The sequence below is a fragment of the Prionailurus viverrinus genome, chromosome B1 (genome assembly GCF_022837055.1).
Source record: "Prionailurus viverrinus isolate Anna chromosome B1, UM_Priviv_1.0, whole genome shotgun sequence".
Classification (NCBI taxonomy): Eukaryota; Metazoa; Chordata; class Mammalia; order Carnivora; family Felidae; genus Prionailurus; species Prionailurus viverrinus.
In genome coordinates, this window is record NC_062564.1 from 87117527 (window position 1) to 87235086 (window position 117560).

Sequence of the window (117560 nt, forward strand, 5' to 3'; positions counted from 1 at the left end):
CCCAAACCACTAAAAGAAGCAGAGAAGAAAGATGCGGAGTGGGCAACCTGCAAGTGAGAGACTTTGTTACAATCGTCCTTGTTTGTCTCATAGGCTGGATATGTGAGCCAATAAATGTATTGCCATATTTGGCTTAGCTGGCTCAAGTCAGTTTTTGTTGTTAACCTTGAATATGAAAACTACCAGTTATTTTACCAGCAAAAATGGGCTTATGCAGAAATAAAAGAGGATTGCGATCCAGGCCAAAAACCTGCTGGCAAAACCATATAGGTGAGTCTGGAGAATGAGGGAGAGGTATACCTTTTTTAATGGAGAAAAGGAGCAAGTTGGGAAGACTGTTATAAACAGTCCACTGGAGTAAACTGGGAGTTCCAAGTGTAATGGCTTCTCATTGGCTGAGCTGTGGAGGTGAGGGGGGATAGCCATATAGGATCAACTTGCAAGGTCGAGTCTGTGTAAGGTCAAATCCATCCGTTCTGGTTGTGTCTGTAATTGACTAGGAATGGTAGGGCAGGAGAGCTCCCCCTGCTGAAACCTCCCAGCTCCATTTTAGTGAGGTTTCTTATAATGATTTTCACATTGTCACATGCCATCAAGAGTCCTGATAATTCAATGGGTAAAACCCAAAATTCTTTCTCCTTTTATCCCAAAGATGCAATGTCAGTTGTATAACTTTCACCACGAATTCACTCTCAGCATATGCCATTTACTTCAGAGACACTACTGAGGATGATCTTTGCATTCCAGGGAGGCTAGAGATCAACCTACTTTATAATTTAAAAAGGCATGAGGGTGCCCGGTTGGCTCAGTTAGTGAAGCATGTGACCCTTGATCTCGGGATCATGAGTTTGAGCTCCACACAGAGATTACTTGAAAACTAAACTAAAATAATTAATTTTAAAAATAATTTATTTTTTATTATTTTATTTTATTATTAAACAAATTTTTTAATGTTTATTTACTTTTGAGAGAGAGAGAGAGAGAGAGAGCGCATGCACGCACGAGCGGGGGAGGGGCAGAGAGAGAGACAGACAGAATCCGAAACAGGCTCCAGGCTCCAAGCTGTCAGCACAGAGCCTGACTTGGGTCTTGAACTCACAAGCGGGGCTTGAACTCACAAGCGGGGCTTGAACTCACAAACCGTGAGATCATGACCTGAGCCGAAGCCGGACGCTCAACCGACCGAGCCACCCAGGCGCCCCTAAAATAATTTTATTTTAAAGGCATTGATTTAGTCTCTTAAAATTTTTAAAAATTTATTTTGAGAGAGAGAGGGAGACTGCACATGTGCGAGCAAGCAGGGGAGGAGCAGAGGGGCCAGGAGAGGATCCCAAGCAGGCTCTGGGCTTTTAGAAAGGATCCTGACTGGGCTCAAAGTCATGAACCATGAGATCATAACCTGAGCCTAAATCAAGAGACAGACACTTAACCAAATGAGCCACCCAGGTGCTCCTACTCTTTCAAATTTTAAAACTTTTCCAAAATGGCCACATGATGCTTTTATAATGAGAAGAAAAGGCCAACTTTATTCTTAAAAAGTTAAATCTTCAGGGGGCACCTCGGTGGCTCAGTTGGTTAACTGTCTGAATCTTGATTTTGGCTCAGGTCATGATCCCATGGTTCATGGGATAAAGCCCTACAGTCAAATTGCACTTTGTGCTGGGGATGGGAGGTTTGTTGGGAAATTAGGGGAAAGTATATGAAGGAGAGGATATTTGAGATAGACTCTGAAGGATATGTAGCTCTGACAGCCAGAGCAAGAGAGGGAGTTATATGTCGGAGGAGAATCCTGAGCAAAGGCACACGGGTGGGAAAGCTCAGGGCATGATGAGTGAGAGCTACCGTGGCTGTTGTCACGACTCCATTAAGGCAAGTGGTGGAAAGTAAGCCTGGAAAGATAGGCAGTGGGCCACTTTACAGAGGCCTTTGTTGTTGTTGCTGCTGTTTTTATGTTTATTTATTTATTGTGATAGGGAGAGAGAGAGAAAGAGCAGGGAGGGGCAGACAGAGAGGGAGAGACAGAATCTCAAGCAGGCTCCACGCTGTCAGCACAGAGCCCGATGCGGGGCTCAATCTCATGAATCATGAGATCATGACCTGAGCTGAAATCCAAGACGCTTAACCAACTGAGCCACCTAGGCGCCCCTTACAGAGGCCTTTGTAGGGGAGGAAAAAGTTTTCCTTTATCCTCTTAGGGTTCCTAGCTGCATCTGAAAAGTAAACTGACAAAGACTGATTACAGGAGAAAAGCATAAACATTTATTTAATATAAGTTTTATATGACATGGGAATCTTCATGCAGAAGTGAAGATCCAAAGAAACAGACCTATGATCTTTTATGCTAGCTTTGATGAAGAGAGGACAGTCATGGAAGAATATGATAGGTTAAGGATTATGATGTAATTGTAATAAACTGGGGGAAACTTCGCAAGGCCTGTTCATTAGGATTCTTCTTGGTGTTCCTTTGTCTTCAGAGATAAGGATGCTCCTTTCCTCTGGGTATAGAGAGGATGCTTCTCATAGGAGCATTTTATGGGACAGGGGGTAGGAGGTCAGAGTGACCCTCCTGCTTCTGCTGTTTTATCAGACTCCTTCAGCTTAAAATATTTAAGGTGTCAAGATGCCATATTTTGGTGCAGTGTGTCCTAAACCCCATCACTTTTATTTATTTATTTATTTATTTTTATTTATTTATTTAAAGTTTATTTATTTATTTTGAGAGAGAGAGAGAGAGAGACTGCACGCATGCATATGCATGAGCCCGGAGGGGCAGAAAGAGGGGGAGAGAGAGAATCCCAGGCAGGCTCTGCACTCTGTGCTGAGCTTGAGGAGGACTTGGGGCTGGATCCCACCACCGTGATATCACGACCTGAGCCGAAACCAAGAGTGGGATGCTCAACCAACTGAGCCACTCAGGCGTCCCCCTGAAATCCCATTACTTTTAACGCCAAGTTGGGGAGTATGTACTCAGAGATTCTGAGGAATGACATCATCAGAGTTAAGCTTTAGGAAGATGAATCTGGCAGGGACGTATGAAACTGGAATCGGGAACAGCGTGATGCATACCAATCACACGGGCACCTGGCTGGCTCAGTTGGTGTAGCATGGGACTCTCGATCTCGGGGTCCTGAGTTTGAGCCCCCATGTTGAATACAGAACTTACTTTAAAAAAAAAAAAAAGAAAGCATACCAGCTACAGGTCTAATGTAGTGGTCTGAGAAAAATATAATAGAGTCTTGTACGAGACACTGGTTTGCAAAACATGGGAACCAACCTGATGTAGCCTAAGTCAAAAAGGAGAGTATTTTTTTTTTTTTTTTTTTTAAATTTTTTTTTTTCAACGTTTATTTATTTTTGGGACAGAGAGAGACAGAGCATGAACGGGGGAGGGGCAGAGAGAGAGGGAGTCACAGAATCGGAAACAGGCTCCAGGCTCTGAGCCATCAGCCCAGAGCCTGACGCGGGGCTCGAACTCACGGACCGCGAGATCGTGACCTGGCTGAAGTCGGACGCTTAACCGACTGCGCCACCCAGGCGCCCCAAAAAGGAGAGTATTTTTATAGGGGAACTGAGGTGATTCAGAAAGCCCTGGGGCAGGTTGGGCCCCAGGTTAATAAAATTTAACTTCAGGGTTTCTTGCTTAAGCTGATTGCTGTAGAGTACCTGGGATGGGCCCCACCAATATATACTTACAGTGGTGAAGTGTTTTTGTAAAATTTGTAAAAGTGAGACATTTTAACCACAGTTGGTTAAGATCACCTCTCCATTCACTTATTCTTGGAGTCTGTGCCACCACTGGCTGTTTTTCCTGTTTGGAAGGGATTGGAACTGGGGAAAGCTGTCTCCACAATGCCTCCATTTGTAGACTACTTCAGTATTTTGCAGCAGTTACATGTTTTCTTTTTAGATCATGGTTTAAATGAAGCATTTCTAATTTTTAGTTGCAGCATTTAAACACACCTGCCAATTTGTATTTCTCTGTAGGGCCTACAAATAACAAGATGGTCTGTCCATTGTAAAACTGTCCTATCCTTGAAGTGCCTGGATAGCTCAGTCGAAGAACATGTGACTCTTGATCTCACGGTCGTGAGTTTGAGCCTGATGTTGACAGTAGTAGAGATTACTACACTAAATAAATTAAAACAAACAAACAAACAAACAAACAAAAAAACTGTTCAAGCTTTGCTACATGGGTACAATGACAAATTGAAGATTCTCAATCTTTTGGAGATTCAGAAGAGAAACTAATAAAAACAAGATGCAAAATATTTACTCAAAAAGTTGATAAACCTTGAATGTGCATTTTAACTGTAATTTTAAAGACATTTTGATGGGCACCTGGGTGGCTCAGTTGGTTGAGCATCCAACTCTTGACTTTGGCTCAGGTTGTGGTCTCACTCATGGTCATGGGATCAAGCCCTGCACCTGACTCTGTGCTGAGTGTGGAGCCTGCTTAGGATTCTCTCTCTCTCTCCCTCTGCCCCTCTCCTCTGCTCATGCTCTCTCTCTCTCTCAAAAATAAAAAATAAGTTAAAAAAAAAGACACTTTAGAACATTTCAAGAAAACAAAGAAGAACTAGACTTCTGATTTGGAAGGATATGAGGAGTACCTTCTTTTATCATTTAAAAAGTTATTTATTTTTTGAACATATATTTAAAATTTCATTAAAATTGAAATTTAGTTGGGAATGCAAGCTGGTGCAGCCACTCTGGAAAACAGTATGGAGGTTCCTCAAAAAACTAAAAATAGAACTACCCTACGACCCAGCAATTGCACTACTAGGTATTTATCCAAGGGATACAGGTGTGCTGTTTTGAAGGGGCACATGCACCCCAATGTTTATAGCAGCACTATCAACAATAGCCAAAGTATGGAAAGAGCCCAAATGTCCATCGATGGATGAATGGATAAAGATGTGGTGTATATATACAATGGAGTATTACTCGGCAATCATAAAGAATGAAATTTTGCCATTTGCAACTATGTGGATGGAACTGGAGGGTATTATGCTAAGAGATAACATAAAACTCATACTCACTACTCACTGAACATCAAATAGCAATTTAGTAAGTGTTTTCAGTTCAAAGAATATTTAAGATTAGTTACTGCTATGTGTTACTGGAATGTGGTAAAATCCTACTTATACATGAAAAATATGTGATGGAAATTTCCTTAAATTGAGAACAATCTTTTTGTTTTTTAAGATTTATTGATTTTTGAGAGAGAAAGAGAGCAAGCAGGGAAGGGGTAGAGAGAGAGGGAGACAGAGGATCTGAAGCAGGCTCCATGCTGACAGTGGCAAGTCTCATGAGGAGCTGGAATCCATGAACAGTGAGACCATGACCTGAGCCAAAGTTGGACGCTCAACTAACTGAGCCACCCAGGCACCCCAAATTGAGAACAATCTTAAAAACTTACATGACATTATCAACCACAAGATATGAGGCTTTTAGAAACTTTTCTAAATTATCAGTAATAAAAACCAAATTTAATCAAGCTGCACAAAAAATTTAATTATCTTTCTATTCTTTCCATTGAAAATAATATTTGCAAACTCATCACAGGCAGAAGCAATGAAAGAATATGTAGCCAGTGTATATCATACAATTACTTTAGAGGTATGTCAGGCAGTTGATTAATAAAAATTAATAAATATATCATATAATTCACTTTTCTGGGGTTTTATAATATTTGGGATATTGCTCAGCTTTTAAAAATATGTCATTTTTTTGTGATTTATTTTTCATTCTAAATAATATGCTTGGTCACACCTAATTCTGTATTCATAATTTTCTATTTTTTTCAAAGAGGACTCCCAAATTATAGGCCCCACAAAAGTTGGATTCACCCCCAGCCACTGGAATGGAGTGGATCCAGACCAGGAACCCACACACTTCTCTGTTGCTCTCTCTTGTCTGCTTCTGCTTGTGGCTGAGCCACAGCTGAAGGCTTTCCCTGCTCTGAGTTTTCATATGGGAGACTATGGCTCTCCCACAGCTACTAACATATATATACAGGAGGTTCCAGACACGTTAAGAGACTGTAAATGGCTTTTTGGTCCCAGTTCTAAATTCCTGAAAGAACCCTCTCTCTCTCTCTCTGCCCCTCCCTGGCTTGTGCTCTCTCTCTCAAAAATAAATAAACATTAAAAAACAAAAATAAAGAGTTGGATGCTTACCAACTGAGCCACCCAGGTGCCCCAACCGTGAGGACATTTTTAAAGAAACATTTCATCTCTTTATAGCTCATCAGGAAGATTTTCATACACTACTCTTATAATAATCATTTCAGATTGATGTTAATTTTAGAAGTTCTAACATTAAAGAAAAAAAAGAACATGAAGTGTTTGTCACCTAGCATACTGAATGACCTTAGGCCCTGGATTTACCATAATTTCTTTTCTCTTTTTTTTCTTAAATTTTTTAATATTTATTCATTTTTGAGAGACGGAGAGAGACAGAGCACAAGTGGGGGAGGGGCAGAGAGAGAGGGAGACACAGAATCCGAAGCAGCCTCCGGGCTCTGAGCTGTCAGCACAGAGCCTGATGTGGGGCTCCAACTCACAAACCTGGACATCATGACCTGAGGGGAAGTCGAACGCTTAACCGACTGAGCCACCCAGGCGCCCTTCTTTTCTCTTTTTTTCTTGCATTTGTTTTTAATCTTTATTTTTGAGAGAGAGACAGCTTGTGAGCAGGGAGAAGCAGAGAGAGAGGGAGACACAGAATCCAAAGCACGTTCCAGGCTCTGAGCTGTCAGCACAGAGTCTGATGTGGGGCTCAAACTCACGAACTGTTAGATCACCACCTGAGCCAAAGTCAGACGCTTAACTGACTGAGCCACACAGGCGCCCCATCTTGCATTTTTTTAATTTAAAAAATTTTTAAATTTTAATTATGATTAAAAAAATGTTTTAAGAGAGAGAGAGAGTGCATGAACTGGGGAGAGGGCAGAGGTAGAGAGAGAGAGAATTTTAAGCAGGTTTCATGCTCATCAAGGAGCACAATGCAGGGCTTGATCTCATGACCTTGGGATCATGACCTGAGCTGAAATCAAGAGTCAGATGCTCCACGGACTGAGCCACTCATGCGCCCCACCCCCAATCGCTTTTTTTGAATAAGGTTTTATTTTTATGTAATCTTACACCCAACTTGAGGCTCAAACTTCACCACAGGAGCAAGAGTCACAAACTGTACCAACTGAGCCAGCCAGGTGCCCCTCTTGCATTAGATCTTTGAAACATTTTTCCTACAAGAATAGAAACGACTAGTATACCTGGAGTACACAAAAGACTCTTGCTTTCTTATATTACTTTTTCATACCTTTACCCCGTTCATTTATCTCACCCCAAAAACCTGCTATGGGAAAACAGGGTTCCAGCTAATTTATTTTTGTTGGGGGAGGGTTTCACAAAGTCAATCACATGCACCGTTGTCCTGTGGACTACTCATTAATCCCCTTTCAAGACATCTAGACCATTTACAGAAGCACCTGCTGTTGCCATTTAAAAATTTTACACTCAACGGGCGCCTGGGTGGCTCAGTCGGTTAAGTGTCCGACTTCAGCTCAGGTCATGATCTCACGGTTTGTGAGTTTGAGCCTTGCATTGGGCTGTGTGCTGACAGCTCAGAGCCTGGAGCCTGCTTTGGATTCTGTGTCTCCCTCTCTCTGTTCCTACCCTGCTCACACTCTGTCTCTCTCTGTCTCAAAAATAAATAAACATTAAAAAAAAATTAAAAAATTTTACACTTAAAAAGACTCAGTGCTACTCATTTGGTCTAAAAACCAGATGTGTAACTCACTTGCTTTTCTCAACCACTGTTATTTGGAAGTTCAGTATATCTAGTTCCTGTCTAATTCAAAAAGGACTATATGAGTGATTGAAGGGCTCTTTGGGTTAATGGTAAATAAGAAATATTAAAGACTGAAATATCACATGTGTATATGTGTATATGTGAACAATATACACATGATTAAGCTTTCCATCATATGTGTTGGGAAAAACACCAAAATTGGCTTATAATAAATGTGGACCACCTGAATAAAAATATACAGGACACCCTGAGGAAAACTGAAAAGCAAAATAATTTTGAACAAAAGGGTATGGCTAGCTATGGACACAACTGTAAAATAGATAACTGTCTACATGTGAGTCCACAGTTTACCTAATCAATTTTGCTCTTTCCTGAGATTTGCCTTGGCTCCTTAATTTCCCAACTCTTTCCCGGTACCTCACCAGATTGAAGCCTGTCTCTGTCATTCTACACTTGACTTTTATTCCATCCCTCCCTTTCTTGCTCAGCCGGACAAAGTCAGTGAGAGGGAGGTTATTATTGCTAAACTTCCCCATTAGGCTCAAGGGCATCATTTCCAAAGACCTTCCTGTTCTTCAACTTTCACTTCAGCGATCTCAAAAAGGGAGCTTGTAAAAATAAGAAAACCTGGATTCAAATTCCAACTCTGCTCACCTGTGTTAACAAAAGTAAGTAACTTATTTTTAGGCCTTAGTGTTCTCAACATAGAATGATTGGGTCAGAGTAAATATATAATAGTTCTCACAGATATAGAAGACTGAAAGCTGGAGGTTGGAGACTCCAACCTTGTCTCTTCTACCTGTCAAAACTTACTTCTGTAGCTTATACTGATCACAAAGGGATGTACTTGCTCCTCAGACACACCGGGTAGTAATATAATTAGTCCTTGTTAACATATTAATTTTCTTTCTCCACCCAGGTAACCAAATAAAAACGCAGACTTAGTAAGTGGGCTCTGAAAATATTCTGCTGGTAGAATATAATCCACTTTGAGGCTTGCTGAATTGTGAACTGGGCCCCTTCACCAGTCAAATCACATGTCAGAGGTATTGGCTTATTCATAAAGAGAAGCTGGACAGGATAGGGAGAAGCTGGCCTGGTCTCTCCTTCAACCCTGGAGAGGACAATGCAGAGGAGGAGGAAGCTGAGCAGAGTGCTGGGAGCATGGAGTCTGGAGCCAGCCTGCTTGGATTTCTTGCCTGGCACCATTATTCACTTGCTGGTGGTCTTGAGAAAGTTGCTCACTCCTTCAGTCACGTCAGTGTCATAATCTGCAAAATGATAACAGTACTTTCCTGATTCGGTTGTTAAGAGGTTTAAAAGAAAAGATTTAAAAAATTTTTTTAACGTTTATTTATTTTTGAGACAGAGAGAGACAGAGCATGAATGGGGGAGAGTCAGAGAGAGAGGGAGACGCAGAGTCTGAAGCAGGCTCCAGGCTCTGAGCTGTCAGCAGAGAGCCCAACGTGGGTCTCGAACTCATGGACCGAGAGATCATGACCTGAGCCGAAGTCGGATGCTCAACCGACTGAGCCACCCAGGCGCCCCTAAAAGAAAAGGTTAAAAGAAAGTACACATTCAATCAAAACTGTTAAGATGATGCAAAATTTCAAAAGTATTTTGTTGGTATTTAGGACTCTGACCATATATAAGTACAGATATTATCAATTAGTATACCTATCATGAACTTTTGAATATCAACGATAGAGTTATTCTTATTTTCCTCTTCTCCTTCACATTATGGGAATTTCCAGTCATTCATATAGATTCACGGTATTTTAAAACTCTCAACCCATCTTCCCATTTACTCCATTTTCTTCTGTCTGGCATTCACAGTTTAATTATAGTTCTTCTTAATTATAGTGACCCTTCCATCCTCCAGATTGATTGGCTTCTTATCCTGACCCTAATTTCTCTTTTTGCTTAGCAGTCAGTGTCATCAGCAGATACAGGAGACACAATGAAGCAGACAGGAAGAACAGGAAACAGGAACTGGAGTAGAGGTAATATATTGGCACCCAGTGGAGGAAGGAGTGTCTGGAGAGAGGGAAATAGGGAAGACGGCCAGAAACACTCAGCCATCTGCAGTAGTGTCTGCTATGTTAGGCAGAACAGGGCCCCAAACAGAGGTGAGTAGGACTGCAAGGTGGTATCCAAGCCCAGGGAATTTGGGGGACTGGGGCTTGAGGCTGGTGTCAAAGCTGAAGCAGAGGGCAATACCTTTTGTCCTTGATGTTTGGTCATGAACAGTTAAAATATGCCTGCACTTCAGAAGTGCTAGTGGTTAAGAGGACAGGCTCTGGAGGATTCAATAGCCAACTCTATTGTCAACTGTGTAACTTTGAATGAGTGGCTTAACCTTTCTTACCTTCAGTGTGAATTGTGACATGGAGATGCTCCTAAGAGCATGTAAGGTACCAACAGTATACTAACGGTGGCCAATATTATTGTTATTATTGTTTTTTTAATGTTCACTTATTTTTGTGAGAGAAAGTGGGGAGGGGCAGTCGGAGAGGGACAGACCATCTGAAGCAGGCTCTGCACTGACAGCAGAGAGCCTGATGCAGGGCTCAAACTCACAAACCGTGAGATCAGGTCTTGAGACGAAGTCAGACGCTTAACCAACTGAGCCACCCAGGAGCCCCTGTTATTGTTGTTATTATTTACTATTGCTAAAATAGTGTCACTCACTCTGACTCGCTGGCCAGTAGGAAAAAAAACTGCAGAGAAGAAAGCAAATAAATGGTGGAAAAAACAAAGCTTTTGGTTTGCTTTTCTATTCTTTAGAGTGATCCAGGAAATGAATGGAAAGGAAAATTTCTATTAATCCATTTTAACTTAGTATCATGGAAGAAACAGTTAAATGCCCTTGAAAACTAGTCAGCTCACAAATATGGAAATTTATTTCAGAACTTTCCCCGTGGAATATATTTATCTTTGTGTTTTAATTAACTACTATGGCATTTATCCTGAATTTTATTAAGAAACCAATTTCATTCAGAGACTCTAAAGATTAATATGATCTTAAATCACTAATAAAATGTCTTCATGTACATTTCATTTGGGTTTTTAATTTTTATAATAAAGATAAGTAGGCAAATCTGCTTACAAAAATTGGTTTTATCATGGAAAATATTAGAAATTCTAACTAGAATAAAATATAATCCATCTTCAAAACTTCAGATATTTTTTAATGTTTATTTTTTTGAGAGAGAGAAAGAGAGAGAGAGAGAGAGACAGAGCACAAGCGGGGGAGGGGCAGAGAGAGACAGAGACACAGAATCCAAAGCAGGCTCCAGGCTCTGAGCTGTCAGCACAGAGCCCCCCACCCCCACCCCATGGGGCTCGAACTCATGATCATGACCTGAGGTGAGATCATGACCTGAGGTGAAGTTGAATGCTCAACCGACTGAACCACCTTGGTGCCCTGACACTTCAAATTATTTTAATAAAGCAGTAAAATGTATGCCAAAAGTAATTTATTTGTTAATAGAATTAATAAAATACTTCCAGGTAAAGTACTATCTTAAAGAGAAGGCTGCTTTAAAAATATATCAAGAACTCAAAGTATGAAATGACTTTAAGTACTTATTTTATTAGAAAACATTCCATGGTAAAATTACATGTGCAACTCATGTAGATTTAACTTCTCTTCCATATTCAAAACTTGGTGATTTCTGATGGCATTTGATGATGCAAATTTCATTTTCAAGAATTGTTTCATTGGATTCTGGAAACTTAACATGTCCCCCCTGAAATTATTTTGTTTTTGACCATTCTCTGAAGAAAGCCTCTTATAACTTGTTTAACATATGACGTTTAAGAGATTCTGATTCATACAAGGCAAAATGATACCTCAAACAAAAGTGAGTCTGGAGACTGAGTCCCTTTCAGAACCAGAGTATGGGAGAGTTATGAATAATATTTTCGTAGAAGCCCAGAGAGGGGTGGTGGGAGGGATGGATACAGTGGCTTATAAATAAGGTAGGCTAATACCAGAATAAAACTTGGACAATAGCGCCCAGACCACTCATTCTTTAGGGAGAAGCAAAAGAAGAGATTTTTCTGGTTGTTCTTGAGAGTCTACATAATTGGTGGTAACCTGGGGATTTGCCCATCTGTAATGAGGGAATCCAACAGGTTTAAAGGCTGTTATCAGCAATTCAAAATTTACTACTGCAGAATGCCCTTGTAGTAGCTCACTTCCAACATGGCCCCAGGGATCTTCACTGGTGGTAAGGCACAGGTGTGCATGCGCGTGTGTGACTCTTGAGGCTAGGTCAGAAAACACAGCACAGAATCCCCTTCTCTTGGACTACTCACTTTGAAATGTTGTAAGAGAATATAGCATTATTTAATCAGCTGTAACTCAAAGTGTCCAAGGATTATCTCAAGAAAGAGAATTTCCAGTTTGGGAAGGGCAATGATTTACTGGCTACCAGTAGGAGAATTTAGTCTTCTTCGGTGTTCCTCATGATATCACTCCCATCCCTAAACTGGCCCTAAAAGGTCCTTTTCCCATTTAACATTCTGATATAAAAGGGGGAAAACCTCTTCTCCTGGTTAATCTACCATACTAAAGCCAGGCTGGAACTTTAAAAATACTTTCTTAGGTAAATAAGAGAGAATAAAGGGTAAATAAACAGAAAAGAAGTACAGAAGCGTTCTATCTAATACACATATTATACCATTTCATTTCTAGTTAGTCTACATAATTGCATGTATATGTATATAAATGCATGGAAAATGTCAGGAAGCTGAAATGCTAAACTATCATTTATGGTTACCTGTGGAAGGGTAGAGGTGTGTAATGACAGGTATGTGTGAAGGGTGAGGAGTGGAAAGGGAAATCGAGAAGGAAATGAGGAGACTTGGTTTTTAAAAAGTCTGTTTTGTATTATTTGAAAATTGACGATGAGAATGTATTAATGAGACACTTGCATAATTAAAAAATAAATTGTATAATAAAAAAAAAGGCAAGAGCAATTGAGTTACAACCCGGAGACCTCTTATTCTATGATCATTAACTAGGACTACTGACCACATCACCCCTTTCCTACTGAACCTGAGGTCTTCAGAATGCTTGCTACAAACTTTTTCAGTTTCTTACATGGCTAGCTTCCACAAAGGATGTGTCTTTCCAAGACCCACTCTCAAAGAGCTAACCCCAAAGACCTAAGTTTGGGACCTTCAAAGCCAGTACTAAGAAAGCAGATTGCTCCGTCTCCTATTCCACAGTCAATGATTGGAAAACTAATTCTGGGTAAAAAAAACCACTCCAAAACACAGTGTTTAAAACAAGGCTTTTTTTCGGCAGGTCACTGGCTCCAAGTTGGGGATGGTTCTAGACCACCTCATGTCTCTCATTCTTCTTGTCCCAGAAGACTACCAAGTCATGTTCTTCACATTGTGAAAGGCAAGTGTGGGAGGGAGGCAAGCAGAAACATGCAAAATCTCCTAAAAACAGGCTCAGAACTGTTACACTGTCACTTCTGCCCATATTCCTTCAGCCAAAAGCAAGTGGAATAATCTAAGCCCGACATCGGTGGGGTGGAGAAACTTTCTATCTCCAATCAGGAGAAATGCAAAGCCACATTTTAAAGAACATGCATGGAAGGAGCACTGAAGAATTGGAAACAATGATGTTATTTACCATTGTTATCTGCCTGGGACTTTCCAGTTTACTTCCAATTGGCAGTTGGAGAGAGACGTTTCTTCTCATGGTAGCTGAAAACTGGAATGATTTCACCCAGCAGGTGAGATCTGTTCCTAACTATAGGAATTAGGCTTTGTCCTTGCATGCTCCTTATATGACATGTTAATGTCATAGACATTCAGTAGTATAATTAATTCCTTACAAATATCCAGTGGACAACGGTTCCCTATTTTTGGAAATAGAAGATTAAAAATACTGCCCTAGAAAGGGTGCTAGGTTTGTAGTAATCTGTTGTTTTGTGTGTGTGTGTGTGTGTGTTAAAGTTTTGAATTCTTTAGTTCAAAAGAATGCCGAGTCGCCATGTTTTAGAACTCAGGAATTCATAAAACTTCATCAGAGTTCAGAAGATCTCTTTGACTAACCCTATTTGCTATCCAGTCTCCCCCTACATTTCAAAGTAAAAATCTATGAAGGAGTCACCAGAGTTGCTTTTTCAGACAGGAAAGGAAAAATCCCACTCCCACCTCCGCACCCCCAGTAAATAAAAAAGCATTAATAGCTTTAAAAAAGAAAGAGATCATTAAATTCTTAGGTTCTTCAAAGACAAATGAGTGGGGCCTCCTGTGGTCCTCTGACATTTGAGACCTGCTCTAAGGTTATTTCCATGGTTCCCACGTTACTTTCAAGAACAGCTATCACTTGTATTCCTTAGGGTTTTCTTTTCTCTCCTGACTGGTTCTGGAACTGCAAAAAGACTAAGGCTGGAGCCCAGAAATGAACCTGGCGAGTACTGCGCCAGGTCTATCGGAGTGGGGCTGCAGGAGCCCGACAGAGGGCTAGAATTAGTCCCTCCGCGCACCGGGACAGTCATCGCTCTTTGTTAAAGAAACAAATACAAGAAAATGCGGCGGCGGCGAAGCGTGGTGGTGGGGGAATAGATTGTGCCACAACTTTGCGTTTGTAGGCTTAACTGTGCGTAAGAAAGATCATTAGTGAGGCGCTCCAAACGCAGGACAGTCCAGGACACCGTGTCATTGGCTTTTATGCATTTGAAGGCGCGTGAGTGCCCTGCTCAGAGGTTCCCCTTTGTGTGAAAGTGGGGAAACCAGAAGCGTGCAGCTACTGCTGGGTTTTCATTTTCGAATTCGTTAGGCATTGCGACCAAAATACCCCCGCACCAACACACTCCCGCATTCTCGCAACAACAATACTCGGACTTGAGTTACTCAACCGAGCTGACCGAGCGAGGAGCGACAATGGCTTGGTGCGGGCGCCCGCAGCTCGGGGGGCAGCGCCAAGGGGCCGCCCGCCGCGCTCCGCAGCTGCGCGCTGAGCCCCGCCACCCGACCGTCAGCAAACGCGGGCACCAACCGCCGCGCGGCCCGGCCGTTGGGCGGGTGGTAATTTCTGGGAATGGGGCGGGGTCGCGGGTGTACAAGGCCGGGCGCCTGCGAGCGAGGAGGAGGAGCGGGCGGCGCCGAGGGCGCGAGGTTGGAGGGGCGGTGCGCCACCTGCGTCACTGACCGAGGAGGGGCCGGGGCGGGGCTGGCGGCGCGCTCGCGCCCCCACCTTTTACTTAGCCCAGGCTGAGTGGAGAGTGGAAAGGGCTAGGAGTTTCTCCAGCCCCCGGCCCCCGGTAACTGTCAGACTGCCCGAGTGCGGAACAGTCCCTGGAGAAGGGCGGGAGTCCAGAGCTGGGGATGGAGTGACAGCCAGGGCCCGCGGAGGCTTCTGAGAGTGGCGAGGGTGTGTGCGTGCGGTCCCGGCCAGCTGGGAGAAGCGGGCGGGCGCTGCAGGTGCACGCACGGCCCCGCCACCCCCACGCGCCTGCCCGCGTCTTGGGGCTCCGGCACCAGTCCGGGGTTGGAGAGTGGGATGGGGGAGCCCAGAGCAGGGCGCGGGACAAGTGCCCAGAGTCTTTACCTGAGAAGGCGGGTTTGGTAGAAGTTGGGGGATAAGGGGCGGGCGAGAGTCGAGACAGCCACCGAAGCAGGTTGGCCGGTTAGGGGGCCGGTGGGGCCCTGCCGGGTATAAATAGCCAGCCCTGGTTTGACAGACGCAGCGGTGACTGGCTGTGCTGCCCCCCCCCCCCCCCCCCCGCTCCCTCGCCGCGTGGGGAGGGGAGGAGCGCTCGGAGCGGGCGGGGTGGGGGAGGCGGACTCGAGTGTCCTGGTGGCGGCGGTAGGAGGCCGAGGGGGAGGAGCTGAAGCGGGGGGTGGAGGGAGGGGGCCGGGAGCGGGGCGAGGGCGGGGGCCACCATTGCTCCCCGCGCCGGGCTCTGTGTCGCCGCCGTCGCCTCGGCGGTTGGGGATCCGTGGGGCGGCGCGGGCGGGGGGCGCTGCGCGGGCCGGCTCGCCGCTGTTTTGTTTCCTCTTCTCCCACTGGAGCGGCTCGGGCTGCCGGGGAGGCCCCGGCTCCCTCGGGACGCCCGGCCAGCGGCGGCGGCGGTGCTAGTCCTCGGCCCTGCCGGGAGGGAAAGCGACGCCGTGGTCTTCCCGGGCGACGCGGAGAGCAGGTAAGAGCGCGGGCAGCCGAGGCTGGTGGGAGGGAGCGCGGAGGGCGCGGCGATAAAGCCTCGCCGTCCCGAGTGCCTCCTCCTCCCTCCGCACCCCCGCCCCGCGCCTGTGTTGTTTGCTCCGGGGTTTGCCGAGGGTTTTCCGGAGGCTGTGGCGGTGACAACGGCTAGGAACTGGGGAAGGGGGCTCAGTGCCCCCAGGCAACGGTCGGGAAGCGGGACTTGGAGAAAGGGGAAGGCGCGCTGCGCGCCTGCCCGCGAGGAGCACAGGGCGCGGGGCAGGGCTGAGGGAAGAGGTTACGGACCCCGGCGGAGGGGGGGGGGGGGGATGGGCCGAGCGCAGCTGGTCTCGCTGTGTTTACATCTCCGCGCGAGTCACCTCTGCCGAGAAGCGGACTGAACTGACCCGCCTTATCCCGCGGGGAGGCCAGGGCGGGGGTCCGGCTCCGGAGGAAGCGCGTCCTGGGAGGGTCGGGTAGGGCGGGAGGCTGCGGCCGGCGCCGGGGCAGGGCAGCGAGATCGGGGCGGGTCCTGGAAGGCTTGGGCCGCTCGGGGTGGCGTGAAGGGCTGGAAACCAGTTTCCTTCCCCGTCCGGCCTTATCGCCGCCTCTTACCTTTCCTTCTCTCCGCGGCTAGCTTGCCTGGCAGGTTGTACTCGGTTCTTCTTTTATTCTCACTTTCCACTCCGGCCCCCTGCTGCCACTTCCCCCAATTCCCCTGGGGGTAGGGAGGTTTGGCTGTGATAGGAATCTGTTTTTTAAACCAAACAAAAACGGGCTCGGTAACACGCGCGTCCAATGACCGCCTTCTGGATCCTCTGTTGGGGAAGCTGTCCCCTTGGGACCGTGCTACTGGATGTTTGGGGGCGCGGGAAAGGAATGGTTAGGGCTCTGCTAGGGTTGGTGCTGACTGACCGAGCAGCTTTGAGAGCAGGGTAGCCGAGGCGCCCCCCCCCCCCCCCGACCTCCGACCCGCGACCCCGCTCCATTGGGCATTTTTATTCCACGTCGATAAAGGACAGAGAAAATATTCCATAAGGCCAAGAGTAATCCCGATTGCAGTTTCTTATGTGCCAGCATCCTGGGCTCTCTTTCTAGGAGCTAGATTAGCTGCAGAACAGCCTTTAAGTTCTTAGTACTTGTTTAAATGAGTGAGGGGGGGGGGGGTCTTCATTCTAAAACTAAAATGTTCTAAAACTGAACATTTTACTTTAGCTGTGTGGCTTTAATTTTAATCCAGTGATGATAAAACAGTAATCTTGTCTTTGGTAATCAGATTTGCTTTTCTTTTTACCTATGAGTCAATATGGAGAGGCAAATTATGCACTTTCTATAGTGCCAGAATCACAGAAGAATGTACAGTTTACCAACGTAGAATTGGATATTTTCATATCAGAGTTTCTTCTTCTCTTTAAAAGGTAGAATGATTTTATATAAGCCTGGAAATTATTGAATTTCATTTAAGGAATTAAGGAATGATTAAACTTTACATATATATGTGTATACATACACATATATATGTAGGGCAATCCAGTTTATGCAGGACGTTCATATGACTGTCAATGAACTATCTCCTAGGAAACACATGAAGTAGAAAATTGAAGTATCTTGGGCATTTGAAATCTGAATATTTAATGTCAAATTTATTTTTTAAGGTTAGTGACTTAACTAATTACTTTGATTAATCATTGCTTCTCATTTCAGATGTATACTCATTTACAAAATAATCAGTATGATTGGAAGGTATTTGTAACTTTGAGATTTTTTTGTCCTAAATAAATAGGTTGGTAACTTTGGCTGTGGTAGTCCTACCAGTGTTGATGGCTTTACCTACTCATAGATTGTACACCAAGTGGTTTTTTTTTTTTTGTAGTAGTTTTATTGAGATATAATTCATATACCATTTAGTTCACCAATTTAAAGTGTACAGTAATTTTGAATATATTCACAGAGTTGTGCAACCATCACCATAATCAGTTTTGGAACATTTTCATTATGGGAAAAGGAGCTCTGTACGGTTTAGTGGTTACTCTCCCCCCCCCCCTCCCCCCACAAGATTCCCAGCTCTAGGCAACCACTCATCTGTCTCTATAGATTTGCTTATTCTGGGCATTTTATATAAATGGAGTCATACAATATGTGATTTTTCATGACTGGTTTCTTTCACTTAGCATAAAGTTTTCAAAGTTCACATGTTGTAGCATGTGTCATTATTTTTATTGCTGAGTAATAGTCTATTATATGGATGTACCACATTATTAATCTATTAGTTGGACATTTGAGTTTCCACTTTTTAGCTATTATAAACAAGGCCACTGTGAACATTTTTGTATTAGTTTTTGTGTGGCTGTGTTTTCATTTCTCTTAGGTATGTACACAGCATAGAAAATTAATATGCACAAGTCTGTTGCATTTCCATACACTAATAATGAACTATCAGGAAGAGAGATTAAGAAAACAATCCCATTCACAATTGCATCAAAAAGATTAAGATACTGGGGTGCCTGGTTGGCTCAGTCAGTTGAGCGACTTTGAGTCAGGTCATGATCTTGTGGTTTGTGAATTCCAGCCCTGTGTCAGGCTCTGTGCTGACTGTGGAGCCTGGAGCCTGCTTCAGATTCTGTGTCTCCCTCTCTCTCTGCCCCTCCCCCATGCATGCACGCTCTCTTTGTCTCTCTCCCTCTCTCTCAAAAATAAACATTAAAAAAAAATTTTTTTTTAAAAGAATAAAATACCAAGGAGTAAATTTAACCAAGGAGTTAAAAGACATTACTCTGAAAACCGTAAAACATTGATGAAAGAAATTAAAGATAATACAAACAAATGGAAAGATAAACCATACTCATGGATTACAAGAATTAATATTGTTAAAATGTCCATATTATCCAAAGCAATCTACAGATTCAGTGTAATCTCTATCAAAATTCCAATGGCATTTTTTTGCAGAAGTAGAACAGATAATCCCAAAATTTGTATAGAACCACAAAAGACCCCATATAGCCCAAGCAGTCTTGTGAAAGAAGAACAAACCTAAAGATTTGTTCCCTGATTTCAAACTATACTACAAAGCTATAGTAGTCAAAATGGTATGGTACTTGCACAAAAACAGACATCTAGATCAACAGAACAGAGTAGAGTCCAGAAACAAACCCATGCTTATAAAGTTAATTAATCTTCAGCAGGGGAGGCCAGAAGCTACCACAGGGAAAAGACAGTCTCTTCAGTACATGGTGCTGGGAAAACGACAACTACATGGCAAAAGAATGAAACTGGACCACCTTATTATTTTATTGCTTATTTAATTTAAAATTTTTTGGGGCGCCTGGGTGGCGCAGTCGGTTAAGCGTCCGACTTCAGCCAGGTCACGATCTCGCGGTCCGGGAGTTCGAGCCCCGCGTCAGGCTCTGGGCTGATGGCTCAGAGCCTGGAGCCTGTTTCTGATTCTGTGTCTCCTCCTCTCTCTGCCCCTCCCCCGTTCATGCTCTGTCTCTCTCTGTCCCAAAAATAAATAAACTTTGAAGAAAAAAAAAAATTAAAATTTTTTAAATGTTTTATTTTTGAGAGAGGGAGACAGAGACAGTGTGAGCAGGAAAGGGGCAGAGAGAGAGGGAAACACAGAATCCGAAGCAGGCTCCAGGCTCTGAGCTGTCAGCACAGAGCCTGACAGGGGGCCTGAACTCACAAACTGTGAGATCATGACCTGAGCTGCAGTTGGATGCTTAACCGACTGAGGCACCCAGGTGCTCTATTTTTTATTTTTTAAGTAAGTTCTACATCCAGTGTGAAGCCTGAACTCATTACCCTGAGATCAAGAGCTGAATGCTCCACAGATTGAGCCATCCAGGTGCCCCTGGACCACTTTCTTATATAGGAAGATAAACTCAAAGTGGATTAAAGACTTAAATGTAAAACCAAAAACCATAAAAATCCTGGAAGCAAACATAAACAGGAAGCTTTTGGACATGTGCCTGAGCAGTATTTTTTTGCATCTATCTCCTCAGGTAAGGGCAGCAAAAGAAAAGTAAGTAGGACTACATCAGACTGAAAAGCTGATGAAGGGGCACCTGGGTGGCTCAGTTGGTTGAGCGTCTGACTTCAGCTCAGGTCACGATCTCACGGCTGACAGGTTTGAGCCCCACGTCGGGCTCTGTGCTGACAACTCAGAGCCCGGAGCCTGCTTTGGATTCTGTGTTTCCCTCTCTCTCTGCCCCTCCCTCGTTCATGCTCTGTCTCAAAAATAAATAAACATTAAAAAACATTTTTTTAAATAAAAAAAAAGCTGATGAAACTATTAGTGAAGGAGACCATCAACAGAATGAAAAGGCAACCTCATAAATGGGAGATGATACTTGTAAATGATGTAACTGATAAGGGGTCAGTATTCCAAAATATAGAAAGAACTTACAACTCAATATATTAAAAAGTCCAATTAAAAAATGGGCAGAGGACCCAAGTAGACATTTCTCCAAAAAGACATACAGGTGGCAAACAGACACACGAAAAGGTGCTCAACATCCCTAATCATCAAGGAAATGCAGGTCAAAACAACAATGAGATATCACTTCACACATGTTAGAATGGCTACTATCAAAAAGACAAGAAATAACAAGGGTTGGCAAGGATGTGGAGGAAAGAGAGCTCTTGTGTAGTGTTCATGGGAATGCAAAATGGTGTAGCTACTATGGAAAACACTATGGAGTTTCTGCAAAATAAAAGTAGGACTATCGTACAGTCCAGCAAATCCACTTCTGGTTATTTGAAGAAAATGAAAATACTAATTTTAAAAGATATACGCACCCTGTGTTCATAGCAGCATTACTTAGTATGGGCAAGATATGGAAACAACCTGAGTGTCCATCGATACATGAATGGATAAAGATGTGGTATATAGACAGTGGAATATTACTTAACCATAAAAAAGAGTGAAATCTTGCCATTTGCAACAACGTGAATGGATCTAGGAGGTATTATACTATGTGAAATAAGTCAGAGGCAAATACTGTATGATATTATATCAAATGAACAACAAAACAAATGAACAACAAAACAGAAACAGGCCCATAGATACACAGAACAATTTGGTGGTTGCCAGAGGGGAGGGGGGACAAGGGGATGGAAAAAATAGGGGAAGGAGTTAAAAGGTACCAACTTCCAGTTGTAAAATAAATTAAGACATAAATATTCAATGTAGAGCACAAGAAATATAATTAATCTGTAACAACCTTGTATGGTGGTGATAGATGGTAGCTAGATTTATTGTGATGATTGCTCTGTAATCTATATAAATGTTAAATTTCTATGTCATACACTTGAAACTAATATGTCAACTACACTTCAATTTAAAAAATTAGTATCTTGAGTTATTTAATGCCCAAAATGAATCCATTTTGAGTGCACAATTCAGTTAATTTTATTTTTATTTTTATTTGTTTTTCCCAAACTACAATGATATACTACCTTACACCTGTCAGAATGGCTAAAATTAACAACACAGGAAACAACAGATGTTGGTGAGGATGCAGAGAAGGAGGAACCCTCTTTTGCTGTTGGTGGGAATGCAAACTGGTACAGCCACTCTGGAAAACTTTTTGAGGTTCCTCAAAAAGTTAAAAATAGAACTACCCTACTACCCAGCAATTGCACTAGTAGGTATTTACCCAAAGGATACAAAAATACTGATTCGAAGGGGTACATGTACCCCAATGTTTATAGCAGCAGTATCAACAATAGCCACATTATGTAAAGAGGCCAAATGTCCATCGACTGATGAATAGATAAGGAATATGTGGTATAGGGGTGCCTGGGTGGCTCAGTCAGTTAGACGCCCGACTCTTGATTTCAGCTCAAGTTTTCATCTCACGGTTCTTGAGATTGAGCCCTGTATCAGGCTGACAGCACGGACCTGCTTTGTATTCTCTGTCTTCCTCTCTCTTTGCCCTTCCGTCTCTTGTGTGTGCGCGTGTGCGCTTTCTCAAAATAAATAAACATTAAAAAAAGAAAATGCAGTGTATAAATATATATACACAATGCAATATTATTCAGCCATAAAAACAATTCAGTTATTTTTAGTAAACATATAGAATTGTTATACTGTCATTATAAGCCAGTTTTCTTTTCTTTTCTTTTCTTTCTTTCTTTCTTTCTTTCTTTCTTTCTTTCTTTCTTCTTACAAACTTTAATTCAGCAAAGAAAGGTCTGTAAGAGAGGACTGGGGAGATGACACTCCCCTGGGACTCCCCAGAATCAGGGGAGGGAGCCTGGTGGCCCAGCCAGCCAGGGGGAGGGCCCAGGGTCTTCTCAGGCCACCAGGTCCTGCTTGGTGATCAGGGACAGAGCTTTATATGCGTGAAGTTGCTGGACTCAGCACTGGGCCAATGGGAGGCCAGGGAGGCCAGCTCCAGGTGGTCTATCCTAGGGATGGAGAAGTGGAGCTCATCTTCAACATGGTGGGAGACAGCAATGGCAGGGACTGAGTGGGATGCACAGTATCTGACTCCAACAGACTGACAGCAGGACTGGTTTAAGCTTACAAGCCAGTTTCAGAACATTTTTGTCCCCTCCCCAAAATTACTTCTGGTCTGTTTGCATTTACCCTCAATCCCCCACCCCCATCCCAGGCAACCACTGACTTGTGTTTTGTCTCTATAGATTTGCCTTTTCTGGGTAGTTCATAGGAATGGAATCACACAAGAAACATCAGGCTTCTTTCACTTAGCATAATGTTTTTTGGCGTTTATCAATATTGTAGCATGTACCAGTATTTTGTTCCTTTTTATTGCTGAATAGTATTCTACTGTATGGATATACCACATCTTGTTTATTATTGACCAGTTGGTAGGCATTTGGATGGTTTCCAGTTTTGACTGTTGCAAATAATGCAGCTTGAACATTTGAATACAAGTCTTTATGTGAATATATGCTTTCATTCTCTTGGGTAGATACTAGGAATAGAATTGCTGGCTTATCTATTTAACTGTTTAAGAACCTGCCAAACTGTTTTCTAAAGTGGCCATATGTTTATGTTTCTAACAGCAGCGTAAGAGTTCCAGTTTCTTCACATCCTTGTCAACACTAGTTATTGTCTGTCTTTTTTGTTATAGCTATTCTAGTAGGTATGAAGTGGTTAACTTATTGTGGTTTAAATTCACATTTTCTTAAAGACTCAAGGCATTGAGCATTTCATGTAATTATTCATTCATATATCCCTTTTGTTGAAATAACCATTCAAATCTTTTGCCTGTTTTTAAAAAATTTTATTATAGAGTTGTAAAAGTTATATATTCTGGATGCAAGTCCTTTATTAGATACATGATTTGCACATATTTTCTCGTCTGTGGCTTGTCTTTTCATTTTTTTATTGGAGGCCTTTGAAGTGTAATAATTAAACTTTTTTTTTAGAGTTTTAATTTTTTAATTTTTTCAGATTTTTAATGTTCATTTTTGAGAGAGAGAGAGAGAGCAGGAGAGGGGCAGAAAGAGATGGAGACAGAGAATCTGAAGCAGGCTCCATGCTGTCAGCACAAAGCCTGACATGGGGCCCGAACCCACAAACCGCGAGATGATAAACTGAGCTGAAGTCAGACACTCAACTGACTGAGCCACCCAGGTACCCCTAGAGTTTTTATTCTTTAAGTAAGCTCTAGGCCCATTGTGGGGCTTGAACTCATGACCTCACAGTCAAGAGTCATATGCTCTACTGACTGAGCCAGCCAGGAGCCCCCTTCCCCCAAATTTTAATTTTGATGGAGTTTAATTTCCCACTTTTTTTCTTTTATAGATCATTAAAAAAAATTTTTTTTTAATGTTTATTAGTTTTTTGAGAGAGAGAGAGAGAGAGGGAGAGGTAGGGGCAGAGAGAGAGGGAGACACAGAGTCCGAAGCAGGCTCCATCCAGGCTCTGAGCTGTCAGCACAGAGTGCGACATGGGGCTCAAACCCACAAGCTGTGAGATCATGACCTGAGCTGAAGTCAGACGCTTAACTGACTGAGCCACCCACGTGCCCCTATAGATCATTCTTTTGTTGTAAGAACTCTTTGCCTAATCCAAGATATTGAGGATTTTCTCTTTTGTTTTCTTCTAGATCTTTTATAATTTTTGCTCTTAGATTTTGGATCTGTTTTCAGTTAATTTTTATGTATGGCATGAAGGGTCTAAATTCATCTGTTGTATATGGATTCTCTTAGCATAGTTTGTTGAAAAGACAACATATCTATGTTGAAAAAATATCATTTCTCCACTGATTATAAATGTGGCACTCAATTCTGTTCCATTATCTATGTCTGTCTTTTTTTAAAATTTATTTTTAAATTTTTACAGCTTTTTAAGTTTATTTATTTTTGAGAGAGAGAGAGAGAGCATGAGTTGGGGAGGAACAGAGAGAAAGGGAGAAAGAGAGAATCCCAAACAGGCTCCACACTGTCAGCACAGAGCCGGATGCGGGGCTCAAACCCACACACCATGAGACCATGACCTGAGCCAAAACCAAGAGTAGGATGCTCAACCAAGTGAGCCACCCACGCGCCCCTCTATATGTCTATCTTTATGTTTTTACTACTGTGATTTGATTTTTGTGCTCTATGGTAACTTATGAAACCAGGTAGTATAAGCCCTCCAATTTTGTTCTTCTTTTCTTCTTTTTATTTTTATTTTTTAAAAATTTTTGTTTTTAACGTTTATTTATTTTTGAGACAGAGAGAGACAGAGCATGAACGGGGCGGGGGGGGGGGGGGGGAGGCGGTCAGAGAGAGGGAGACACAGAATCCGAAACAGGCTCCAGGCTCTGAGCTGTCAGCACAGAACCTGACGCGGGGCTTGAACTCACCGTGAGATCATGACCTGAGCCAAAGTCGGCTGCTTAACCGACTGAGCCACCCAGACGCCCCCTTTTCTTCTTTTTAAAAGTTATGGCTCTTCTAGGCCCTCTATACAAATTTTAGGATCATATTGTGGAAAGAGCCCAAATGTCCATATAACTGATGAATGGATAAAGAAGATGTGGTACACACACACACACACACACACACACACACACACACACACACACTGGAATATTACTCAGCAATTAAAAAGAATGAAATCTTGCCATTTTCAACAACACTGATGGAACTGGAGGGTATTATGCTAAGTGAAATAAGTCAGTCAGAGAAAGACAGATATCATATGATTTAATTTGTATGTGGAATTTAAGAAATAAAAGAACATAAGGGGAAGGGAAGGAACAATAAGATAAAACAGAGGGAGGCAAACTCTAAGAGAACTCTTACATACAGAGAACAAATTAAGCATTGCTGGAGAGGAGGTGGTTGGGGGGATGGGCTAAATGGGGATGGGTACTAAAGAAGGCACTTGGGATGAGCACTGCATGTTAATATGTAAGTGATGAATCACTAAATTCTGATCCTAAAATTATTATTACACTATATGGTAACTAACTTTGACTTAAATAAAATTTTAAAAAATTTTAGAATCAGCTTGTTAATGTCTGCAAAACAGGCTTGGAATTTTGATGAGAATGCACTGGATCTGTGGATCAGTTGGAGGAGAGTTGCAAATCTTGTAATATTGAGTTTTCTAGTATATGAACTTGAAAATTTCTCTTGATTTAACGATCTTTAATTTTTCTCAGTGATATTTTATAGTATCAGTGCATAAATCTTATACTTAAATTTTTATTTCCTTTTGGTAAGAACACTTAACATGAGATCTATTTTCTAAACTTTTTAAGCATACAGTACAGTATTGTTTACTGTAGGCACAATGTTGTATAGCAGATCTCTACATTTGGTAAGGGATTCCTTTTTAATCCCAGTTTGTTCCTGATTTTTTATCATGAATGGTTATGGGATTTTGTCAAATGCTTTTTCTTCATCTGTTAGCATGACCAACTGTCACCTTTTGCCTAAGACCGTTCTGGTTTTAGCACTGAAATTCCTTCATCTTGGGAAACCCCTCTGTTCTGGACAAACTAGTATGGTTGGTCACCTTAGTGTCTGAGATGATCGTGTGGTTTCTGTCTTTTATTCCATTAATATGGTGTATTATATTAATTGATTCTCAGATACTAAAGCAGCCTTAGTCCTAGGATAAATCTCACTTTGTCATGGTATATAATTCTTACTATATGTTGCTGGCTTTGGTTTGCTAATGTTTAGTTGAACATTTTTGTGTCGATATTTGTGGAAGATACTGGTCTATAGTTTTTTTTCCTTGGGATGTCTTTGGATTTTGTGACATAATAGTACTAGCCTCAGAATGAATTGAGAGGTGTTTCTTCTTTGATTTTCTGTAAGAGTGTGTGCATGATTGGTTATTATTACCCCCTTGAATACATTTGATAGAATTGACCAGTGAAAGCATCTGGGCCTGGATTTTTTTCCTTTGGAAAAATTTTAAACTGTTAATTCAATTTATTTACTTGTTATATGTCTCTTCAGATTTTTTGCTTATTCTTGAGTTAGTTTCAGTAATTGTATTCCTTATGATTTGTCCATTTCATCTAAGCTATTTAACATTTTTGGCATATAGTTCATAGTATTCCTATATGTGCTTTTAATTTTACTAGCGTAGTTTGTGGTGTTCCTCTTTCATTATTAATTTTAGTAGCATGTGTATTCTCTCTTTTTTACTTGGTCATTCTAGCTAAATGTTTGTCAATTTTGTTGCTACTTTCAAAAAAAAGTTTTGGTTTAATTGATTTTTTTCCATTTTCTGCTTTCTATTTCACTGCTTTCTATTTAATTTTTATAATTTTCATCATTCTGCTTATTTTGGGCTTAGTGTGCCTTTTTCTAGCTTCTTAAGGTAGAAGTGTATGTTATTGATTTGAGGTCTAATTTACTGAGCAGGCATTTAAAGCTCTAAATTTCCTTTCAAACACTGGGGTAGCTGCATCCTGTACATTTTTAAATTTCTGCGTTTTAAAATTTGTATTCACTTCTAAATATTTTTAAATTTCTTGTGATGTCTTGACTTCTGGGTTATTTAGAAATGTATTATTTGATTTCCAATTATTTGGGGATTCCCCAAATTACATTGTTCTTGATTTTTTATTTAATTCCCCTGTATTAGTAGAACATACTTTGTATGATTTTCTCATTTTAAATTTTTTGAGGCATTTTTATGGCCTAGTATGTAATCCTTTCTGAAAAATGTTCCCTGTGTGCTAGAAAAGAATATGTGTTCTGCTGTTGTTGGGTGGAATGTTTTGTAGGTGACAGGTCAAGTTGGGTGATAGTTTTCAAGCCTTCAATGTCTGTGCTGATTTTCTGTCTAGCCATACTATCAATTATTGAGAGAGAGATTAAAAGCCCTATTATTACTGGAGTGTCTATTTTTCCTTTCAGTTCTGTCAATTTTTGCTTCATGTTTTGGGGGCACTGCTGTTAAGAAGACCTTTTATCATTATGAAAGATTCCTCTTTGTCTAGTTGTATTTCATCTGGTATTGGTGGAGCCACTCCAGCTCTCTTATACTTACTGTTTGTGTTGCAGATTTTTTTCTATACTTCGGTTTTCAACCCATTTGTGTTTTGAGTCTAAAGTGTATCTTACAGACAGCATGTAGTTAAAATGCTTTGTTTTTTTAAGTAGTGTGATCATTTCTGCTTTTGTTTTTTTCATTTCTGCCTTTTGATTGGAGGGTTTACTCTGTTCACATTTTATATAATCATTGATAGTCGGATTTATATCTGCAATCATATGTCTCATTTCCTTTTTATTTCTTTGTTCATCTTTTTCTTCTGGAGTTAGTGGATATTTTCCAGAGTATCATTTGAATTCCTTTGTTAGTGTTTTAACTAGATTTTTGGGATTATTTTCTTTGCTCTAGGGAATACAGTATGTATCTTTGTCACACTGTACTTCAGATTAACCAATTTAATTATGGTAAAATATAGAAACTTTGCTCCATTTCCTCCCCTAGCCTATCTGGTGGTATTATCATACATATTAAGTTTTTATATGTTAGAAACCCAACTGGACCACTTTATATTCTTTATGCAATTGTATGTGTTTTACAACAAGTAAAAGAGGAAAAAAATGCTTACGTAGTCTTTTATACTTAACACATATGTTGACTTTTATGGTGCTCCTTATTTCTTTTTGTGTAGTTGGGTTATGGGCTGGTTATTTTCTTTCAGTCGGATGGGCTTTTAAGATTTCTCATAAGCAGGTTTGTCATAAATGAATTATTTTAATCTTTGTTTTTTGGGATTGTTTTTATTTTGCCTTTATTTTATTATTATTAGTTTAATGTTTATTTTTGAGAGAGAGAGAGAGAACGAGCAGGGGAGGAGGGGTAGGGAGAGAGAAGGCGACACAGAATCTGAAGTTGGCTACAGGCTCTGAGTTGTCAGCACAGAGCCTGATGCAGGGCTCGAACCCACAGACTGTGAGATCATGACCTGAGCTGAAGTCGACCACTTAACCAACTGAGCCTCCCAGATGCCCCTGTTTTTGCCCTTATTTTTGAGGAATAGTTTTGCTGGACATAGAATTCTTTGTTACAGAAATTTTTTCATTCAGCACCTTGAATATGTTGTCTCTTGCTTTCTGACCTCAATTGTTTACAATGAGTTATTCTTTCTGTGCTGTCAAGACTTTCTCTGTCGTTGGCTTTCAATAATGGTATGTCTAGGTGTGGATCTCTTTGTGTTTATTCTGCTTTGGATTCATTAAGCTTGAATCTATGGATGAATATTTTTTCAAAAGTTTAGTAAGTTTTGACCATAATTTCTTCAAATATTTTTTCTGTTCTCCTTCTCTGTTCCTTTTTGGACCTCACATTACACGTAGGTTGGTGCTTGATGGTGTCCCATAAATCTCAGAGGCTCTGTTCATTTTTTTTTTATTCTTTTTTTCTGTTCTTCAGAATTGGTAATTTCTATTAATATATCTCCAAGTTCACGGACTCTTCTGTCATCTCAAATCTGCTATTGAGCTCTGTTAGTAAATTTTTAATTTTGGTTGTAGTTTCCAACTCTTGAATTATACTTTTCATCTCCAGAATTTCCATATTTTCCTATTTTTTAAAATAGTGCCTGTATCTTTATTGAGATTGCTCATTTTTTGAGTTACAGTTGTCATCCTCTCCTTTAATTCTTTAAACTTGGTTTCTTTAATTGCAGATAAAATTAAATTTTAGATAGAAGATGATATCTAAACTGTGTGTTAAATCCTAAAATATTTGTTGTATTTCTAAATTATGTTCAATAATTCTCATCTATATTTCATGATGTGCGTGAATGTAATTGCTCATAAATGCTAAATTTCATCTGATAGTTTTTATTTAAACATAACTAACAATTTACTTAAAATTACTAATGTTTATTGATATGTAGGATCAGTGTACAATTGGAAAGATATGCCGTTATCTGAAACCTTGGCTCAGTTTCTGAACGATTATACAGTATAACATATATTTGCTTGTCCATATTTTTTATAGTTAACCAGTTCTCTCATGGTTAAGTACTAATGGGTAGAAAAAAATGGAAGAAGCCTAAAAGAGCGATATGTGTGAGAATGGTTACAAAATATCAAAATGTTCCTATCAGCCAGCACATTTAATAATAATAATATTAATTCATTTTAGGTCCTTGAAAGATTGCAGTAAACAAGATAAATGCAGTACTTGTTCTTATGGAACTTACATTTTAGTGGAGGAGACAAGCATTAAACATATAAACAACAAAAGGGGGGGGCACCTGGGTGGCTCAGTTGGTTAAGCATCTAACTCTTGATTTGGGCTCAGGTCATGATCTCAGAGTTGTAACATAGAGCCCCATGTTGGGCACCGTGCTGGGCACGGGGCCTGCTTAAGATTCTCTCTCTCCCTCTCACTGTGCCCCTTCCTTGCTCGTGTGCACGCTGTTTCTCTCAAAAACAAACAAAAAAACCCCCCAAAAATACAAGAAGCAAAGACATATAAACGAATAGCATAATTTTAGGATAATTTTTATAAATATAATGAAGAAACAAAATAGGGTAATGTGATATCAAATAGAGACTGATAGGGAAGCTACATGGAATTGGAATATAATTGGAAGGGGGGAATCATGATGGAAATGTCTTTGTGAAGGGGTGGGACTTGAGGTGATATCTGCATGATAAGTGAGGAAGATTCTGTCTGTGGATGATCTGAAAGAAGCTGTAATCTGAGAATAGGAGGTGCTTAAGCTTGGTGTGTTACAGGAACAGGGCCACTGTAGTTGGAGCTCAGCAAGCCAGTGAAGAAGAGATGAGAGATGAATGAGGTCAGAGAATTGGGGTGGGCTAGCCCTGGGTTGATTTTTACATAGACCATGTTGAGTTTAGATTTTTTCCTTTTTTTTTTTTTTTAAGTTTATTTATTTATTTTGAGAGAGAGAGAGCAAGCTGGTTATCGGGGAAGGGTCAGAGAGAGAGGGAAAGAGAGAGAATCCCAAGCACTGGCAGTGCAGAGTCCGACCCAGGGCTCGAACTCACAAACAGTGAAATCATGACCTGAGCCAAAACCCAAAGTCAGACGTTTAACTAACTGAGCCACACAGGTGCCCCTAGGTTTTTTTTTCTACATGTGGTGGGAACCCACTGGAGAAATACTTCAGTGACCTTCATTCTGGACCAAGGAGTTAATTGACAGCCTGGTTGTAACTTTATTCTTTAACAGTTTTTGAGTGTGAGTAAACATATGTAGAATTTTCTCTAAATGATTTTAGCTTCATAAAGAACAGCAGGGAAAATAACTTTCCAGATGTTTCTTAGTTGAAATTTAGCTACCTAAAACTAAAATAAAATACCATATCTTTGAAACTTTAAATTTGTAATACAGTTATAGCAATGGCAGGCATTCTTATGATAACAATTTTAATTAATTCTTGTTAGTATTATAAAATTAGACTTTCAACTATTCGTAATTATAGGCAAAAAATATACAGATAACATGATGTAGTTAGTTGTTTGATGACTGACTTTCTAAATAATTCGGTATATAACTTTCCCCCCCTTACTTCACTAGCAAAAACAGTCAATTATTTTTGTTTGGCTAACTAATATTAACACAAAATAATTATGACCTCAAATTACTTCAGATTAAACAGTGTGGAGTATAGTCCTCCAAAGTTTTATGTGAATGACATTTTTGAAGATAAACTACCTCTTCAAAGTACCACTATTGGTTATTAAAAAAAAAGTGAGCTATCGTTTTTATAAAGTGAATAGTAACTTTCAATATCTCTAATATTTCCCTTTATAATTGTCATGTATTTTTTGATATTTAAAATGCACTTTTCTGTAATATTTAAGATATACATTTTTAGTACAGTAAAACTTTGGATTGTGAGTAACTTGTTCTGCGAGTGTTCTGCAAGATGAACAAATGTTTCTGATAAATTTTAACTTGATAAACAAGCGATGTCTTGCAATAGGAGTAGTACAGGACGCCGAACATCACGTGATCACAACTGAGCCAATGTTTCTTCTCTCTCTCTTTCTCTCCCTCTCTCTCTCTGTGTCCCTCCCTTGCTTGCTCTCTCTCTCTCTCTCTCTCTCTCTCTCTCTCTCTCTCACTGCAGAATTGTGGGTGATTGTCTGCCGTGTTCACATGCTTCAGTCTCAGGCCATGGTGTTTGGTAGAAATCAGTGATTTTTCAGAATGTTGGAAGGTGCCCACAATTGGCACTAGTGTATTTTTTTGTCATTTCAAAGCACCTATGGACAGTCCTTTGCTTTCCCATACAAGAGTAAGCTTGGGAATACTTTGCTTCATTCTAGGTCAGGCTGCCTGCAGATATAGAACCTGTCCTCTGCTGCCTTATTGCCAGTTACATTAAATACAGTGTATGACCAGGGTTTATTAATACTGCACCGTAGTCAACATCCATGTGAGTGTATACAATGGCCCCCATGCAGAAAAAGATTCCACTGAGCCAATAGATAGCAGTGATTCCATTAGTGATAGCAGTGAAAGTTGTCCTACACAGTAACCCTCCTCTCTTGTCTCCCTTGCACCAGCCACAAAGAGTTTCAAGGGTAAGTGCAGGTTAATCTGTTTATTATTTTTTTTATGTTTTGTGTTTTCTTTATTGTTTTATATTACAGTATCATCATTTTTATATGAATAGTTTTGGGTTATGGAACGAATCATCTGAATTTCCATTATTTCTTATGGGAAATTTGCTTTGGTATACAAGTGCTTTGGATTACAAGCATGTTTCCGGAATGAATTATGCTCCAAAACAAGGTTTTACTGTATTGAAAATGTATTGAAAATATATTTCAAATAAGCTAACTATATTAAAAAAACTCAGATATGCCATAATTTGGAAGGTATTTTTAAATTAATTTTGTGTTAATATTGACTTATAGTGTGTATCTGAATGTTTATTTCTTTGCCCCTTTAATCACTATCCACTTACTCTGACTATATTCAGTATTGTATATATAGTTGTTAAAAGGTGCTCACTTTTTTCCCAAAATGATTTAAAGTGGCTTAACAAAGGGCACATATGTGTATGTATTAGAGATAGTAAAATAGAAAAAGGAAGCCAAGAACAAGAAAAGTTGAGTTGGGAGTTAAAATTGTTGTCTATTATGTGCTACGCACTATTTCTGAGAGATATATATGCGATGCTGATTAAAATAGCTATGGCTCAGCTCTAATGGAGCTTTTATTCTAGTTTGTGTTGGTAAGGTGGATAGAAAGATTTGCAACAAGCATGTAAGAAAATACCTTCACCTTTTACTTCATTATAGGGAGGTGACAAAAAGATGACTTGGGACAGGATAAAATCCGGACAATTAAAAAACATTCTTTAGTATCCTTGATATGATTCATTTAAAATAGAATAAAGTGGGGGTGCCTGGGTGGCTCAGTTGGTTGAGCGTCCCACTTCGGCTCAGGTCATGATCTCGCAGTTTGTGGGTTCAAGCCCCACGTGGGCTCTGTGCTGACAGCTCAGAGCCTGGAGCCTGCTTTGGACTCTTTGTCTCCTTCTCTCTGTGCTCCTCCACTCACGCTCTGTCTCTCTCTCTCTCAAAAATAAGTAAGCACTAAAAAATTAAAAAATAAAATAGAATAAAGCTAATTTGTTTTGCTTCCCAAGTTAGCATATGTTAGTTTGCATTATTTTGGGGATTATAAATTTGGCCAAAGAACAGAACCAAAAAATTTCTCTAATCCAGTAATTTATAATGGTCTGTAGTTTTCTACTTAGCCATAATTAGCGATAATAAGAAAACGTAGAGGAACATTGTGGTAGAGGAACATTGTGGAAAGTTTAACATAGGGTTAAACTTTGTAAATAATGTAAGACAAGGGATGCCTGGGCGTCTCAGCCAGTTGAGTGTTGGACGCTGGCTCAGGTCATGATCTTGCGGTTCGTGGGTTTGAGTCCCTGCTTCAGGCTCTGTGCTGACAGCTCAGAGCCTGAAGTCTGCTTCAGATTCTGTGTCTCTCTCTCTCTCTGCCCCTCTTCTGCTCATGCTCTGTCTCTCTCTTTCTGTCTGAAAACTGAACATTAAAAAATAATTAAAAATGTAAGAAAAAAGTTAAATTCATGAATTGGGGATAAAACAAGCAAATAATATAGTGATTTCAGAATAAATATTAAACCTCAGAATCTTTTGGATTCTTATCTATACTTGAAGGCCAAAGTTTCAATGTTTTCATGAACAAACTGCCCGATTTGAGTAATGTTATATATAATCTTGCAGTGGATACCATTTAGATACATGAATTAAAAAATAGGTTTTCCTTATAAATCTCAATTCTATGTTAACATATACCATTCTAAATCTAAATTTAATGATTATCTTAATTTTAGGTGATAATTAGTAAGAAATAGAAAGTATATTCATTTTAAAAGGATTAGTGAATTGTTTCCTCTTTCTTTTTCGTTCTCTAATAGTGTGCTTAAATAAACTTCCAGGGCAAGCTCATGTTTTATTTCATAATCTGGATGAGTTGAGAATGTTCCAGGAACTCTGCCTTCATGAATTTTTACTTAATTTTTGGAAGTGGAGATGCTATTCTATGTCCTATCCAAGCATTTAAACTCAATCATAATATCATTCTATAATGATAAAATAATCCTCCCATATCTTTTACAGGAGAAAAGTGGGGTTTATGTCCTCTTCATTCCAGATCATTATGGTTTTTATCCTCCTCTAAAAGTTGCTGCTGGGTTAATGATTAAGTTTTAAGTTGAAGTTTTACATTACTATAACTTTCTGTAGTCCTCCTCATCATTATCAAGTGATCTTTATGAAGTCTTGCCATCATACTGGAGACTAGTACCACTGTAATAATCATGTTAGCCCTGAAGTAGTTTCTGTTATTTTTTTTCCTTTTTACAGATGAGTCTGAGACTTTAAGGAGTTAAATAACTTTAACATAGTAGGTCTGAGACTACTCTCCTTAGAAAGGCCTGTTTGCAAGGTTGGCTCATAGCTGACATCTGGGAACTTGACTCTCAGAGTGTTTCCAGTAACTGATGAGGATGATTCACTGTGCCTAGACTGTTTGTGCAAACAATATGGTTTATGTTGAACATCTGCTTTCCTCCTAGTGGTCTAGAATTTGAGTATACCTGAGGTAGAGGGTGCCCATGTGAGCAACCCTCAATAAAACTTTGGGTGCTGAGTCTCTGATGGGCTTCTCTGGACAGAAACATTGCATATGTATGTTGGTGTATTTAGTATAACCATGAATACAACTATATGCTGAGATCTGTGAGGCTCCTGATATACCTCTGCAAGACTAAAAGAAATTCTGCTCTGCAGAATCTAAAGATTTGTGTTTTAACCTCTGGGGACGAAGTGTATTTACCTTTGCTTGGTGATTAGAGTCCTAGGTACAATGGAAGAGATGATATTTAGTCCTTCAAATAAAAATAAGCATGCATTTGTTCATACATCCATTCATTATGCATCCTATAGGCCCATATGTACCCATGTTCCAGGCCCTGAGGAGGGAGCTGTAAACCTTAGCATAATTAGGTAACCTTGTAAATAGTTTAGGCCTCAAAGTGAGAGTAGGTGTACTTTTTCCCCTAGTTGCTTCTGCAGGGAGCTTATTGATTGATTTATAAATTTTTATTTTTAAATAATCTCTACACCCAGCATGGGGCTCAAATTTATAACCCTGAGATCAAGAGTCACATGCTCCACCTGCTGAGCCAGCCAGGTGCCCTTGCAGGGGCCTTTTTATTTAGCATTACGAAAATGTTTATACTTTGGTTCCAGGTTCTTTTACTTGAAATATGGGTAAACTTGAATCAGCATATAAGGCTTATATCTGAGAATCTTTGTTTGCTGATGATTCAGAATTCCAGGCCAACATTTCTTTCTAAAAACAAACTCAACCCTGAAGAGAACAAAGTAGAAAAAATTTCTAATGCTGTCACTTTCTCCCTAAGGCCTATAGAATTTATATGAGAGGATTTATGAGTTAAAGAATTCATCTTCCTGCCCTCCCCCCCGCCCCCGCTTTTTTGGAAAAGAGAAAAAAAAAATACTTATGTAGACAAGATATGTGTAACATCCACTTAACGTGTTTTAAGCCTTTTAATTAGCCCATGTTATAAGCCAATTAAGAAAGTAGATAGAAAAATCTCCCAGGGAGGGGTGGGAAAGATGCTCTGTGATTCTTTCATAGTTTTAGTAAAACAAAACCAAAAATACTTGTATAATCATAAGGCAGAAAAACTTAAGATTCTGGAACCCTACTACTTAGGTTGATATTGTGACTCACTTGCCTGTTGCTTGACCTCGGATAAGTTATTTGAATTTCCTCATGTCTCGAGTCTTCCCCAATATAAAATGGGACTGATAATACCTGTTTTGTAGGATTGTATCAGTTAAATCAATTAATAATATAATGAATTTATTTATTTTTTTTTTTTTTTTTTCAACGTTTATTTATTTTTGGGACAGAGAGAGACAGAGAATGAACGGGGGAGGGGCAGAGAGAGAGGGAGACACAGAATCGGAAACAGGCTCCAGGCTCTGAGCCATCAGCCCAGAGCCCGACGCGGGGCTCGAACTCACGGACCGCGAGATCGTGACCTGGCTGAAGTCGGTCGCTTAACCGACTGCGCCACCCAGGCGCCCCTAATATAATGAATTTAAAATAATGCCTGGCATGACGTAAGTGCTGTATGAATGTTACCTGTAATTATCCCATTATTGTTTGGAAAATGAAGGAAAAAGTACCCTAAACTAAGCTAGTTGTTGACTTTCGTCCAGGATAAATTCACTTTAATGGATTCATATCCTATCAAATCAGAATATTAAAAAGATTCTTGTATAAGGCAGTTTTATTTCCTTTTTAAATCATGAAAGTGCAGAAGTTGGCTAAGGTTTTAGAATTATTTGCACTAAGTTAGGATCGCAGTTGCTAGGCTGGCAATTTGTCCCTCCTTAAAAAAGGAAAATTCCTTTTTTACTTTCTGGAATAGAACCTAACTAGATTTTAGGCTTTCTTTGCACAAAGCCCGACGCGGGGCTCGAACTCACGAACCGTGAGATCATGACCTTAGCCGAAGTCGGAGGCTTAACTGACTGAGCCACCCAGGTGCCCCTGAAACAAGTCTTTTAAGACTTTTATGTATCTCTATTTGATATACAAGGGGCTATTGTGACCAGACTTGAGACTTTTCAAACATCTGAGCAAAGTCAGGACATAAGCCATGACTTTGATTGTTACTTTTTCCCTAACTAAACCTCCTAGTACCTGTCCTTTTTTCTGGTTCTTACTTGATTTGGAAATTGGCTAAACACATTTATTCCCACAACTTACTATTTCTTACAAATAGTTCATGAAGTAAATCTGGGAATGAATAGTCATATAAATTTAAGGTTATTGATAAATAATCAGATCTTTGTTGCTTATCTTCAGCCTCAAGATAGGTTGGATTGTAAAATGTGCTTCCTTTGTATACTTATTCTGACCCTTATTATTGCTGCCCTAGAATTTGAGCATTATGCAAAATGGTAACAGAGATTAGGAGGATAATAATATTAAAGGGGTGTAGCTAGGCAGCAATATCATTTTTTTTATCTCCAGTGGTGACTGTAGGCAGCTAAGTCAGGTTGATTTTGTCTTGTCTCTTTACTCATCAATTCTTTTTTAAAAAATTTTTTTTTTCAACGTTTATTTATTTTTGGGACAGAGAGAGACAGAGCTTGAACGGGGGAGGGGCAGAGAGAGAGGGAGACACAGAATCGGAAACAGGCTCCAGGCTCTGAGCCATCAGCCCAGAGCCTGACACAGGGCTCAAACTCACGGACTGCAAGATCGTGACCTGGCTGAAGTCGGACGCCCAACCGACTGCGCCACCCAGGCGCCCCTCATCAATTCTTTAAATAACTGTGAAGTTTGATTATTCAGAGTATGTTTATTTTTTAAATTAAGATATCTGTATTCAGAGTGTTTTTAGATGATACTTCTCTGTTAGATTTTAATCATCATAAAATAGGTTGAACAAGTTAACATTAATTAGGTTATATCCAGGAATCTGGCCATTGTAATTATTTTGTTGAAGAAACCAACAAAACATGCTTGTAAGAAAAACATCAAAATATCTTATATGGAATTTAGATGAAGTCACAGATTATCTAAATTCACTCCTTATCTATATATCATTCATATATATTTCACATGAGAATCTATAAGATTAAGAACATATATCTTAATTGGATAACAATGTCAGGGCCATGAGTAAATGAGGATGTTAAGATACTGTTATCCATGGTGTGGGACTCTTGAAATGCAAAACTGCTTTTATGGTTGGCAAGTTATTTCACTGGATTTTTCAATTAGCGTCTTCCGTGTGTTTTTTCTTCTGTAAAATGAGTGCTAAGATCTCTTCCAGATTAAAAGGGCTTTTCTGCAATCTTTTATCCTATAAATTTCTAACATCCAATTTTAAATATCTGGATCAATCACCTTGCCCTAAAGTAGGTCCCATGACATGAACTGTTGCTGCCAAAATTATTTCTGGTTCTGACTTATGGGCCCGAATATTTCTAAACTGTATACTCCTTAGACTTAGTTCCCTCAAAATGATCTCATTCCCATTTTCACAAGGGAATATTTTTAAAAGATTCATTAGTTTATTTTTTATCCCTTTATTTTTAAGAGTTTGTGTGTTTTTAAGTAATCTCTATACACAACATGGTGCTCAAACTCACAACCCCAAGGCCAAGAGTTGCATGCTCTTCCAACTGAGCCACGCAGGTGCCCCTACTTTTTATCCCTTTAAAATGTTGTACTAAAAAAAAAAAAATGCTGTACTATTTTTTTGTTTTGTTTTGCTTTTTAAAGTTAATTTCTTTATTTTAAGAGAGAGAGCAAGCCAAGGAGGGGCAGAGAGAGAGGGTAAGAGAGAATTGCAAGCAGGTTCCCCACTTTCAGAGCAGAGCCTGACACGGGGTTCAGACTCAGGAACTGTGAGATCATAACCTGAGCCAAAACCAAGAGTTGGATACTCAACTGACTGAGCCACCCAGGCGCCCCCTAATTTTTGTTTTAACAAATTATAAAAATGAACATCCCCGTTTTGCATGAGGAACAATTAGGTTTTAGGAATTATCATCTATTCTGCTACTGCTTTATTCTTACGTGAAGCTTTAGCAATGTGATTCAGTTCTGACAGATTCCGCAAAGACATAATAATAAATTGACATTCAATGTTCATAGTGTGCCAGACACTACATGTAAAGAATGAAAATATGGGCACCTGGGTTGCTCAGTGGGTTAAGCCTCTGACTCTTGATTTCAGCTCTGACTCTTGATTTCATGATCTCAGGGTTTGTGAGTTTGAGCCCTGCACTGTGCGTGGGATTCTCTCTCTTCTCTCTCTCTGCCTCTCTTCCCACTCACATGTATGCGCATGCACACTCGCTCTCCTTCTCTCTCAAAGTAAATAAATAAACATTAAAAAAAGAAGCAATTAGATCAGAAGCAATTAACATAGCCTGTTAAAATGAAAAAAAGAGAATTTGCCAGAGGATTAGTAAATATTTTTTTCAAATTGCATGACATATTTAAAGGGAACCAGTTGAGTTTTTCACACTTTGGATGGGAAACTAATAAAATTAATATGGTTTTAAACCCCCTTCCTTGGACCCCAGTTATATAAAATCATATGAATCATAGTCCTTGATCCACGACATACTTAAATAATTAGCCCAAGCATGACTTTTTGTTTATGAAACACACAAGAATCCATAATTCAACATGAAAACTGGAACCTTAACAAGAATTCACATCACATTTACTCATGTGTATATTAATGTAGATTGTATAAAAATCTTTAATAGAATTTTTTAAGTTTATTTATTTTGAGAGACAATGAGAGTGAGAGTGTGAGTGGGGGAGGGGTAGAGAGAGAGGGAAAGAGAATCCCAACCAGGATCCATGCTGTCAGCCCAGAGCTTGACAGGGGCTTGATCTCCTGAACCATGAGATCATGACCTGAGCCAAAATCAAGTGGGACGCTCAACCAACTGAGCCACCCAGGCGCCCCTAAAGGCCATCTTTATATCTGTTTTTGTAAATTGTATATTTATGTGTTTTCTTTATTTTTTCTTTGTTTTTTTGGTCCTTTATTCCTCTATTTTAAGCATTCTTTGTATATTAGTTATACTAGCCTGTTGTAATATAATATCCTATTTCTAATATTATAGTTGGAGTGTTCCTTGTTTTTGTACTTTATATGAAGTCATACACTTAAACAATTTTTTGATGAGAGTGTGATTTGTACTCTAAGGAACTAAATTATAGTCTGAGCAGAGTTTTCCTGAGTGATACTTAAGTCTTTATCATTTTTCACAGTTTCTTTTCAATCCTGAGACTAGCATTTATTATTCAAAGTTCTTTCTCTTCTTATTGCTGTGCCAATATCTATCTGGCTTAAAGTATCAGAGCAAATGGTGGTTCCTTTCTGAAGTCTCTCCAGAACTCTCCAAGGTCGACTTGGATTTTTTTTTTTTTTTTTTTTTTTTTTATGTTTCCACTATACTTTGTAGTTTCTTTAATGGCATTTACGTGATTGTAATTGTTTCTGTATTATTGAAAGAACTGGTGTAGTAAGAGATAAGAAAGAGGTTACTCAGTTGTAGGGAAAAAGTTGTCCTTGAGGAATAGGTGGAATTTGAATAACCAAAGAAGAGGACCTTCTTGGTAAGAGAAGAGCACTAGCAGAGGGATAGGGATGGGGATGAGCATGGTATGTGAACAGTGAAGATACTTGTTTCATTGGAACGTGTTTGTTTATTCTTGTACTCATCACATCTTTACTGTGTATCTGCTGTATGAAAGGCCCTGGTTAGGTGATATAAACCACAGATTTTTAAAACTTGTTACTTTGGGGGAAAGTAGTTCGAAGTAAGACTAGGAAGGTAAAGAGGAGCAGGGTTTTAGAGGGCACCGAGACAAAGGCATAGGTGTTGGGCTTGATACAGTTGATAGGAGGTGGCAAGTGAAGGATCTACTGGAAGCTGTTATTTCCCTGATGTTTTTGTGAAGGAGGCACATGGTGTGGATGGGGAAGGAGAGTCCTAGAAAATGATATTGAGCCTATCATGATTTCATGCGTATGTGGAATTTAAGAAACAAAACAGATAAACATAGGGGAAGAGAAGGAAACATAAGGTAAAAAGAGAGAGGGAGGTAGACCGTAAGAGAGTCTTAAATACAGAGAACAAACTGGGGGTTGCTGGAGGGGTGTTGGGTGGGGGGATGGGCTAAATGGGTGATGGGCATTAAGGTGGGCACTTGTTGGGATGAGCACTGGGTGTTATATGTAAGTGATGAATCACTAAATTTACTCCTGGAACCATTATTATATTATATGTTAACTAACTTGGATTTAAATAATATTTAAAAATTAAAAAAAAATGATATTGAGCCTGAGGGGATGAGGATACTTACAACTTGAGACCTGTAAGACAACTAGGAATTGGCCAGATGGGCAAGCAAAAGGAAGGATGTTCACAGAAAGAGAGAGAAGAATATGGAGAACTATAAACAATTGTGGTTTAAGGTTAGATAAAGGGAGAAATGGAAGATGAGACTGGACAAGTGAGTGTGGATTAGATTTGTGATTTTCATACCTGAGCATATCAGAATGAACATTTCATAACTTCCGAGAAATAGACCTATACCCCTTGCTTGTTCCTATTAAATTAGGATGTTTACAAAGAGGCTGAGAGTTTCTCCCGTGATGAGAAACTATTGAAGAATTTTGAGAGGGGCTTAACATTATTCCATCTTGGATCATCCTGATATTGCAGTAGATGGAGTTGAAGGGTGGGAAAATTAGAGATGAGGAGGCAAATTCTGAGGCCATTAAAACAATACAGAGAAATGATAATAAGACCTCAGCTATGGCAGAGGATATGAGATTATAGAAATGGGGTGAAGAGTTAGAAACTATGATCGTGTTGATGGAACTCTGTTTTTCAGGAACTCTGAACTTCAGGCACTCTTCATGTTAGATTGTTTGTGTGGGCGTTAGGGTAGCTTACTTAGCTAAGCACAGTTTCCTCTGTCAGGAAAACGTGTTTAGTTTGGGACATATACTTCTCCTGCTGCACTTTTCCCTATCCCATTTAATGGCTATTCCTGTGTACTCTGACTGCTATCTTTGGATTCATTCTTGATTCTTTATCTCACATCTACATCCAAATTGCTATTAAATCTTGTCCATTTACCTTCAGAATATATCCAACAGTTGGCCACTTTTCACTCTCTCCAGAACCTACCACTTTGGTCCTAACCACTATCATTTCTCACCTAAGTATTATAGTAGCTTCCTAACTGATCTCCCTGTTTCTGCCCTTGTCCCCTTGTCTGTTCTCAACCCAGCTTCTTTTTTTTTTTTTTTAATTTTCTTTTATCTTTTTTTAAATTTACATCCAAATTAGTTAGCATATCTTCAGGAGTAGATTCCTTAGTGCCCCTTACCCATTTATCCCATCCCTCCTCCCACAACCCCTCCCGTAACCCTCAGTTTGTTCTCCATATTTATAAGTCTCTTCTGTTTTGTCTCCCTCCCTGTTTTTATATTATTTTTGTTTCCCTTCCCTTATGTTCATCTGTTTTGCCTCTTAAAGTCCTAATATGAGCGAAGTCATATGATTTTTGTCTTTCTCTGACTAATTTCACTTAGCATAATACCCTCCAGTTCCATCCATGTAGTTGCAAATGGCAGTCAACCCAGCTTCTTAATGATTCTTGTAATAAGTTATCTCTCTGTATAAAACTCTCCTTCTCCCTGGAGTAAAAGTCACAGTCCTCAAAGAGGGCCTACATGGCCCCCTCCCCTTAACTCTCTATTATCTTCTGTTCTTTCTTCCTCTTGCTCATTTCACTCCAGCCATATTGGCCTCCTTGAACTAGTGAGGCATACTCCCCCCTGAAGATACTGCATTTCCCTTTCCTTCAACTACAGGACTCTTCCCCCAGTCATTGTCACAGCTTACTCCCTACTTTCAGGTCTTTATTCATGTCAGTTTTCTAGTGAATTCTTTTTTGACCACCTAACTTGGAATTATAGTTCTCTTCCCTGCTGAATATTCTTTCTCTTTGGTTCATTTGTCTCCTTAGCCTTTATCACTATCTATGTATATGCTAAACATATTTTGTTTATTTTCATCTTTTCCTGCTGGAATTTAAGACCCATAAGAATGAGGACTTTTCCTTTATTCACCGCTACACCTCTAGCCCTGAAAACTGATAATATAACAGGTGCTCAGTATTTACTGAATGACTGAATCAATTAATGGAGTGTCTGGGATATCCTGGAACAGATGCTTACTGTTTATTTATACGCTACTTAATTTCACAAAGAAGTAGAGGCAAGGAAGTGTCTAGTAGACAAACTGGAGCCCATAAAATAGTTTAGATTAGAAGAGAGATTTTCGTGAAGCCATAGCAGTATATGAGGTAGTAAGAAAGAGTATAAAGAATCAGAAGAAAATTAGGGATGAGATCCTGAAAACACCTCCACGTAAGGGCTGACTAGAGAGTAGCACTGTTGTTTGACTTCACTAAGCAGGAACCCTGCTCCAGGCCCTGTGCTTTAGAGGTCCAAATCTAGCCTTTGTCCAGCTATAACCCTTCTGGTAGAATGAGGATTTGGTGGGCAAGGGTGGGGGAGGGGGAACGCGCAAGGGAACTAGTCCATCTGGTACCCATTTCTAGATTAAGCTCTGAGTATTTGAACCCCAGAATTCCCTGCCCATGTGGCCCTTCAAAAGCTTCTTTCCTGATTCTCTCCTCTCTTGACTGAACACATGTATGGGCTTCTTTAGGCCCAAGGGATGACCAAGTTGCAGCTGTTTGCAGGCATGTGGCTAGAATTTGGACGTGTGGGATGGGATGTCTACATGTGTGTGTATGTATATATGTGTGTGTGTGTGTGTGTGTGTGTATATATTCATATATATATATATATATATATATATATATATATATATATATATGAATGAGTGATTCCCATGCTCCTGTAGAACTTCAGGGAGAATTCCAAATCAGAATTCCATATCAACCTTTTAGGTTGTTATAGAAGTATTTATGTGAATATAGGAGGATAGAATAATAATTTACCAGCTTGTTAACTTGATTTATAACTTTAAAATATTTAGGCATGTGGACTGTAGGCTTCCATTTGTACTCTTGCTCTGAGCCCCTTGAAAATTAGGGGTGGGCCTGCAGAAGGAAATTGAAAAAGAGTATCTAGAGAGGGAGAAGATAAATTCCAGATGGAGTTTCAAGGATGGAATGATCAATAGTATCAAATACTTCAGAGACATTAAGTCCTATGAAAACAGAAATGTATCCATTGGATTTGAATGACAATTAGAATTTAGAGTAAAACTTTCAGTTGGTGGTGATGGATGCCAAACCTCCATAAAAGGAGGAATACCTGAGGAATTAGGAAGTAGAGACAGAAGATAGATGTTTTTTTCTAGAACCGTCTCTGAGAAAAGAAGGAACTAGAATAGTAGGTGGAGGGGTATGCAGAGTCATGGAGGAGGACTTTTCTATGTTTAAGATGAAAGAGTCTTACAGATGTTTAGATATTGAGGGAAAGGACCCAAAGTTAAGTAAGAGAAGGTTAAGGAAAAGGAGGGAATAATCGATGGAGCAAGGCCTAACATCTAGTGCATAGGTCTGGAGATTAGCCTTTGAAGGGAAGAGGGCTATTTGAGAAGGCTTGGGATGTTTGGAAGTGTATGCAAGCTAAATTTGGAGGGTGAGAGAACAGGAAAGTGACTTATTAGGCAATATGATATATCATTAGTGTTGTTTTATAGTAGTTTTCTGGGTTAGTCTTTTTAAACTTGATTTTAAACTCCTGGGCATCAAGGGTTATACCTGCAGCCATGTGTTAAAATCCTATTGGTTTATTGAAATATAGCCCATAATATGAGGCATAGGCCATGCATGTTGGATCTGTCATTATTCAGTAATTTGACACTTTAGTGGTGACTTAAAATTTTAAGTTTGATAAACACTTTTGATTCTCAATAGCCTAGAAATAACTTCTTTATTATGTCCATTATATAATGTGTGTTATCAGGATTTGCAGATGGTTTGTTGTAATAAGTACATATTGTCTGAATCATACCTGTTTTGAGCAAAATATTTTTAAATAGAATTGTATTAATACTGTCTTTTTTCCCCCAAATAGTAGTTCCAAAGAACTGCTGGTTTGTATTTTAGCTCTTGCCAAGTTGTGAAAATAGTGAAGGATGCTTAGACTACTTAACATTCAAATTGTAAGTAAACTTTATTTCTGCCAATATTACCTATATGTTAAGAAAAAAGAAATTGAAAATAGTTCTTACCTTATATGATAATAATGAGCTTTAGTATGATGTATACTGTAGATTTTTACTAATTTTTGTTAGGATACATATATGTCCTATCCCATTTTCTGTTGATAAGATCAAAAAGAATACTCATAGTCCTGAATGAATCTTAGGAGGTAGGGTGAAATTTTTTTCCAGGTATTTCTTTTATTGTATAAATTTATAGAAATTCTTTATTATTTTATTTCCATATCTGTATGGTAGCAGTAGTCAAAATTAATGTAGGACATAATATTAATGGAATGATTTATTAGAAATATATGTTCATTTCTCTTTAAATATGCTTAATTTCTCTGAATTATTTAATTGTTATGTGAAAAAATTCTTTAAGAAGTAAATCTTGCAAGGTGCCTGGGTGGTTCAGTTGGTTAAGCGTCAGACTCTTGATCTCAGCTCAGGTCTTTTAGGGTCTTGAGTTTGAGCCCTGCGTTGGGCTTCACCTGGGCATGGAGTCTACTTAAAAAAAAAAAAAAAAAAAAAAAGCTTTAATTTAACATACATAAAATCAAGTAAAATATAAGCTTTTAGAAATAGTCTAAAGCATAAATCTGGATGATGTATATATTGACAATCATCTTTAGTAGGGGAAAAAAAGCTTGGATTATGTTTCCTTGAAACCATTTGCTATATTGAATATTTAACCAGTAGCAAAAAAAATATTGGTGAAAGAATGATAGAATGATAAAGTAATACTAAAGGCATTATAAGTGACTTACTACTTTATTTTTAAACTATTTGAAAGTATAAACAACTCACATTAATCTGTTTTTAGTCCTAGTAGAATATTCAAAATGTGAACACAGAATAAGATTGCTACCATAAGCAAAAGACAAGTCTAATTATATTATTTAGGTAAATAAACCAAATGAGCCAAAGAAGAAGAATGAAATATTTGCAAACCAGTAAATCTTTTAATTTGTTAAACAGGAAAATAATTTTACTTTATTTTGTATATTTTGTTACCAACGCATAAAAGGTTTTAAAAATGTCTACTAAAATATTTCAGGAATAAAAGTACATCTTCATAAAAGGAGAAAGTTATAACATTTTCTCTCTTAAAATAAGAAACAAATATCATAAGGTCATCCATGTGCAATAGCTTCGTTGTAATAGATTGCTTATGAGATTGACATTGCTGAGAAGTAGAATGCTCATTACTGCCCTCTTTCGACACAGGGCTGTATAAGCCAAGTTCCCTTTTCTTAGTTTACAAAAATGTCAAAGATTAGATTGTAAAATAGGTTGTGCTTTATATACTTCCTGTATATTTTTAATAATTTTTCAAATTCTTCCTCTTTTTAGGCTCTCTGGTTAATCATCTTTAGAAGACTGGATTTCTGGATATCTACTTCACTCCATGTTTATTGACTTTTAAAACATGATAATGCAAATCTATAACATTGGCAATCATCCATGAACCTTTACATTATATTGGTTAATAGCGTTTGAAGCTTCCTCAGGGAGTAAACAATGACATCAGCAGTGGTTGACAGTGGAGGTTCTGTTTTGGAGCTTTCCAGCAATGGAGTAGAAAATCAAGAGGTTAGGCATCCAATGTATATTACATTTCTGTTTTGTTCATAGAAATCAATATGTGAAATAATTTTGAAATTAATGGGAAACAGGTATTTGAGGGTAGAAATGTACAATGCATGAAACTGTACATGTATGTGTCATGTGCCCTTATATAATTTAGGTAATAGAAGGTTAAGATAACTACTGCCAGGCTCACCTGAATTGTTGGAACATGCATATATTGGAATGAACTGTGAGGAAGAAATTGAAAGAAAGAACACAAAGTATTAGAGATATCTTTTAATTCCTGATAAAATCCATTGTTTCGGATTACAGAATTTATAGATATATAATGTACCTAAATACATACATTAAATTCATCTTAAATTAGAATTTTATATTTCCTTTAGTTGTCATCTTTGCTTCCTTTGTTATTCTATCATTTCTAATTCAGCAGGGGGATCTATTATATTTTAATCCTATATGTATACTTAAGAATTTGGATGATTTGTAAATCAGAAAAGAAAGGTTTTGAAATTTTATACATATAGAACTCTGTATCATTAGCATATTTGGTCATTTTCTTGTTGTGATAACATTAAAGAATAGGAGATAGGAGTAGAAAAATAACAGTACCAGAAACATATGGACTTCCATGGCCTGGCTTCTGGTCCCACCATTCAGTAAAGACTGAATACTGAAAAGGATCTAAATTATAATTTGTCACAATATTTGGTCAGAGATGAGGTGGACAAATGGAGAGTTGACTGTCTTTAAAAAATCTGTTTTCTCTGTATTCTATGAAAGATATTGCTGTTACTGGTCCTTAGTAGCAGCATAGTGGTGTAGTGATGGGACCAAGAAACAAGTTAGGATATCAGGCTGTGTGTTCTAGAGTCTGCTTCTTTTTCTTGCTTGTTTGTGTCTGTTTAGTCTTCCAAGGTAGCTATATGGTTAAATTCAGTGGGAAGGGGATAAAATGAAGGTACTGCTTTTCCTTTGTTCTCAGTGGACTTGGTAACCAGAATGTTCCTGTTATATTTGAATCTAAAACGGGTTCAAAGCCCATTAAGAGAAGCCCCAGCTACAGAACAATCAATGTCTACTTCTTCCTTGAAGATTCACTTTCTGTATGATCACTTCTAGGTGTGATTCACCAAAGAGTTCAGGGACTCGGGGGACTTCCATCCCCTTCACATCACCCAGGCCAACTATTGCTTCTTTTTGCAATGCTTTCCCTTTATTGTATAGTCTTCCTTTGGGTATTTAACCCTAAGAAGGGAGCCACCAAGAACAATAGGCAAAATATATTTACCTTGTGCTGGTTTGGTATCATTATTATTTGGGAAAAAGAGTACAACAGTTTGTTTCTGGAAGACTCTTTTTATTTTTCTTCTTTTACATGGAACCCAGGCGTTCATGGCCTGGAGAACTGATTATTATGGAAGAAAGAATCTGATAAGTGAAATCATTTTGCCAAGGGATTACTAATGATTTATGTGGTAGCGTTATGGGTAGTCACAGGCATTTTAGGTAATACGGCACCAGAAAGGGGGAAATGATTCTTGGGGAACTTTTTCTTCAAATTATGCTATGTAGAAACCCACTTATTTTCATTCATTTGTTCCTTCAGCAAATATTAATTGACCACTTACTGCCAATTGTCAAGTACGTTTCTAGGCACTGGAAATAAAATATGTCAGAATGGCTATAAAGAATAAGTCAGGGCTAGATTTTAGTAAACAAAGAGATGTGCTTTGTACTTGGATAGGAGAATGGAGAGTCAATATTATGGAGGATGTCAGTTTCTTCCAGTTAATCTATATATTCCACCTCTATAAAATGTTAGGGCAAGTTTGGGGGGAAATTGGTTATATGACCTAAAGATTGTATGGAAGAGTATACATTGAGGAATAGCCAGAGCAGTTTTCTAAAACAGAAATGTAGAACAGGTAAGTCTCATAGAAATGAGAATTAATGCAGGAAAAAATTAAAAGAGGATTTAAATAGAGTTTAAAAAAATTGTTTTTTGATGTTTATTTATTTTTGAAGAAGAGAGAGAGCGTGAGCATGGGAGGGGAGCAGAGAGGGAGACACAGAATCCGAAGCAGGCTCCAGGCTCTGAGCTGTCAGCACAGAGCCCGACGCGGGGCTCAAACCCGTAAACCACGGGATCATGACCTGAGCCTAAGTTGGAGGCTTAACCGACTGAGCCACCCAGGAGCCCCTAAATAGAGTTTTTAAAACACAGCAAATACAGTTTTAGAGAGCATCTTCTTTCAGACAAACAAAGTTAGGAGTTCTTCTACTTCAGATTGTGATGGGATAACTGAGACCAGATTTAAAAAAAAATTTTTTTTAAGCTTATTTATTTTTGAGAGAGAGAGAGAGAGACAGAGCATGAGAAGGGGAGAGACAGAGAGAGAGAGAGAGAGAGAGAGAGAGAGAGAGAGAGACAGAATCTGAAGCAGGTTCCAGGCTGAGCTGTCATCACAGACCCCGACATGGGACTTGCACCCATGAAGCATAAGATCATGACCTGAGCTGAAGTCGGACGCTCAATAGTCTGAGCTAGCCAGGTGTGCCTATACATCTCAATACTTTTTAAAGGATTGAAATCATGCAGAGAAAGCTGTGTGACAAAAGCAGAAATATGTTAGAAATTAACAACAAAAAACACTTTCAGAATCCTCAAACATTTGGATATTAAACAGCTCACTTTTATATAACTCATGGATTAAAAAGAAATCACAAGAGAAATTAGAGAATATCCTAACTGAATGAAAATGAAAATACAATATATCAAAATTTGAAGGATGCAGCTAAAACAGTGCTTAAAGGTAAATTTATAGTTTCAAATACTTATGTTAGAAAAGTCTAAAATCATTTGAGCTTTCAATAAACTAGAATATGAAGATCAAATTAAATCCAAAGTAGAAGGAAGGAAGTAAAAAAAATAAGTCAGTGAAGTAAAAAGTAGACAAATAGAAATTATCTGCTAGCTGGTCCTTTGAAAAGATTAAGAAAATTGATAAATCTCTCAGTAGACTGCACACACACACAAAAAAAACACAGAAGGCAAAAATTACTAATATAAGGAATGAAAGGGTTGAACAACTTTATGCCAAAAAGTTGGCAACTCAGATGAAGTGGACAAAATCCTTGAAAGTCATTCTAAGAGGAATAGAAAATCTGAGTAGCACTGTATCTTAAAATAAATTGAATTCCTAGTCAAAATCTTTTCCACAAAGAAACCTCCAGGGGTAAGTGGCATTATTGATGATCTAACAAACATTGAAGAAAGAAATACTACTAATTTTACATAACTCTTTCAGAAAATAGACAAGGTAGCATGTCCTAACTCATTTTGAGGCCAGCATTATCTTGATACCAAGACCAGACAGAGATATGTAGGAAAAGAAATCCTCAAACAATATCCTTCACGGGCATAGATAAAAACATTCTTGATTAAATACTAGCGATTAAATCCAGTAATGTATAAAAGGGATCATATGACCCAAATAAGGTTTATCCCAGGAAGGTAGGTTTAATCAATCAATGTAATTCATCACAGTAACAAAATAAAAAGAAAAAAATCATTTGATCCTATCAGTGACCACAGAAAACCCATTTGCCAAAATTCAACACCTATTTATTATACAAGTTCCCTAAATTAGGAATAAGGGCATCTTCTTCAACCTAATAAGTACATCTGTGAAAAACTCACAGACAACATCATGTTTAAAGGTGACAAAGGGAATGTTTTCCTTTTAAAGTTGGTAGTAAAGCAAAGATGTCTGCTCTAACCACTTCTGTTCAACATTGCACTGGAAACATTGCTACAGGGTAAGAAAAATAAAAAGACGTGTGGATTGGAAAAGAGGTCGTAAAACTATTTCTAAATGATACAATCATGTTTATAGAAATTCCCAAGAAATCTACACAACTGTTAGAACTAAAAAATTTAGAACAAGTGACTATGTAAAAATTAATTGTATTTATATATCTTAGCAAAATAGGAAATTTAGCAAAATAGGAAATTTAAAAAGCAGTACTGTTGAGCAGCATCAAAATGACACAGGGGTATGTTTAATGAAGTAAATAAAAGATGTATATGCAAACACAGCATCTTATGAGAGAAATTAAAGACCTGAATAAATGAAGAGTTATACCATGTTTATGGATTAGAGAATTTATGTTAAAACAGAGTTGGAGGGTCTATGCACCTTACCATGAAGTTCCAGTAATTAAGTTCCAGTAATTAAGACAGTGTGGAATTGATATGCCAACAGACATGTAGATCAGTGGAACATAATATAGATCCATTTGAGGCTAATTTTCTTTTTTAAAGTTTATTTTGAGAGAGAAAGCACTCGTGCATGCACACAAGTGGGGGGCGGGGGGGAGAAGAGAGAATCCCAAGCAGGCTCCATGCTGTCAGCACAGAGCCCGACGCAGAGCTCAATCTCATGACTGTGAGATCATGACCTGAGCCAAAATCAAGAGTTGGACACTTAACCAATTGAGCCACCCAGGCACCCCAAGGCTGATTAATTTTCAGTAATGGTGGTAATGTAATTCGGTGGAGAAAGGATAGTCTTTTAAACAAATAATGGTGGAATAACTGGATACCATATGCAAATGAACTCAATCCTTTCTCACATCATACACAATGAATAACTCAAAATTGAGCATAGAAAATTTTTCAATCTTAAAATAGGCCATGGTTTCTTAGATTGAACACAAAAGCATGACAACACTTTAGAAGAAAAAAAATGATGAATTGAAGTTCATTTAAATTAAAAACTTCTGTTCTTGAAAAAAAATTCCATTAAGAAAATGAAAAGATGAAGCAAAGATTGGAAAAAAACCTTTACAATACATACACTGACAAAGAATTTATATTCAGAATATATAAAATAATAAATTGGAGATAATCCATTAAAACAGGAAAAAGATTTGAACAGATAATAAAATGAATGGCCAATAAGTGCATATAAAAATGCCCAACGGGGCACCTGGGTGGCTCAGTCGGTTAGCATCTGACTCTTGGTTTTGGCTCAGGTCACGATCTCCTGGTTTGTGAGTTTGAGCCCTGCATGGGGTTCTGTGCTGATGATGTGAAGCCTGCTTGGGATTTTCTCTCTCTCTTTCTCTCTGCCCACCAAATAAATCAGTGAACTTTAAAAAATGCCCACTATTACTCACCATCAGGGAAACACAAAACCACAGAGAGATACTACTACATACTTACACAGAATGGCAAAAATTAGAGGGATACCATGTGTTGGAAAGGATGCAGAGCAGTGGAACTCTCATACATTTATAGTGGGAATGTAAAATAATATAATTTGATAGTCCTTTTAAGATGAAGTGCAGTTACTGGGTGATCTGGTAAATTGACTCCTAGACAAACATGGAATAGAATACAACAGAAGGGGGAGGAAGACCAGGGACAGTAACAGGAATATTATAGCCTTGTTTATGAGTTTATGATAATTTGTTACAGCAGCTCCAAGAAATTAATATACCACCTTTGCAGCCTTATTTCCTACATTACCTCACATAGCTCCTAATTGCTTTGCCCCTAATTCCCAAATGTGAGAGTTTCCATGAGTTTTGTTCATGTTCATTTTGTACCTGAAATTGCCTTCCACATCTGTCCAAATCCTTTTCATCCATTCAGGGCCCAGTTCTAGGAAGTCTTCTGTAGTTCCTCAGTCTGAATCAATTCAATACCTAACAGGGTTGAGGGTTATATTTCAAAGAGTCTTAAAAATCATTGTTTAGTATGTTCAGTTTTCCTTTTAGACAAATGGGGAGTCATGAAAGCTTTTTGTACAAAGAAGTAATACAGATAATTTTGATTGTAGTGTGAAGACATGCCCTCCTCACTCACTGAGTATTTACTCCATTCTAAACACTGTACTAAGTAACTCCATTACTCACTGAGTATTTACTCCATTCTAAACACTGTACTAAGTACTTTGTGGATATTTAATTTTCAAGGGAATTTGAGAGATATAAACATTTATAATCTCTCTTTTTTTGTTAAATATGAAGACACACATGTAGAGAAGAACACAGGGTGAGGGCACAGGGAAAGATGTTAATAATTTGTTCCATTTAAACATGTTAAGCTCAGAGTATTAGCTGATTATTCCTGTAGTGATGTTAATTGGTAGTTTAAAAGTTGGTTCTGGAGTTCAGAAGGTGCTTGGAGAAGAACCAAACATTTAGTAATCATCAGCATAGAGGTGCTGTTTTTAACCATAACAATGGGGGGGCATTGCCAGGGAAGGTAATATAGAGTAAAAAGGAAATGCTGAGAACAGAACCTTAGTAGGTTGGCTATATTTCTGACACTGGAGATGGAAGAAGAGTCAAAGGATATGCTTAAAAGTAGATTGGTAGAAAGAGAAAAAAAAGATTGAAGAAGCAATTTTTTAAATGAGGTAACAGTGTGTAAGTGTCTGAGTCTGCAGAAGGATAAAGGAGGATGAAAACTGAAATAGAGTTTAATCCTTACTGACATTTAAGAGAATAGTTTCATCGGAGTGGTAGAATCCAGATTACAAGGTATATGTAGATAATGAGTCAAAGAGTTAGACTATCTTTTGAGAATGTATACAGGTATAAGATGCAAAGATCTGGAGTTCACTTGAAAGAAGAGTTGAATTTTTTTAATAAAGATTTTGCCTTTTTTATAGTTAATAAGAAGGAGCCGTTGAAATATTAAAACCCAGCTAAGGTATACAAGAGAGAACAGTGGGTCGAGAATCCTAATTGGTGGGGGGAAGAGACTATAGATGGGGAAATTGGCCTTGTCCAGAATTCTACATCTCAAGTATTTCATAGTTTAGAAAATTTGAATTATTTCCTACTGGTAAGATGGAGGTGGAGAGTTCACAGTATAAAATAATTTCAGGTTAATGTTACTGTTAAAGATACTATTAGATCTCAGAGGAATGAAAGAAGTTATCAGTCCTTTGGGTTCTGTATAAATAAGGTATTTACTGCTTGGGTCAGTACCAGCTCAAATGCCACTTATGATGTTGCTTTCTTAATTTATGAGTGGGGACCTCATCAGTCTTTACCTATCGCATGCTCCTCATTAACATCTATTTTATAGCTAGGTGATGTTGCCTGTAGGTTGTGGTTATAAAGCTGAGCAAGAAGAATGGAGATTCAACTGTTAGTGTATCTAATTTGTGGGGAAGGATTTTTTTTTTCTTCACGCATGCAGAGAGGGAGGAAGAGAGGATCCCAAGCAGGCTCCATGTGCAGTTGGAGCCGGCCAGGGGGCTCAATCCCATAACTGTGAGATCATGACCCCACCCGAAATCAAAAGTCAGCCATCCAACTGACAGCCACCCACGTGGCCCAAGGATATTTTTTTTTAATGTTAAAAATGTTTTGCCTTATACAGAGTAGGAAATTCAGTGTTACTGTTCAGCATGTGCTTGCTTGTTTTCCTTTTCTTTTTCTTTTTATTTTTTTAAATTTAAATTTTTTTTTTTTTTTTTTAATTTAGAGAGAGTGTGTGTGTGTGAGCAGGGGAAAGGGGCAGAGGGAGAGAGAATGTTAAGTAGTCTCCACTCTCAGCCCGACGAAGGGATCCATCCCATGACCCTGGGATCACGACCTGAGCTGAAATCAAGAATTGGAGGCTCAACTGACTGAGCCAGCCAGACACCCTTATGCTTTCTTATTTTTAATTTATCATACCTTTGTTTTGTAATTTATTTAAAGGTTTTTTTTGTGCAGTATTTGATACAATATGAAGACTGCGCTTTATATATATATGTGTACATATATATATATACATATATATTAGTTTAAGAACAACAAAAAGAATAAATATTACCTATGAACCAGGTTAAAAAATAGAAATTACTAGTATTTTACAATATTAACTGTGCCCCTCTCTTACTACCCCAGAGGTGCCATTATCCTGACTTATGGGGTAGTATTTCTTTACTTTTCTTTATAGTTTTATTGTTTGTGGATATATTCGTAAACAACACGGTGTTTACTTTGAAAATATGAATAATGTCCCAAGCTAACTGAGTTAGGGAAGGATAGCATTACCATAGTTAGATTAAAGCTTCCAGGAAAAGGAGGACTAGTTTGGCATCAAGTTCACTGCATTTCAAGAAGTTCTACTCAGGCAATCAATAAGCAATGTCATGAGTTGGTTCTTGGAAACATAGGGCCATAGGGTTTCAGGCAGTGGTATGACCTGGTGATGCAGGTTTGTTCAACAGATATATATATATATATATATATATATATATATATATATATATATACATACAGTCCCATGGAAAGAATGCTGTTCTTCTTGTTTTTGTTTCTTAACTTTTTGTGGTTTTCTTTCAACACTTGAGAGTAGATCAAAGCAGAACACATCTGGGAGGTGAAAGGAGTGTTCTTAGCTAATCCAGGTAGCAAGGCAAGGTGGAGTGAATAGGTACATCAAAGCAAGCCAGATATCAGATATGAATAAAAACCTGGAGTAGGCTTATCTGGACACTCTGTCCTTAGGAACCATGCCAGGGGTTGTCTTGGTGACAGTTTATCGTGCTGTCTCAGGAGTCCTGGTCGTATAATCCAGACTGGTTGCCCTTTAAATCCAGTGTATAGCTGGCATCCTGGAATCTCTCTTGCCAATCCTCCCAAAGATTACTGTTGTCTCTTTCCCATGTTGGGTCTCCTATATTCTGTATCCTAAGTTGTGGTCTTTATTAAAATTTTACTTTTGATGAAATCAAAATTTGCTTCTTGAGAAAGGATGTATGCAAAGTAAATGTTTTGAGAGCTTTCATATCTGAGAAAACTCCTTATTTTCTTAAGTTGATTTGACTAGCTAAAGGATTCTAGGTTAGGAATGATTCTCCTTTATAATTTGAAGAAATGGCTCCTTTGTCATTTTCCTTCTAATGTGACTGTTGAGAAGACTGAAGTCTGAATCCATTTCTTTGTATGTGACCTGTATTTTCTCTCTAGAAACTTGCAGAATCTTCCGTTTTATCTCCAGTATTATGATATTTCACAGTGGTGTGCCTCAGCTTAGGTCTCCCTTAATTTTTTATATTAAATATCTGGTAGGTCCTTTCAAATGGGCAGCTCATATCCTTCAACTCTAGAAAATTTTCTGGAATTCTTTCATTTCTTTCCAATCTGTTTTTTTCCCCCCTCCCCTATTTTGTTCTTCTGGAACTTTATTATTCAGATATTGGACCTCCTGGACTGGTTCTCTAGTATCATTCTATTTCCTCTCCTATTTTTTATAACCTCATCTTTTTTTCTCTGGTTTCTGGAAGACTGCCTCAATTTTATCTTCCAAGCCTCTTCTTTCTTTTTTTTTTTTAATTTCAGCTATCATGTTTTTTTTTTTAAATTTTTTTTTTAACGTTTATTTATTTTTGAGACAGAGAGAGACAGAGCATGAACAGGGGAGGGGCAGAGAGAGAGGGAGACACAGAATCTGAAACAGGCTCCAGGCTCTGAGCTGTCAGCAGAGAGCCCGACGCGGGGCTCAAACTCACGGACCGTGAGATCATGACCTGAGCCGAAGTCGGACGCTTAACCAACCTAGCCACCCAGGCGCCCCACATGTTTTTAACTTCTAAGAACTCTTTATTTTTAAATGTCTTTATTAAATTGTATTCTGTTCTTGTTATGGATATAATATCCCTGAGGAATAGGACTATAGATGTATGTATATATGTGTGTATATGTATGTATTCTGTGTTAAAGGCTTTTCTGTAAATTACTAGTAATACTTGACTGTTTGCTTATGATTAAAAGTGGAGGACTAAAAAGCTGATTGAAAAATCTATTTTGGGGGGGTGCCTCGGTGGCTCAGTTGGTTAAGCCACTGCTCTTGATTTTGGTTCAGGTTATGATCTCATAGTTGTGGGATCAGGCTCCATGTCGGGCTCTGCACTGAGTGTGGAACCTGCTTGGAATTCTCTCTCTCTCTCTCTCTCTCTCTCTCTCTCTCTCTTTCTATTTCTCCCCCTCCCTTGCTTGTGCATGCTCTCTCTCAAAATAAATAAATGTTAAAAAAAACCCTCTATTTTTGGTACATTATCAATACTAACAAATATGCCTAATATACCTTGAAAATGCTCCTGTTATTCCTTCACCAGAAAGTTAATTCTCCAGTCTTCTGCTGAAATGAGGGCCAGTTGCTTAACATCATGGAGGAGGAACAGGTCTAGGAATCAGAGTGCTTTTCAAACAGCTTTGATGGGATTTTCCTGTTTGAACCCCTCCTCTTTCTCTACCACCTGCTACTCCATTTTCAGGGGTAATGGGTACTGCCTTCTGTGGGTTTTCCAGTGTAAGGTGTGTTGTTTCTCAGCTTCTTTTTGCTGCCAGGTTGATTTGGCTTTCCTGGATCTCCTTAACTACTTCATAACACTTACCCATCCACTTTTAATCTTCTAAGATTTTGTTGCTCTTATCTCTTCTCCTTTGTTGCACTTATCTCTTCTCCTTATGGGTTTGTGTTGAAAAGTCTTTTACTTCGTTTTAGTGGGTTTCATGAGATAGTGCAATTATATGCATGGTTTTAATTTGTCATTTTAGTCCTGAAGCCGATTATTTAAAAAGTTTAATCTAAGACTCACTTCCTGAGACTTGAAAAGATTATTAAAGTTCCCTTTTCATCTCTTGTTTTAGTTTTTACGTTCATATTTATATGTAATCCATGAAACTCATTATGTAATATACATAAAACTCGTTGTGTAATATGTGAAACTCATTGTGTAATACATGAAACCCCTTGAGACTACGTGAACTCAAGTATTTAGGAGTAAATCCAGAATTTGTGAATAAAAAAGTTGATTGTTTTCTAAATTTGCTCTTGCAGGAAAGTGAAAAGGTTTCTGAGTATCCAGCAGTGATTGTGGAGCCAGTCCCAAGTGCCAGATTAGAGCAGGGCTATGCAGCCCAGGTTCTGGTGTATGATGATGAGACTTACATGATGCATGATGTGGCAGAGGAACAAGAAGTTGAGACCGAGAATGTGGAAACAGGTAGACATCTCACAAAATGTTCATTATTTGTGACTTTCTCATTTTATAAGTGTCAATGTTACTATTGCCAACCGAATGATACATACAAAAGAACCTCTTTTTGCTTAAAAACCAGTGAAACATCTCTTATTTAAGGGACTTTAGTATATATATATATATATATATATATATATATATATGTATAGTATATATATATACACAAAGTCCTACATCACAATTCTTTGAAGTATAACAGGTCTCATACAATGGACCCTAAGGACAAAATTACAGGCCTGCAATAATAGAATTATCTTTAGCATTTTTTTTTTTTTTGAGAGTGTGACTAGTTATTTAGATAAAGAAGTCCATAGGCTAGTATATGAGGGTAACTTTTTAATTCAAAAATCTGTAGAGTACTCTCATTTTATAACAGATTCAGAGTTTCTTTGAATCAATATTGGTGGAGCAGTATGATTCCTTTTTTCTTAGGTCAGACGCGTCTTTGTAGCAGTCGGTCAGCATCTTCTTCCCTTTTTGTCGTCTGAGAAATTTTGGTGTTTCAGTCTGTCTGCATTTAATTGGAGATTAATAATATGCAATCCTTGGAAACCTTTTCTTTTTTTTAATTTATTTTTATTTATTTTTTATTTTTTTTATATATATGAAATTTATTGACCAATTGTTGGAAACCTTTTCATTTTTGCCATTGACCATAAAGAGAATAGAGTATTTCACCAGAAAGATGGTATGACTGTTGTGTAATAATAAACGTTAAAATTTATCTTTAGCTCTTAATGGAGAAAAAAGTCCTTATACTTGGCTTGCAATTCTCATTAACTTTCTTAAATATTTAGATAAATTTCTACAAATGTAGTTACGTCTCATGATTAACATTTTTGAATATTCTGCTGTTGAGGCCCACTAGCACCCCTCAGACTACTAGCTCCTTCTAGCTTAAGGCTGTTCTTCCTCCAGTTTTATTTCTTACTGAGCCGAAGGATTAAAAGTTACCTTGCTCTTCAGAGCAGTGATGGCAACAAGGCCAGCAAACTCCGCTTGAAGTGATAATTCCTTCTCTCAAAATAGGTAGTTAAGCACTTCATACAGGCTTCGTGACCTTGGACTGAAGTGGTACTTGATTTACACAGTAGATAATGCAAGTGGCAGGAAGATACATGTGTGGTTTTTTGAGGGTTTTGGAGAGTTTTCCAGTCTGAAGCGAGACGCATGGGGGCAGAGATGAATTTTCTTCTTGAGAAAAAGAATAGGAAGAACAGCAGGGTGATAGTTTGAAGTAGATATTGAAGTAACTGATTTTATTACAGGAGCATAACTAAGCAGAAAACTAATGGCACAAGAAAAAAAGTATGAAAGCTTAAGTTGAATGGAAAAAAACAAAAAAAAAGAACGTGTTTGAAATTCCTGGAAATTGTTTTGATCAAAAAAATAAGGAAGACACACTATCTGCTAACTAATTTGGATGTAAATTTAAAAAATAAAAAATAAAATTAAAAAAATAAGGAAGACTATGATTTTGGTAGCAAATCGGGAACTTTGTAAAATATGAAAACTACAGTGCCAAATTTGCATAAGTAGAAAATTATGGATATTTATCACATTAAAATACCACAGCAGGTCAGCCAGATCTTATTGGTTGTATAATTGATGATTGCTGCTTCATTAATTTCAATTACTCAGGTAAAAACAATTCCAAATAGGAAGTGGATATAATCTGTTCAAGGGATTTTATTTTCTTAGTCATCTTAAACTCTGAGGGTGATGATAATCATTTATAGGGCAGAGATATGAACGATCGTGATATTGGAAAAGGGAATATACATAGTCTGGGTAAAAGAACATTTATTTGTGTGATATTTTGAAAGCAGTTTTGACTAGCTGATAATATTTTTTAGATTTTTTTTTCTTTATCATGAAAAGGAAGTATTAGTAAATAACTTGTATTATCCTAAAATAGTCTAAAAGTACCAGAGAAGTTCATCTTAAACATTTTTAATTCTATTCTGGTTCATGTTTCTGTTTTTTTTTTTTTAAATCTATGCTTGCTCTATTACTTCAAAAAATAAAGAATAGTATCATATAGCTATTTTTGTCTCTCACAGAATAACACAGTAAAACTTAGAATTCATTTATAACTCTTTTAAAGGCAATGCCAAATTGAGACTGAAAACTGCTGGCTCATACATCTCATACATCTATAATTAGAACAATTTAAAACACTCCAATTTATTCATCATAAGGCATGCAGAACTTGAAACTACAACATACTAAGTTATTTGAAAATACTATGGCTCATGGGTTTTTAATGTAACTTTATAAGAATTGTTAATATATATACATTAGTTTAGAATCAGCTAATCCAAACCTAATTTTGTTTTTATTTAAGGAATAAAATGCATTGTTAAAAAGATTTTATTTTTAAGTAATCCCTACACCCAACATGGGGCTCAAACTTAAAACCCTGAGATCAAGAGTCCCATGCTTTACCTACTGAGCCAGCCAGGTGCCCCAATAAAGAATAAAATGCATTTTTTAAGTTTATTTATTTATTTTGAGAGAGAGAGAGAAAGAGAGCAGGGGAGGGGCCGAGAGAGAGGAAAAGAGAGAAAGAGAAAGAGACAGGGTCCCAAGCAGGCTTCTCACTGTGAGCACAGAGCCTGACATTAACCAAGAGATCATGTGTGACCTGAGCCAAAATCAAGAGTCGGACGCTTAATCGACTGAGCCACCCAGGTGCCCCAAGAATAAAATGCATTTTTAAACAAGTAAAAATATGAATAAATTTTCATTCTTCTGATACCTAGAACATATACAGATAAATAAAGTTGTTATGACTTATCCTAATGTATGTTTCCTTTTAGGTAGTGGATTAAGATCAGGTTCATTTTGTAGTGCTATAAATTTTTAACTTAAATTCCAGAAACGTGTAGGTTTTGGAGAAGAAGTTGGGAAAAAAGGGAAAGGAATATTTATGTCTACAGAGCTTTTCATTTGGTGAATTGGTGGAAATGAGATCTGTATAGAGTAAGATTTCCTTTTGTACATCTAGGAAATACTTTCTGGAATGCTCCTAGTTATAACTTAGGTTATATTCATAATCCATAATTCAATATTCATATATTCATATTCATATATTCATAATTAAATATTCATAATTATATTTATTGACCTGATATAGCAATTCTCTGCATGTGTACATTAAAGTTTTTCTTTTATTGCTATATAACCATATGTATATGTTTATACCAGAAACCATGTTCATGATGAAATCTAGGCAGGAGTACTAAAATTATATAGTGAAGTACAGTTAGCCATCTTAATTATTTTGTGTATAAAATGATTTCTCATTTTGTTAGTAGTAACCATAGGCTATTTTGTTTCACCTTTTTATAGACAAAAAAATTCTACATTTCTCTCACAGAGCTTATGTGCAATAGTGATCCTCTCTTAAATTTTATAGGAAAAGCCAAATATATGTTTTGAGACTTTAAAAATAGGCATATTCATCTAAACCTATAAATTGCCTTTTGATGATAACTGGAGATCAGTAATCATAAGGAGTCTTTGGGGAATAGTAATGAAGTATGAGTGCCGTCTTGAGTCTGGCAGGCTGGAAATACCCTTGCCAATGGCTGCAGACTCCACTCCACTCCAGTTCTGGGGGCCTGCTAGGTAGACTGATGTGGCACATTGGGGATGGAGAGGGGTCTCTGGGATTCCCCACTGAGATTTGAGGTAGATAGATAGATAGGTAGATAGAGAACACATGAATTTTAAAAGGTTATTCCAGATTACCATTTAAAAAGTAACAAGTTTATACCAATACAATCAATAGCAGATACGTTTTGATAGAAATCTTTTAAGGCTCGGCTGAGAAGATTGAACTGTTTAGGATCTGCTTCTTCATCTTGCACCTTAACTTAACTCTATTTATCCTCTTAACCTTCCACTTTAATTTATGAGACTATATCACAGATACTTTGCATTTCTTACGTGCAAAGGTACTGCCTTCAACATGTTTCTTTCCCTCAAGGGGTTAATCATTTAGTTTTAACATATATAATATATACTGTGTTGGAAATGTAAAGCAGTATAGAATCAATTGGGTTCTGCTTACAAGTTCAAAGAGATTTTCAGAAGAAAGTTCAATTTACAGGATTAGGGAATGTTTAGAGAAAGTAAAGAAGGAGGACAGATGGTAGGATTTGGATCGGCAGATAGGAGGTAAGTGAAAGACACTGTAGACTGAGGACAATCTAATTAATAATGGGTAGAATATTGAAGTTCAAGGCATGTTTAGAAGATATTGTGAGTAAACGAGACCTTGACAGGAGGTCCCATTAAGAGTTGTGACTATATTATGATTTGAACCCGAGAGTGAGTGATAAGGCTTGTAAGAAGCAGAAACATTTGGAAGGTTTTGAGTAGAAAGTACTATGTAATTAGTATCTCAGGATCTGATGATTGTAGAGGAAGGGATGAGGCAGGCAGACTTGTTTTTGTGGTTATGAGTTAAGGGTTGACTTGAGAACTATTAAAACAAGGTAGAAGCAACAGGAACAGAAGGGGCTTATGTAAGCAATACTACTATGCAAGATCTAACAATACTTGACATGGCAAATTAGGGGGAGAGGCATAGTTAGGGAAGATATTACTCGGTTTTTTGGACCCTAACTTGACGGCCGTAATATCATACAAGAATTCGAAGAAGGCAAGACTGTTTTGGGAAACAGGTAAGTTTGCTAGTAGGTGTGTTGATTTTGAGTTGAAGCAGAGCAGATCTGAGGAGAAATATTTGGGTATTTAAAGATGTACAAATGTGTAGTCAGGGTCCCACTGCAAAAGTGATGGCATTTTCAAATTAGGATAATTTTTAGAATGTTTTAATAAATGGCTAGTTACAAATGTGTGGGCAAGCATAGGGTGCCCATAAGAAATAGGGCAGTAGTCCAGAGGTGGCAGCAGCAGAGCTCCTTCTGTCCTTTGGCCTGAGGCCCAAAGGGAGGGCATGGTTACTGGAACCCAGAAGAAGAGAGCCCTGGAAAGAGGGTCACCTTGGGAGAATCTGGGACCTTTGGTCAAAGGATGCAGCTGGCTTGAGGGTGATGCTACAGGGAAAGAGCCAGGGAATAAGGACCGTGATTTTGTTCTCCTTCTTCCCTCTAATTCCCTGCCAAGGCTCTCCACTGATCAAATGCGGTCTAAAGCTATGGGAGTCCTGTTGAAGTCAGCCTTCTGGGACAGAGAGCAGCATTAAGAAGGGTGGAGAATAGACCTGGAGGGGCAAAGGGAACATATCTAGTACAGTTGAAGCTTATAAAAGAAAGATCAAGGAGAGACTGATTTGGGAATCATCATCATTGATGCCATGGAAACATATGGAATCTCCAGAAGGAAAGGTGTTTGAGAGATTTCTCTAAGGGAGAAGGTATTTATATTCCGTGTTTGTCTTCCTGTGATCAAGAACAAAGGACACAAAATTAAGGAATTGACCTTAGGGAATGTTTACATTAAAAAAATTTTTTTCTAATGTTTATTCATTTTTGAGAGATGGAGAGAGACAGAGCATGAGTGGGGGAGGGACGGAGAGAGAGGGAGACACAGAATCAGAAGCAGGCTCCAGGCTGGGAGCTGTCAGCACAGAGCCTTCGGGGCTCGAAACCATGGACCGTGAGATCATGACCTGAGTTGAAGTCGGATGCTCAACTGACTGAGCAACTCAGGTGCCCCCGGGGAATGTTTACATTTTGAGAAACCTGAAGAAGAGCCAAGAGTAATCAATTAATGATAGAAAATCCTATTCCTGAGATTAATATTTTTTTCTTGTAGCCTTTTAAGTAGTTCTCTTTAGTAGAAAAAGGAAGAATATTGATTGTGTTAGTTAGTCTTGGTTTCAGACTTCTAATTTATCACTTACTTATCAGTATTTAACTTTTTGGGGGTCTGTTTCACTGTCATGAAATAGTAATGCAAGGTTGTGAGGACTACATAAAATAAATATATAAAACACAGTGCTTGTGATGTAGTAAGTGCTCCGTAAGTATCCCTTTAACTTCATTAGGTCCTTTCCCGTGCCTTCAAATATATAGAAGGTGTTTTATACATTAAAACAACATTTGTTTACTTTTCCATTGTGTTTTTCTCTTTCCTTTCACTTCACTTTTTGTAAAAAAACAAGTGCTCTATACCTTCAGTGTGTACTTTTTCCTTGTCATTCCTTCCTTAGCTTACTGTGCTTTGGCACCTACCTTTATCATTCTCCAGAAGCTCTTTGTTTATCAGATTTCAAAAGACACTCCTCTGCGAAATTCAGTGACCCACAGAATCATCCAGAAGTAGGTCCTTCCTGTTCTGGCCTTCTTATCTACTGAAACATTATACTCTATCTGTTTTCCTTATTGCCCCTTGCATGGACTGTTTATGCTTCTGAACTTTTGCTCGAATACATTTTTCTATCAACCTGTGTTCAGGTATTATCCATTTTTTTAAGGCCCAGCTACACGAAACTTTTCTCAGTGATTCTGGCCTGCATTAAATGCTCCCTTTCCTGATCTTCTGTTAGACCATCTGGGCTTAGGCACTTGATCATTGCTCTCTTATACTGTTCTTGTGTGTATACATATTCCTTTTGTTTTCAAAGTAAACGTAGAAGTCCCTTGAAGACATACTTTTTTATTTTGTTGAATACAGTGTACAATATAGTATTTAACACATAACTGTTAGGAAATACAGACTGAAATAAATTGAGTTTTGACTTAGTATTGCAGTATAATCAAGAACCATCTATGTAAAATCTTAAATATATTTTTTTTTGGTACCAAATTAAATGTTGAATACCTTAGGGTTATTTAAAATATAAAAAGGTAGTCATCCAAAAACATAAATATGGCTATCCAAAATATATCAAAGCCCATAATGTTGTCATACTAGATTAACTTCATCTTAAAATCACAGTAGGCTTTAATCATTTGTGATTATACCTAAATTTGATTTTTTTTTACAATAAAATCAATACATTCCCATTGGAGAAATTGGGAAGTATTGCAAAGAGAAACAGTGAAAATCACTCATAATCTTACCAGCAAGGGAACAGTAACTATTGCTTTTTATATGTCCTGCTGGCCTTGTTTAAATGTTATGTAATACAAGTGGATTTATTAATCTTTACTAACAAACTGGCTGAAGGCAGTCTGGTAGCTTCTTACTTCTCTTCTGATCATTGGGAGCAGGACTTTGGTTTTTAACTAGGTATCAAAACATAAAACTTTTGTGTTTATAGTTAAAGAAATGATCAGGAAAAATTAGAAAACTTAGGCATCTACATTTATGAACAAAATTGTGTTTAGGGGTTAGTTTGAAAAGATAGACGAATGATCAGAATTTTTACATAACTCAATAAGAAAGCACTGCTTTTAAAAAAAATACACGGAAGTTTAGCTTTTTGAAATGCAGTTTAAAAAAAGAAATGAGATTTCTGTCTTGAAAAATAAGTTCAGGAGCCAAATTTCTTTTCTTGAAAAGTCTCAAGACTAGGTTGACTTCATGATGAGCTGTGATAACTTTTGTATTTGTTATACCATCAGAAATCCTCCCTGTGGCACAAAAGGACTCTTTTAATTAGAAAATATTGTTGCCACAGGGAGGTAGAAGATCGACATGAAAAACTGGGGATCTGAAAAGGAGCCCCTATCCTAGGATTACCTGAAGGTGAAACAGATTGAGCCAGAAGGAAGACAATGCTGGTAGGTTGGTTTTTCATTTACTAAGAATGTTTACAATTTTCCATTTAATTACAATTATTTCAACATACCTATACCATATTTTTGTTTCAAGAGTGACAATGATTTCTCCTTAAGGAGGGAGAAATAATGCAACAGTATCTTTCCTCCTAAACAATTTGTTACCTGTGCTAACCCCTGCCATGTTCCTAATATTTGTTTCTTTTTATAGATTAAGCTCTAGGGCTGTTTCATGCCTCCACTTACTTAGATGCTACTACTGACCAACATCTTCCAGTCCTTTTTTCTGCATTTCTATTATTTCTGTTGCTTCTAATCTAGACTTTTTCTATATTTTTTTAAAGAAGTGTTTTCTTCCAGTTATCCATTTTGTTGAGTTTAGCCTAGTCACTAGTTTTCGAAAAAGGTAAAATGTGAATCTGAAGTTCCTTTCGTTTTTATTCTAGAACTGTTTGAATTATAATTGTACTGTGATTTGGATCAGTTAGAAAGCATTATTAGAGAAAAGTTTTTAATATTTTAGTAAGTATATTTCATTTAGCCTAAGATGCCATCTATTGTAAGAAACATTTTTAGATCACTAAAAGAAAAAAACGCTGCCAATTATAAATTTTAGGATACCATCAATTGTAAGATACATCCTAGTTTCAGAGATGTTAAAATGTGAAAAAGCGTACATCTTAGAATTAATGAAATATGGTATCATGCAATTATTAATCTTCCTGAAATTCCCATTTACTGGGCATTGGACATTAAAATATCAGGTTTTTAAAAACTGGAGGTGAGTTGTGGTTGTGGAAGTCCCTAAATGTGTTGAGTAAGGTCTCTAAGTCGAGGGTGTTTAAGTGGAAAATCATTTAACTGTATTGTTTAAAAGTATACAAAGTAGCTAGAAGGTATTAAATTATGAAGAGTATAGAAGATGAAAAGTTTTAATATGACACATTTACTTACATCAATAAATAGAGTTTTATCATAATTGTTACTTTATAATTGGACTTTATGATCCAAAAGGAAAATGAAGTGAAGCTTCTGCTTTCTAAACTGTTATTTTATTTTATTTTTGCGCGTGCGAGAGAGAGAGTCCACATGGGGGAGGGGCAGAGTGAGAGAGGGAAACACAGAATCCGAAGCAGGCTCCAGGCTCTGAGCTGTCAGCACAGAGCCCAATGTGGGGCTCGAACCCACGTACCATGAGATCATGACCGGAGCCAAAGTTGGTTGCTTAACGACTGAGCCACCCAGGTGTCCCTTTAAGGGCTCTTTAAAATATCTGCCAATTTTTAGTTCACTTGAATGTATGTTTTACAGATTATTACGTGAAGGAAAAAATAGTGGCCAAAAGTAAAGAACTACCCTGTCAGTTAATAAAGGAGAAATGAAAAGGAATGATTTTAAATGGTATTTGTATGCTGTAAGAAACATGTATTTTATATGAATGGAAAGAGAAGTATATCTAGAAAGTAGATCATTAAAGGATGTTTACTTTTGAAAACTAGTAGCATTCATTCCTTTGCACTCAAACTTTTTACGTTTTAATTTTTAATTTTCAAACTTTTATTATTTTTTTATAAGTTTTTAAATGTTTATTTATTTTGAGAAAGAGCAGAGGAGGGGCAGACAGTGAGAGAGAAAATCTTAAGCAGGCTCTGCACTATCAGCATGGACATGACCACGAGGTCATGACCTGAGCTGAAATCCAGAGTTGGATGCAATTAACCGACTGAACCGTCCAGGTGCCTCCAAATTTTTAATTTTTTTAAAAAAAAATTTTTTTTTTCAACGTTTATTTATTTTTGGGACAGAGAGAGACAGAGCATGAACAGGGGAGGGGCAGAGAGAGAGAGAGGGAGACACAGAATCGGAAACAGGCTCCAGGCTCTGAGCCATCAGCCCAGAGCCCGACGCGGGGCTCGAACCCACGGACCGCGAGATCGTGACCTGGCTGAAGTCGGACGCTCAACCAACTGCGCCACCCAGGCGCCCCTAAATTTTTAATTTTTTAAAGCACTAGTTAACTTTCAATTTTGCTATATAACAATGTGTCTGAGTAATAAATTTTTTAATTTTTATTTTGTAATAGTTTTTTATTTTTTTATGTTAGCAAGAGAGAAGGAGAACATGAGCAGGGGAGAGGGGCAGAGAGAGAGAGAATCTTAAGCAAGCTGCATACTCAGTGCAGAGCCTGATGTGGGACTCAATCTCACCATCATGGGATCATGACCTGAGCCAAAATCAAGAGTCAGATGCTCAAAAGAACTGAGCCACTCAGGCACCCCAGTAATAAATTTTAGACTGAGGAGAGGGCTAAATTTGGATTGTATAGAATTTTAAATGAGTGCGGCACCTGGGTGGCTCAGTTGGTTAAGTGTCCAACTTCAGCTCAGGTCATGATCTCACAGCTTGTGAGTTTGAGCCCTGTGTCGGGCACTGTGCTGACAGCTCAGAGCCTGGAGCCTGCTTAGGATTCTGTCTTTCTCCCCTCCCCCACTCATGTTCTGTCTCTCTCTTCTCAAAAATAAAAAAAACATTAAAAAAAAAGAATTTTAAATGAGTAGCACACAAGGTTATAAATGTTGCCAAGTAGGGATAGCTGAAGGTTCTTAACTGTAGGAATGCTTTAAAACATGTCTGGGTAAATTCATCCTCTACCAGCTCTTCCTAAGGGCTGATGCATGTTGGGCTCAGAGCCGAGTATCTTGTGGTAAACAAGACCTTGTCTTTGCTCTCACCATGCCTTCAGCTTTGTGGGCAATGAACAGTTAAACATATTATTATAACTAACTGTGATGGCTGTTATGATAGGATTAATGAAAAGTTTAGGGAGTATACAGCTAGGGAATGCCTAGGAGGACAGAGAATGCCTCCCTGAGAAGTGACATCTGAACAGATTTGAAGGGTTTGAAGTAATTAGCCAGGCAGGGAATAGCGTGGTTGAAAGTCTGGGAGGAAGGAGAACATGGCCTATTTGAGTTGCAGAAGGGAATTCAGTATGGCTAGAATATGGATTATGAAAGGGAAAGGGAATTAAAATGAAGCTAATGAGGTAAAAAAATCTTATTGCTGAGGACTTTGTAAAGACTGTATCTTGTAATTGTAAGGCTGAGGACTTTGTAAGATTTGTATCTGTTTGTTGGGCCTTACCTAAAGCCCAATAGGAAGCCTTTTAAGAGTTTTTTAAAAAGTATGTTTTTTTATACAAATTTAGTTGTTTCCCAAACAGTACTGTAAATAAGAAGTAAAACAAGACAATCAAAGCATTACCGAAAATGCCGAAAATGACGTCTGAACTCCGTAGCTTCTCGTTCAGAGCTCCCTAATAGTTAGCTATTTTTATTCACCTGCCACTAAATTGTCTGCCTCTGTAGATTTGAGCTTTAGGTGTGCTCATCGCCTATACTAAGCTAAAAATTACAGAGATTAAAGTAGTTGCACATCTAGCCTTTCTTTTTGGAATTCAAAGCTGGGTGCTTTGGTACAATGCTGTTTCAGGAGGAGGAATCATTGTCCCTTGTGCATCCTCCATGACCATTTGTAAACTGGGAAAGAGACCCATGAGTTATCTCAGGTTCATGAAGGCGCCCATCATTTAAAGGAGGTCAAGAACATTTTCAACGCAACTATTAACTTTTGTAGAGTTGTTTCATCTTGTTGTGTCATGTACCTCTTTGATCACATGGTAAATTCAGCCTGTGGACCTTCTCACGGAACAACTTTTTAAAATATATAAAATACAATAACTAGGATTACAAAGGAAACAAATATATTGAAATATAGCTTTTGAACTATTTTTAATTGTGATATATTAATGCATATGCTTCTTTAATAATGAATCATAAAATGAGATCTAGTGGCAGATCTAATTTATGTCGATAGATAGCTATGGCCATAAATTACATTTTGAGATATCTGTAACAACTATAATATGAAAACATTTATGATATCTATTGGTCATGAAGTCACAAAACTGCCCAAACTATTGTGATTTGTGCCATTATTTAAAATTAAAATGCTTAATTTCAGTTAAAATCTAAAAAACAGTTTTTCTAGGTTTCATCCATATATTATTATTTTAGCTGTCATCTACCTTTTTCTCATCCTTTCTTGCCTATATTCTGCCCTACTGCTATTCTTTTTTTCCTAACAAGTCATAGTGGGGATCTGGAAGCCATTTTATTTTTTTTTTAAATATTTTTTGTAAATTTTTTTAATGTTTATTTATTTTTGAGAGAGAGAGAGAGAAGGAGAACGGGGGAGGGACAGAGAAAGAGGGAGACACAGAATTAAGATCAGGCTCCAGGCTCTGAGACGTCAGCACAGAGCCCAACGCAGGGGTCAAACTCACGAACCATGAGATCATGAGCTGAGTTGAAGTCGGACACTTAACCGACTGGGCTACCCAGGCACCCCTGAAAGCCATTGAATACACTTTTATGATCCCTACTAAGAAAAAAAAAAAGCCTCTCAACTATGTAGTGGTTGATTGATTGACCTAATTTAACTTATTCTAAAACATTCTAATATTTGAGCATTTAGTATATTTCTTTAAAGGCTCATTTAATATTTTATGACCTATTTGTCAGTTTGAGCTCCATCTATTTCTGTGACAAAAATTTCTGTGGCCAGTGGTTCTCAAACTTGACCATACATCAGAATCATCTGAAGCACTTGTTAAAATACAGATTGCTAGGCCCACCTCCAGAATTTCTGATTCAGTGGATCAGGGATGGGACGTAAGAATTTGCATGTTTCACAAGTTCGCAGGTGATGCTGATGCTGATGCTGTTGGCCCAGGGATCATACTTTGAGAACCATTATCTAAACTATTGGGAATGACAGCACTGAAAGAGAGCTTCTGCCATTGTGAAAACCCAGTTAATACAGTAGCTTCTTACCATGTTGTGTTATTTCCATCACAGAAGATTGATATTGGGGGTGAAAAGATACCAAAATTCTTTCAGGTCTATATGAGATGATGTAATGAATTACTATTAATTAATTCATCAATAAATATTCATGGAGCATCTACCATATGCCAGGCACTATTTTAGGCATAGGCTAGCTGGGTAGACAAGACAGGCAATGTATCTACATTCCTAGTGCTTAGAATTTAGTGAAGAAAGCATGTAAGTTTGCCATACTGTAAAATTGTTTTGTCACAAATCAGATTATATAAATTAACATCTCCCAAACTGGTTTTTTATAGATTTAATATTTGCACTTAAGCTAAGATCATTTCTTTTCAAGCATTTGAAGCAGCAGATAAATTCTCCCTCTTCCACCTTCATGTGACAGTTATTAAATACAGATGAGATACTGGTAAACTTAACATTTATCATGCACAAAGTACCTATTATATACAAACAACATCATGGCTCCTAGGGAGTAAGTGATTCAAAGTCGAATAAGACATGGTGCCTGGCCTTAAGGAAGCTTACCACCTAAATCGAGGAAAACTAGCATTCAAGGAAATAATACCGTGGTGTAGGTACAGTTGTGGAAAGGTGAGGAAGCACAAAGAATTGCCAAGTATGGTAGCTATCTAAAAGTTCCAGATTGCATTATAGCTATATGGTGGTTCATTTTAAATTTCATCAGAAAGGCATAGCTGACAGTTAAGGCCTCTGGCTTTAGGGGCAGAGGAGCAGGTCAAATGGAATTAAGCATTCCTAAATCTCACCATTTAATTTTTTTATGTGTGGAAATAGTACCACAAAACACGAGTGACTTTTTTCCCATTTTTCTTTTTCCCATTCATAAATCAGGGGACATTGAAAGAACCCAGCCTGTTTGCAGTGGTTAGCTACAATTTAGGAATGGCATTAGGAAATGGGATGGTACTAATTGTTATTTAAAAAAATTTTTTATGTTTCTATAATTTTTTTCATTAGTATACCAGGGAAGAAAGAATGTAGCCCATCTCCTCTCTTTTGCTTAGGCATTGTTAAGATATAATGCCAGTTTTTATAAGAGATAACCCATATTCTCCTAATTTAAGGTTGGTGTTTGATCATAACTGGATGTTTGATTTCTTTTCACTTTGTAAGTCAGTCAAAATACATATCCGACTTGAATGAACAGTTAAATTTTAAAATTTAACTGAAAATATTTTTCATATGTTTTATATTAGGTGGGTGGTGATCATAGGTAGTTATTCTCCAGGATAACTTATTTATTATTTTCTTCTTATTATTTATTTAAGAATATATTCAAACAAAACAAATTACTTGTTAGAACTTGGGAGAGATTTTCTTAAAACTAGACGACCTTGCAAAAGATCACTCTAGGAAGTTTTACATCAAAAAGGAAAGAGTTATAGCTCTAATTTAGTTAGTGAAAAGGTACTTCTTATTATACATGATGTTTGACAAGACTTTTAGGAAAACCAGAATTCTTTTGCTTCTTCTATATTACCTTTTTTTTTACAACTTAATTCTCAGAAAATAGATAGTCAGAATAATAAGTTAGAATGAAAAAATTCTTTTCAAAGGAAACCAAGAATTGGTCTAAGAGGAAAAAGAAATGGAAAGGTGCTGATTTCTTCCTGAGACATTTGCTTGCTTTCTTTTTTTTTAAATTTTTAATGTTTATTTATTTTTGAGACAGAGAGAGAGCGTGAGTGGGGTAGGGGCAGAGAGAGAGAGAGAGAGGAAGACACAGAATCTGAAGCAGGCTCCAGGCTCTGAGCTGTCAGCCCAGAGCCTGATACGGGGATCAAACCCACAAACCGTGAAATCATGACCTGAGCCGAAGTCGGACGCTTAACCGACTGAGCCACCCAGGCGCCCCCAGGCTGAATTCTTATACTTCCTAAAGGAAGTAAAAGAGCATGAGGACCTGAGACCATTTGTGGAGTTATCTGAGATGGCCTGTTGTACACAGAGCATATTTTTTTGTGTGTGTGTGTGTGTGTGTGTGTGTGTGTGTGTGTGTGTGGCTAGAATAAGAAATTAGATATGGCCCTAACTGTAAAGGATGTTGCTTTTTATTGGGGAAAATATATAAGAAAACAACTCTTTAGGAGTGCCTGGGTGGCTTAGTCAGCTAAGCGGCCGCCTGTGGCTCAGGTCATGATCTCATGGTCTATGAGTTTGAGCCTTGTGTTAGGCTCTGTGCTGACAGCTCAGAGCCTGGAGCCTGCTTCTGTTTCTGTGTCTCCCTCTCTCTCTGCCCCTCCTCCACTCGCACTCTGTCTCTGTTTCTGTCTCTGTCTTTCTTTCAAAAATAAACATTAAAAAAAAAAAAAAAGAAAAGAAAACTCTTTATAACCGAAGGTTCAAAGAAAATCTGTGTTGTAAGAATGAGAGAGAGAGCTATTATTTATTTTGATGGAAAGTTCATATTTTAGCTGAGCCTGGGAGAATAAAATTTCATTTGAGAAATGTTAAAGAAAAAAAAGCAATGATCCTTGTTAAAGCACCATAAGGAAGACTTTATTCAAGAGGGGGGTACTATTATGATAAGGATAGAGACCACTGTTACATGATTTTGCAGTGAGGGAGAGAGAGAGTGGGCTCAACTCTGAGTACAGCATGAGCAAGTGGTAATTTATGGCCAAGGAGCAGAGTCATTGGATGGAAAATTTCTAAGAGAAAACATCAGGAATGGAGGGGTGGGGGTTCTGGTTAAACAGATTCTTGCTAAAGACAGGCCAGGATGATCACACATTAGCTGGGGATTTGGGAAGGATGAGGAACCCGATTAGATATGGAGAGTAATCAGATATGGAGGATGGGGGATTCTAAACAGCCTAGCTAAACTGACTTAGAGTTCTTGTTAGAATGGGGTTTTACAAGGAAGTACACAGATGGGCCTAGGAGAAGGTTCAGGAGCCTGACTAAAGAAAGTTTGGTAGACAAAGAATCTTTGTTCAGCAGCAAAAGATTTTCTGGTTGAGAAGTCATCATTTATACTTTCTTCTACCTTACCTCCTAGCCCAAAACCAGATCATGTCAGTTTTCAATTTTGCCTCCAAAATATACCTTGAATCTACCAGTTTCTTTCCATCGTCATTGCTCCTAGCCTAGACTAATCTGTAGTTATTTTATGTGAGTTATGACCATGGCCATTGGCCTTCTAACTGGTGTTCTTATTTTCACTCTTGGCCCTTCTGCCTTTCACTCCAAACAATCCATTCTTTATATAGTAACCAAAATGATTTAAAATATATATTTATAAATTTAATCATTACATTCCCTTCCCTAAAACCTTGCAGTGGGTTCTAATTGCACTTAGGATAATATTCATAATTTTTAACATGGCCTTCAAGACACTGAATATTTTGTCTCCTCTCATCCATCTAGAAACAATAACAACAATAATAGCAACAAAAACAAAACCGTAACATTTAAAATGTATTTACCATATTGCCAGGAATAGTTCTTAGGTCTTTACATATTAATATATTTAATACTTTCAACAACCCTAGGCTGAATAACTTTTCCAAGGTTGGACAACTATTTAAGTGGTGGAGCAAGGATTTAAATTCAGGTTGTAAGCCCAAGCTCTGAAGCATTTATACTCTGATGAATTATATACATCCCCCTCCCCCCATTCGCACACTGTTGTCTTTTATATATATACACACATATACACACTGTTGTCTTTTTGCATTTCCATTAATCTAAAATTTACCTTCACATGGTACTCACATACACCATTTGCTTTCTGGGACAGAGTGCTTTCCATTTTTCAGTTTCTTACTCCTGGTCATCCTTTAGATCTCAGTTTAAATGTCACTTTCTAAGAGAAATATTGCGTTTAGCTGATAAAAAGTCAATCTCCATTAGGACTGTTCTATTATTTTTGTCATAGCCCCCCATTTTTCTTTTTTGGTTAGCACCTACAACTTTGATACAATAAACTCCCACAATGTGAGGGTAAATAATTCCCAAAACCTCAAATTGCATGGAACATGGCATTATTGTGAGTTTAATAAAATGGCCCGAGACAAGCTGTGTGGAGAAAGACGTGTGTGAAAGGGGTTCCAGGACTCAGACTATGGCATCCAGATCAGTCTAAGGTCCGGCTGTGGTTTGGTGCCACCTGGTGGGTAGTTATGTACTCCAGTGCCGGTTTGAGGGTAGAGTGGAAGATGGGAGCCAATTACCATGTATTCATTATTCAGTACATTACCATGTATTCATGTATTCATTAAGTTCTGTTCTATTTATATTTACTTGTTTAATGTTTCCACATGATGCTTCATAAAACCAGAGGGTTTATCTTTTGTGTTTACTGGTATTGCTCAGAGCTAGGCACCAAATAGGTTTTCAATAAATTATTTATTGATGGGTGAGTGAATGAGAAGACATCATGAACCAGAACAATGCCAGGAATTTTGGATTTTATTTAGATTAGGCTTTGTACTGGCATATGGTAGAGAGAGATAAGGCTAGAAAGATAGAGTGGAACCAGATTATGGTAGCCCTTGAATAAAATAGTTAGGAACTGGGTGAAACGTGAGGTGGAGAAATTGAGAAGTGAAAAGAAGGACATTTATTTTAAGCAACTAGAACATACTGAAATAATAGAAATCGAAGGTATAGCTTCCAGAATACTAAGTTGGGGGTAGGAAATAAACTAAACGTGATGAAATCTAACAAAAGGCAACAAAGGAGAAAAAATGGAAATACAAACAATAAATCAAGATAGTAGAAGTAAGTCCAAAACATCAGAAATCATATTAAAATAACCTGTTGTGATCTTAACATGAGCCTGTGTTATTTTTAACAGATAACACAAAACAAAATGATGTAAATAATATAAAAAGGATAGAAAAAAAATATTCACCTGAAAAATGCTAACCAAAGGAAGCTGGTATAATAAAATAGAATTTAGGGTGAAAATTTTTAATTGCTATGGAGACTCTTCAGACTGCTAAAAGGAACAATCCAGAAAATATAATCATCATAAACCTATGTGCATCTAACAACATAGCTTTGAAATATCATTTAAAGCAAAACCTTTCAGAATTGAAAGGAGACGTAGACATTCCTACAAAACAATGGGACTTCAGTACACCTCAGCCAAAATTGCAAAATCAAGCAGATACAAAATTAAAAATGGGATCAAAGATTTGAACCATAGGACTTACAGACTTCATAAAGTAGAGATTTATAGAACATTTTTTAAAAAGTTTATTTACTCAGAAACCGACATGGGGCTCAGTGTCACAAACCGTGAGATCATGACCTGAGTTGAAATCAGGACTTGGACGCTCAACCAACTGAGCCACCCAGGCGTATAGAACATTGTAGCTAACCTAATAAAATACAACCCCATACACTTTTTTCCAGATATATTTAGGTTGGTTTTTAACTGTACTAGGCCATAGAGGAATCTCAACGATGTCCAGAAAATCCATATCATTCAAAATTTTATCATGTCATCCTAATACAAGATATATTAGAAACCAACATTGAAGTGAAAATCAAAATACACTGGCAACTAAAAACTCATTAACTGATGAAAGAGAAAATGAAAATTATAAAACATTTGCAACGAAATAACAATGAAAGCGTTGCATGTAGAAATTTGAGATGTAATTGAAATAGAACTCACTGGAAAATTTAGTAGCTCTAAATGCATTTATTGGAGAATATGAAAGATTGATATAGTGAGCATTTAGATGTTAATAAAAGACCAACAGAATAAATCAAATTAAGTAAATGAAAGGAAATGATAAAGATAAAAGTCAATATTAATGAAATAGAAAATAAAATAGATTATTGATGAAACCATAAGTTTTAAAAAATGGATGAACCTCTGTAAAGACAGACCAAAGAAAAATGAGCACTATGAAGAAAAAAAAATGACCAGTAGAATAGAGTTTGGAAATCATAAGAAAGTACTATGAATGACCTATTGCCAAGGATTTTGAAAACCTATGGACAATGAAAAAAAATATATATATATAAATTACAACTGATTCAAGAAGAAATAGAAAACATTCAAATCAACTTTTTAAGTTCTTTAATTTTACACATGTATTCCCTCATTCAAATAAAATCCACCAGACCGAGGTCTATTACTAAAATGTCAAGGGATACATACTCCCTATTATATACAAACTATTATGGAAACAGTAAAGAGGGAAAGCTTTCCAACTCATTTATGGAGGTAGTATAACTTTACTTTAAAATTGACCCAATATAAAAAGAAGAAAATTTCTTGCTGAATTTATGTATGATCATAGCTACAAATATTCTAAATAAATAATAGTAAATCTAGTGCTAATTAAAAAACACATAGTGACTAACTGCATTCTAGGAGGCAAAGAAGGCTATTAGAAAATCTGTTGAAGCACTTTGTGGCTCTGTCAGTTAAGCGTCCAACTCTTGATTTCAGCTCAGGTCATGATCTCATGGTCCTGAGATCAAACCCCACTTGGGGCTCCGTGCTGAGTGTGGAGCCTGCTTGGGGTTCTCTCTCTCCCTTGCTGTCTGCCCCTGCCTCACTCATCCTCTCTCTCTCTTTCTCTCAAAATAAGTAAATAAACTTAAAAAAAATTAAGAAAAAGGAAAATCTGTTAATCTGCCATATGAATAGACTAAAAGAGAAAACCCGTACAATCATTTCAGTAGGTGTAAAAGCATTTGTTAAAATTCACCATCTTCTGAGACTTTTAATCTGGATTGGGGCTTAATGAGGTATCTATATTAAAAATTATGGCAAATTAGTAGGGGAACAGGATGCCAGCTATCATCTCTACTAACTAACATTTTTTATGGGGGTCCTAGCAAATGTAAATAAGAAAAAGAAATAAAAAGTATGAAGATCAGAAGGGAAGAAACAAATCTGGTATTCACAAATGGTTTAATTAACACATAAAATTTAAGAAAATGCATAGATTTTAAATCTGCTTTAGAGAGTTCATCAGGGTTGCTGTATACAAGAACAATAATCAGAAAATAATAAAGATGTGGTATGCATGTGTGCATGCGTGAGTGCTCACACACACACACACACACACACACACACACACACACACACACACACACGAATAATACTCAGCCAAAAAAACAGAATGAGATCTTGCCATTTGTAACAACATGGCTCTAGGATGAACTTAGAGGGTATAATATGGCTCTAGGATGGACCTAGAGGGTATAACATGCTAAATGAAATAAGTCAGACAGAGGAAGACAAATATCATCTGGTTCCATTTATAAATGTGTGTAACTTAAGAAAACAAATAAAAACCAGAAACAGATCCATAGATACAGAGAACAAAGTGTTGGTTGATAGAGGGGAGGGAAGGTGGGGGGATGGGCAAAATAGGTGAAGGGGATCAAGAAGTAGAGACCTCCAATTATAAAATATAAATAAGTCATGAGGCTATACATGCACATAGAATATAGTGAATAATATTGTAAAAACATTATCTGGTGATAAATGATGACCACACTTATTCTAGTAAGCACTTAGTAATATATAGAATTGTTGAATCACTGTGTTATACACCTGAAACTGATCTAACCTTGTATGTCAGCTATACTTCAATAATAAAAATTTAAAAATAAAAAAATCAAAGTGAAACAAAAAGATCCCATTCATAATAGTAAAAAAACCTTAGGTATATGGACAAGGTAAAACTGTTAATTCTTCCCCAATCTATAAATTTAGCACAATTCCAGTCAAAATCTTAACAGGTATTGTTTTTGGTGGAGTTGATAAACTCTTAGATAAAGATCAAAAATAATCTAGACAATTCTGCAGAAGAGCAAAGTGTAGAGTACTTGTGCTCCTATCTTTAAGGAATGATTATATAGCCCTAGAAAAATTTTAAATGTGTTATTGGCCCACAGACAAATAGTTCATTAGGATAGAATAGAATAGAAACCCCAGAAACCAAGTAAGCATGTATTTATAAACCTGGTATATAATAGACATAGATTTATAAATCGGTGGGAAAGGATGGGCTATCAATCAATTATATTAAGATAGTTGGCTTTTTACATAGGAAAAAAAAAAGTAAGAGGGTACTTCACACCCTCGTTTTATTGTTTCAATTGATCTATTCCTTTCTATCCTTTTTATGTATACGACAATCACATCTCCCTTCCTCATAAGCATCGACTTTAATTTGATCAAGCCATATTTTGTAACATTGTGTATATCCTATTGTACATATTTAACATTTATATAAATGGTATTATGTATCTGTTTGCTACATTTTTTAGTAAGTACTGTTCTTAATATCCATGCATGTTGCTTTGTGTATATGTAATATGTTGCCACACAATACTCCAGGATAGATACCCATTACATTTTACCTTTATAAGTTAACCAGTAACGGATACCCATCACTCCTTACTTGTACCAGCTATTGTTGCATAGCAAACCAACCCCAAATTTATTGGCCTGAAACAAGAACTAGTTATGGATTTTCCTGAGACTGTGGGTTAGCTATGTGGTTCTGCTGAGATGGCTGGACTTACTTACCTATTTGTGGTCATCTGTGGATCATTCGGGAGCTTACTGGTCTAAGAGGGTCTCAGCTGTTACAACTCAGCCCTCTTCTATTTTTTCTGCTTATCTCACATCTTTTTCTTTTCTTATAATGTCGGTAAAGAACTCTAATATGTTGAAGAGTAGTGATACTAATTGGCATCCCTGTTTTGTTCCTAATCTTGAAGGGAGTGTAGCTAAAGTTGCAATCTAAAGTATAATGTTTGTTGTAGGTTTTAGTGTATAAAGAATTCCCATCTGTGCTTTTGGTTTTATTTTTGTATTAGTTATACATAAATATGGAGTCTTATCCAATGCTTTCTCTGCATTTTTTGGTAAGTTACAATTTTTCTCCTTTAATCTTTCGATGTGGTCAGTTAATTGATGGATTCTCCATGCTCTGTTTTAAGTTTAGGACTTTTCACAAATAATATGGAGAGGAGGTTGTGGACTACATTTTAATTTCTCTACTACTTACTATTCACTTTTTCTTTATATAATTTATACAGTTTCTTTATATAATTCATCCACATTTAAGCCTAACATACAATTGTTTAGAATACTGATTTCTTATTTTCTATATCTATTGTACTTATGGTTATTTCTCCCGTTTTGTTTTATATTTGCACCTTCTTTTCTTGATGACTCTTGCTGAGGTCTATTTTATTAATCTTTTCAAAACCATCTTTTGGTTTTGTGAATCTTTTCTGTTTTTTAAAATTATTGTTCTCTATTTCATTTTTCCTACTTTTTTTTATGTCTTTCCTTCTGTTTCTTTGGTTTTGTTCTGTTGACTTTTCCATCTTTATGAGTTGAATGCTTAGCTTATTTTTAAACCTTTTCATCTCCTGACCTCTGAAGTACTGTTTTAGTTATGCCACACCTAGTTTGACATGTTATATTTTAATTGTAATTCATTTCTAAATATTTCTTAAGTTCTTTATGATTTCCTTTTTATTCCAGGGACTATTTAAACATACATTAAAACACATATTAATTTTACTACATCAAAATGTAAAGTTTTTATAGGACAAAGGATACTATAGACCAACCAAATTAAAAGTCAAACAGCAGGTTGGCAGAAGATATTTGCAACACATATCTGAATTATTATCTATGATATGTTGACATTCTATACCTCATTAAGACAAAAAGTATCCTAGAAAAATGACAATGGATATGACTAGGCAATTTATAGGGGGCCAGTAAGTATATGAAAAAGTATCCCCAGTACTTATTAAGTATATGCAAATTAATACAACAATGAAAATTTTCTTGTCACCCAATAGACTTTTTAAAGTCTGATTATATCTTGTATTGACAAGAATTTGAGAAAAATGGAAACTTTGACCACATCACTGATGGGATTTTAGACTTGCATAGATACTTTGGATAGAGTAACATATAAGATTAAAAATGTACTTATTCTATTCTATAAAAATTCTATTTGTAGGTATATACAGTGAACTAACTCTAGCGTACATGTTTTTTTTTAATGTTTAGTTTTGAGAGAGAGGGAGAGAGACAGAGAGTGCAAGCCGGGGAGGGGCAGAGAGAGGGAGACAGAATCAGAAGCAGGCTCCAGGCTCTGAGCTGTCAGCACAGAGCCCGATGTGGGGCTTGAACCCACAAACCATGAGATCATAACCTGAGCCGAAGTCAGATGTCCAACAGACTGAGCCACCCAGACACCCCTAGCATATGTGTTTAGATAAGAATTTTTTGCAGCATTGTTCATTAAAGTGAAAATGGAAATAAATTTATTTGCCTACCAGTAGATAATTTGATGAATAAAATGGGGTAAATTCATGCATTGGAATATTTTGCAGCATCTAAAAAGCATAGCAATATTTATTTATGCCGGCATGGATAGAATGTAAATCTTGAATGAAAAAAAGTAAATTTTAGAATGGTGTATATAGAATAATGTCATTTATGTACCCAAAGCATGCAAAATAATAGTATAAATTTTTCTGGGACACACACACACACACACACACACACACACACACAAATGTAAAAAATAGACTAGAAGAATATACATAAAACTTAATGATAGTGGTTTCTTTGGAAATGAAATGGTGAATGAGAACTGAGAGTAGTCCTGAAAGATGTTATCTTACCCTGTAATGTGTTATTTCTTAGGGGGAAAAAGCATCTTCAGGCATAAATAACAAAATGATAACAGTTGTTGTTCTGGATGTTGGAAAGATAAATGTTTGTTACATTATGTTTTATAATTTCACGTAGGTTTTGAATTCTTCTCAAAAATTGTATAATACATGAATACCTAAACTAGGATCATAGATGATGCAGATTTCTAGCCTGGGAAGATGGTAATGTTGTTGATAGGAGATTTGTAGATAAAAGATCTTTAGGGGCGCTTGGGCGGCTCAGTTGGTTAAGCGTCCATCTGACTCTTGATTTCAGCTCAGGTCATGATCTCACAGTTTGTGAGTTCGAGCCCTGCGTCCAGCTCTGTTCTGATAGTGTGGAGGAGCCTGTTTGGGATTCTGTCTCTCCTTCTCTCTCTCTCTGCCTCCCTGCCCCACCTCTCTCAAAATAAATAAATATTAAAAAAAAAAAGACCTTTAGGTACCAGTGGGTTAGCCCAATAAAGATGTTTACCATAACATTGGAAATTAGAGCCTAGAGCTAAAAAAAATAATAAGTCAGGCCTTGAGATACTGATTTTTGATCAGTAGAGAAATAATATTGAAAACACTAGTGTTGGATGGGTAATAACATTCTTGAGAGAGTGAAGAATGAAGAGAGAAGATGGTTAAGGATTACACTTTGGGAGGACAGCCACCTTTAAGGGTTGTGGAGAAATGGGTGAAATCAACTGAAAAGAAACAAATAGGAAAAAAAACAAAGCCAGGCAGTTAATTCTCATGAAAATCAAACGAAGGGAAGGATTTCTTTAAGGGGTGGCCAATAATGTCATTCGTTTGGAGGACTAAGAGGAGTTGGCTGGGTTTGGCAATTAAAAGCTCAGTGTTGACCTCTGAGGAATTTTTTGGTAGGTAGCACGCAGAAGCTGTATTGTGAGAGGGGAAGAAATTAGTTAATCCGAATATTCCTTTTGGAATCACTCAAGATAGAATTTAACCTAGAGTTGCAATAGATCTTAGTTAAGAACTCCGTTGTTAATTTTTGCATAAACATGCTAAATGGGAATTATGTATTAGCTCTTAGAAAGTTTCATAAGAATTGAAAAAGATTTTTACAGAGTATTCAAGATTCTACAAATTCTTTAATGATAATAAAGAACCCAAACCCTTGAAATCAGCTGTCATAAATGTTATCTGAAATACAGAGATCGTTAACTATTTAAACTCATTTTGCAGGGTGTCATGTACATATGGGCACTTAATAAATGCTATTTGGAAAGAGTTGTTTCTCTAATATCCATTAGAAAAAACCAGCTACAATAATCAATTGACGGTCTTTTAGGAGTGGCTTCTAAGAATCCGAAGCTGTGTGTCACCCAGTGTAAACTATAGAGTGTAGAGACAGTAAGCTCAAGGAAGAGTCGGGCCCGGGAATAACTTAAGTAAAATGCAGAAAACCTAAACCAAACCATCTGCCTTCAAAACGGTACATACTGAGTCCTTACTCACTGTAGGGTTTTCGTGGTCCTTAAATGCATACGGCAAGATAATTTATGATGAAATAACTGTTAGGAGTCATAGATTTCTTTGAGAGTCTAAAAATAGCCATGACTCTTCTCCTTAGAAAAATGCACATTGTACTAACAAAATTTTGCCTTTGTGAACCCCTCATTAAAAATGTATGGTTTATGAAGGCTTTTATACATATAAATAATTTAACTTTCCTGGGTGGTAGTGGTAGTTAAAAATGTAGTATATACTCACTCTTCCCTAATTTCATGTATAAGCAATTTTGTACATCATGCTGTCTCTAAGGACTTCACCATTAATGGGAGTTCTATGTGAATTAGGAAGGCTTAATTCTTTTCTTTTGTTAATATAATGTAGTGTTACCAGGTGTGATAATAGGTACCTATGATAGAAACTTGCTCAAAGTAAGTGCTAGATAATTCTTTGTTGAATAAATGAATATGTGACTTTGAGTTCAAACGCCTTCATTTTAATAATACTTTATGGATGTTTATTTATTTATTTTGAGAGAGAGACAGAGCGTGAGCAGGGGAGGGGCAGAGAGAGAGGGAGACAGAGGATCTGAAGTGGACTCTGTGCTGACAGCATAGAGCCTGATGCGGGACTCAAATTCTCCAGCCAAACTGTGAGATCACGACCTTAGCTGAAGTCAGATGTTTAACCGACTGAGCTGCCCAAGGGCCTGGGTAGTTTTTAAGGTTAAGGATTGGGGAGTGGCTTATTTGCATGGTTCTAGCTCAGGGATTTTTGTGAGGCTGCAGTCCCCTGAAGGCTTGATTAGGGCTGGGGGGTAGGGGGGAGGGGTCTGTCTTCTAGATAGCTCAGACACAAGACTGTTGGCAAGATGCCCTGGTTTCTTGCCTGAAAGTCCTCTCTCTGCATAGTTACTTGAGTGTACTTATGACATGGTGGTTGCCTTCCTTGGAGAGAGTGACCCAAGAGGAAGAGATCAAGCAGACAGTTTCTGAAGTTCTACATCATCACTTGAGTTTTATGCTATTTGTTATAAGTGAGTCATTAAGTCCAGCCCACACACAAAGGGAGAGGGGAATTAGGTTCCACCTTTTGAAGGGAGGAATATAAACTAATTTTCAGACAAGAAAGAAAATGGACAGGTACTAAATGCATTGTAACAGATAAGAAGGCCTTGTTACTTTGGTGCTTGGGTAGCGTTTGAGAGTAAGGGCTCTTAGAGTCAGTGTTTGGGTTCAAATCCTGGCCCTGCCTCCCATTAACTCGATGACCTTGCTCACGGAACCTTAGATTCCACATCTATAAAATGAGCACAATGGTGATACACATTTCACAGAAATGTAGAGAGGAATATGTGAAAAAAGCAAAGGTAAAGCATTTAGCATAGTAGCTTTTATTTCAGAGTCTGGAGTGCTAACCATTACACCATGGAACCACTAGCTTTTATTTCAATAAGAGTTAGCTATTTATCAGGGGCCTGGGTGGCTCAGTTGGTTAAGCATCCAACTTCAGCTCAGGTCATGATGTCCCTGGTTGTGAGTTCAAGCCCTGCAGCAGGCTGTCAGGCTCTGTGCTGACAACTTACAGCTCAGAGCCTGGAGCCTGCTTTAGATTCTGTCCCCCCCCCCCCCCAGCTCTAATATAAAAAATAAACATTAAAATTTTTTTCCAAAAAGTTAGCTATTTATCTTTTTTCCCTTGCTAATATAGAGCAGTAACTTTAGTGTAGGAGATACCTTTCTGTAATGTTATTAGCAGAATGTGAATTTGCTCTAAAGTGTCTACCATGCTAACCTATCTATTCTTACTCAGTTTTTTATTCTGCTTATTAATACCTGCTTAATCTTGAAGACTTGAGAAATGCAGATGAATGTGTGTGAATGTGTGTGTATACTATATACGTATACATATTATATATACATACATTCACATGTACTACATGGTTTGGGTCATATTGTGTGGAACAAATACCTATGTAATTAAATCTTGGCACATTTATATTTTTACTATTTTACTGTGTTGTTAAAAATTCTTCAAACGTGGCTCAGTTGGTTAGGTATCTGGCTCTTGATTTCGGCTCAGGTTATGATCTCATGGTTTATGAGTCCAAGCCCTGCAACAGGCTCCGAGCTGACAGTGTGGAGAGCCTGCTTGGGATTCTGTCTCTTTCCCTCTCTCTGCCCCTCCTGTGCACGCTCTCTGTCTCTCTCTCTCTCTCTCAAAATAAGTAAACTTAAAAAAAAAAGTACTAAATTTAAAAAAGAAAATAATAAAAAAATAAAAAATAAAAAACAAATGGACCAAAAATAGTTAAGTGTTGGCAAAGATGTGGAGAAACTAGAACCTTCATACAGTGCTGGTTTGGGAACGTAAAATGGTACAGTCACCAGGAAAAACAGCTTGACAATTCCTTAAAAAAAAAAAAAAAATTCTTCAAATCATTTTTAATGGAGCAATCAATCCATTGAGTGTCTTCCATTTCTTCAGGCTAGGCCCTGGAAATGAAACTCCTGGGTCAGAATACATGAACCTCTTTTAGATTCTTGATATATAATGCCACACTGCTTTCCTGAAAGTTTGTACCAATTTATATTTCCAGCAGCAGCTTTTCCTTACTTGCTGTTTCCAATATAGTATTTTTAGTTTGCAAAAAATATTGGTGGCTCTTGAAAGTATGGTTTCAGTAGCAAGGCAGAATTGCATTAAAGCCCAAGGAATTGTGTTTTTACAAGAACTTTAAATATGTAGGAATACTTTCCAGTCTTTCTGAATTGATTTCTGTTATTACACACACACACACACACACACACACACACACACACACACACACAGGAATACTGTGAAGTATTAGGTAGGAATAGATACAGCTTCTCTTCTCTTGGAACTTATAAGGCGAGGTAAATACATATAATTAAGATGTACAAAGAGTAAAATACACGCTATTGACTTCTTAAGATATATCTCAGGATGCAAATCGTGAGGTAAAAGTTATATATCATACTTCAAACTGACTCTTCTGTTGTGTATTCCTCCTTGAGCCCAAGTTAACCTGTTGCCTCCAGAAAAAATAAGCTTCTCTTTCTTTTTAAATACATGAAAAACTACTGATTGATAGGAGTAGACATTCAAATTTATTATCAATTGCAGTGATTTGCCTAAAGCCAGGAATTGCTTCTTGGTTTTCCTTATCATCCCCCACCTGGAAACTGTCTCAGTTTAAGATGCTGCTTATCAGTAGATGATCCTTGTTTTAAATTGACTAGAGATTTAAAAAGCTACCACTCATATAGTCCCTTTTGTCCAACAGGTGAAAGTTTACCTAATGCAAGAAAGATCCTTATTGAGTTTAAGGGGAGTTGTACTCTGGAAATGGCATATAAGTTCTTTTATGGGAGGGTGGGTATCATGGTGGAAGGGCTAGGACAAAGCTCCAAGAGAATAAATGAGTATATAAATGAAAAAAAAAAAAAGTCATGGGCTATGCAAGTCTATTCTAAAATTGCACTGACATGTTGGGCAAACTTTTGCCAAATATTGCATGAATATTACCACTGGAAAACTTTTTTTTCCCCTCGGATTATCAGCACAGTTCATTCAATTCAGATCATAAAAATTGTACCTTAAATTTGTAACTGCCAAATTTTTTTTTTGGTGTGTATTTAGCCAATACTTATTGAGCACTTACTCTGTAGGAGGCACTGTTTTATGTAAATTTTATGTAGAAACAACTTCAGGGCAACATTTTGTTTCAAACTTAGGTTCTGACATTTTGAAACCAGGGAAGCATTTTTTGTTGTTGTTTTAATGAAGATTCATCTGAGTCATTTTATTGGTTTGATTTTGTGTTGTCAATAAATTTAAAATCACTAAATGGCAATTTATCTCGCTCTTCTATTGTATTTTAGCATGTACTTATTTGTTTCTATGAAAAAGATTTTTAAAAGTAGATGATACAAATGAATACGTTTGTTTCCAAATGAACCAAACAGAAATGAAAGGGTAAGAAGAGAATTTCATGACTAGCAAATTGGGGAAGGATAATCTAATCTCCCAGAGGTTGGCAAATTCTGTTGTTTACTAATAAATACCTGTTTAGTGTGCTCTTTAACACTGCTATAGAGGAAAACAGACGAAGCCAGCCTCTTAAAGTAGTTGTAAACTACTTAACTTTCCAAGTAAAGCTTTTAGAATATTTTGTAGGTATGCCTTTTTTGTTGTTGGTATTCCTGTTTTAAAGTGCAGCTTTTTGAAGTGGACGGGTTACATGTTGCATAAGCTTTGAAACGGCCAAAACAAGTTAAATAGCCACCTTTATTTACAGCTGTTGGACTAGGTATTAGATCTCTTCCAGGAAGAAAATTTGATTAATGGCTTTTTTCCAAAGTGGGGACAATTGCAGACTTTTCTTCCGCAGAGCGTGAAATGTGCCTCTTCCTGCCGAGGGGCCTTGTCCTAGCCGCGGCTACCGGGGCGGTTTCCAGCCTCAGGTGTCTCTCGCCGTGGGCCGCGGCCGCTCTCCGGGGCGGGCGTCCGGGACTTCCTGTCTGTACGCGGGGCGGAAGGATCGCGTTGCCAGCCGAGGCGGCCGCCGCCGCCGCCGCCGCCGCCGCCGCCGCCGCCGCCCCTGCCGTTAGGTGGTGGGGTTTCTCAGCCCCGCGGCGGGAGGCGGGCCGGCCTCGGCTTCCTGTCGGAGGACGCGCAAGGATCCGGGCGTCTGAGTGTGTGCGAGTGCGTGAGTGTGTGTCGGTCGCACGGCGTGTATCTCCGGCCGTGGGTTCCGCCTCCTCCCCTGCTGCCGCTGCTCACGGTGTAAGTCAATGTGAAGCAGCAGCTCCAGCCCCGGGATAAACATGGCGACGTCTCTGCATGAGGGACCCACGAACCAGCTGGATCTGCTCATCCGGGCTGGTAAGGACAGGGAACTTTTCTCCTGTGCATCGGTGCAGCAGGAGAGGGGGTGCACAGAAGGCGGGGTGACTCCCCTGTGGCGGTCAGTGCAGGGGGTTCAGTGTCCACCTCAGTCACCGGGGCGGCCGGGGGAAAGGGGGGTAGTGAATGAAGTAATGGAGGCGACGAATCAGGAAGTGATCACCTTGGAGAGTAACCTGCCTCGAATCTGGCGCTGTCGCTTCAGGGTGTGTTCGGCGAGCAGCGGCGGCAGCTGCCGGGCGGAGCGCTGGCAGCGGGTGCCGGAGAACCGAGCCGCAGTTAAGTTGGGGACTCGGGGGCGGACGAGTTGTGCGCTTCACCCCAGTTGCTGAGGAACCAGGAAGTGAGTGAGGCTGTTGTCTCTCGGCTGCGCCTGCCACGCTGTCTGGCCGGAGAGGCCGCTACTGCCCGCGGTCGGGGGCGGCGGGCTTCTCCGGTGAACGCTCGCCACCCCCGCTCCGTTCTCCTTTGAGACTTGGTCCACAAATCCGTGACTTCCGCGTGGACGATGCAGCCCCGGGCCACGTCCGGTAGACCGATACCCGCCAAAAAAATGCTCTGCCCCTCCTCTTCACGTCCCCACCTTGTGCAGTCTCAGGAGTAACGGTTCTGGAAAGGGTCACTGAATAATGTGGAATAGCCCGGGTTGATGTTGCTCTCAGGGGCCCGCCTCCCTTTCCTCATTTAATGGGTGGCTGTGAAGAAGTAGGCTTATGTCCCTTCCCTCGTGGGTTGTTTTTTTAGGGGTAAGAATGGGAAGGACACGGAATATATTTTGTACCCCTGACCTGGACGGTTGAGGCATCAGAGAAGAACGGTTATTTTTGTAAACAGTGGGTGAATGTGAAGGAGTGGGGCGGGCGAGAGGGAGTCTTGGCCCTAGGGAAGTCTCTGCACGGAATTGCCCCCTTTTCCCCTCCCCCCCAAACCTCCCACCATAGCGGAAGCGCCTCGGAGAGGACAGAACGGGCGGGATTGACAGGCCTTTGGTTCCAATCTGCTCTCTAAGATGTTCCAAATAAGAACGTTGATTTCTGGGGGCGGGACTCTGGGCCCGCGCTGGGCCAATGAAGATTGGGCGGGAGTGAAGCTGACAATGTACGCATGGAATTGGAGGGAAGAGGAGTGTAAACACGGAAGTGGCCGCGGGGGTGGGGGATGTGCAGCGCCACTGCTGCAGCGGAAGGGCACGGACTTAAGTTACATAGAAAAAGCAGCTTTACTTAATAGCAGACAGCGCAGTGAGGGCCCTGAACCGATGTAGCAGTGCTTGAATATTACTTACTTATGCTAACAACAAAGCATACATGTTTCTTTTCCCCGGGTTCTGTTTCATATCGCCAGCTATGGGAGTTGGAAGATGGGAAATACCAAAGACTAATGTTGCAAAAAGATGTTACCCTTTGAGAGTGTGAAATTAGTAGTTCGGTTGGGGAGAATCATGAACATAAATGCGTATCTCTAAATTTAACGGAAGGGCTTTAAGTTGAAATAAAGTCTTGAATAATATAACTGTATTGTATAACACATAAGTGACTAGCCTTTTATCCTGTAAGATGTCATACACATATCAAAAGTCCCAAAGAAAAGTCACAGTTTACTGCGTGACGATTAAAACATATTTGACAGTTATTTTTTTGTAAGAGCAAGAACCTAAGTATCAGTAAATAAGAGGCAGAGTACAGCGAGAACTTGGTTCCTTTTCTGTATGTTCAGTCCATTAATAATATGAAGGAATGGAATTTTAGGCCTCATGTTACTGGTACTAACAATACCTGTAATTGTGGGGGTCAGTGATATTTCTGTGAGTGTTAAACATTTCGAGAAATGTTTTCAGTGATTGTGAACATACCAGGAGAACCGTAGCATAGCCCCCCACAGAATTTGGAAAAACATTGTTAATGTTAGAGGGCTTAATTTTCCCAGTGGAAGGTATTTCTTTCATAAGCTTTTGGAATTGGCGAAGCTGAACGAGACCTGTAGATATTTTGTGTGGAGTGGAAACATATAGGCAGTCTGCAATTTGAAAACACAAGTTTTATCTCCTTTGATAAGAGGTTTTTAAGTTATGTGTTGTTTTCTAGTCTTACTGCATTTCTTTAGTATTTATGAATCTTACAATTGAAGTTTCCTTGTGAGTATAATATTCTGTAAAGAATATGTTTTACATATAATTGTTTTCAGATTATTTCCTCAATAATTTTCACGTAATCTGAAGCTCTTTTACAAGCTCTGTTTTAGAAGGAAACTTGAGATAGGTTTGCTGATTTACCCAAGGATTATTCAGTGAGTTAAAAGTTGGGGAGGAAATGTGACCCATAAAATGAAGAATCATGGATCTAAATTAATAAAAATTTAGATTGCTGCCAATTTCCAGTGATGTTGGCGGAGTAATGTTTGTGAAGTTTGTATTTGTAAAACAGAATGATACTTTTTTATTCCCTTGAGGGAAGTCATCGAGTGTTAGACATAATTCTTCCTCATAAAGATTTTACAGTCTAATTGGGGAGACACATGTAAATCTATGCAATACATAAATGTTAATGCTATAATAGGTTGATGATCAGTGTATAATAACTGATACTAATGAAAACTTGTAGAAGGAGGTAAGCTTTAAGTTGAATATTGTTAGCAAAACTGTTGTTTCTAAGTTTATAAAGCACTTAATATTACCACTACTATATTGTTATATGTTAAGGTACTGAGGATACACTTTTGCTTTTCCTCCTTTTGAAGTTATCAACTTTAGCTATCAACTTCAGCTTTAGTTATTACCATTCATGCTGTCAGAGGAGTTTGAGTTAAGAATGAAATAAATAAGCTTACTTATTAAAAATCACTTTTATTTTAACATACAAAATATTTTTGTGGTAAAGACTTGACACACTTTATAAAACTTTCATTTACAGTGTGATGTATGAGAAAGAGCCTTGACCCTGAAGTCAGGAGATGAAGATCTGCATCTCACTGTCACTAACCTAATTGTGTGCTAGTGACTTGACTTCTCTAAGGCTTCACTTTCTGTAAGAGAACAAGACTGACTAGGGGATCTTTAATAATTTTTAAAGCTCTAAAATTATAAGTGGTTCAAATATTTAATGGACAGTGAAGGATTTTTTTGGGATTTTTTTTACATTACACCATGTGAATGAATATGTCTGTAAGGTCATTACATAATTGGGTTAATTTCTGCTAGCCAGACTTTGTGCCACATTGGAACTTGAGGCCAGGTCTTTATGTTGAATGAGACTATAATATAGTTTAGGCTTATTTTTATGTATACATATATACATACATAGTATGTATATATACATACACATAAACGTATATAGCTAATTATAGGAAAAATAAATGTCTATAGGAAAAATGAATGTTACTTTCTTAACATTTATGTGAAAGCACTGGGTGTGTATGGTCTATAGACTTTCTGGAAGATTTTCAATTTAAAAAATTCTACCTTCTTGTTCTCAATTATACTTCCCTTGACTTGTTTCCACTTGTTTTAAGAAATTGAGAATTAAGAAATTGGAATTGAGAGATAAGGTCACCAGAACTTTTGCTCTGCTTTAATGCTGTTAATAAATGGGGGGGGGGGCAGGAAGGGGGGGGGTTTCTTGAAATTTAGCTTAAGTATTTTCACTGACAAAACAAATCTGTCGAGTTTGTCAAAGGTCATTGTGAAATTTGAACTTGAAAATCATTTCCAGTGTACTGTAAATTGAAATATCTGGGATCAATCTTGAAAAGATCAATTTGGAAACAATTTAGGATGTGAAAAACTGAAGCATGTGTTAAAATAAACCTGGAAAAATGGCATTCATTAAAAAATTTTTATTTGGAAATGTGTTTAAGAAATTACTCTTCAGAATTCATTGCAGCATAAGTACTAAAATTCATATAAAAACTGAGTTGAAGAGTAACATCAATGTTTAAGTACTCAACCAGGATAGCTTAACATAAAATCTTTAAAAACATGTGGTTGGTTGAAAAGGGCAGGCAGGAGAATGTTCTTGATAATTATTTAAACTCCCTGTGTTAATCTATAGCTTAAATGTTCATAGGGATGCAAAGAAGTATTTGTGAAAAACTTGCTAAGTCCTTTATGTGTAAGTGGACAAAATGCTGTTGTACTTACGGAAAATAGAATATAATTTTTCATCTATACACACTAGAAGCTAAAAGTTACAGAAACACTAAGATAGAATTTGGATATTATGTTTGGCAACAAATTACAGTTGCAGTTCTTAAAAACTGAAATCTCTTATCTGAGGATCTGGGGAGTAACTAGGCTCAGGGAGTCTGTGAGGTCAAAATTGTTTTCATAATAATGCTAAGACATTTGCCTTTTCACTTTCACAAGTGTTCAGAGTTTTCTAGAGGCTATGTGACTTGATATCACAACAAATTGAATGAAGAAGCAAATATGAATTCAACTGTGTTTCTATCATGTATTAACAAAAAGTTGCTACAATGTAAAACAAAGCTACTTACTGATTTTTGTTTGTGATAGAAAATGTTTTCATAAAAATATTGTAAGTATTGGGTTTATTATTTTCAATGAACTTATAAATATTGTAATGTCTTCTTAATTTCAATTTCAAATAGAATAATATCTAAAAATAGGACTTGTATAGGGGCACCTGGGTGGCTCAGTGAATTAAGCAATTGACTTGGGTTCAGGTCATGATCTGATGGTCTGAGTTCGAGCCCCGCATCCGGCTCTGTGCTGACAGCTTAGAGCCTAGAGCCTGCTTTGGAGTCTGTGTATTCCTATCTCTCTGCCCCCCTCCCCCATAAATAGTAAAAAAAAAAAAAAAAATTATAAAATAAAAAAATTCATAAAAATAGGACTTATATAAACAAAATCTCTTTGTGGTCTTCAGTAGTTTGAGTATAAAAGTTTCCCTAACCAAAAAGTTTGAGAATAGCTGTGTTACAGTTTTATTTAGTCTGCACTTTTCAGTACCATAGCCACTAGCCATATACGGCTATTGAGTACTTGAAATGTGACTGAGAAACTGAATTTTTATTTTTTTTTAATTTTAACTAATTTAAACAAACTGTGGAAAACTTTTATATTGATTTCGTGTTGAAATGACAATATATTGAATATACTGGGTTAAATGAAAGGCATTAATTTCAGTTTTACTTTTTAAAAGCTGGCTGCAGGAATTTAAAAACTAAACGTGCCTCATGTTAAGTTTTCATCAAGTAGCTCTATTTTACAAAAATAATTTTAGTTCTTTTTCCCTTTTAAACTTTTAAATTGTAACTATAGTAATTAGAAAGTCAAAGAGGAACAAGAAAAGATGGAGTGTCCCAAAATTTTTACCTTTTCCCCCCTTTTTATTGCATTCCTTTTTATTCTTCACTCACCTGTTGACACCTTGGGGCATTAGGAGATAAGCTGTAGTAAGTCAGGTGCACACTTGAGTGATGACCTTGTAATACTAGTTTATGGTCTTGCTTGTAGGGGCATACTACTATCATTTAAGGAAGTGTTGTTGTTGTTTTTTCCCATTGCTCTCAAATTAAGTTGCTGTTAATTTTTATTTTTGACCTTAAGAACTTTCTTATGAACTAGATCCATTGCCAGCATTCTCTTCTGCAAAGCTGAGAGGTATGTCTCTTGTCAGACTTAATTACCAAGTTTGGTATTTTGTAACAGCTGTTGAGTGAGTCTGGAGTACTCTGCCATACAAACACCAGTTGATTAGAAAGCTGGAAATGAAACAACAAGACTCTTACCAATACTAAAGGAGGGCATAAAAAAGCAAATTTGATTTTGGCACAATGATTAAAGTTGAAATTGTTTTGAAGTTTATTTGATACATTTATTTCTTCAAGAGGGATTAACCAGCAACACCACCTACTAGTCTTAAGTAGAAAATGATACCTTTCAGATTACTTTTGTCTTCATTGTTTCAATTTTTAAAATGTGTTGCTTATTTTTTCCTCCCATTAATTTCATACACAGGTCTAGAAAGATGCCAGTAAATCAAGTTTTAAGTAAGAGATAAGGAGTTTTCAGCCCTTGCATGTAGTTTGGTTATTTGCTTACTTTGATTGTACAACACTGTTAAATTCATGTTTATCCTTAAGAATTGTGCATAATTCTAGTTTAAATTGTATTTGAATTACTGAGCTGAACCAAAGGAATTGAAAGGTTTTAAAAATTACAGAAACTTGAATAAGAGAAATATTTATTTTTTTAAGTTTATTTTATTTATTTTGAGAGAGAAAACAGAGAAGGGAGGGAGGGAGAGAGAGAGAGAGAGAGAGAGAGAGAGAGAGAAAGACAGAGAGAGAAAGAGAGAGAAAGAATCCCAACAGGCTGCTATCAGTACAGAGCCCTACACAGGGCTCAAGCCCATGAACTGGGAGCTCATGACCTGAGCTTAACCGACTGAGCCACCCAGGCACCCTGAGAAATATTTCTTAAATTTCTTTTATCAGAAACTACTTACAGACTTGTATCAACAAAAGAAAATTAAAAGGAGATAGTGCTTTCTTTTACAAAATGGTTAAGTATTCTTGGATACTGATGGGTACAATATTGCAAATTGATCTAAGTATGAGCTCCTAGTGCTTAGGGTTATTTCAGTTAATAAAAATGACAAAAGGTAAAATTAGTAAGCATCAAAAAAAGAGAAATCAGTGTTCTACTTAATAAGCTGTTTACAGAGTAACTTTATTTTGTACTTTTCTTTAGTTTTGAAATATTTTCATTTATGTTTTTGATACTACCATTTATGTTTCTAAACTCTTAGTATAAGCTTCATGAGGCCAGAGATCTATTCACACTTGTATTTCAGATTTGTGGCACAGGATCTGGCTATGATAAGTGCTCAAGAACCATTTGTTGACAGAACACAGAGTATTAGATCTTCTCTTTGATAATTCATAAAGAACATCTGCATTTTTTATATTCTTATCCTAAATTTAAAATATGAGTTGGTAAATTTAATTCTTAAAGTTTGTTATGTAATGTTTTACTCTGTAAATGTAAAATATTTCTGGGAAATAATATGTTGAATTTGGGGGAGACGGGAGTTTGAGGTCAGAAATAGCAACATGACTAACATGAAATGTGCCTCAAACTGCATTAAAACTCAGAGCAGCACTATATGTAACCATTAGGCACATTTCATTGTTTATAACTGAAAACATTAAACATTGGGTAAAATTCTGTTTCTGTATTGTCAAGTGCTTTGAAGCTGTCATTTTAGTATGGTAAGGTTTTTAGGGTGTGTCTTAATACAATTACATAAGGAATTAGTTTACTCAGGATAGTTTATTAATAGCACATAAGACAACACCTAAATTGCAACACAAGCAGACTCTAAAGAGAATGAAGTTCCTAGAATAAATTTTAAAAGCCTGAGAAATTGCTTTCCAAGGTTCTTTAATACATGTGAGTGTTGGGGGAGGCACTTTGAAAAAACTACTTGAGAATGGTAATATATTTTATACTTACTAAGTTTCTTAAAGTTGAGCTGGGACTGATTGAATCCTTTGCTTCAGTGAAGCTGCAGATAAAGAGTAAGCAGGGTCACCTAAAGATAGATTTACTTAGAGGTTTGGCTGCCTCTCTGGAACTGTTTAGCTTTGAGCAGATTTCCATAAATGGAAAGAGCAACTGGAGAGACTCAGTACCTTGCTTGAGAGTGTGGATGATGTGCAACAGGTGGTAAAACAGTCGCTGGATTTTTTTTTTTTTTCCTTTAAATAAATGCTCTCCAAATGACTACTGTTTAAGGCTAAAAGCTTTAGCATTTGGTGAATTTTGAGATTAAGTGAATTTTTTTTTTAATTCAGAGTTTCCTGAAAACAGTTTTAAAAGATTCATATCTTTACTGTGTAGAATGTATGGATCTGTCATATGGTTTATGCAGTTTATACAAATATTTCGTTTTAGTTTTTCTATAGGACATACTGAGAAAAATCTATCAAATTAGAAACTGTTGCATATTCATGTTTCAGAAGCTCTTACCAAGTAGAATATTCAACATTTTAAGTCAGGGTGTTAAATTAATATGTCATTAATGCAAGTTTGTGCTTTGAATGGCCAATTTCCCTGTGAGGTCTGTGGGTTGTTTTTAACTTTAATATATAAAAGAAATACTTGCATGTCTGTTGTATTTAAAGTCTATATTGGAAATTATGGCAGATATAAAGATGAGTTAAGATAGCCCTCCTGACCTCAGGGAACATATAATCTTATAGGAGTGGTAAGAAATTATCATTTATTAAATACTTATCTATATGCCAGGCACTGTACATGTTTTTTATGGGTATTGCACGTCACTTAATTCTCACACCTATATGAGGTAAGTAATACACCTGTTTTGTGAAAGAGGAAACTGAGCTAGTCTAGGGTAACATATAAGTGGCAGAACCCAAGCTGTTGGACTTGAAAGCCCAAATGGCTGCTGTATTATGTTTTACTGTTTCACAGGTATTTCAGTCAGCAAAGCAGACAGTGCTAAAAAAGAGTTACAGAAGGTGGCAGAATTAGAAAAGGCTTCATGGGAAAACAAACACAGAAACTTTATTTATTATTTTTTTTAATGTTTGTTTATTTTTGAGAGAGACAGAGACAGAATGTGAGTGGGTTAGGGTGAGAGAGTGAGGGAGACACAGAATCCGAAGCAGGCTCCTGTCTCTGAGCCGTCAGCACAGAGCCCAGCATGGGGCTCGAACTCACAAGCTGTGAGATCGTGACCTGAGCCGAAGTCAGACGCTCAGCCAACTGAGCCACCCAGGCGCCCCACAAACACAGAAACGTTAAAGACAAATTTATTGGGTAAAACCCAGAAAAGCTCAGTGAAGTCCTGAAGAAGAGACAAGGTTATTGGGAAGAAAGTTCCTAGTGTTCTGGTGCTATGTTAGAGTACTCACCTAGGAGGGTCTGTAAGAAACCAATTCATTAAACTAATGTAGAAATGTGTGTTTCCCACTAATTCTGCAAGGTATCTCCCCTGATTTCAGTAGCAGTATGTCAAGATACAGAATTGACTTCCCCAATTGTTAAACTACAACTGTCCACCCCCCTACCCCCAAGTTAGTTTTGTTCTAAAGTTGATATAAGATTCAGATTTCAAGGGTCTGTCCTTGTTTTCCTTTCGGTAAGATTCAGAAATTTCTTGGTAATTTCTAATCATTCTCAATAGTTGCTTTATAATTCAACACTTATTTTGTAAAGTATAGATACTGGATTGTTTTTTTTAATTATTTGTGTAAATAATTTATATGGACTAATATGTATCAATGACTTATTTATTCATATCAGAGTGAATTTGTTTCTTATAGACTAATATGTTTTAATTTAGTAATGTATTCAGTATATTTTTAATTGAGTAGAACTTATTTTCCCCCCAGTGGAAGCATCAGTTCATAGCAGTAATGCACACTGTACAGATAAGACCATTGAAGCTGCTGAAGCCCTGCTTCATATGGAATCTCCTACCTGCTTAAGGGATTCAAGAAGTCCTGGTATGTGAATTGTTCTGTTTTATATTAAACATGTCACATCACTCCACGTATCTAAAATAAAAGTTTCTTCTGTTTTTGTCTTTAATTAAAAAAAATGTGTTTATTTTGAGAGAGTGAGTGAGCAAGCAGGGAGCTGGAGAGGGGCAGAGAGGGAGGGAGAGAATCCCAAGAGTGCTCCATGCTGTCAGTGTGGAGCCTGACGCAGGGCTTGAACCCACGAACTGCGAGATCGTGATCTGAGCCAAAACCAAGAGTCGGTGGCTTAACTGACTAGGACACCCAGGTGCCCTGAAAGTTTCTTCTTAAATACATGGGGGTTGTTGTTGTTCTCAAGGTTTATTATGCACGAATACCTGTGACAGCAATAATTGATCTTTGTCAAAGTTCCCAAGACTTAAATACTTGAAATACTTGATTTTTATAATAAATGATACAGAAAATGCCCACTATAGACAGATAAATGTTCGTTAAGTTTTTACCTCTCCTGTCATGTCTCATTTTCCTAGTTCTGGGTAAATTAGAAACCTTTGTAGTCCTTAAGGGAATGGCACATGGGGTGGTGGAGTTGCCTCCCAAGACTGCTTTCTATCCTTTCTTCAGTGATAAATAGGCAGTAGCTCCAGGGAACCATCCGAGGTGGAAAGAGGAGATAGAGCTTCCACCATTTCCCTATACTCCCTCAGGCTACAAGTTTCTTTTTCTTTTGGTCCCGTTTTTTCTTTAAGACTGCCTTTGAGAGTCGTTTTGTCTTCCAGTTTTAATGTCCAAGTGTTAATTTGACTTAATACAATGATATTGGCCTTTCTTATTATAGGGATTTATAATAAATCCTAAGAGCAAATGTCCTTTTTCATAATTGGAATCCCATGTATTATTTAGAGATGTGAGAAAAAAGTTAGGGCATGCTGGTCAATGTATTGATCCACAATAGTATGTATTAACTGTCTCCTAATTGAAATAGAAATGTCCTATTCTGATTATTCATGCACATGGAAAGGAAACCAGAGCAACATTACTGTAATAGAACACCGAATGGCAGTCTCTACGTATTGGTTTAGTGACTCAAAACATCAGGACTGTTACATTAAATAAAATTTTAAATACTGAAAGATGATATTAATTGGGCTGTAATGAGGTTTTCCTTTTCTTCATATTTTGAAATGATCTGTAAGTGCTTTCTTTTCACTGCAGACACATTTATTAAATGGTTTTTAAAATATTTTTGTAACCTTTTTATTTTTGAGAGAGAAGAGAGCACAAGTGGGGGAGGGGCAGAGAGAGGGAGACAGACAACCTGAAGCAGGCTCTGCACTGTAAGCACAGAGCACGATGTGGGGCTTGATCTCAAGACCCGTGAGATCATGACCAGCGTCGAAATCAAGAGTTGACTGCTTAACTGACTGAGCCACCCAGGCGTCCCTTTATTAAATGTTTTTAATTTTATACCATGTGCATGTATTACCTAGTTAGAGCATAATGATGGGTACCAGGAAGGAAAGTAATTATTAAAGAACTCACTATTATATTATACTATTATTTTATTTTCAGATGTTTTCCCAATTGTCAAAATAATTCAGTCTTCTACAGTAAGCTCGAAAGCATGTAAAAATGTGAAGAAGGGGGGTGACCTCGTATGATCCCCACCTTTTTACTACCTTACCTTCAGCCTGATTTTCTTTGCATTTATTTCCTTACGTACTTGAGATCATATTGCATATTCAGCAAATTAACTTCAGGCATTTATCCTGTTTTGATGAATTGTTAATAAGTCTCACCTGTATCAAATATTGAATTGTCCGCATTAAAAAGTGTTAATGGGGGTGGGAAATTTTAATTTTTCAACTTTTCTTTATAGTGGAAGTGTTTGTCCCTCCTTGTGTATCAACTCCAGAATTTATCCATGCTGCTATGAGGCCAGATGTCATTACAGAAACTGTAGTGGAGGTGTCAACTGAAGAATCCGAACCAATGGATACCTCTCCTATTCCCACATCACCAGACAGCCATGAACCAATGAAAAAGAAAAAAGGTAGAGTATATTTATAAATTTCTGGAAAAGTGGGTGAAATTTTTTCTGGTATTTTTTTTCCCACATCAAGGGACATAGGAAATATATGCTATAGATTTAAGATTGAAGTTATCTTTAACTAGATATTCTCAAAGAATCAACAAATTGAGATTAAAGTAGTGTTTTAACATATTCATACTGTTTAAAAGAAGTGTGTATTTGAGCTGTAAAGTAAGTTGCCTGCAAATAACAAGTGTTGGAAAATGGAAGATCAGAGATTCACTGCCTATTTGCTTTCTGTTTTTAAAAAAACATTTTTTATTTTCTCTATTGTTAATAATCTTATGTTCCCCTCTTTTGTGGGAATTAAAATAGAAAGCCCAATGCTATTTACCTTCTGTCTTAAAACACCAAGATTGCCAGTAAGGACTTTTAAGTGGAATAAACTCACCAATGGATAAAGAGCCTTTCTACTTACTATTTGACTCCTGCTGAAACTTCTGTTGACCTGACCTCAGTGGGTGAGGCACAAAGCCCCAGCACACCTCCAGCATCCCTAAGGGATGTGCAGCAACTGGGTCCTTTTCTTTCCTCTTCGGTCCAAAGGTAAAACTTGAAAAAAATGAAAAATCTGTATAAATGGGTACTCATCTAATTCCATTTTCTTCTGCATCTCTTCACATTTTAGAGTAGAAAAAAACGAAGGCAAAAGTACGAAAAACTTGTGTTAGAAATAATGGTAGCTTTTTCATCTATTAGAGGTATTTCAAATTGCTGTGATATTTATAGGTCTGTGCTCACTACTGTGAGGGACACAGTGAAGAATAAGATTGAGTACCTTCAGTTCTGTGTTACATGTAGATTACATGTATCTTGCGAGAGCTATGAATGAGAGAGGATTTAGAAAGAATTATTTCCTGCTGTAAATGTTTAAAAACAAAAGACATACATATAAATAGCCCTGTTTACCTACCTTCCCATTGTACCTTGGCTGGCTGTATTCACATGGGAGCTATTATTACAAAATACTTAAGGAATTTTTGGATTTAAAAGAAGATGGAAAAGACCATGAAAAATGGAATCATTTAGGGAACCAAAATGTGGTATGATATAAACCAGGAAATAATTTGCCAATTTAACACTAATTTTACATATTTGAAAATAGATGGTCTTAATGACCATTTAAAAGATAAATAATGTATTTGTAAATATGTATACCTTGTATTTTGTGCTTAAGTTCATTTGGGACATACAGAGTTAGGGTTTTTTTTTTTTTTTTTTTAAGTTTATTTGTTTTGAGAGAGAGAGCACGTGCACGCACATGAGGTGGGGGGGAGGGGCAGAGAGAGGGGGAGAGAGAGAATCCCAAGCATGCGGTGCTCTGTCAGCGCAGAGCTGGACACACGGGGATCAGTCTCACAAACCCTGAGATCATGACCTGTGCCGAAATCAAGTCGGATGCCTAACCAAGTGAGCCAGCCAGATGCCCCAAGTAGGTTGTTTTTTAATAACAGATCCTTCTGATATACTAATGTGTGTTATGAATCTCCAAGAGACGACTACATGCAATTCTAAAAATTAATTTGGAGAACCTTGTTTTCTACTGATGAATAAACTATTTCTTAAGGAGTATGATTTCACAAATACTACTTTATATGAAAACAAATCAAGCCTTTTTGGGCTTTTTAAATTATTTATTTTTAAGTAAACTCCACACCCAGCATGGAGCCCAACATGGAGTTTGACTCATGACCCTGAGATTGAGACCTGGGCTGAGATCAAGAGTCGGATGCTTAACCGACTAAGGCACCCAGGCCGCATCCCTGGGCTAACGTTTTGATTAAGGAAGTTGGTTTTGTTTTTTTTGTTTTGTTTGTTTTTGCTTGAGACTTATTACTGATTGATTTATACATCTAAACATTATTTAAATTGAAAAATTAATCTCTGTTCTAATAAGGAGACCAGTGAACTTTCCATTTTGATTTTTGTCAGAGCATACTTCTTATTTATTAGTTTTACCATGATGAATTCTAGAATATAAAAGCTATGTAGTTTGAAATAAAACACTTTAATTTAGGTCTCTATTTAGCTCTAAATAATCCTTGCTAATGAAGAACAGAGTGACATCAGAAATCCCAGATGTATGACAGTCACCAAATTAGTAATATAATCTGTAAATATAGTATGCTTGGCTACTCCCAGCCTTTGTGGAGGCTTCCCCCTCATTTGCCAGAATTCTTCTGTCAGTGCTAAGGATTGGAAACAATGCATTTCAGCCTTACACGTTTTAGTATAAAGTGCAGCTCTTGCTTTTCTTTCTGTTCACGGTGGATGCTAGTCTGTCTGAGAGAGCCTTATGGCAGAAGTGAGAAGCAAAAGGAAGGGCACCCTTATTAGACACACTAAATAATTATTTGGAAGGTTTTTTTTATCCTTATAATGTACCTACACGTTGAGGTGGGGAAATCTGGACACATATGCTTAAATTCTGGTGAATTGATTGGCTCAGAGCAATAGAGTGTTTAAAATAACACTTTTTACTTTTCCTCATTTGAGCTGAAAGGGCTTCGCAGATTACCACATCCTCTGCAATAGGTAGGTAAAGCTTTTTCTAACAATCCTGTAGAACAGAAAAAAGTTAATACTAGAATTCGTTTCCATTGCTACATTATTGGAAGAGGTTAGCAAATTGAGGCTCTGACCATATAAATAATAGGTTGGTAGTACCTGATTTGCCATATACACTGAAATTACTGCCAACTAACTGCTGTAATCTGAAATTGCAGAAGTGCTTTTAATGCTCATTTTAAATGCAGTTTTTATATACACTGCAGTATATTAATACACAAATTAGTGTCAATTTCATGAATAATGTGTTCTCACAGAGTCTGCTGGTCATGCTTCTGTTTTTCTTGTTTTCACTGTATGGTTTCAATCTTATTTTTTCAGTTGGCCGTAAACCAAAGACCCAGCAATCACCAATTTCCAATGGGTCTCCTGAGTTAGGTATAAAGAAGAAACCCAGAGAAGGCAAAGGTAATTTGGGGAGGGCTGTTTTGGAGGTGAGATGATTTTTTTTTTTTTTTCAGTCGACATTTCTGCATTTGTAAGAAAATTATTTCTAGTACAAGCGGAAGTAGTCTTTGGTAGTAGTTCTTAATCAGGGATGTATGAGCATCACCTGGGGAGCTTTTTTAATTTGTACCCAGTCCCTACCCCACTGAAATTCTGTAGCCATAGGTAGGCTGTGGGGGAGTAAAAGGCAGTAGGTAGGCATTTATGTTTGGGAAAGGTTGTCTTAAGTGCAGTCTTTGAGGGAGAGAGAATCCCAAACAGACTCTGCATCCTCAGCACAGAGCCCAGTGCAGGGCTCAAACTCGCGAACCGTGAGCTCACGACCTGAGCCGAAAGCAAGAGTCGGAGCTTAACTGACTGAGCCACTCAGGTGCCCCTTAAGTGCAGTCTTGTGCACACCCTTCTTAAGGGCCATTGTTCTTGATGGGGAGGTATGTGTAACAGCACTTATCCTCACACAGAGCCACTCAGAATTGAAAGAGTTTATAATGAAGACTTATTTCGGATACATCATTTTTAACTGATAGAGGTAATGCAAGAATTCCCAAGGCAAACTGGATTTAATTTCCTACTCAACCAATGTCAGTCCTGTCAGGAGTCAGAACAAAAACTTACCATATTTTTGCTTTAGAGTTGGCATATTTTCGTTAAAAACAACTTTAACAAGACTTCTACATTCTGTTGTCTTAATATGTTAAGTAAGTTGATTTCAGGTCATTTTAATCATGGTTTTATTTAGGTGTGTTCTGATTATCTGATAACCAAAATTTCTCACTTTCACGAATGTTTTCAGATCTATATTTAATAGCTGGATATATTTTGGTTTAATACATTCAAGTTTATTCCATCTTCAACAGGTGGTTTTACATCTAATTTTAAATAATTAAAGCAAAACTTAAGTCTCTAGTAAAAAAAAAAAGTTCTCTAATAAGTTTGCCAGGAAATAAAGGCAAAAAAAAAATCCGTTACAAATCAAGTTACATTGAAATGTTATTTATTCAGGAACCAATAATAATTCAATTTAGGATGGATTTAGGATACTTATTTCCTTGTCTGTCTTTGGTCATTTTACATTTCTAACATCTTAGGTTTTATCTTTTAATTTATGTTGTATATAATTATTACTGTTTTTAAAATAATTCCCATCATCAGCGGGTCTCCTGTACTCAAAGACCTTATGCTTAACACTGGAGAAAACCTTTGTGATGACCTGTTTTTGCCAGTCAGAATCACTTTTTGTTAAAATTCCCATATTATTAAACTTGAGGCAGCATGGTAAATGTGAAGATAAAAGATTAAAAATCAGTCAGGAGCACCTGGCTGGCTCAGTCGGTAGAGCATGTGACTCTTGATCATGGGATTGTAAGTTTGAGTCCCACACTGGGTGTAGAGATTACTTAAAAATAAAATCTTGAGGGGCGCCTGGGTGGCTCAGTCGGTTAAGTGTCTGACTTCGGCTCAGGTCATGATCTCGCGGTTTGTGAGTTCGAGCCCCGCGTCAGGCTCTGTGCTAACCACTCAGAGCCTGGAGCCTGCTTCGGATTCTGTGTCTCCCTCTCTCTCCGCCCACCCCTGCTTGTGCTCTGTCTCTCTCCATCTTCCAAAAATGAATAAACATTAAAAAAATTTTTTAAAATAAAAATAAAATTTTAAGGGGTGCCTGGGTGACTTTGTTGGTTAAATGTCCAACTTCAGCTCAGGTCTTGATCTCACGGTTTGTGGGTTTGAGCCCTGCATCAGGTTCTGCACTGACAGCTCAGAGTCTGGAGCCTGCTTCAGATTCTGTTCCTGTCTCTCAAAAATAAACATTAAAAAAAGATAAAAATAAAAATTTTAAGAAGTTCAGTGTTTCCTCTGTAAAATGTCATTGTAAATGCTGACAGTATGTCAGAGGCTTAATGAACTACCTTGTCTGATAAAGGCTTCCCTTTCCAAATTGTTTTCCTTAAAATGAGATGAAGACTTTTAAGTTTTAACTTGTGGTTGGGAACTGGGGTGGAGTGGTACCTAAAGGTAACCTGAGGAACATTAAGAGTCTAGTTCAACAAACATGGATGCACTCAATCCCTACCATATAAAAGGCATTGTCTGTTATTCAAACATTTTTTTACAGAGTAAGTTCTCTGCACTTTTACTATATCCACTTCTGGGGCTTTTCACAAAGAAAATAAAAATGTCCCAAGTACTCATCTTGATGTGGTTGAAGGTTACCTATAGTTTATACATGTTGATGCTGGTGCAGTGGGGTTTCAGAGCCATAAATATAACCTTGTAAAGTTGAAGGTTAATCTTTTCAAGTCAAGAGATGCACACTGGTCTCAACTATGGCTTAATAAATTTATTGAATTTTCAGAGAATTCCAGAATGAAAATGAAATGCCTGAGGAAGAGCATCAGCATTTAGATTGAGTAGCAGTGGCTTAATTTGGAAGCCTCCCACCCTTAAAGGTTCTTCTCATGAAGGCTGTAATTTGGATCTAGATTTGATGAGAGTAAGGGGATAGTGAGTAGGAGCCTAGAGATGACCCAGTGACTCAGTGGTGGTGTGTGTAATTTTCTTCTTCTCAGTGTTCTTTTCTGTTCTTTGATCAACTTAAGAACCTCTGGCCCTAGAGGCTTATGAGGGGAATAAAAGAAAGTCAGCAGCCTGAAAAGCCTGATCTTCTTATAAACACTGTCCATCCACTACTTGTCCGCCCTCAAGAGTTCTCCAAAGGGGAAAAAAAAATTGACCCTTCTTTGGGGGATTAAGTTCTTTACCCTACCTACCCAGTTTCTCTCCTTTTCCTCTCTGCACATCTTAGTCATTTTCCAAGTCTTCATGCTTTACTGATCCACTTTATTTTCATTCCTGAAACCCCAGAAACTTTGTCAATCATTTGGAATATAATTATGTATTGCCTTGTGATAGATCTTAGGTCATTTCAAACCATTACTTCTTTTTTGTATTGTTCTTAACTTGTCATTTACTTTTTCCCCCTTCCCGACTAGATTGTAAATTCCTTGAAGGACCACGTTTTAAATGCTCTTTTGTGTCCTACTACGTAGTGTGTGATGAATAAGTATTTTACTCTGCAGAAATATCCCATTTTCAAATTTTGTTAGTATGTGATCAAATGTTGTATATAGTTAACATTTGATGAATACTTGACAGTTAAAGGAAATGCTAGAAATACTACTTAGTATTTCTATTTAAGGAGTTCTTATTTTAAGACTGAAGCACAAATGTATTTACTAACTGAATTGTTTGTGTATAATGAAATCCTAATATACTGCTTATCTTCACTGAATCGGGTATCATCAGTAGAAAGAGATTAGCAGTTAAGGAAAAAAAAAACAACAACCCTATTTTTAGAGGCAGTAGCTCTCATTCATTGATAATCAAATCTCAATGAATTTGAGACTGGTAGTCTCAAATTGACTGGTAGTCCAGAGGATAGTGATAAAAGAATGTTTAAAGGGTCATGGGTAATTTATACTTTATAAGACATGTACTTCAGAGTTCATGCATAAAGGTGAACCAAAGAAAAATACGTTTCGGGAACTTGGCTGGCTTAGGCAGTGGAGCGTGCGACTCCTGATCTCGGGGTTGTGGGTTTGAGCCTCATGTTGGGTGTGCCATTATATAGTATATAGTATAGATCTTATAAAAGTATATATATAGATCTTATAAAAAGATCCTTGGACTAATGTCTAAAAGTTTTGCATATTTCATTGTGTACTACTTGCCTTTTCAGTAAATAAGTGCCTTTTGATGAATTTTGATCATGGAATTTGGGCTTATATGATAAACATACTGGTGCATATTTATTCGTGGTTTAAATCTGTAAATTAATAAATTAGATTAAATTAGATTATGTTTAATTCAGGTTCACTTTGTGCTATGCATTATGCATTTGCCTTTACTGAACTCAAAATTTAGGATAGGGTGATGTATAATAGTACAAAACCCAGGACCTCTATTATAGGAGTATCATAACTATAAATAGGATATTATTTTTGAAAACCGGCAAACAAGTATATGTAGAACTTTTATAATGAAAGATAGTTTATATGTAATTGGGCGATACAATTTGACACTGTATAAGTGATTGCTCATATAGTCAAGTACTTATTGAGAGACTCTTAGTACATTTGTTTTACCAGTAGTAAATGAATTTTTATTCAGCATAATTAAATATTGCTTTTAATTATATTAAAGAATTTTTCACCAATGTCTTATCACTTTTTCAAAGGAAACACAACCTATTTGTGGGAGTTTCTCTTAGATCTACTTCAAGATAAAAATACTTGTCCTCGGTATATTAAGTGGACTCAGAGAGAAAAAGGCATATTCAAGCTTGTGGATTCCAAGGCTGTCTCTAAGCTTTGGGGGAAGCATAAGAATAAGCCAGATATGAACTATGAAACTATGGGACGAGCTCTGAGGTAAGAACACAAGAGTGAATTTTTAAACAAAACGTAATACGTCTGAACATTGTCTTAGTGGTTTAAAAAGAGCTCTAAAAGCCCCTTATTATAACAATTTGGGGGATATTCTAGAGCAGTTTCTTGGATTTGGAGGTAGATAGGGAGAAAGATTTTGGTCTAGATGTCTAAAATTTCAGCATCACTGGAAACCCATCTTTGCAGAAAAATGTGCTTAATTTTAGGACCATTCTTTAATAGAAAAGTTGAACACCTTTAAGAAAATTAAACGCAAACAAAACGATTTCCAAATCGTTAATTTACTTTTTAGTTCCTGTGATTTTGTTACAATGGATTTATCTTAATATGAAAATTTCCCTAAGTTTTGTCAATTTGGGAAACCCATAAAACTTTTCAGTATACATGCCTTCTTGTAATTAGGGGTGTTTGTAAATGGACATATAGTTTACGTGACAGTATTCACATACTCCACAGATTCAGCCTTTTAAAGGAGCTCCTTCTGGTCTCTAACAGGAACAAGTGAATGTTTCTGTTACTATTCATTCTACATGGTGTTTCTTGGGGGGGTAAAAAAATGTAATGCACTTGATTCATGTAGTACTGTTTCCCTTACAGATATTATTACCAAAGGGGTATTCTTGCAAAGGTTGAAGGACAGAGGCTTGTATATCAGTTCAAGGATATGCCCAAAAACATAGTGGTCATAGACGACGACAAAAGTGAAACTTGTAATGAAGACTTAGCAGCAGCTACTGATGAAAAATCATTAGAACGAGTGTCACTGTCTGCAGAAAGTCTCCTAAAAGCAGCAACCTCTGTTCGTGGTGGAAAAAACTCCTCTCTAAACTGCTCCAGAGCAGAGAAGGGTGTAGCTAGAGTTGTGAATATCACTTCCCCTGGTCACGATGCTCCATCCAGGTCCCCTACTACTACCACATCTGTGTCAGCAACGGCAGCTCCAAGGTCAGTGAAAGAAACCATTACTCGTATTTATTTTAGAAAGTGCCTTAGCAAAAATATGTCCCCTTTTTAATGTTAGCAGCCTAAGAACCCACTGTCATCAAGACTTGGAAAATTGCCTGATCTTTTTTAAATGTATTTTGTTGCTGTTAAAGTAGATGTCTCAGCTAACTTGACTTGGTTTTTATGGTTTTGTAGATGGAACTTAGTGTGGGCTTTTGTTTTTAAAATGTATTTATTTCATGCTATTTCATACTGTAAATTGTCAGTACACCTGTAGAGTTTGAGAGCAATAGTTTTGTACATTTTAGATTTGCATTCATCTTTTTGCTCAAGAAACCTATTGTCTAACATTAAATCAATTTTTTTAATCTACTAGGACAGTTCGTGTCGCAATGCAAGTACCTGTTGTAATGACATCGTTGGGTCAGAAAATTTCAACTGTGGCAGTTCAGTCAGTTAATGCAGGTGCACCGTTAATAACCAGCACTAGTCCAACAACAGCAACCTCTCCAAAGGTAGTTATTCAGACAATCCCTACTGTGATGCCAGCCTCTTCTGAAAATGGAGACAAAATCACCATGCAGCCTGCCAAAATTATTACCATCCCAGCTACACAACTTGCACAGTGTCAACTTCAGACAAAGTCAAATCTGACTGGATCGGGAAGCATTAACATTGTTGGAACCCCGCTGGCTGTGAGAGCACTTACTCCTGTTTCCATAGCCCATGGTACACCTGTAATGAGACTATCGGTGCCTACTCAGCAGGCATCTGGCCAGACTCCTCCCCGAGTTATCAGTGCGGTCATAAAAGGGCCAGAGGTAAAATCAGAAGCAGTGGCAAAAAAGCAGGAACATGACGTGAAAACTTTGCAGCTGGTACAAGAAGAAAAACCAGCAGATGGAAATAAGACAGTGACCCACGTAGTGGTTGTCAGTGCACCTTCAGCTATTGCCCTTCCTGTAACTATGAAAACGGAAGGACTAGTGACGTGTGAGAAATAAAATAGCAGCCCTACCACGGACTTAAGACTGTTAGTGATAGTACTAACATAAATACTTGCAAGGGAGGTCATCAAGAAGAGTCAAAAGAAGACTTTAAAACATTTTTAATGCATATAAGAAAACAATCAAACTTACTGGAAGTAAATTACCTATCCCATGTTTCAGTGGGAAATGAACTACATACGGAGATGCTGACAGAAAACTGCCTCTTACAGTAGGAAACAACTGAACCCATCAATAAGGAAAAGGATTGAAAAGGGACCAAGCAACTCACTACAATATCAAGTTACACTAAGACTTGGAACACTAACATTCTGTAAGAGGTTATATAGTTTTCAGTGGGGAGGGGTTGGGATGGGTGATCTCATTGTTACATACAGCAATTTTTGATGCATTTTATATGCATACCAGCAATTATTACTGTGTTCACACAGAACTCACTTAACTGGTGCTACGTGAAGACTGCTAATATAGGTATTTTAGAATGTGAATTGAAAATGGATCCAAAAGCTTTTCAGAAAGATAGCAAAAAAGATCTAGTGCGATTTTTTTTTTATATCATATAGCTTAAGCTGATTTAAAACAAAGGCCTTAGACTAATTTTCAGTTTTCTTTATCGAAATAAGCTAATGGCTTGTTTGTGTAAAGCTTTTTTATTAAAAGAAAAATTTTAAAAATCTTGTACCTAGCACAGTATTGTTATAGAATTTACATGTAACATTTTATATGGTAGTTTAAGTCTGTCAGTTTCCTAATTGTGGACAAATTAACAGTTGCTCTGGCCTTTTGCTGTAACCTGCCTGTGTCACTCACTTAGCCCTGGCATCTGTGCAGACATATCAGTTCCAGTTCTACTGTCACTTGGAAGTTCAGGCTCAGCATGAATTTTTGTCAGGTAGCTCTAATACCTGGTGTTTTTGTTTTTTTCCTTCCTTTCTTTTCTTTCTTTCTTTTCTTTTTTTTTAGTTGAAGTTTAAGAGGGAAAGTACCAGTGTTCAGATTTGAACTATAATAGTTTGTATATTCAACATTTGAAGTATATTCTATTTTGTTGTACTCTTGTTTCAAAGTGTATTCAAGTAGGTTTTCTGAAATATAGAAATGAAATTTATGTTGTGGTTTGGTGTCTGGTGATATTTATAATATTCAAAAGCTAGTATAGAGACACTGTTTTAGTTAAGTAGTAGAAGTCTTATTTCTCCTTCCCAACTACCGTGTGAAGAAATATTCCTTCTGTTTTGTTTCATTACATTAATATTTGCAAGTATCTGCATGTTGCCACTTAATTTCTAATTACTGTCATGAACTATAATGTTCCACTTACCGTGATGAGTTTATTATTTTAATGTTGGCCACACGTAAAGAATTTCTATTTCAAATCAGACCAGTTATTTCTCAAACAGACCTTTTGAGGGTTAGGATGAACAAGTAATACTCTTGCCCTTTTGCAAATTAGGAAATGGAGGTAGGTACCAGAGGGATTACAGGAGTTTCCTAATTTCACACCAAACTAGGTCCTAGGACTCCACATCTTCATGTTCTTTCTACTACAAAGAAAAGTTGTCTATTTTTACATCTTTTAGAAATTTAAATAAACTGATACTTAATATTTTGTGGCCTTTAATTGTGCTTTTGATCAGATACTACTTAGGTCAACAAAGATTTTTTTATAACCGAACCCTTTGTAAGCATTGATCTTTTCCATAAATATACCTGATGGTACTTTTTTTTTTTTTTTAACGTTTATTTATTTTTGAGACAGAGAGCATGAACGGGGGAGGGTCAGAGAGAGAGAGAGAGAGAGAGAGAGGGAGACACAGAATCGGAAACAGGCTCCAGGCTCTGAGCTGTCAGCACAGACCGATGTGGGGCTCGAACTCACGGACTGCAAGATCGTGACCTGAGCTGAAGTCGGACGCTTAGCTGACTGAGCCACCCAGGCGCCCCTACCTGATGGTACTTTTTAATAAAAGCTGAAAGAAAAACTCGCTTCTTATCCCATTTGGGAGTTAAGCTCAAATTCTGCCTACTTTTAAAACATTTCCTAAGTATTTCAGTTTTCTTTGGCACTTTGTTTTTTGCACTATAGTTTCATTTGTTGAGTCCTATCTTCTATATTTTTTGAGGGCAAAGAGTACATATATGGCTTATACCATACGTTCACCACTCCCAAAGTGCTAAGCATATTGGACACTCAGACACGTATTGGTTTTGGTAACACATTTGCTAAGAATCTAAGTCACGTACTGTGAATGACAGATAAGACTTAAATTTTCAATGAATAATATACCCCCCTCCCCGCTATATTATTAATTGGTTCTAACTGGGTCAAACCAGAACTACCTAGCTTATCTCTACCATTCTGCCTAGACATTTTTCTAGCTCTCAGAACAAGTACACCTAAGGTCTAGATCTGAAAACCTGTATGTAGACAGTATTACTGATCAGAGTGTTTCTGCTGATTAAAATCCCCAGTGGTATGGCTTTTAATCTCAACCCTTCCAAACTGTAAACCACTGTAACTTACATTTGTTTTTTGTGTCTGGTATATTGAGGAACCACATAACAATAGCTTGATGCCACTATGTTTTCCAGCCTCACTAGGGCTTTTGAACAATAATCAGCAGTCTGTCGTGAGCTGTGAACTCCCTCTATATCTGGATCCTTTGCTTTAAGAGTATCTACTTATACGGGCATCCTTCCTCACTCACCTGTTTCAAGGAGGCGGCAGGTGTGCCCTCCTCCTGGACTCTGCCTCTCCTCTCCTTTCACACCTCCTTGGTCTCTTTGTTCCAGCAGTTTAATAGCCTATCATTCTGTCTCTTTTTCTTCAGTGGCTGAATTCTGGCTTAGAAACAGTTCTCACTGAAGTCCAATAATACAGTAGTAAAATCAAACAGACACTTCATTTTTTTCATGTGACCTTGTGCCTTAGCCTGCTTCTTAAAAATTCTCTTTTGGTTTTCCATGACAACCTTCTACCTGACCAGTCAGTCTTCTTAGTCTGCTTTGCTGTCCTTCAGTTTTCCCATTTAATGTTAACACTAAGGTTCTGTCAATGGGGCTCTTTTCTTCAGAGTAGTTGTAAGAATTAAATGAATTAATTTGTTAGAGTCAGTGCCTGGCATCTAGCAGTGCTTACTATTATGATTTTACTTCAACTGAATTGTAAGATAATTTCATCCATGCCTGTTGTTTTTACTGCCAAATGTGTTCTGGCCTAGAGTTTTCAGGCTCAGTTGGGTTTATCTAAATGCCTACGATTTACTCCTTGAATGTCCAGCTGAGCTCTGTTCTGAAATCTGTTCTCAGCTCAGTAAATGATATAACCAGCAGCCCATTACTCAGGCCAGAAGTAACCATTCTAGACACCTTACTTCTACCTCCAGCCGTTCACCAAATCCTCTTGACAGTACCTTGTAAGTAGCTTCCTTTCCCATCCTCCCTACCTTTACTGCTCATCTTGCCAAGCCTCTCTGTAGTCCATTTCTCTTGCTACTGCTTTAAATTCTTCAATGGCATCTCTTCCTGAAAACATAAAAGTTCAAAGCAGAACATTGAAGTCCTTTGATCTGGCCTCTGCCTACCTTCCCAAGCCTTATTCTCTTGCTTCTCTTTTGGTCATCTCTGGACTACAAACTTTCCAGGCACCCGTACCTCACTAGGCCCTTCCACAGATGGCTGCTCTCTAGACCTCCCTCTGCATTCACCCACATAGGAGTTCACTTTATTTATGGAGTTAGAAGTGACAGATATCAAAATAAAAATCTCTGAAATAGGCTGGGAAACCACCCAGGTTGGGAAGTGGTCTACTCTGAGTGAATTCTGAGGATAAAGACGGAAATGTGTAATGTATATAAAGACCAGGGTTAGGGGAGAGGAAAAAGAATAAGCAGTGGGAATGAAAGATAGTTCACAGAGAATTAAAAGGACGGATGAGGGAACATTTCCAGATATGGTGGGCAACACTATCAAGTGTAGCAGAAAGGGCTAAGCATAGGTGGCCAAAGAAAAAGCCAGAGATTGTTGATACAGTAAAAATAAAAGGGCAGTTCTAGTAGGCGGTGGCCTTGAAGGCAGAAAATAAGGGATGGGGCACCTGAGATGTTACCAGTGGCCTCCCTCTGACAACCTGGCAATTACTTCACTACAGAGAAGGCATCTCTGATCACTGTATATAAATCAGTCGTGTGTAATAATTAGACTTACACAGGAAGACAATTTTATTGTCTTTGGGGTTATTTACAGAGTATCCTATGCTACTTTTACTTGAAGTCACCTGGCCTACTCCGAGGGCATGGACACAGCACATTGTTTTGGGGAGGCAAGAATAACCCTACTTTATTTTAGTTCCATAGCTGTCACTGTAACTTTTCCCTGTATTACTGCTTTTAACCATTCACAACCCAAGCCCTCTGTGGTTGTATTTGTACTTCAGCCCCTATGTTACAATCACCATACAATCTCCGTAATTAAAACTTACAATATTCTGTAGGAAGTCGTACACAGTGATACATTCCTAAAGAGAATGAGAAGATACTATGCAACCCTTTGCAAGTGTACTGGTTTGCTTCCTTTGCGCATCACGCCTCCAAAGCCTTGAAAACTCAAGTGCTGCAAGGGAGACTGATCTGATTTGATTTTTATCTACTTCTTGTTTTAAGCAACCGTAACTATCTTTTTGAACACTGCAACTCAGCAGTAACGTTGGGAGTTCAGGACTTAAACACAATATATCACAACTTCCACAGTGAGAACTTCCAAACAACAAGACTGTTTAATACTTGCGTATCAAAAACAAAATAAAACTGAACTATAAAATAGGCTGTAAAATAACAGTTGTCGTCTTCTCCCAAGATATTTCTTCCCACCCCCTTATAGTAATATGTTTAACTTTGAGAAAGTGTTGTCTATTTCAGAAGTCTTAAGTGACACCATCGCTGTCATAACAGATGAAGTACTATTTACATAATTTGCAAATTATTTCTGAGTTACAGGATATTAATTCACTGTAACATGTACCTTTGCTGCCCATTAGAATCACTTGGGAAGACTGAACAATCCTGTTGCCCAGGTCACACTCCATACCAATTCAATTACAACGTATGGCAGTGGGAGCCAGGCATCAGTATTAACTATGTCTAGAAGACTTCATTGTTGCTGGCAAGTTGTATGGATACAATCAAAGAAAGCTTTATATTCGGGGATCTGCTCTATCTATCCCAAGCTTTTCTAAATGTTCAGTAGAAAAAGGTAGTTTGACATAGGTATATTAAGTATTACAACGGGCTTTTGAGGCACCTGGGTGGCTTGGTCGGTTGAGCGTCCAGTTTCAGCTCAGGTTATGATCTTCCGGTTCATGAGTTCAAGCCCCACATCAGGTTCACTGTTGTCAGCACAAAGCCTGCTTCAAATCCTCTGCCCCCCCCTCTGTCTATCCCTCCACCATTTGCGTTCTCTCAAAAATAAATAAAACATTTTTTTTTAAGTATTAGAACAGGCTTTTGAAAAGCCTACATACTATATATTTCATCAATTCCAAAGCCTTTCTCATATTTAACAGCTCTTTAATTAAGGTGAGAAAGTCCTACAAAACAGTATATTATGTTAACGTGCCTTGTCCCTTCAAAGAAATTGTTTTGGAAAGCTATATACTAATGCCAACAATGCTACCATTGTTCGAAATGGTTTTGTTTTGTTTTGTTTTTTTTCCTAATTGCTTCCTGGAGCAGGGCCTAAAATTTAAAACATAATTAATAGAGGCAAGTTTTCTGAGGAAGATTTTAGTTTTAGAAACTGCCAAGTCACTTGAGGTAAATAAATTGATGTGAATCAAGCTAGGTAATGCCATTATTTGGTTTAAAACGAGATGTGGCTATAAAATTCACAGTACTTTTCTGGAGAGCACCCTAAAACTGGATATGGAAGCATTTCCAAAAAGTTGCAAAAATATTTTTTTTTAAAGGGACTTTTTAAAAGTTTATTTAGAGAGAGGGAGAATCCCAAGCGGGCTCTGTGCTGTCAGTGCAGAGCCAGATGTGGGGCTCAGACTCACGAACTGTGAGATCATGACCTGAGTCAAAACCAAGAGTCAGAGGCCCCCTGCAAAAACAGTTTTGAGCAGTGTGAATAGAAACTCAAATTTTGTGGAGGTACCGGAGTTCAATGTTTTGAGAAATCTTAGAGATTTTCTGATCTATTGCCTGTGTTACAAATAAAGACAAAGGTTTGAAAACAATTGACTCCTCAGTTGTAGTTAGGTTAGTCAGTGGCAGACCTAAAAACAACTTCTCTGCCTCTCAATTCAGTTTTAGCCTCAATCTCCATTCCCTCCCTTCCAAAAAAAAAGGGGGGGGAGGCGGGTAGGTCAGTTTAGGAATAAGTCTGTACTATCATCTAATGATCCTTACTTTCTCACAAACTAAATCTTAAAACGTTGCAGAATTTTGCTGTGATGCTGTTCTCTTCAGATTTACCAATCTGTGGAAACCAAAATGAGGTGTTGGACATATTCTTGGTGCCCAGTCTCCCATTATCTTTCTTTTCTTAGTTTTTTTTTTTAATCTTAGAGACGGAGGGGCAGAAAGGGAGAATCCCCAGTAGGCTCCATGCTCAGCACGTAGCCCCACGCAGGGGCTCGATCCCGTGATTCTCGGGATCATGACCTGAGCTAAAATCAAGAGTCGGACACTCAGCCCACTGAGCCACCCAGGCGCCCCATTCCATCATATTTCTTGATGTTTTTACATTATAGATAAGGATTCTGTAATCCTATTTCAACATTCTTGTACACAAATTGTCCACATCTAGAAACCTGAATCTGTTCAATGTAGCAAGGTAATTTATACTCTGCTTTATTACCAAAAGGATTTCAGATAGTTTACATATTCTAAGAACAAGTGAAAGTCAAAAAATAGGTAAAAGAAAAAAGGATGGCAAAAGATGAAAGCATACAGAATACATGTTGTAAAATGTTACACAGTAATTAAAATTCAGCTATAAGGTTTGGTTTTGAATGTCTTGGAAGCCAAGGCAAAAAAGATGATCAGTAATGAGATTCAAAGAATCCAGTTTACCAGCTGCTTAGAAGCAACTAAGCTTTTCCTAGCAAGAGGAATCGGGGCGCCTGGGTGGCTAAATCAGTTAAGCGTCCGACTTCGGCTCAGGTCAGGAGCTCACGGTCATGAGTTTGAGCCCCACATGGGGCTCTGTGCTGACAGCTCAGAGCCTGGAGCCTGCTTCCAATCCTGTGTCTCCCTGTCTCTCTGCCCCTTCCCCGCTTGCACCTGTCTCTCTCTCTTTCATTCTAAGAAATAAACAACAAACAAAAAGGAATGGCCGTGTCTGCATGTCTAATCTTGCATGAGTGTTCTTAGATGTGGGCTTTACACAGAAATCTGGGGAACAAAGGCCTGGAATTGTGAGTATTCCGTTCATCACTCAAAGGCAGATATTTTTTTACTTTACAAATCAAAGTAGGGTTGACATTCTCTCATGAAATTTAAAAACCAGATCACCCACAACCTCACATATGCCTGGAAGAACAATTAGGAAAAAAAACCCTTGCCATTCATTCTATCAACCTCTCACCTATTTGGGGCTTTATTTTCTATTACTGCTATTAGTTCTGCATTTTCAAACTGAAAGATTACTCTTCTTGGAATAGTAAGAGTGGGTTGTTACAACATCCATGAATATTTTAAGACATCAAGTACCGTGCCCTTCCCTTTCTTGCTCTAAACCTTTGAAGGAAGGTTCAGTGACTTACGCGTATAACAATTTACAGTATTGTTTTACAAACACCTCCGATATCTGTGGGGGTGACAGGGCAGGTACAATGCAATACTCTGTAGATGAGAAAACGGAGGCCCTGGAGATGGAGCGGCTCGTCCAGGGCCACGCCGGTCATGTGTCTTCGCTTGGAGCCTGGCCCCTTCTACTTGATGTTTGTTTTCTCCTCCCCTTGTTTCGTGAGCCCAACTCCAGTCCTCTACCATTCTGGGATCCATCCACTCTAGATAAAAGCTGGACTGTGCCATATTTTTATACATGTCATTTAAAAAAGCTCTTTCTGCAAGTACATTCGTTTTTTGGATGACTATCCTTGTCTAAAATTGAAATCAATTATGATTATGAACATGTGTTTTTATCTCTTTTTAGAATTTATATCTTGGATATAAGCTTCCTCAAGCCTAAAACACATCATCTAATTATATTCCCTTCACTATTATAAAACCTTGGATGGTTTAAAAATTCGCTCAAATAGAGAATATTTGCATCAATTTCCTCTAGTTTGAAACACTCCGAGTAGCTGTTCTCACTGCTTAAAAAAAAAAAAGCTACCATCAAAGTATGCAAATAGTATTACATATTCTACTTTTGAACTACTTCGCTGCCATCAGAATAACTGAAATCTACTCTTTCGGCCACTATTTGGCCTCTGTATCTCGCTTCTGTTCTATACTGCGTATGTACTACAAAGTATTTGACTCAGGTGTTTGACCATTTTTCATTGAACCGATCTCTTCCTCCTCCACATATCACTTTTCTCTCCAATTGTACTCACTTGGGGCCAAAGGAGCATGTTGGCAGGGGAAAGAAGCACGTACTCTGGAGCCAAGAACTATTAGCTGTCACGTCACTTTGGTCCACGTATTTGATGTTTTACATCCATTTTAAATTGAGTAGTTGTAGAAACATTAATAATAAAGAACAGCTGTAAGATCATATATGTAAAGCTCTTAGAGGCAAAGGTGTAAGGAGTTCAAATGTTAGTTTCTTTGTAAGTATACACCACCATGCTTTGCTTGAGTAAATGAGGTGGTCATTCCTATTCCTACCACCTTGTAGAGGGGAATCTACTGAAATAGGGCACGGAGGAGGAAAAAAAAATCCATCGCCCCTCGTTCTCTCTTCAAATCGGCACAATTTTCCCTTCTCTCCGAAGACTTTTACTATGACCACGACTAAAGTATTATGTGATATAAAAAGAAAAGCCAAACCAAAAGGTATAGAGGGATGGAATAAGAGAAATTCGTTAAATGGAACATGCTTAAAAATTTAGAATACAGATTTGTTACTTACCATTCTGCCTTCCGGTTACTCTGATAGTCCGTAAGGCAAAGGTGTCTATAAAGACTTAAAAGGAAGAATAAAATATGAAGTATAATCCAACAAGATTTAATACGCTACTAAGAAATTATTTACCTAAATGCTCCCATAATTACATCTTAAATAGACAAATACAAAAGCATCAAACACAAGCATACTGAAGTGTTTAGGCCTCCTGTCACGGTAACTCCACAAGACCACTCATAACGAAGAGTTCCATTATAGGTTTTCCCCCATCTCCTTAATTTATGGGAACATTACAATCACAAGGTGTTTCCATTTTTTTTGTTCATTAGCATTCCCACCAACCCCTAGCCTAACACTCAACCCATCGCCTG

General features: G+C 37.7%; 1 protein-coding gene across 21 annotated transcripts; it reads left to right on the forward strand.

Moving 5' to 3' along the window:
• The first annotated feature begins 15729 nt into the window (after window positions 1-15729).
• ELF2 (E74 like ETS transcription factor 2) lies at window positions 15730-109720 on the forward strand. 21 transcript variants are annotated; one of them, XM_047855246.1, is made up of 11 exons: window positions 15730-15986; window positions 44662-44749; window positions 46145-46384; window positions 57240-57405; window positions 96503-96634; window positions 98490-98663; window positions 101199-101237; window positions 101592-101678; window positions 105952-106144; window positions 106760-107107; window positions 107484-109720. In XM_047855246.1, the coding sequence occupies exons 3-11, from the start codon at window positions 46313-46315 to the stop codon at window positions 108109-108111; spliced, it is 1839 nt and encodes a 612-aa protein (XP_047711202.1). In that variant the 5' UTR covers window positions 15730-15986; window positions 44662-44749; window positions 46145-46312; the 3' UTR covers window positions 108112-109720. The 21 variants fall into 21 exon arrangements, with proteins under 21 accessions (XP_047711202.1, XP_047711206.1, XP_047711205.1 ...); XM_047855250.1 differs by having other exon boundaries at window positions 98526-98663; XM_047855249.1 differs by having other exon boundaries at window positions 15731-15986; window positions 96521-96634.
• Window positions 109721-117560: the final 7840 nt, after the last annotated feature.

What these genes read in the sequence shown, in the direction of transcription:
- ELF2 (XM_047855246.1), top strand. Translation starts at nt 46,313, where the DNA reads ATGACATCAGCAGTGGTTGACAGTGGAGGTTCTGTTTTGGAGCTTTCC. An exon ending in ACCAATGAAAAAGAAAAAAG is followed by an intron (nt 98,664 to 101,198) that starts GTAGAGTATATT and finishes TCCTCATTTGAG; the next exon opens with CTGAAAGGGCTTCGCAGATT. An exon ending in ACTATGGGACGAGCTCTGAG is followed by an intron (nt 106,145 to 106,759) that starts GTAAGAACACAA and finishes TTTCCCTTACAG; the next exon opens with ATATTATTACCAAAGGGGTA.